Source organism: Silene latifolia, chromosome 7 (genome assembly GCF_048544455.1).
Source record: "Silene latifolia isolate original U9 population chromosome 7, ASM4854445v1, whole genome shotgun sequence".
NCBI lineage: Eukaryota > Viridiplantae > Streptophyta > Magnoliopsida > Caryophyllales > Caryophyllaceae > Silene > Silene latifolia.
The window spans coordinates 8,987,675-9,131,853 of NC_133532.1; the positions used below are offsets into that span (position 1 = coordinate 8,987,675).

General features: G+C 38.0%; 3 protein-coding genes across 10 annotated transcripts; 2 read left to right on the top strand and 1 right to left on the bottom strand.

Annotated features, from left to right (window-relative positions):
• Positions 1–5,581: 5,581 nt before the first annotated feature.
• LOC141591632 (borneol dehydrogenase, mitochondrial-like) lies at positions 5,582–102,175 on the bottom strand. Of its 2 annotated transcripts, XM_074412032.1 has the most exons (3): positions 16,633–16,724; positions 7,295–7,610; positions 5,582–6,243 (listed from the first exon to the last, which is right to left on the bottom strand). In XM_074412032.1, exons 1-3 carry the CDS (start codon positions 16,665–16,667, stop codon positions 5,785–5,787), a joined length of 810 nt encoding a protein of 269 aa, XP_074268133.1. In that variant the 5' UTR covers positions 16,668–16,724; the 3' UTR covers positions 5,582–5,784. The 2 variants fall into 2 exon arrangements, with proteins under 2 accessions (XP_074268133.1, XP_074268134.1); XM_074412033.1 differs by lacking the exons at positions 7,295–7,610; positions 16,633–16,724 and adding an exon at positions 101,951–102,175.
• On the top strand, positions 87,287–97,157 carry LOC141591631 (bifunctional nitrilase/nitrile hydratase NIT4A-like). 7 transcript variants are annotated; one of them, XM_074412031.1, is made up of 7 exons: positions 87,291–87,569; positions 89,506–89,685; positions 90,141–90,430; positions 91,072–91,326; positions 94,690–94,807; positions 95,511–95,573; positions 96,409–97,157. In XM_074412031.1, exons 3-7 carry the CDS (start codon positions 90,286–90,288, stop codon positions 96,506–96,508), a joined length of 681 nt encoding a protein of 226 aa, XP_074268132.1. In that variant the 5' UTR covers positions 87,291–87,569; positions 89,506–89,685; positions 90,141–90,285; the 3' UTR covers positions 96,509–97,157. The 7 variants fall into 7 exon arrangements, 6 of the variants coding, with proteins under 6 accessions (XP_074268129.1, XP_074268128.1, XP_074268130.1 ...); XM_074412028.1 differs by having other exon boundaries at positions 87,287–87,569; positions 91,072–94,580; positions 95,511–97,157; XM_074412027.1 differs by adding an exon at positions 94,421–94,580 and having other exon boundaries at positions 87,287–87,569; positions 94,690–97,157.
• A 32,344-nt stretch (positions 102,176–134,519) lies between the features above and the next one.
• On the top strand, positions 134,520–140,282 carry LOC141591633 (bifunctional nitrilase/nitrile hydratase NIT4B). Its single transcript, XM_074412034.1, has 5 exons — positions 134,520–134,820; positions 136,921–137,100; positions 137,785–138,078; positions 138,660–138,941; positions 139,843–140,282. Exons 1-5 carry the CDS (start codon positions 134,682–134,684, stop codon positions 140,001–140,003), a joined length of 1,056 nt encoding a protein of 351 aa, XP_074268135.1. The 5' UTR covers positions 134,520–134,681; the 3' UTR covers positions 140,004–140,282.
• Positions 140,283–144,179: the final 3,897 nt, after the last annotated feature.

The window sequence follows — 144,179 nt, forward strand, 5'->3', positions numbered from 1 at the left end:
GGCCGGCTGAGTCAGTCTTCTCCCCGGCAGCGATGGAAGCAGACGGAGGATCTTTTCTCTTCTTCGGAGAAAAGGCCTTAGCAACGGTCACCGACCCATCAACGATTTCGACGACCTCCACAGGCTCCTGAACCACGAGGGTCGGAGAGGGAGCTGGCACAGACGCCGCCGCCAACCTGGACGCTGCCTTCTTTGTTCTCTTTGGCACGCCCCCGAGAACCCTTGCCTGGGCCGCCGCCGGATCCAGCGACTTCAGCTGCTTATCCATGAGCTCGTTGGGAGACGGTCTACGATCACGCAAGTCAGCCGTAGGATGCTGTACAGCGACCTTCCCGTCCTTGTCAAGCCCTAACCTCTCCAAGTCCCTCTCAGACAGATCCTGACCAAACCGATCTGCAAGAAATCAAACAAAAGTTACATAGAAGAAGTAAAACAAGGCTCCAAAAACAGGAATATAACAAGCAAAGGTGGGCCTCACACCGACCCCACTCACCCTGGTTGAGGGCCGGTATGAGGCCGACGCGGCAAAGCATCTCGTCTTGAAGAATGATCTGAGTTGGGGGCAGCCATCCTTTCTCAGCGTCAAACAAATGCATCGCCCGCTTCTCATTCGCGGTAAGGGGGACCAACGAAGCGTCCATCTTAACCTTACCCCGGGAGATACATTTCTCGTATTCTTCCCGGGTCTCACACCGCAAGTAAACAGGGCTCTGGAAAGACCGGGGCAATGGGTAGTCCTCCGGCACTTGAACGTACACCCATCGCCGTTGCCAGTCTTTGCAAGAAGTAAGCTTGTTCACGGAGATATAGCCAGGCTCCGTCTGCACGCTATACCACCCCACTTTACCGGGCAATTGACGGCCGTAAATGATGAAGGCGGCGGAATAAGTCGACTGTCGGGATCTCCCACCTAAAAAGACAGAGCCACACAAAGCCAACTATCGTCCTCATGGCCAGCGGATGTAGTTGGGCCACAGCGACGTTCATAACTTTGATGATGGCCATGACATATTTATTCAGAGGAAACCGCAACCCATACTCCAGGTGCCTGATATACACGCCGGTGTGACCCGGTGGAGGGCAACAGACCACCTGACCCTTCTTAGGGATGACGATCTTGTACCCCTCACCGAGGAAGAAATGGCCTCCGAAAAATGTCTCGCCGGAACAACTGGCGAACTTTTGGGACCAAGCACGGTCAAGACCAGTCGTGCAGGGCTCGCCATGATCCGGGATAGACACCTCCCACCATCGAAGGAGTCCTCTCATCCTCATCAAATCGTCATCCTCATCCTCCCTTTCCTCCAAAATTGGTGGATCGACTACGGGAGAAGGAGACCTAGGGCCCCCAAACCTTATCGGGACGGCGTCTAGTATCCCCTCCCCATCAAGACGCGACGGGGAACCCTCCGGCGCAGAAGTGCTAGTTCCGGCGTCAGCAGAAGACATAATAGCAATAATTATTTAACAATAAAAAGTGAAGAAATTTGTCTGTTTACCTTGAAGGAAAATACTCGCCGGAGTAACAACTCTGAAAATTAGAAGACAAAGAGGACCTTGAGAGTTTAGAGAGAAGAAAAATTTTGGAGAATGAAATTGGTGGCCAATTTCACGGAATAACTGCCCTATTTATAGGAAAAAGCCCATAAAGAAGGACCAATCAGGGAACAGCCCATGAAGCGCCAGCCAATCAGCGAGCAGACACGTGTTAGACATGCAACCACGGAATGTCAATCAATGCAACAGTGATCAAGCGTCTTCAACACGCCCATTCATATCTCTCCGCCTATTCACCTTCCTCAATAAATTCCCAAGCATCCATTCTCCGCCGGCCACTCGATCAACCAAGCCAGGTAGCGCCGGCCGGGGGCAATCAAAGACAACCGGCACTCTCAACCCTGGTCTCGGCCAGCGTCACTTTCTTTTCCACATCGGATGCCCTCTACGCATCCATGTGGAGGGGGGATATGGTACGGCCTAAGATAGAACAGGCCGAGGCAAAAGAAGCCGCCGCAGAAGAAGCCGATGCAGAACATTTGTTACAAATCACTTGCGCAGAATATACGCTCAAACGTACATCGGAGCCCATACCACGGCATAGACTACGCTGGGGGCAAATTGATGGGGCATATTCTGCACCGCTGACCAAGTCAACATATTGAACAAGGTCAAAGATATCCGCAGCAAGTCAACGACTTAGACAGCCTAGCCGATGAAGCCCATCGGCCTGCTAGCCTGGGTCTCGGCGTGACAACTAGCCGCCGGGACACATATCCGCGTACTCATATCCAAGACCCCTCGGCGGTGAGTCAACATGGCCCGCCGGCCTGCCATAGGTCCATCGGCCGAGGGGTAGATCAGTCTTTCCACCTGCTAGCCACTTGGCCACTTGGCCACTACGTGACAAAAGGTGAAAGCCTATAAATACTCCTCAACCTTCATTGAGGAAAGGATCCCACAACTGAACCTAAATACACTATTCATCTGGTAATATCTTCCTTATCTCTCTACAATACATACCTAGCCAAGTAACACAACTTAATCCTTTAAGTTTACTGACTTGGGCGTCGGAGTGAGTACGCTCGGCCAAAGCCGAGCCCTCAGTTTGTTCATTGTTTCAGGAGAGGTCAAGGGAGGAAGTCAAGCAAAGACGTCATTCTACAAGCCACGGGTGGTAACAATACTTGCTCTGGAATTATACCCGGAACAGAAGTCACTTGGTTTCTGAATTTAATATATAGTACTAGTATTGGTGCTCGGTTTCGCCCAGGCTACCTCTACTTATCATTAATTTTTTTTTTCATTAAATAAAATTAAAGTTGCATAACCCATAATTTATCATTAAAATTACGATAAAATAAATTTTGCGACAAATTCACTACTCCCGCTATTAATATTTTACTCTTATTAATGAAACAATAGTAATAACATTTCACTACTTGCCCGTAATCATTGTTACTTTTACTACTTCCGTTGTAATTATTGTTACTGTCACTACTGCCGCATTAATATTGATAATTTCACTACTCCCGTCGTAACTATTGTTACTTTCACTATTGCCGCATTAATATTGATTATTTCACTACTCCCGTTGTTGTTTTTACCACTTTCACTAATCTCGCTGATAATATTGTTACTTTTACTATTCAAATGAGTGATTACTATCATATAACTATATCCAATGTTACTACAATTCTTTTCTTTACGGACGAAATTCCTTTTACTACTTAGGCATGCAATTTTAAGAGGATTATATATTTATATAAATATATATTACATATATGCATTAAATCAAATCGAAAGAATTATGCAATATTATATATTATGGAATCTAACATAAATTATTTATAACCTACTTATTATATTTTTGTATGTTAAATAATTAACATCTCTATACATCTAATAAACTATAAAGTTTAATAAAATTGCATAGATTTTAAATTTAATATATAATTTTATGATGATAGCAATTAATACAATAAGTGTGCATGTTTATACTAATTATTTATTTTATTTTAAGGAAATTGACCATCTTCTAGTCTTCTATAAATATTTAGGAAAATTACCAAACATCTTCTTTCTCTTAGTCTCCTTGAAATTGACCATCTTAATTAATTATTTTATTTTAAGGAAATTGACCATCTTTATTAATTATTTTATTTTAAGGAAATTGACCATGTTCTAGTCTCTTACAAATTTTTAGGAATATTACCAAGCTTCTATATAATTTAATTTTAACCTAAACTATATAATATTTGCATTGAGATCCTTTAATCGGGTCCATCACACGGTGCTATTGATTTAAAACTATATAATATAATTAATTTGTATAACTTTCTTTAATTACATTGAAGTCCCTTGATTTCTGAAATTAATATATAGTATTGATTGATTGATTGATGTACTTGCATCATTAACAAAGTAAAACTTTTAGTATCAACTAGTATTGGTGCCCGGCTTCGCCCGGGCTACATCTACTTACCATTAATTTTTTTTATTAAATAAAATTATTTAAAGTTGCATAACCAATAAATTTATCATTAATATATTTTTCTATGACATAATCCTAAAATTACGATGAAATAAATTTTGAGACAAATTTACTACTCTCGCTATTAATATTTTACTCTTATTAATAAAACAATAGTAATAACATTTCACTATTTGCCCGTAATCATTGTTACTTTCCCTACTCCCGCCGTAATTATCGTTACTGTAACTACTACCACATTAATATTGATAATTTCACTACTCCCGCCGTAATTATTGTTACTTTCACTATTGTCGCATTAATATTGATTATTTAACTACTCCCGTTGTTGTTTTTACCACTTTCACTAATCTCGCTGATAATATTGTTACTTTTACTATTCAAATGAGTGATTACTATCATATAATTATATCCAATGTTACTATAATTCTTTTTTTTACTTACGAAATTACTTTTACTACTTAGACATGCAATTTTAAAAGGATTATATATTTATATACATATATTACATTTATATCGAAAGAATTATGCAACATAGTATAATTTATTTTAAGGAAATTGACCATCTTAATTAATTATTTTAATTTAAGGAAATTTCCATGTTTAGGAAAATTACCAAGCTTCTATATAATTTAATTTTAACCCAAACTATATAATATTTGCATTGAGATCCCTCAATTGGGTCCATCACACGGTGCTATTGATTTAAAACTATATAGTATAATTAATTTGTATAACTTTCTTTAATTACATTAAAGTCCCTTGGTTTCTGGATTTAATATATAGTATTGATTTGTCCCAAGTCTCTCTAACACCACCACCACCAACAATAATATAAATATTGATCCATAATGACGCTAACGAGAATAAATACTCTATTTTAACGGAAAATCAGTTCATTAATTAACGGAATTACTTTTTCACATACGGACTTTATTCTTTCACATACAATTTTTCATTAATTTTCCATATCATACCCTTTTCCTAAACCTAAGTAAATTAACTCTTATACTGCGTATGACATCTTCCCTAAAATCGAATCTAATTGTTCTAAAATTTGATCAATGATCATAATATAATTGCTTTAAGAATAATGGAGAACAGTAAAAGCGCATTAGATAATCAAACAATAAAGAGCAGAGTGCATAGCAAAGTGGAATCGAACGAACTGAGAAATGCACTCTCACAATCTCTTTTGGACAAGTTCCAAATCCATAGTACTTCGTATTATAGTGCCAGGACTGCCAGCAATACTATGGGACGAAGATCTGGACAAATTTCATAGTAAGTAATAATAATGGTGGTGGTGGTAGGCTGGGGATGATAGATCTGGGGGAGGGTGGGTCGGGGAACGGTTATAATAGGGTGGTCGGACAGGTTGGTCGGTTTAAGGAAAGCAGATATTGGCCGGAGCATGTCGGCCGGACTATGGCTCCATCGGAGTAAGGGCGGACAATTGGTTGCTGGAGGGAGGTGAAGGTAAAGAGGTAGGTGAAAGAAAATTAATTGAGTGAGGATAAAAAAATTGACAAGGGCAAATTTGTAAAAGACGTATGTGAAAGAGTAAAATTCGTATGTGAAAAAGCACGTCCCTTAATTAAAGGTGATACGACATCTACAAATGATGTCAAAATTGACGAAATACATTTGATTAAAACGAAATTAAACAAAAGCAACCTTTCAAATACAAAGATCTCTAACTTGAATGTAAGACATTTCTACATGTCCTCTATTATTTCGATACTTCTTCACACAACCTGTTACGAGAAGATCTTTAGATCCGACAACAATAGCTACTTAGTATATTCATATATACAAAATCCAGGATTCATGATGGTAAATCCACCATCAACAACAAGATTATGACCACTAACATACTTTGCATCATCACTTGCAAGAAACAAAGCCGCATTTGCAATATCTTCAACTTTGCATCTTTCACCTTTTATGTTTGAATAAAAGTTTGAAAAATCTTCATCTTTTATATTAAGAAATGATCTAGCCATAGGAGTAGAAGTCAAATATGGTGCAACACAATTAACCCGAATACCGTAATTTCCAAGTTCTACTGCTGCATTTTTCATTAACCCTACTACTCCATGTTTTGAGCTAGTATAAGAATATATAGCTCCACCTCCTATAATTGAGGATGTACTTGATGTTGTTATTATGCTTCCTTGTTTAGTAGGGATCATAACCCGAGCTGCATGCTTCGTTCCCAAGAATGACCCGATAAGGTTCACCTTCATCACCTGCTCAATTAAACTTGTTATATACTCGTAGAACCATTCAGACATTTACATAGGACTGTTATTTTACAATAAGACTAATATAAAAAGTTGGCTTAGTATTATATTGGTATATTTATAAGTAGTAGCGTGATCAGGATTTTAAGTTGCGGGACCAAAAATGTCAGGGGAGGCAAACTGGTGTTATCATAAGGCAATTCGTCTCATTGTAGACAGGTATATCAGTCTAAAGATGTAGACGGGTCAAATAATCTCATTTTTGCATGAATAGTAACCTCACCATCCCACTTGTTGTTTGTCTTGTTATGTAAGTGGTCACATATTTGACCTGTCTACAACTTTAGACGGATAATGTCCGTCTAGAGTGAGATTTTGTGGTCATAAGGAGCCGACACTAGGGAAGAAGCGGTTTAGGCTAGCCAGACTCACCCAAATGCGGCCCGAGCCACAATACTGCTTTTTTTTCACACGCCCAACAGAGCTAAGTGTATGCGCGAGCTAGGCTGCTAGGCTGGACTAGACATGCGGACTAACTGGCTGCCTTTTTTCGGCCCACTAGGGCGGGCTAGGATGTGCCAGGTCATGCTAACCCGCACTTTTGTCCACCTCTCCTGGCAGGGCTTGCCCAGCCATCCATAATCCGTAAATATGCTATTAATCATTTTATTTATAATAAGGAGGGGCCTTTTTACATACATCAATTTAAATTATAAAATACCAAGTCATCAAATCAAAATAGGAAATTCAATTATTATTTATTACTCGTACTAGTTTTATTACATAAATATAATTAGTGTAGATCCCGCGCAAATACGCGGTAAATATAGGCCTTTTAAATTTTAATGTATTACTTATAGATTTTAGATTTATATCTCATGAATTTTTATAAAAAGTAATTAATCTTAAAATTAATTAAGAGAATTGAGTAATTCCATGAAGTGTGTTTTTTATGAAAAAATTTTGAATACCTCAAATTATTTTAATATATAAGTTTAAGCACTTTGAAGGAAAAACCTTAGAAAACTTTTATTCTCTTAGTATATAGGAGGATTACCTCCTCAAACTCAGACAGAGTAGTTTCGATTATGCTTGGCGTGGGAAAACCCCCTATGCCAGCATTATTATACATGATGTCCAACTTTCCATATTGGGCCATTGTGTAGTCCACTACATTTTTAACATCTTCTTCCTTTGTTACATCACATTGGACGAAGGTGGCTGAAGGCCCAAGTTCTTTACAAATTGATTGGCCTAAATCATCTTGGATATCCGCAATCACAACTTTAGCTCCATGTTGTGTGAAAAGTTTGGCTGTGCATTCACCAATTCCGCTTGCACCTCCGGTTATTATCGCCACTTTACCCACCAATCTGAATATTAGAGATATTAGTTAGTATATAATTGTTCCGGGTGTAAATCCAGAGCAGATGTTTGATACCACTCGTAGCTAGTAGAACGATGTCCTTGCTAGAATCCTTCCTGCGGTCTCCTGAAACGATGAACAAACTGAGGGCTCGGCTTTGGCCGAGCGTACTCACTCCGACGCTCAAGTCAGTAAACTTAGAGAGGTAAGTCGTTGTTACTTGGCTAAGAGTGTATCGTAGAGAGATAAGGAAGATATTACCAGATGAATAGTGGTTATTAGGTCAATTTGTGGATCCCTTCCTCAATGAAGGTTGAGGAGTATTTATAGGCATTCACCTTTTGTCACGTAGTGGCCAAGTGGCCAAGTGGCTCATTAGGTGGAAAGACCGTTTTACCCTCGGCCGATGGACCTGAGGAGGCTAGCCGAGGGTCTTGGATATGAGTACGCGGATATGCGTCCCGGTTTGCTAGCTGTTGCCGAGACCCGTGTGACAGTAGATGGATTGTGTCGGCTAGGCTGTCTAAGTCGTTGGCTTTGCTATGGATACCCTTGACCTTGCTCGATATGTTGACTTGGTCACGGTGCGGGAATATGCCCCATCAATTTGCCCCCAGCGTAGTCTATGCCGTGGCATGGGCTCCGATGTATGTTGAGCGTATATTCTGCGCAAGTATTTTGCAAAAATTTTTGCGTCGGCTTCTTCTGATGCATCGGCTTGATCATTCGTAGGCCTACTATATCCCCCCTCCATATGGATGCGTAAAGGGTATCCGATGTGGAAAGAATGATGATGCCGCCGAGACCAGGGTCGTGAGTGCCTTGGTTATTTACGATTGCCCCGCCGTGCTTCATGGCTTGGTCGATCGTGTGGCCGGCGGAGAGCGGGAACTTAGGAATTTTCTGAGGGAGATGAACAGGCGGAGAGATGTGAATGGGCGTGTTGAATACGCTTGGTAACTGTAGTATTGATTGACATTCAACTGTTGCAACGATTGACATTCCATGGTTGCATGTCCGACACGTGTTTGCTTGGTTGGTTGACGCTTCATGGGTCAAATTGTGCCCTGATTGGTCCTTCTTTATGGGCTGTTTCCTATAAATAGGGCAGTTATTCCGTGATTTTGGCCATTACTTTCATTTCCTCAAATTTTCGAAAATTTTCTCCCAAAATCTTCATCTTTCTAAACTTTCAAGGGCTTTCTATTCTTCAAATCTTCGGTCTTCGATCCGTGAGTGTATTTCTTCAAGGTAATCAAACAACTTTTCTTTTATTTCGTTGGTAATTCGTTGTGAACATGTCTTCATTGATGCTTTGGACCTAGCATACCAAGGCGTCGGGGCCCTAGGTCTCCTTCTCCCAAAGTTGATCCTCAAATTCTTGAGGAATGGGAGGACTCTGATTCCTATGGTGACCTTGGTGATGATTTTGGTGATGAAGTGGAAAGGCCTCGTCGTAATGAAGGGAGGCAGTACGTTATGGATCACGGCGACGCCTGTAAGGCTCGTCTTGACCGTGCTTGGACTCATAAGCTCGCCAGTTGTTCAGGCGACAAATTTTTCGAGGGCCATTTTTTCTTCGGTAGGGGATACGAAATAGTTATCCCCGAGGAGGGTCGGCCGTCTGTTGCCCTCCACCGGCCACACCGGCGTATATATGCACCATCCGGAGTATGGGCTCGGGTTTCCGCCGAATGGGTATGTTATGGCCATTATTAGAGCCATGAACGTTGCGTTGCACAACCGCACCCGTTGGCTATGAGGACCATAATCGGCTTTGTCTGGCTCTGTCTCTTCAAAGGGGAGGCTCCAACGGTCAATTTATTCCGCGGCTTCACCATCTCAAACCATTTTCTCGCCGCGCGTCGGATGGTACAGTGTGGAGATGGAGCCGGGTTATGTCTCCGTCAACAAACTTCCTTCTTGTAAGGTAAGGATCGGCGGGCGGTGGGTGTACGTTAAGGTCTTGGATGACTATCCGCCGCCTCGCTTCTTCCAAAGACCGAGTTAACTTGCGGTGTGAGACTCGGTGGAGCATGATAGATGGGTTTCCGGAAGAAGCTCAAAATGGATGCTAGCAAAGTGTCTACCTTCAATTGAATGAGAGGTCGGCAATGAGGCTCTTTGAGACGGATAAGAGTGGGGTACCGAAAAAATGGATTCCCCCGACGCAGATCATCCTTCGGATGAGCCGCTCACCACGTGGGCCTCATACCGGCCCTAGCACAGGGTGAGTGGGGTCGGTGTGAGGCCCATCGCCGCTCTTAATGCTCTTGCTCCTTGGATTTTGGTTTATTTCCTCCTAACTCTTGCTTTGTTCCTTTCGCAGACCACTTTGGAAAAGACTTGTCGAGGATCTTCTTCGGAGAATGGGACCGCACAAAGATGGGACCGTTGCTAACTTGCATCCGAAAGTCGTAGCCCACGACCGTAGGAAGTCGGTGAATGACCTTATGGAACAACGGCTGAAGAGCTTGAGCGTGGAGGAGGCTCAGGCGAGGATCGTTAGCGGTGTAGTGCGTCGGACGCGAAAAACTCCATCGACCCCGGCTCCATCTCCTATCCCTCCCCCCAAGAAAGTGGAGATTGTTGATATTCCTTCCGAGGGGACTCGATGGGGAGGGATCTCCTCTCATCCGTAAGAGGAAGCAAGACGGCCCCTCTCGCAGCGAGGAGTTGCCTCCTCCGGTCAAGAAGGCCAAGCATGGTAACTAACTATCTCGTGACTCAAATTCACCGGCTTTCGATATGTCGATACGGGTTGATACCGATGTCTTTATTAAATTCTTGCGAGACCAACCGCATCGGCTCTTGGTCTCGTTGGGCGGCAGGTAGGGGGTCCTCTGCGCAGGTCGGTGATCAAGGCGTCACCGTCAACCCTTCATCCCAAAAGGCTTCCTCCTCCCGGCCCGCGGGCCGGTGGTCAAACTGTCACCACCGTCCCTTCATCCCGCAGGGCTTCCGTCTCCCGACTTATGGAGGAAGGCACGAAGTTGATTAGGAGCGGCAAGGTGGAACGTCATCACCGGTGCTCGTCTCATGGAGCAAGAGAAGGCCGTGGCTCGAGCTGTTCATGAGCGCAATGCCACTAAGCGGGTGGCTGCGTCGGCGAAGCTTGATCTCCTCAATGAGCGGAAGCTTAGGGAAGATGCTGAGAAGGCGCTCTTGGCTGAGAGAAAACTCAGGGAGGACGCTGAAAAGGACGTCCTGGCTGAGAGAGCCAAGGCCGAGGCGGCCGCAGCCCGAAGCCGCGGTTGTTGGAGAAGTGTAACTTTGTACGGGGCGTGTGCCGACCTCTATCTCCAGCAGAGGAACGAATCCGAGGGCTGTTTAAGGCCCGGCGGGGTGATTCGGGGCAAAGAGGCCGTCATCAAGCGAAGGAGGAGGACATTGAGATGCTCCAGCACCGTCATGCTCCCCAACTGTGCGCCGAATTCCGAGATCTGGCTGAAGGAGCCGCCAGGGAAGTGATCGAGGAGCTTTTTCCTCTTGAGGATGCCTTTCCGTGGGTCAGATATAACGAGCTGCTCGATGATAAGCTGGCGGCTAAGGAGAAAGCCATGGCGGAGAAGGCCCAGGAGGCGGCGAGGGCGAAAATTGAGGAAGAGGCGGCCGCGGAGAGAGCTGCTCTTGCTGAGAAGGCTAAGGCGGCCAAGGAGGAAGCTGACAGAATGAGGGCGGCTGATGACGCCGAGGCCGTAGCCGAGGTCGCTAAGAAAGTCGCCGGGTTGCCCAATGAAGAAGATGTGGCTACCGCTGCGATGGTAAGCGAGCAACGATCATAGGGTCGCTTGATGAGAACAAGTTTACAAAGAGACCGCCTTAGCTCCTCACATGCTACCAAGTGCTGCTTGATGAGAACAAGTTTACAGCAGATCTGTTTTAGCTGCTTGGGAGTCAATTGCTAAACCCTTCTTCCCTGCCATCCTTTGGTGCTTCAAATGACGCTTGTAATTTTTGTTTTTTTTCTTTCCTTGTATTTTGTACAACCTTGGTAGGTCACGTTTTGGCTTACCCCAATGGGGACGGCCGTTGTCTACATTCTTTCCACCTGTAAGCTGTTTATTAATAATAAGAGTTTGTTTCCTTTGCGTTTGGCATGCCGAGGTCTTTTCTTGTTTTTGCCTGAGTTGCCTTCTGACGTCTTTAATTGAGCGTCTCCTTTTGTTTTCGATTTAGCTTGGCCGAGGCGGTTTAGGGTGTTTATCTCAATTTTAACGTTTTCAAGGTATTTTGATATGTTTATCAAATGCGCTTGCTTGCGATCGTCATGTGTCTGCTTTCTCGATGGAGATCGCTCTCTTGTCGGTCGACGAAGAAGAGTCGGCGTCGGCTTCATTCTTTATAACGATCGCCGCTCTTGTCCAATCGACGGTGTGAGCAAAGCGTCGTCGTTTTCACAACGAACGCCGCTCTTATCCAATCGACAGATGAGACGGCGTCGGCTTATTCTTTATAACGATCGCCGCTCTTGTCCAATCGGCAGTGTGAGCGGCGTCGTCGTTTTTCTACAACGAACGCCGCTCTTATCCAATCGACAGATGAGACGGCGTCGGCTTCATTCTTTATAACGATCGCTCTTGTCCAATCGACAATGTGAGCAGCGTCGCGTTTTCACAACGAACGCCGCTCTTATCCAATCGACAGTATGAGACGGCGTCGGCGTCATTCTTTATAACGATCGCCGCTCTTGTCCAATCGGCGGTGTGAGCAAAGCGTCGTCGTTTTCAAACGAACGCCGCTCTTATCCAATCGACAACATGAGACGCGTCGGCTTCATTCTTTATAACGATCGCCGCTCTTGTCCAATCGACAAAGCGGCGTCGTCGTTTTTCACAACGAACGCCGCTCTTATCCAATCGACAAAGATGAGACGGCGTCGGCTTCATTCTTTATAACGATCGCCGCTCTTGTCCAATCGACAATGTGAGCAAAGCGCGTCGTTTTTCAACGAACGCCGCTCTTATCCAATCGACAGATGAGACGGCGTCGGCTTCATTCTTTATAACGATCGCCGCTCTTGTCCAATCGACAATGTGAGTGAGCGGCGTCGTCGTTTTCTAACGAACGCCGCTCTTATCCAATCGACAGATGAGACGGCGTCGGCTTCATTCTTTATAACGATCGCCGCTCTTGTCCAATCGACAGTGTGAGCAGGCGTCGTCGTTTTCACAACGAACGCCGCTCTTATCCAATCGACAGTATGAGACGGTGTCGGCTTCTTGATGGCGCCTAGCCTGAAAATTGAACATTTTGACGAAACACTTGGTCCCTTTTACATTCGATATTAACATGCGTCGGGGTGCCCACAGTTGTTTTGGGCACCTCCGGCGCTAAACAAGGTCTATTAGTTTCCTAATGCCTTATTTAGAGGGATTGCATGCTCTTCCCACGTCAGCCGTCGGTTGCATCCATAAGGTCGCCTTTTGGTTGTGAGGATGAGCCTTTCCTTTCTCCGATCGCTTCGCCACTTTGAGGGATTGCATGTTGCATCCTCTGGCAGATATCTGGATGTTGACCACCTCGTCCTTCTCGTCTTTGGAGACGAGCTTATGTGCTTCCCCCCGGTCCGAGACATACATTAGTGTCAGGGCCCGGATGGACATCACTGCGTCGGCATCGCTCAGAGTAACACGGCCTATCAGGGCGTTGTAGGCGGATGAGCCGTCGATGACGACGAACTCGGCTAAGACATTCTTGGCCGCATTCCCCTCGCCGAACATCACCGGGAGTCTGATTGAACCCAGGGGTACCGAGCCACCGGAGAAGCCGCAGTGGATGGGTGCGGGGCTCAAATCCTTGAGTCTAAGGCCGAGGCCGTTAAAGCACTCCCTAAACATGATGTTCGTGTAGGCGCTGTGTCAATCGGACACCTCTTTACCAGGTGGTTGGAAATGTCCAAGTTGACTACGAGCGGGTCGCGCGTGAGGGGCGATGACTCCCTCGTAGTCCTTCCCTCCAATAGTCATATCGGGAATGCTTTGGAGGCGGGGTCGCCGTGTTGGGCACAAAGTTGATGGCCCGATACATGCTCTCGTTCGGTGCCTTTTGTGCCCATGAGCCGACCCGCCGTTCTCGTTACCTCCGATGACTACGTGGATAACTCCTATCCGTTGAAAAACGGATTTCTTATCCGAGCCGCTGGCGTCAGTCTTCTGGCCTTTGGCCACATACTTGTCGAGGCACCCCTTTCGGATTAGCTCTTCAATGGCATTCTTCAGGTGCCGGCAGTTGTCAGTGAGGTGGCCGGCACAACCGTGGTACTCGCAGTACTGGTTCGCGTCACCATCTCCTTTTGGCTTGGGAGGCCGTTCCCACTTCTGGCCCTCGCTTCTGCTCAGGGCGAAGACCTGGGCGGCCGATGCGACCAGAGGGGTTTTGTCATGGTAATGCCTTTGGTAAAACATCCCCGAACTCCCCGCGCCCGTCGAGTCCTCCGCTTCTTGGCGGATCTATCGGGCCGTGACTGTTCTTGTCACGGCGTTTCTCATCGATCGCGACCGTTAGTGTCGCGGCGTCTCATCCGGGATGTCATCCCGGCGCTTTTCCTCTCTGAGGGCTTGGCCTCGCTGGGGCCTACCCAGGTCTTGTGGTAATCTTCCACCTTGATGGCCTGATCGGCCATCTTCCTTGCGCGTCCGTGCCCGTGCCCCCGTGCTTGATGAGCTCGTCCTTTAAGCTTCCTTTGGGAGGCCCTTCATTAGTGCGAACGCCGCCGCCGGGGTTGATCTCCCGAATCTGCTGGACTTTGCCGTCGAACCTCTTCACATAGGCACGCAGAGACTCGCCCTCCTCCTGTTTGATAGTCGGGAGGTCCGATGTTTCCACGGCCCTCCTTTTTGTTACAAGAGTATCTTTGGGCAAGAAAGCGTCCTTTAGGTCGGCGAAGCAATATATCGAGCCGTTAGGAAGCCCCTTGTACCAACTCCGAGCCATCCCATGCAGTCGTCGTGGGAAGACCCGGCACTGGACTTCATCGGGCTGCTCCCATACCGACATGTGAGACTCAAAGGCCTCGGCGTGGTCGGTTGGGTCACTATCTCCTTTGTATGTGAGCGCCGGCAACTTCAGCTTGGGTGGCACGGCGATGTCTAGGACATAGTCGCTTAGGGGCTGCTTGACCACGTGTCGGATGACACGCGGCGACCGACTCCTCGCATTTCTCGTCCGGCTCCTCTCCTCGTAGCGAGAAGGACTCCTTCTTTGATTTGGACTTCCTCTCCGACTCTCATGAGTCGGACTTGCCGGTTCCCCGGGTGTGCCTCGTCGGTGTTGCGGCGACGCTGTCCCCTCCCGAGTGCGAGATGGACTTATGTTTACCACGACCACCTTGGGCTCCTCCGGCGTCTTGATATGGTCTGCTTCTCCCAGTGCTCCGTTCAAGTTTCTTGGAGTCACGTTCTGGGCCCTGTTCTCCTGGACGGCTTCTGCCGCTTGTGTTGGCGTACCTGTGTGAGCTGGTGTACTCCCAATCAGGTCTAGGAGTGTCTTTAGTTTCGTTATGTCAACCACCTGTCCCATGATGGTGACCTGGTTGATGGGCGGCGGTGTGTCCGGTAATGTCGGCATTCCGAATTCCGGTTGGATTATTCCGCCGGTGGAGGTTTGCACTACTCCAGAATGGTGAAATGTATCATCTTGGTGTAGCTCGGTTTCGTCGGTCACGACTACTTGTTGCTTTGACATCTTAGCTTTTGGGGTGGGTTTTTCTTGTGTTTTTGTTTTTGTTGTTTTGGGAATGAATGTGACTAGCTTTTAGTGTCTACTTTCCCACAGACGGCGCCAATTGTTCCGGGTGTAAATCCAGAGCAGATGTTTGATACCACTCGTAGCTAGTAGAACGATGTCCTTGCTAGAATCCTTCCTGCGGTCTCCTGAAACGATGAACAAACTGAGGGCTCGGCTTTGGCCGAGCGTACTCACTCCGACGCTCAAGTCAGTAAACTTAGAGAGGTAAGTCGTTGTTACTTGGCTAAGAGTGTATCGTAGAGAGATAAGGAAGATATTACCAGATGAATAGTGGTTATTAGGTCAATTTGTGGATCCCTTCCTCAATGAAGGTTGAGGAGTATTTATAGGCATTCACCTTTTGTCACGTAGTGGCCAAGTGGCCAAGTGGCTCATTAGGTGGAAAGACCGTTTTACCCTCGGCCGATGGACCTGAGGAGGCTAGCCGAGGGTCTTGGATATGAGTACGCGGATATGCGTCCCGGCTGGCTAGTTGTCTGGCCGAGACCCAGGTGACAGGCCGATGGATTGTGTCGGCTAGGCTGTCTAAGTCGTTGGCTTTGCTATGGATACCCTTGACCTTGCTCGATATGTTGACTTGGTCAGCGGTGCAGAATATGCCCCATCAATAATATTAGTAAAGATATTATTATGGGTATCATAATAATATCCTATAGAATATTAGGAATATTCTTGGACCATAATAATATCTTTACTAATATTTTATACTAACTAATCAATAGGTCTTGGTATAGACGGGTGTGGCGAACAGACGGGTAAAGATCTCTAATAAAATGGGTAGGGGGAACAAGGTGGGGCATCCCCATGTGCTTCCCACTTTATGACAAATGGGTCATTTGTGAGGGAAAATAGTATCCGTCTATACGTATAGACGGATAGTGCCGTCTATAATGAGAATTTGTGCTAACTAATTTCTCTAATACTGAACATTCGGAGCCGAATTAATAAGGGGTCATTTGGTTGCAAGTATGAGCGCAGTGGTGGAGCTAGGGGGGCTAGCAGGGCGCTCGAATTAAATTTTCAGAATTTTTAGTTGAAATTTCCGAAATTTTTTCGAGTGTACCTTATATCATTACCACTTATCTATGATAGAAAATTCTACCTTTACATATTTAATAGAACAAATTCTTAATAAATTCTACCTTTACATATTTAATAGAACAAATTCTTATCTAAGACAGAAAATTTATTAGACAATCAATACTCACGAGGTAAAATAATTTGCTAAAATTTCTCGGAGAAAAAGAAGGATAATGCGAAAGTTGGAAATGTACTCGTACCTTTTTGCGGCAGCTGAAAGTACTGGAAAAACCATATTGTTAAGCTTTCGAAGGTGAAGGTAAACAAGTTACGCAGTTTGTTATTATCGTTACTATATATACTGTCTCTAATAAGTGGTACGAGTAACTTTATGAAGTGACAGCTTATATGGAGTACTTTTATGTAAATGAAAAAATTCGTAAACTACGGCGACGAAGACACATATGGTCAATATATATATGCACCACATGCTCCACATCAATATACAGCTATACTTTGTTGATTAATGCTTTCAATTTGATTTAATTATATGATCTATAGATAATTGCATTGTTATGAGCCGTACATAATTGATTGAATTGTTTATATGATATCGGTGTATAATATTGTAAGAACATAAGGCAGTAATAATATATCAGAAATAGAAACTTATCGAAACTGAAAAACTGTACTATGGTGGTAGTCCACTGCCTTGAAAGCTAGTATGCCCGATCGCGGTGGTTATTGAGTAACGTTGATAGTTTCCCAAGTCAACACATTTAGCGGTCAACTCGAACAAAACAAATCCCAAAAGGTTGGCACAACTCGCACCGCAGGTGCTCTACCCAAATCATAACCCTAACCCTAACCGACAGGCTGGGCCGACTATGAAACTTCATCATCTTTATCATGATGATATGAAGTTGTACTAAAATATTGAAGATTTGAAGAAAGGAGAAGGAAAGAAAGAGACGAGCAAGAGAGAGTTTGAGAGAAAATGTAATTGTGTATTATTAACTTGTGATTGTACAACATGAAATTGCTAGTATTTCTCGAATATCGTTATTGGATAATAGTGTTTATTTTGTCTCTATTTGTTCAAATTGTGAACATCAAGGACAATCGTTGTGCTTTCTTTATAACGCGAGAACGTCGGAGTATTTAGTAGGGTTCTCTAAACCAATAAACTTAGTCTCCTCTCTACTATAAATACGAGTGTTCATTGCTCATTTAGATAACACTTTTCGAGCTATAACCTTCATTGCATACGTAAGCCTAGTTTTTATCTTTTACATTTGAAAATCATTTTCAAAAGTCGTGTTATTATATTGCTAGTATTTCTCGAATATTGTTATTGGATAATAGTGCTGATTTTGTCTCTATTCGTTCAAATTGTGAACATCAAGGACAATCGTTGTGCTTTCTTTATAACGCGAGAACGTCGGAGTATTTAGTAGGGTTCTCTAAACCAATAAACTTAGTCTCCTCTCAACTATAAATACGAGTGTTCATTGCTCATTTAGATAACACTTTTCGAGCTATAACCTTCATTGCATACGTAAGCCTAGTTTTTATCTTTTACATTTGAAAATCATTTTCAAAAGTCGTGTTATTATATTGCTAGTATTTCTCGAATATTGTTATTGGATAATAGTGCTGATTTTGTCTCTATTCGTTCAAATTGTGAACATCAAGGACAATCGTTGTGCTTTCTTTATAACGTGAGAATGTCGGAGTATTTTAGGATACTCATTAGATACAAGTATAGTTAGTTGTAGAGTGGGTTAGTTATTTTGTAATCCGTAAAAAGGTACTAAAATAATTAATCGAGAATAGTGGACGTAGGCTTCAACGTGTCAAGCTGAACCACTTCAAAACTCTCATGTCTCTTGCATCTTTACATTTCGTTTTTATTTTACGCTTTGCAAGTGTTAGTCGTGAGTTGAATTTAAACGATAAATTCAAACTAACAATTATTAACGGAATCGAAAAAGTGGACATACACAATTTACCCCCTCTTGAGTATATCAGATCAATAGACTCTACAATTACTATAAATATAAACTCCACAATCGTTTAATCTCTCTTAAGACGCTATTATCTTAAAACAATAAAAACATCGTCATTTAATAATAAAATAAAATAAAAAGATAACCATTTAATGATAAAAAAAAGTTGTAATTAAAATTATCACTTTCTAATAGTAAACTGATGGTGACTCTTTATCTGAAAATCTTCAAAATTTATCTTAAAATGGTCCGTCTTAATTTCAGATGGATACCACTAATCTGAAATGAGAATTTGGTATATACTTAACTTAGAGGAAGGAGATTAATACAAGTACTTGAGTTAGTCGTTTTAGTTTAGATTCAAATAAATTGATTATTTGGTCGGTTCAATCTAATTTAGTTATTCTAGGCGTGTTTTCTTAAGTTACGTCATCTCAGAATTGTCATTTTTTTTTATTAGGTAAGAAAACTAGATTGATCCTCTAAGGTAGGACCAACATATATCATCCTTTCGAATGATAGAGGTAAGTTGAAGCCACCGGCTTTCAAACCACCTCGAAAGAGTTGGACATGAATGTCCAATAGAAGTCATAAAGTCAGCAACTTTGTTGGCTTCACGAAAGCAATGTTTAATTATCACTTCATCAAAGAACTGAAGATCTAATTTTACATCCATGATAATACTAGAAATTTGCCAAGTACTACGGATTGAGTTGATAACCCATAAATTATCACCTTCTACAATTAACTTCGAGATTCCTAAGTATTTAGCTGATAAAATGTCTTCTTTAAAGCGAGAGTTTTAGCAACAAGAATACTATTAAATCCGCACTTTTTTGCTCCTAGGAAAACGACTTTGACCATTATGATCTCTTATAGAATATCCTAGAGCAGCTTTATTACCATCTATTTTTGATCCGTCAAAATTTAGCTTTAGAAACCCATTTTTAGGTTTCTCCCACCAAATTTCTTCCTTACTAGTAGTATTTCTAACTGACACGTCTTATCAGGATTGTTAATATCCTTATGTCTAGTCTCATTCCAAATCTTGATGCTATTATTACATAAAAGGATAATTTTGCTAATATTAAAATGAACATCGTTACAAATAATGTCATTTATATGGAACCATGCATTCCACCAAATAAATAAAATCTTAATGAAATCGGCTTTTGGAATTAAAATTTTAAGACGATTAAGTTTCTCTATAAAGCTCTGACTTGCAATATTATCGTATATTGCCAAAAAATAGTTAAAGCTAATTGTATTCATGTCTTGGATGACCGATGCAATCAAGGAACACTTGAAAAAGAAATGATCTCTATCTTCAATTAGATGATTACACAAAACACATTGAGGTGGGACAATTATATGATTTCGTAGAAGCCTACTTTTCGTAGGGAGACCATCTACACAAATTTTCCAAAGAAAAAATCTTAATTTTAGAGGAACATTTAGTTTCCAAATCCAGTAAAATTCACATTTGTCAATATTTTTATCGAACAAGCCTTGTGCTAACCATGTATCACTTTCATCATGAATCGTCTTATCCTCCGTGCTTTTAGTCATATGAGAGCTTCCATATGAACTGGTTAACCTGAAGAAAGGCAACACAACATATTCTTCGACATTTGACAAAAAATAAAAATAAAGGTATGCAATCTTCAAAACATTTCTTTTTACACTGAAACTCCGTGCAGAAAAGAACAAAACCTTGAACGACTAATATCAGAATAGTCACTTTGGGGAGACATTATCGTTGATTGTATAGGGGTCGCCAGCACAGGCTCAGTACGATCATTCAATCTGCAAGGCCACACATTCGCATTCACAAATAGTTTTTAGGGAAAGAAAATTGTCAGACTATTGAAACTAGCTGCAATGGTTAATTGACGAAGAATCCTTAAGGCAAGGAATGGGGGAGAAAAACAAAACGTGCTACAGTGACCAAAAAAACATAATGTACAGTTATAGTTACCTAGCTCTTTCTCCAGGTGATTTCATCTTAATTGGCAAAGCAGAACTGTCTCTAGTATTCAAATACTTTCGTGGCGTTGGAGAGATACTTTTTTATCTACTCCGTTCTCTGATATACAATTAAATTGATATCAGTCTACTGAGAAGATAAAAAAAAAGATATATACTATTAGTATCATTGATAAATTAATAATAGTGAAATGAATCTTTTTGTGTCAAAGAATTTTTGGTGTGTAAACTCAAACACCCATTGTCGGGAGCCTATAATTCACCACTGCATATGTGGCTCCTTCCTAGTTACTTCATATACGGAAATATAATTTATTTATTCACAAGTTATGGCTTTATATTTTAGTGCGAAAAACACAACCATAATGTTCATTGTTCACTGTTACGATAGCTTCTTCTAATCACTATGTTAAAGAACAACAGATGACAATAACCAACCATGTCCAAGGTTTGGGGCTATACGCCTATACCATTTATCTACAATCCATAGTAAAATAAACTAGTGAATATAAGATCACATAAATTGAACTAGAATTTGAAAATGACCTGCTAACTGACATAGAACGCCATTGCGTACGATGGCAAACAGTATCTGAGAAGGTGGAGTACTAATTGCTACGGCCTTAATAACACAAATGACAAATACTATGTGCAATCTAATAGACGATATCATTTGATATTGTGCAATATTACGCATATAATATCCGAGACATTCAGAGTATGAGATCATTGTGAATTATTTAGTCACCTTTTATTAGTCTTGTAATTAGGTAAGTAATTATATGGGAGCGTGTATGTATTCTATATAAGCTAGTTGTATTCTCTTTTTTTATCATCAATAAATTACACACATTCAATGCTTCATATGTGAAGAGTTTAGGATCCCGAAGTACCTAAGAGGGGGAGGGGGTGAATTAGGTACCTTTTAAAATTTTTAACTTAACTTAATTGATTTAAGTTAGTTAAATGAAATGATATCTCAAATACCTAACACAACCTCTTTTAAATGGAGATTAAAAGAAGTGTCGTTGGTTGTGATGAAGGCAACATGTAGTAACGGATCGTAACTTGTTGTCTTTGTATAAAAATCGAAACAACCAGACCAACGTGACAAGATAGTAGACTTCTTGAAGATAATAAAAACGACAAACTAAGAATTGCAAATAAATAAATAAACGAAATAAGTTCAACACAATCAGTTTTGAATTGGTTCGGCCTACACTCTATAGGCCTACGTCCAATCTACTTCTCATTAATAATTTGATAATGTAATTAACTCTAACTACAATTATTCTATTACAACGAGATCCCCACAATCTACTCCGATTGTGCTATTCAAGAAACTACTCCGTTTCTAAAGCTCATCTAATTCTCAAGTAGTTACAAGATCAAATGTCTCTAATTTGTTCACTTAAGAACGGGAGAGACTCAATGTCGATCTAACTAAGAGAAAGAAGATATTGAGCTATGTCATACTAGATGAATAAACCATTTTGAGACTTGTAAGAAATAAGAAAAATTTGCAACCAAAAGATTTTAGACACTTGAAAATATTAAGAGCTTTTGCAAATGTTTTCTATCTCTTTCTCAGATTTTAGCAATGTGTGGTGTGTGTTTCTCAAGGAGTGAAGCACTCCTTTTATAGAGAAAAAGGAGGAGTCTTTTAATATAAAAAATCAAGTTTGAAAGTCAATCCAAAGACAAGTAATATGTGACAAAAGATTTCAGTTTTTCTTACTTGCACCAAAGTGGTTAATCTGAAAAATAAGCTTTTGAAAAGAAAAATTTCCTTTCCTTGTCAAGAGTCACACATGTGACTTGCACAAGAAAGGAAGGCTTTGAAAGTGCTTTCAAAAAATCAATCCTAAAACATTTAACCAATTTGGGCAAAGTTTACAAGTTACCAACTAAACCAATTACTCAGAATAGTTGGTTGGAATTTTTTCACAAACTTGTTTAACAATTTAAAAGACATCTTTGGGAAAGCATGGTTTATTCGTCTAGAACAGCAACAGTGGGCGACACTGTTGCCTTGGCATAGCAAACTCAATATTTTCGATCTCAATTCTAATGACCCAAATTAAATACAAGGCGGTCTTCATCCAATGCTTAAATCGTCTTGAATCAACAAGTCGACAATTCCTATTAAGTAAACTTAAGAAAAAACATTAGTAACCTTTGGTTTGTCATCATCAACACAATAAGCTCAACAAATTCCCCCTTTGATGATGACAAGCCAAATATAATGTGTCTTTCCCCTTTTGGTTCCCCCTTAACAAGATAATCAAAATCAACTAGTCATTAGAATTAGTGAGCAATGAGATAAGATCATATTAGAAATAAAAGAGAGTAAACACAAGAATAAAATTACTAATATTAAACACTTATGAACACTAGCAAGAGTATGAACAATACCATCCGTACACATTATAGATCCACTTCCCCCTCTTGACATCATCAAAAGAGTGAAGGCAAAAGAAGACGGACACAACAAAACACCAAGGTTAGGATATAGAGCGTATTTAAACATATGAAGGCAAATTAATGTAAATAGACCAAATAATTTAAGATAAGATAATAAAGCAAGTGAGCAAAATAAGGGGTTAATTTGTGGGTTAGGCTTAGGAGAAACCGGGTTTCAAAGTTGAGGAAGAATCATTCCCGGAGAACGCAAAACAATGACCGGAGCAAAAATGATTTCCGGCGGTCTGTCGAACACACAAATTCCACTCTTGGCAAGCTTTGTAATCGGTTGAGTATTCAATTCAGATCTAATCTTGACATATGTCCACAAATTCCTTCTTAATTTCTTCAATTAATATACCTTTTCCTTCATCCCTTACATTCAAAACCTTTGATTTCTTTCCACTTTCTTTTCTTCAATCCAACATAAGATTATTGGAAACTTTCACACAAGCCTTTGTAATCATTGGGTCATCTTCAATCATATTCATATATTTCGTTTCAAATATATGAATGAAGAGCAAATTTTTTTTTTTTTTTTTTTTTTTTTTTTTTTTTTTTTTTTTTTTTTTTTTTTGGACGATTTCAGATCATGTCACCTTGGATCGCTTTTGGCGATGGCGTTCAGGAGCAAGTCGATGAGCATTTGGAGTGAATTTTCCTTTTCCTCTTCTTCATGGTCAAATTGTAGCTATCATGGATTACGAGGTGATGAAGATGTGGGTGGTTGTCATTGTTGACTTAACTTGGAGGTGATGGAGGGTTTAAAATGTATGTTGGGTTTATCAGGTTTAAAAGGGAAGAGTAATGAAGGATGTTAGAGGAAGTTTTAATTGGATTTAATATTGGACAGTGGGTGGGAGTTTTGTGGAGGTGTGTAGAGGAAGACTTGCATTATTATAAAATACAAAAATCTTTGGGAAATAAACACAAATTTGAATAAATACACTTAAACACAATCATCAACCAGGTTTCTTAAAATGCTTTGCCAGGGTGATCAAATTTTGCACTTATACACTCTAATTAGTCAATCATATGAGATAATGTGAATAAATAAAGTGATTACATGTTATTAATCAAGCCAACCTCTAACCTAAGTTTTTCAAATTGTGCTCTTGCAAGTGGTTTAGTGAAAATATCCGCAATTTGATCCTCGGTTTTACAAAATTTAAGACTAATATTACCTTTTTCTACATGATCACGAAGAAAATGATGTCGGATTTCAATATGCTTAGTTCGTGAATGTTGGATGGGATTTTTTGAAATGTTTATAGCACTTGTATTATCACACATAATGGGGACGGAATCGTAAAACATACCAAAGTCGGAAAGTTGTTGTCTCACCCATAAGAGTTGAGAGCAACAGTGCGCTGCACTGACATATTCGCTTTCGGCCGTAGAAAGAGCGACCGTATTTTGCTTCTTCGAAGCCCAAGAAACAAGACATGGGCCCAAGAAAGTAGCAACACCGGATGTACTTTTACGATCCACCGTACACCCCGCATAGTCCGCATCGGAATAACCTATAAGATCAAAGGGACAATATAAGGGATACCATAGATAAAGATTTTGTGTTCCAATCAAATACCGAAGAATTCGTTTGACCGCTTTGAAATGGGATTCTTTCGGATTTGCTTGGAATCTAGCACATAAGCAAACACTAAAGAGAATATCGGGACGACTAGCGGTTAGGTAAAGTAGCGATCCAATCATACCTCTATACACCTTTTCACTAACATTCTTACCATGTTCATCTTTGTCCAATTTGGATCCAGGTACCATAGGTGTATCGTGAGAGTTACCTTGAGTCATCCCAAATTTCTTTAGCATTTCTTTAATGTACTTTTGTTGATGGATCATGATTCCATCCTTAGATTGCTTGATTTGGAGCCCAAGAAAGAATCATAACTCACCCATCATGCTCATTTCAAATTCCGATTTCATTAGTTCCGAAAAATAGACACAAAGAAGTTCATTAGTTGCACCAAATATAATATCATCAACATATACTTGGACAATCAACGATTCAAAGCAGATGTGTCTTTAAAAACAATGTTTTATCAACGGAACCTCTTCTAAAACCGTTTTCAATGAGAAATTTAGACAACCTATCATACCAACACCTAGGTGCTTGTTTTAAACCATAAAGAGCTTTGTCTAATTTGAAAACATGTTTAGGAAAATCATTGTCTAAGAAACCCGGAGGTTGCTCCACAAAGACATCTTCTTCCAAATATCCATTTAAGAAAGCGGTTTTGACATCCATTTGGAAGAGTTTAATGCCTTTGTGAGCCGCAAAAGCAATGAGTAATCGTATGGCTTCAAGCCGGGCTACCGGTGCATAGGTTTCATCATAATCGATTCCTTCTTGTTGATTATAACCTTGCACCACTAGCCTAGCTTTATTCCTTACAATTTCACCCGAATCATCAAGCTTATTGCGAAAGACCCACCTAGTACCAATGACGGTATGGTTGGGTGGTCTAGGGACTAAGTGCCATACCTCGTTCCTTTTGAATTGATTTAGTTCCTCTTGCATGGCAACTAGCCAATCATCATCGGCTAAGGCGATAGTCACATTTGAAGGCTCGATTTGGGATAAGAAGGCATTATGAGCACAAAAGTTTTGTAAGGATGCCCTTGTTCTTATTCCGGAATTTAGATCACTTGTCAAGTTGGAAAGAGGGTGAGAGCTTTGATGCTTCCATTTTCTTAGGACGAAAGGGGTTTCTTCCCCCTCAGAGGCAACAGTCTCTGAGACTGTTGTCTGTTGATTGGAGGAAGGATCTGGAATGTGTCCGAGGATTCTCCCCGAGGCAACAAAGTCCGAGACTCGTTCGTTCGGAAGTGGAGGCAACAATCGTGGGAACTGTTGCGAGAATGAGATGTTGAAACAGGCAGGCAACAGTGTCTCCGATTGTTCCCCCGAATCGGTGCTTGCATCGAAGGAAAAGCGATGTCTGTGATCGTTGCCCAACGTCATTGTTTGGAGCTTCTTCATCCTCAAACACAAAGTCTTTTCTTACAAGACCTATCTCAAATTCATCATCTTCATCATCTTCATTATCTTCTCCATCATTTTGTACCTGTCCAAGAATGCTAGATTCATCAAATATGACATGGACACTTTCTTCAATTCGCATGGTTCGTTTGTTATAAACTTTATAAGCCTTGCTATGGTCGGAATAACCAATAAAAACCGCTTCATCACTACGTGGATCGAATTTTCCCAAGTTGTCTTTACCATTGTTGTGAACAAAACATTTGCTTCCAAAGCATCTAAAATATGAGATATTGGGTTTTCTACCACGTAAAATTTCATAGGGTGTTTTATTGATTATGCTTCTTATCATGACTCGATTATGAATATAGCAAGCGGTGTTTACCGCTTCGGCCCAAAAGTCTTTAGGCAATTTACTACACAACAACATGGTTCTAGCCATACTTTCAAGGGTCCTATTCATTCGTTCGACCACTCCATTTTGTTGTGGTGTTCTAGGAGCCGAAAAATTATGGTCTACACCATTGTCATTACAATAAGCGCTAAATGATGAATTTTCGAATTCGGTTCCATGATCGGTTCTTATGGAAACAAGTTTGAGATCAAGTTTGTTTTGAATCTTTTTCAACCAAATTAAAAATTCATCAAATGCCTCACTCTTGGAACTCAAGAAAAGTGCCCAAACAAACCTAGAATAATCATCAACAATAACACACACATAACGACTACCTCCTCTACTTCTAGTTCTCATTGGTCCACATAAGTCGATATGCAAAAGTTGTAATGGGCGAAGAGTACTCACAATTCTTTTAGACCTAAAGGAACTTCTAACATGTTTACATCTAGCACATTCATCACATACTTTATCAAAGTCAAATTTCATGTTAGGAAATCCTTCTACCAAGTCAAGTCTTTTAAGAGTATTAAGAGTTTTAGCACTAACATGTCCAAACCTTTTGTGCCACAACCAAGGATCATTTTTCATTACACTCATGCATGACATGGTATGACCGGATAACGTGTTTAAATCGGTTAGGTAAACATCTTTGACACGTCTCCCTTCGAGAATAATTTCATGAGTTGTGGCATCAATTATTCGACACAAATTAGCACTAAATTCCACAATATTACCTTTGTCACAAAGTTGAGAAATGCTAAGGAGATTATGTTTCAAACCTTTGACAAGCCGCACATTGTCGACACAAAGTAACGATGACTTACCGACCTTTCCCATGCCTATTATTTCACCTTTCTTGTCGTCGCCAAAAGTTACCTTGCCACCATCATAAGCTTCTAGTGAGAGGAATTGGCTTCTATCTCCCGTCATGTGACGAGAACATCCACTATCCAAGTACCAATTGCGGCCGCCTCTAGCTCACCAAGCCCTACACAAGATTAGACTTTGAGTTTAGGAACCCAAATAAATTTGGGTCCCTTTTTATCCTTCACATTTTGCAACAAATCTTTTCGAATCCAAACTTGTTTTACAACCTTAATATTTTTGTTAATGTCACTATGTCTTTTCTTGCAAGCATTAAAGACATGACCGGTTTTACCACAATAGTTGCAAATGATGTACTCGGGAAGACCTACATACTTCCTTCCTCTAAAATCGTTTTTAGGCTTCTGGATGCAACAGTCAGTCTGACTGTTCCATTTGAACCCCAAACCAGCAGATTTATCACATTTCTCGGTTTGATTCGTGAGGAAGTTTAACACGGTTTGACTTTCTTCCCATTTTTCAGTGATGTTCTTAGCATTAACAAGTTCATTGGTCAAGTCATGGACACGTGAGAGAAGATGCAAATTCTTTTCCTTTTCTCTTTTAAGTTCATCATCGTTGTCACTTTCTATGGACAATCTTTTCTCAACAATGAAGTCATGGGTGTGGTTGTTGAGCTTAGACACAAGATATATGATTCTTTCTTTGGACTCTTCATATTTACATGTCATCTTGTCAAGTCTTTTGTTTAGATCAACGACTTCATCGGATCTAAGGTGAGGAGAAGAGCTAGAAGTGCTACATTCGGGCATACCTTTTTGAAAGAAGGTAAGCCTATCATGGAGAACTTCTATTTCATTTTTGAGACAAACAACCTCACTTTTAAGACACTCATTTTCATTTTCCAACCATTCACCTTTTCTTTTAAACTTGTCTAAATCGTGGTCAGAAGCAACAGTCTTAGACACTGTTTCTCTTAAGTCTTCAACTTCAACAACAAGGTCATAGATCTCATTTTCAAGATCATCTTTGTCCTTCAAAAGATCATCACGTTCCTTGGTTAGTGAGGAAACTTGCATCACCAAGGTAGTGTTGACATTTTCAAGGTCAGAGACGTCCGTGGGGTTCGACCTAAGACACTCTAGTTCGTTAGACAACTCCTTGTTCAATTTGTTTACTCTTTTCACCTCATCGAGGCAATGGGGCCATGACTGTCTGTTGCCTTAAGTTCACTTTTAAGATGATAGTTTTCTTGAGCAATTTCCTCTATTTCATTTTGCATGAGATCCAACTTTTCAGTTTGTGAACGACACTTATCAAAGAGTTTGTCAAGAAGCTTACATACTTTTTCTTTGGAGTAAGTCCTAGCTTTGGCCTTTAGAAGTTTTACCTCATTGTCGGAATCGGAGTCGGAATCATCGGGGTGAGCCATAAGACATCTAAGATGTTCGGTTTTAGAGGGTTTTGAGACTTTGTCCTTGAGACGACTTGTAATACACATTTTAGCCTCTAATTCCTCCTCGATGATTTCATCGTCCTCGGAGTCGGACATTCCCCATATGGCGGACATGACTCGATTTTTGTAGTCCTTTTTAGCCTTTTCTCGCTTATCTTTAGACTTAATATCATCCCACTTAGGACATTCTTTAATTTGATGTGATTTGTCACCACATTTAAAGCATCCGATAGTGGTGGAGGGTCTTTTCTTTGGAAAGCGTTTTTTCGTGTAGTTATTGTTGAACTTTTTATGACCATGGCCATTCATCATTCCAACTAAGTTCCTAGAGAACAAAGCAAACTCATCTTCTTCTTCATCCTCATCATCAATTGAAGAGGATGCTAAAGCAAGACTCTTTCCCCTTGAGGATTCACTAGAATGCTTATCGAGATTGAACTCGTGAGCCATTAGTGATCCCATTAGTTCATGAAGAGATAGAGTGGATAGATCTTTGGCTTCCTCTATGGCGGTAACCTTAGGTTGCCATTTAGTGGTAAGACTACGAAGAATTTTTCGAATGATGTCCTCGGACTCGAAATTTCTTCCTAGGCTTTTTAGTTCATTTATAATACACGAAAAGCGAGATGAAAAACTATTTATGGACTCGTCCTTTGACATGTGAAACATCTCATATTGTTGCATGAGAAGGTCAATACGGTGTTTTCTAACTTGAGACGTCCCTTCATAGGCAAGCACAAGGGAATCCCAAATTAATTTAGCCGTAGGACATCCAGAAATCCGACTCACTTCGGCCTCACCAACACACCGTTGAAGAATCGACATCGCTTTTGAGTTTTTCTCGGCCAATTTAAAATCGTTTTCATTGTAATCTTTCTCATCTTTGACCTTAGTAAAACCCGTAAGGATGTCGGTTTCCTCAATAGTAAGAGGTCCGTTTTCGATGATTTTCCAACATTGATAATCAATACTTTTAATGTAATGCTCCATTTTGAGCTTCCACCATCCAAAATTCTCACCGGTAAAGACCGGGATCTTGGAGTGTTTTGAGGGATCCATTTCCCAAGGTTCAAACTCTAAGGTGATAAACCTCGATCAAGAGCACGAGGCTCTGATACCAATTGAAGAGTTTAGGATCCCGAAGTACCTAAGAGGGGGAGGGGGTGAATTAGGTACCTTTTAAAATTTTTAACTTAACTTAATTGATTTAAGTTAGTTAAATGAAATGATATCTCAAATACCTAACACAACCTCTTTTAAATGGAGATTAAAAGAAGTGTCGTTGGTTGTGATGAAGGCAACAAAGAACGGATCAGAACTTGTTGTCTTTGTATAAATCGTAAACAACATCAACGTGACAAGATATAGTAGATTGTTGTCAAGATAATAAAAACGACAAACTAAGAATTGCAGGAAATAAATAAACGAAATAAGTTCAACACAATCGCTTTGAATTGGTTCGGCCTACACTCTATAGGCCTACGTCCAATCTACTTCTCATTAATAATTTGATAATGTAATTAACTCTAACTACAATTATTCTATTACAACGAGATCCCCACAATCTACTCCGATTGTGCTATTCAAGAAACTACTCCGTTTCTAAAGCTCATCTAATTCTCAAGTAGTTACAAGATCAAATGTCTCTAATTTGTTCACTTAAGAACGGGAGAGACTCAATGTCGATCTAACTAAGAGAAAGAAGATATTGAGCTATGTCATACTAGATGAATAAACCATTTTGAGACTTGTAAGAAATAAGAAAAATTTGCAACCAAAAGATTTTAGACACTTGAAAATATTAAGAGCTTTTGCAAATGTTTTCTATCTCTTTCTCAGATTTTAGCAATGTGTGGTGTGTGTTTCTCAAGGAGTGAAGCACTCCTTTTATAGAGAAAAAGGAGGAGTCTTTTAATATAAAAAATCAAGTTTGAAAGTCAATCCAAAGACAAGTAATATGTGACAAAAGATTTCAGTTTTTCTTACTTGCACCAAAGTGGTTAATCTGAAAAATAAGCTTTTGAAAAGAAAAATTTCCTTTCCTTGTCAAGAGTCACACATGTGACTTGCACAAGAAAGGAAGGCTTTGAAAGTGCTTTCAAAAAATCAATCCTAAAACATTTAACCAATTTGGGCAAAGTTTACAAGTTACCAACTAAACCAATTACTCAGAATAGTTGGTTGGAATTTTTTCACAAACTTGTTTAACAATTTAAAAGACATCTTTGGGAAAGCATGGTTTATTCGTCTAGAACAGCAACAGTGGGCGACACTGTTGCCTTGGCATAGCAAACTCAATATTTTCGATCTCAATTCTAATGACCCAAATTAAATACAAGGCGGTCTTCATCCAATGCTTCAATCGTCTTGAATCAACAAGTCGACAATTCCTATTAAGTAAACTTAAGAAAAAACATTAGTAACATTTGGTTTGTCATCATCAACACAATAAGCTCAACAATATGTTCTGCTTGTGTTCACTGTTCTTCATGGCATCAGAGCGACATATTATCTTGATCCTGGTTCTTAAAAAAAAAAAAAAAAAAAAAAAAGAACACGCAAAACAAAGTGAGGAATTGTCTTTCAAACGATGACACAAGGAGATGGAAACAAGAAATCTGACACTGATTCGCAAAAGCAGGAATTCACCGCAGATGAAGTGGTTAAACTGCGAAGTTTGCTAAACACCAAAGTAGAAGGTAGTCAAAAGCAAACAGGTATGGATGATACGTGTTTTAGTAATTGGTTGCTTGATAGTGGAGCGTCACACCACATGACAGGTAGGCGTGATCTGTTGAACAACATATGGCGTGGCAAACCATCAACGGTCGGGCTGCCAGATGGTTCACACATTGTGGCACAGGAACACGGTGATGTGAGACTGAGTGAAAATTTTGTGCTCAAGGATGTACTCTACGTCCCGTCTTTAACCTGTGATTTGATTTCTATACAACAACTAATTGCGGAAAATAATTGTATTGTGACGTTTTATACTGACCATTGTGTTATACAGGACCAATCTACGAGGATGAAGATTGGACGAGGTGAGCACAAGGATGGGGTCTATTATTTCAAAGGAGGCCGAGACAAAATTGTTGCGAGAGCTGATACGAGTAGGGATGCACGACTTTGGCACAAAAGGCTCGGTCATCCGTCTAGTAGTATTTTGCCCCTTTTCTCTAATTTAGTTGGTGTTAATTTGTTTTGGAATTCTGGTGATGTTTGCGACCCGTGTTGTCGAGCGAAGCAAACTCGTTCAGTTTTTAAAACAAATAATAAAAGAAGTGCTGATCTATTTACTCTAATACACTGTGACATTTGGGGACCATACAGTACAAAAAGTTTATCGGGAGCCCACTATTTTCTTACTATTGTTGATGACCGAAGTAGAAATGTATGGGTTTACCTTATGCGAGATAAGGGAAAAGTAAGTCGGCTAATGGTGAGTTTTTGCAACATGACTAAGACTCAATTTGGAAAACAAGTTAAAATAGTACAGAGTGATAATGGAACGGAGTTCCTTTCTGGAATAATGAAAGATTACTATAATGAAAATAGGATGGTTTTTCAAACGAGTAACATTGACACCCCACAACAAAACGGAAGGGTGGAAAGGAAACATAGACATATCTTAGAAAAAGCTAGAGCCCTACGTTTTCAAGGAAATTTACCCATTGAGTTTTGGGGAGAATGTGTTTTGACCGCTGCGTATTTGATAAATCGAACACCCACACGTGTGCTTGACGGGCTAACTCCTTACGGGGTTTTGTATGGTGAACGACCTAATCTTGATAATGTTCGAGTCTTTGGAAGTCTTTATTATGCTCACAACAAAGATAAGCCGAAAGACAAATTCAATGAACGGGGTAAAAGATGTGTCTTTGTCGGATATCCACATAGTAAAAAGGGTTGGAAGGTATATGACATTAAAAGACGACATTTATTTGAGTCAAGAGATGTTATCTTTTATGAACATATTTTCCCTTTTGATGATATTAATACCACAGACAAAAGTGAAAACTTGAAAATAATTCCTTCTGATACACCAATTTTTGTGGAACCTACCCGTGAGAATGTGAGTGAAAAAAGGAGTGATCATGAGCCTGACAACGTGGGAGATGAGGAATTGGTTGAGCATAATGATATTAGAGATGGAGAATTGATCGAAGAGGCAGAAATACAGACAGACGGTCTCGTAACAAATGAAACAATGGGACGAGGTGCTCGTGAAAAATTTGAGCCCTATTGGAAGAAAGATTATGTGTGCAAATCAACTCGAATTATAGACCCCGTAGCAGACACTTGTGCTCGCCCAGACCAATTGAAATCCGCGAAGAAAGGTACTCGTTATCCTATGGTTAATTATGTCAATACGAATTATTTTTCTAACAATCACAAGAATTTCTTGGCAAAAGTGGATTCAATTAAAGAACCATGCAATTATGAAGAAGCTGCAAAATCAGAAGAATGGAAGCAGGCCATGTCAAAAGATATTGCTGCACTAGAAAAGAATGGTACGTGGAAAGTAGTAGAACTTCCGAAAGGCAAACGACCCATTGGTTGTCGATGGGTTTACAAGGTGAAGTATAAGGCAGACGGAACTATTGAACGATACAAAGCAAGGTTAGTGGCTCAAAGCTACACTCAAATTGAAGGGGTAGACTACCACGAAACTTTTGCGCCGGTAGCCAAAATGACTAGTGTCCGATGCTTGCTGGCCGTGGCAGTTGCAAAGGGATGGTTTATAGCTCAATTAGACGTAAACAATGCCTTTCTTCACGGTGACTTAGATGAAGAAGTATATATGCGCATGCCACCCGGATTCAACAAGGATGGATCGTCTAAAGTGTGTAAATTGATGAAGTCTTTGTATGGGCTCAAGCAAGCTTCAAGAAATTGGTTTGCTAAATTAACCACTTCATTGACAAGGTACGGTTTCATCCAATCCATGGCTGATTATTCATTGTTCACTTTCGAGAAAGATGGCATTTTTCTTGGCATATTGGTGTATGTAGATGACATGATTGTCGTAAGTAACAACGAAGAAGCTAGTGTGCGTCTCAAGCAATTTCTTGACCGTAGTTTTGGATAAAGGACCTCGGCAGACTCAAGTATTTCTTGGGAATCGAGGTAGCCACCGGGTCAAAGGGACTCTTCCTTAGCCAACGTAAATATGCCTTAGAAATTGTGATGGAAGCGGGAATAGGAGGAGCGAAGCCAGTAGACACCCCCATTCAGCCGAACCATAACTTAGCTTTGGCGGAAGGGTATGTATTGAACGACCCCATGAAGTATCGGAGATTGGTGGGACGACTAATTTATTTGACCATTACGAGGCCAGACCTAGTGTACGCTGTCCATATACTATTTCAGTTTGTGCACGCTCCTAGAAAGGAGCATTGGGATGCGGTACTTCGAGTGACACGTTACCTCAAAGGAAATCCAGGAAAAGGAATTGTGATAGACAAGAGTTGCGATTTCAAGTTGAAGGGTTATTCGAACTCGGATTTTGCAAAATGTCCTTTGTCAAGAAGGTCTTTAACCGGTTATTTCGTTGTTTTTGGGAATTCACCCATTTCGTGGAAGGCAAAGAAGCAAACAACAGTAGCAAAATCGACAGCCGAAGCCGAGTATCGAGCCTTAGCAGCTGTAACAAGTGAAGTCATTTGGCTCAAATCTTTTCTTACTTCACTGGGTGTTTCTCACGCACAATCTATAGAGCTTTTTTGTGATAATAAGGCCGCACTCCACATAGCTAAAAATCCAGTTTTTTATGATCGAACTAAACACAGAGAGATCGATTGTCATTTTATTCGTCATCATCTTGTTCTTGGAACGATTTCTACTTCGTACATACGGAGTAAAAAACAAATTGCCGACCTATTTACCAAGGCACTAGGTGGTGATGCTTTTCGTTATCTCCCGTCCAAGTTGGGCATTGGGTTACCAAGTGCTCCAACTTGAGGGGGGGGAATAGACGATATTATTTGATATTGTGCAATATTACGCATATAATATCCGAGACATTCAGATTATGAGATCATTGTGAATTATTTAGTTACCTTTTATTAGTCTTGTAATTAGGTAAGTAATTATATGGGAGCGTGTATGTATTCTATATAAGCTAGTTGTATTCTCTTTTTTTATCATCAATAAATTACACACATTCAATGCTTCATATGTTCTGCTTGTGTTCACTGTTCTTCACAATCTTTATTTATACACACACACACCGGAACGAGGCTATAGCCTCGTTTCAAGAGCAATCAACACATACAATAAGCTCTATGTGCATGGAAACAACAAATAATCTGAAAATTGCCTAACCTCAATCTTTTACGGTCTCCAGAGTGATAATATGAACCTTGTCCCCGCTTCCAATTTGGTACCTTGGGAGAACTTTTATCAAGCTTACCAACCTACAGTAGTTCGAAGCCCAAATAATTGCATAAGTTAGCTACAAATTTAAGTTAACTCAAAAACCCAACTTGTAAGAGGCTAGCAAAAAATTAAAAAAGTTACCACTATCCTCTTTTTAACTTCTTTAATGCCCTTATCTTTCATTTTCTTCGGTTCACTTTTTATCCGATTAGCTACAATCAAACTTGTTTTTTGGTTTCATTATCTGAAGAATAATGCAATACTGCTGGAAGGCCGCCAACATGTTTCTGGGCACTACTCAGAAACGGCCAAAGTTCTTCTACAAACTGATGAGAATTTGCATTCAAGAAAACTGAAACTTCACTTTGAAAGTCTTTTTTGTTAACTTTCTGCCACAAATCAAGGCAAAACGCAACAAAGTCAAAGTATACTTATAGGTTTTAAAATCGGAAGTCCGGATTTCTTTTATAAAAACTTAAAATTTAAATCGAGAATACAAATTAAAACGATTTTGGAAACCTTAGTAGAATAAATCATTGGACATTTGGAATATAACACGTAATATTACAGGCTACAGAAGAATACCTTTCCTTCCAGAAGATTAAAGATGTAGTTAGTAGCTATTTCATCTTCACGGCCGTCAAGAAATTCACGCACTTTTTTCACTATCCACGGCTTTAAAACAACCAACTTGACTTTTGAACAATCAACCTAAGCACCAATGTCATTACTCTTAAAGAGTAAATTGATAAACAATACCAATATAAAGACCATTTTCTATAAAAAGTACCAATGTCACGTTGGTGGTGTTATAAAATTCCGGATTTGCGGTCGCACTGAGCCCTATTGACAAAAAAGACTCCTAAGAATTTTTTTTATCAATCTATACTTATACTACCATAATATATTGTCAATATATTATCAATATATATTTTCTACAATTTACTAAACGTTTGTCGTGGATTATTAATATTTTGCCACGAATATTGTTACGTTTATTAGTGTTTTCTCACGATTATTGTTATTATTGTTATTGTCTTCAATTTTGTTTAGCTATGTAATTAATTCAACCTAAAAAAAATTCAAAATACTTTTTTTTTTATATTTTTATTTGTGAACAATAATTCAAGGTAGATTGAATGGTTAGCATTATTTTGAAAGATTATGGTGAGAATTATATTTGTGTTTAATATGAGATATATTGGCTTTAATTTTAAGTTTAATTTTTCTTAACAAATAAAAAACAAATACTAATATTTATTGTGATTTAATTAGTGTTTAATGTTATGATTTTTTCAATTTTTTTAAATAATAATGATGATGTGTCATGCTCTAATAGTCTTAAAGGTGAATGTTGAAAGCTAATATTTAGGCTTGACTTTTTATATTATACTAGTTTTTTACCCGCGAAAATCGCAGACTTGTTCTATTTGTTCCATTTATTTGCTTTTGTTGACGTCCATTTTTAACTAAATCATAAAATATTTTTTTAATCGCGAATAAGCTATAAACCGAACATTTGTAAATATTTACTTCTTTTACATTATTTTTCATGATCATAGTAATATAGATAGAAGTTTTAATTTAAATTTTATATCCATATATTTTAATACATGTTAATATTATTCATGAATATTTTGTAGTCAACAATTTAATGTAACTAATTTTATAACTATAAATGTTTGTTTAAATTTTTTACAAATTTGTTATTTTTATATAATTATGATGTACGTCATAAATAATTAAGCTAAAAACGGCTGCGTTGTTAGATCGATAAACAAAGAACTCCAAGATCGCGGTTACATATCTAATAGGTTTTTTTAAGAAAGTTAAATGGATACTATTAATTTACTTTTCCTCAAAATTTATACTTTTTTTTATCAAAAATATACATGTAAAATAGAGAATCTCGCCGATGATGAATGGTGATACTTTGTAATCCAACTAAAAGAGTAAAAAATATGTTTTCGTTTTTCACATTTAGATCCAAACATGTAATCTCCACTTTTTAATAGCCTCCTCACAACCAATAATCTGTTAATTGAGATAGTTAAAATTAAAATTAAAATTAAAATTAAAATTAAATAAGCATCATCTTAATTACAAAACTAACTATACAACTTATTTAACGTTAAAATTTTAAAATCTTAAAAGATAGAAATATGGAATACTTTAAGAAGACTATGAACATTTGAATCACATGCACATATACACCTTATTTTTCACTTTTTCGTAAGTGTGCTAATTACAATATTTAAGATGGTTTTGAAATAAATCAAAAGTAACAATATGAGAAATTGTGAACCTTTATAATCCAAGATATATTGGATTTTTCATTTACCACATATAAGACCTTTTAGCTACTATTTTTATTACTAATGAGGAATTATATGGATAAATTTTACGATTTAAATTTTAATAATGAGAGTAAATTCTTAATTTATTTTTGTAATTTAGTACATGATCTTATGGTTTCCACTAAAAAATATTATTAGTAACTTTATAATCCAAATTATTAGACTTTTTATTTACTACATATAAGACCTTTTAACTACTATCTCTATGTTTAATGAAGAGTTAGATGGATAAATTGTACGATTTAAATGATAAGAGTAAATTATTAATTCATTTTTATAATTTAAATCATGATCGGTATTATGATTTCCATCAAAAAATATTAGTAAATCTTATGAAGAATTTTAATAAATAAGTCTGATGTAGCCTTAATATTAACCAATACTATAAAAATGACATGTGAATTAAAATTAGATGTTTTAAGTACCCTTTTAACTATATTATATTTTTTTTTTTTTTTTTTACAAAAACAGAGTTATAAAAAAAACAATTTACTAAGATTCTCTAAATTCGAATTAAAAACTAAAAATATTTGGTTTTTATATCAAGTGAGACAATTACGTACCAAATAAGTTTTAATATCATTAGAACATGGCTCAAGGACGGATATCAAGTTTTTGTTCAACTAAATCCTTCTGTTGTCTACACATTTCCATGTAGTTTTTTTAACACACTATGTTAATATTATGAGAAGACAAAGGAAACATCACCTACAAAAATGGAATAAGAAACAAACATACATTTAACGATAATTCAATTAATCTTTTAAGAGGGTTTACATAAAGATAGTATAAAATAAATCTACCACAAAGCGATATTAGTGGATAAATTACAAAGAACTCTGCATTTTACAATAAGCTTATATAAATTACACAAACAAAACTCGTAGAACATACCTTATGTATAACGTAATTAACTGCACAATCCAACTTTGCAATAATAAAAAAATTGTACCATTCCATCTGCAAAAATAAATCAAGGTGAGAAATACAAATTGACATCAATAAAAGTTATTTAAAGAATACCAAATAAAACACAAATCTTATGTATGATATAACTTTATTTTTTTCACAAATGCAAATGATTAATAAAAATTATATGTAATGGAAAGTTTCAATAACATATGAATATGCCAAAAGCTTAGAAAAATAGGGTAAAAAATAAAAGTGCTTATTTTAAAGACTTTACTTATATTAACTTAGCGTCAAATAAGGAGTTAAATTTTAGGGGGAGAAAAGAATCATCAAAAAGGAAAAAGAAGAGCTAAAGAGAAAATGAAGAGTTAGAGATGAATAAGGGGTCATAAACGTGATAATAAGTATTCTATCTTAATTCTATGAATGAATATTATTAATTAGTCACACATTATCAAATGAAATTTTCTTAGTGATTCTACGCTGTAGCATGTCTTATACATATGCTCAAGGTAGCCTATTTATATTATTGTATAGATATGACATGTAGATTATGATAGATAATTTAGCATGCCTTTAAGTTAGATATATAGATTTTGTATTTAGATTATAGAGTTATTGATTTTACATACATAAATATGGAGCAAGGAGAAATGTAATGTAAAAGGTTTGCATGAGAGTGGTTTAAAAATTATCTTATGAAATTAAAATAAGACATATAGTTGATGGTTGATAGTTTAGCTTACTTTTTAATTATATTTATAGATTATTATTATTATTAAATCCACTTTGCATGAGAGTGATTTAAAAATTATACTATGAAATTAAAATTATTTAAATTTAGTTTTTTACTATTAATTATGAGAGTAACTTTTAAATGTGGAATTGATAATTTTTTTTCATGTGTACTACTATGCTAGTATTTCCACGTGGACTATATTTTGCCACGTCACAATTAATTATTGCCATGTCACATTTGTCTACGTGGCGTTTAATGTCTAGCCTTTTAATAATATTTATAGATTAGTAAACAGTACCAAAATAATAACTTTTATCTACAAATAGTACCAAGTAGCCTTTTTACTCCATTTTTTTTTCCTAGTTTGCTTATGCTTTTATCTAACAGAGGGAGTTTGGAAGTGCATGAGTCAAGTTCTGTACTTAAATGATGGTTTCTTGGACTTTATATATTAGGTTAAGATGAGAATTTTAGGCGACTTGGTACTATTCATATATAAAAGTTAATATTTTGGTACTGATTACGAATTATTGATTATATTGGTACTGTTTATAAAAACGGGTCCTTATGTTGGTACTGTTTATCAATTTTTATAAACAACAAATAAGCTCAAAAATCTAAAATAAATCAACATATTTTACTTAAACTCCAAAACACGCCTCCAATTTAGGAGCATGTTTCAGAGATTTAGGCGGCATCATAGTTTAATGGGTCCTTATGTATGGTGTCGGAAAACATAAAATAAACGATATGTCTATCCATCTATAAAATATTATTAAAAGTCTAGCCTAAAAATGCCACGTAAAAAATGCCACATGGAATGAAAAAAAGCCACGTATACAATAACAATTTGACTTGACAAACTAATATAACATGGATTACCAATTTATTATTATATTGCATTAATTTAATTCACTTATTTTCTTTAAAAATCTATCCATATTCCATTAACTTCTATAAAATATTATTAAAAGGCTAGCCTAAAAATGCCACGTAGACAATGCCACATGGGTCGAAAAAAAGCCACGTACACAATAACAATATGACTTGACAAACTAATATGACATGGTATCAATTTATTATTATATTCCATTAATTTAATTCACTTATTTCTTTAAAAATCCATCCATATTCCATTAACTTTAAAATTAATTAACTAAAAAAAACTACAATAAAAAAATACACATTAACTATAATTTAATAATTTCAAGATATTTCATATGGAGTAGTATTATATGTATTCAAAATAAAAAAACTGAATACATAAGAAATTAAGAAAGAAGAAGAATAAATGAAGTTGAAAACAAACAAAAAAATTGTATTGTCACTAATTCACTATTTTTTTTTTTGAAAAGCACAAATTCACTATTGTTGTTACTATAATTTTGTTGTATATAGAAGATGTTTTCTAGAACTAATTAATCGACAAATGAGTATTAAAGATCATATAAAATATTTTCTTAGAAAAATATGAAATATATGGAAAAGAAAATATTTATTTAATTTAAGTAATTTACAAATAAATTCTGTAAATACTTAAGTGAAATTAAACACTAATAATAGAATTTTAAAAGGGTAGTAATACCGTGTATTTAGTTCATGAAATTATTTCACGTAAAGAATAAGGTTTTGGAAATATAAAATATATGGAAAAAAAATATTTATTTAATTTAAGTAATTTACAAACAAATTCTGTAAATACTTAAGTAAACTAAAACTAATAATAGAATTTTAAAAGGGTAGTAATACCATGTATTTAGTTCATGATATTATTTCACGTAAAGGATAAGGTTTTCTAAAGAAAAAAAATGCATTGTTTAGCAATATATTTAGTAAGTAAAACTAAAATAATTATATTTATAATTTTGTGTTTATGGTGAATTTAAATGTGACCTTATCCATTCCACTTTTATTGTTTATTTATCCTTTAAAATTTATTCCAAATTAATTGCTTTTTCGAAATTTAGTATGATAAATGACTTAACTATTAGTATCTATACAATATAATAAAAAGGCAAGATGAGTAGTTTATTATTTGACGTGTGTCATGTTAAGCAGTTTTAAGTGGCACATTTTATGTTATTTTTCTTTACATTTTATTAGGAATAGTAAGAAACTATGAGTTGGTATGTATAAATTATGACACAATGAATTATCATAATTAAGTTTATTAGTGAAATTGTGATACAATGAATTTGCATAATTAAGTGTATTAGTGGTGACTTTTCAGTTGCTCACGGAGTTTGTATAAATACCTCCTTATAGAGAAATAAGAGAACAATGTAAATACAAAATCAATATTGTAACTCTCTAAAGTCAAACACATATTATATCACTCATCCTTAATTCTCCATGGGTTATGTGAAATGTACATTGAAGACAAACATTCCATTCGCCTCCATTTTGTTCTGCTTTGAAAATCAATGGTTCAATCTCATATAAATTTTGGATCTCAAAGGCGCTACATTGCTACCAAATTTTAAACTTTTTAGTTTGTTTACATGCTGATTTCTCCTGATTGTTCGTAGTTTTCATATATAAAGCTACAAATTTTAAAAATTAATATTTAAATTTTGCTTAAAATAAAAAAGTTCAACTTCATAGTTATGAAGTCAAATAACCAACTCTGGTTCCTTCCTTGCTAATCTCTAAATCACGTGATTAGTATTTGTAATCTGCTTATAAGGTGATTAATTTGCTTACATGTATTTTTTTTTGTTGACATGCAGGTAGTACATATAGATTATATAATTGAACAAGCCAATATTGAAGATGTTGTGCATTCATTAAGTAGTTTGATTTACATTGCTAAGACAAATTCGTCCTATTTTAAGATTCCGACAGATTTGCAGTATGTGATTAGTCACAACAATTGTTTGGTTTGAAACGTGATGTAGAATATTCGGTTGTTATTCTACAAACTAATTAAATACAATTAAAAATGATTATGCATATTGAGGCAACAAGTTAAGTTACATCATGTTTAGAATGTTATGTAGATTATAATTGTAATACAATTCGAATTCACAACATAGTCCACGAAAATGAATTTAAGTTTGCATACTTTGTCATTAACATAAGAATGTTCACGTAAATAAAACCATGTGTTCCTTCTTTGTTTATAATGTCATCACTTTAAGTACACATCGACTTACTAACAAAAATGTATATTTTGACTTCGCAACCCACTTTGAACAAAAACATATGCATGAATAAGTTTTAAGAAGGATTATACTCTGTATTAACTACCCATTTCTCAAACTAAAATTTTCTCTATCTTAAATCTTAACACAACATGGATTATTCATGTGTCAACCATTTTACATTTTATTTTAAAATCTTTTATTCATTGTTGAAAAAAAATTGGTCTCCATTTTCCTTCCCCTTCATTAAATTTTCGTAACAGAACAAAGTTTTAAGGAAGCGTCTTGATAAAACCCGTGTATTGCACGGGCACATAACTAGTTAAACCTAATAAACTAAAAAAACTACAATTAAAATACGGATTAACTATAAGTTAATAATTTCAAGATATTTCATATGGAGTAGTATTATATGTATTCGGAATAAAAAAAATGAATACATAAGAAATTAAGAACGAAGAAGAATAAATGAAGTTAAAAAACAAAAAACCAAGTGGTGTTAGTCCAGTGGTAGCCGGGTTAAACCTTGAAGCTTGCAAAAATGCAGGAGTTGAGAGGTCCCGGGTTCGACTACCAGCTTGGGCGATGATCTCTTGGCCACTGCAGCCCCCGAAAGGGGTGGCTTACATAGTCCATGTGGTGGTGCGGGAATGCATGGGCCCGGGGGGATTCAAGCCCCTCGTCATCAAAAAAAAAAAAAGTTAAAAACAAAAAAAAATTGTATTGTCACTAATTCACTATTGTTGTTACTATAAAAAAAAATATATTATAACTTTGTTGTATATAGAAGGTGTTTTACAAAACTAATTAATCGACAAATAAGTATTAAAGATCATATAAAATATTTTCTTAGGAAAATATAAAATATATGGAAAATAAAATATTTATTAATTTAAGTAATTTACAAACAAATTTTGTAAATAGTTAAATGAAATTAAACAATAATAGAATTTTAAAAGGGTAGTATTATCATGTATTTAGTTCATAAAATTATTTCACATAAAGGATAACGTTTTGTAAAAAAAAAATTGCATTGTTTAGCAATTTATTTAGTATGTAAAACTAAAATAATTATATTTATAATTTTGTGTTCTTGGTGAATTTAAATGAGACCTTCTCCATTCCACTTTAATTATTTAATTTATACAATATTATTAAAAGGCTACTTAAAGCATTTAACTTATACTAATTACTTGATTATTTAACTAAAAATAATCTCTAAATAACATGTGTTACTTATAAATACTAACAAAAAAAAAATATTAATTACAAATACAAAAAAAAAAAACAAATTAATACAAGCTCTTTATTTTCCTCTCATAAATTTGTATCAATCTACCTATTCATTTAAGTTTTATTTATTTTTATTTAATAGATTGTCTTTTTGTTTTTCCTCACAATTATTATACTTTGTATTTATTTTACCATAATTTTTTTTATCTCCCCCTTAGTTCAAAAAACATTCTTCTTCTCTCAAATAAATTCTTGAAATTAATTAGATAATTAATTACAAACATTTTCTTATATAAATATTACAACAATCCTATTTTCATATTTATCTAAAAAGTTGGTAGGTAAAATATGCATATATATAACCAAATGAATTATTTAACTTTGGCATTAATTTATTATTACATGGCATAAATTTAATTCGTTTATCTATAAATTAATTTAACGAACTTATCTATAATATTAAAAGATATTATCTATATTCTTAAATGATTTTTGTATATTAAATATATTGTTTTCCAAAAAATTATGTAACCCTTAGAAATTTACATCAAAATTTCATAACTTATAATTAATATTGACATTTTAATTGATTTTCTGATAAAACATGTTAATAGAATTTATAGTTTATAATTACATTTGAAATTTTAATAGAAATTTTTGTAATAAAACATGCTAATAAATTAATTAAAACTTATTAATTAAAATTCTTCATATTACTTAACACTCACCATTTTTATTAACATTTTTCCTATTTAATTCATTTTTTTAATTAAAAATGGTAATAAATTGATTAAAAATCTTCATAATACTTAACACCCACCAAATTAATTAAAATTTTTTCCTATTTAATTAATTTTATAATATAATATGTTAATAAATTGATTAAAACTCTTTATATTGCTTAACAGTTAACACCCATAATTTTCATTAACATTTTTTCCTATTTAATTCACCTCTTGAGTTTCTCGGTGATCAATTATCTAATTAAATAATACCACAAAATAAATTAAAAATAAAATTAAAATATTGGAATTTATGGTTGTATGATGGCTATAAAACCTATAATAATTTCTATCTATAAAATCTTATTAAAAAGCTAACCTACAAAATGTGACATGACAAGTTTAATTGTGACGTGAAAATTTTAATGTGACATGGTAACAAAAAGTGATATGGATTACCAATTTAAGAAAATTAAAAAATATAAGGTAGAAAAATTGAAAAATTTAAGGTATAAACACAAAAAAGAAAGAAAAAAAAAAATTGTAAACCATTGATCTCCTATCATAATTTTTGTTATTTATTTAACCATTATTTCCTTTATTTAATAAAATAACCTTTTAACTTTCCTTTCATCATTACTATATATACTCCGTTTTTTTTTTGCAAGAAGATTCTTCTTTTATATTCATCCTCAAGGGGGAATAAAAAAGAGGTGAGTTATATACTCCGTATTTATGTACCAAGTTTTTTATTTTTCTTTTATTCATAAAATTTTAAGAGAATTTGTAATAGAATTTTTCATATATATAACTATTATATTCACCCTAATTTTCAATTTTATTCAAAAAAATAGCACCTAAAGTATACATAGAAAAGTAAACCAATTGTTTCTTTTTTTTTATTATTTTTCTTATGTTTTGTATTAATTTGTTATTATTTCTTGTGTTTATATTAATATTGCAGGAGAATGAATTTTCAACTTTATACAAAAAAATTGGTAGGTAAACTATACATAGAGAACTAAATTAGTTGTTTCACTTTTTATTTTTATATATTTTGAATTAATTAGAATTTTATTAATTAGTTTTTTGTGTGTGTTTGTATTAATATTATAGGAGGATGACATACTCACATATAAATAACAATGCACGAGGTTCGAAATAATGGCTATGGATATTCTTTACAAATTTTTTTCTTGGTTTGGATGACTCTTTCATTTTTGTCGGTTTTTCTTTTTTTCTACAATGGTGTATTTGAAATATCGAATGGTAGCAAAAATCTTTAATAAGTTGTTGACATGTTGTTACATTATTGTCCTTCACTCTTTCCTACACTTTAGTCTCCTTTGTAACACTTATATTCTACTTTTATTTTGTCAAACAGGTTACAAATCAAATTGCTTAGCCAAATTGTTTTAGTACGATGCACATATGTCAATTTGATCTTATCATAGTGTTATAATATGCATAAATAGTAATTAGTTATAAACCCATTTTTATTCTCCAATTCATTGTTCCAATTCCAATGCTTTCAAGCCTTTAAATCATTTTTTTGTTTTCCATCAAATATACTATTCTGTAAGTCACAATATTTTTTGGATAAATATTTTTTTTGAATGATTTGTTTATATTTTATTTTCTCATCAATTAGGAAAGGCTAATATTTCGTATGAAGTATAATAGTATTGTTTTGATTATAATTTTTGATGAATGGTTGAATATGAAGAAGCTATGTTTAGAATCATATATGCATAAATCTCTATTTATTGCGTGATACCGAGAAATGTGTAATTAGTTTTGCTCGTCTTATACTACTACTAATAATTATTAGAGTTCACCTATAAAGTTTTGATCCCTACTTTACTCTCTTACTTTTTGTCTCAAATCTAATCTTATATATACTACGGAGTATATTATTATAACACAAAATGTGATATTTTAAATATATGTAACCTTTTCTTAGAATTGTTCGGAATAGTTGTTAAAGTTGCTCACATAAAAGTTCACGATTCATTTCTTTGCAAGATAAACATAGTGCCAAGTACTTTAAAATGCACCAAAACGACAATAAAAACAATATATCCATTCAAGCAATAAAGGGGCAAGTTGCAATAATGTTTGTTGGTGAAGAAAACCATTCATATTCTATAATCTTTAAGCCGGTCAAAGCAATGGTCAAATAATAAAGAGACAATTGAAGAATCACTAATTAAAGAGGCAATTGAAGAACCATTAATTAAACAGGCAATTTAAGAATTATTAGCAACTCAAACGAGAAAATTGAGTCATTGATTTTCTTTCTATAAAATCTCATCAAAATACCAATTCATATTGTCTTATTTGATACCAGGTTGTCCAAAGCAACATTACCCGTCTTTACAAAAGTCAGTTTTTTTTGTTCTCTATTTAATTTAGAGTATTTTAATGGAATTTTGTGTCTCCTTTTTCCTTTTCTTTTTGTTCTTGTATTTATATTTAATAGTCTTAATTGGAGGTGTCAATTCAATTAGTTAACTTGATAATTTAATTAATGATGTTATTGTAGGAGGTATGTATATGTTAATGCGATCCTAACATGGATGTGCTTTGAACTTCGCGTAATTATTTGCATACCCAATAAGAAATATTTTTACGAGACTAGCATAATTATCCATATTGTACGAGTTTTAGGATTTTGACCGGAGTATTTATTTAAATTCTATATCTATATGTGTACTTACTATAAGTGAAGTAATAATAAGGTTATATTTTTGTAGAGAAAGAAAGAATAATGAATGAAAAGTAATCACGTTATATATTTCGAAGTTAGGAGTTTTTAACTGCTTATGGAGTAGAAAATAAATTTCAATGTAATTTGTTCATATATGTAAGGGTGACTTCTTTTAATGTTTTGTTTTATTGGTAGCAACTTGTACTCATATTTTTAAATCATTTGAAAACAGGGGACGACAATGGAGCACAAATACATGTTCCAATACTTCTAAGGCATCAAGATTGTCCATAAGGCCAGAAGTACCCAAAAATTCAATTTGACGGATTGTGTCCTCGCTTCAAAACAACCAAGCTATTCACATTTTGGTTTGAGTATCATCCCGAATCAAAAATTTGGAGTGTATTAAACTTTTATTTTAAAATACCGCTCCCTCGGTCGTGTTCATTTATTTACTTTTTTTTTTAATTACTTGTGAGTGGTTTTTTAATTAAAATTAAACAAATGATTGAGAGAGGGGACTAGTGGACTACTCCATATAAGTTATTCACAAATTGAACACTTAAACACTGTCAATTATTAACGATCCCGTAATTTTCACGGGCTCCAAAACTAGTTATATATCTCATTAAGATAAAGTTTTTGAGTTTATTTAAAAAAAAATGAGTTTTATTATAAAGTTTTTGAGTTCATTTGTTTAAATAGTAAAAAGTTACATCATATAACTAAAAAAAAATATAACGGTTTTTTCCCATGGTACCATCAAACTTTGAAAGATTACGCATGGTACCCCTCATTATAAATTTCTACAAATGGTACCCTTGTGTTTACCTTTTTCTTTCCTAAAATACCCTTGCCAGACTTTTCGTCATAACGTCGTTTGTTTACATCGCCTAAACACTACTTTGCCTCTTGCTTTTACCAATAACACATCCTTATTCTAACCACTAATCTTCATCTTCTTACATTACATTTTTAAGCCTAATTCACTCATCCATTTTACTACTACCACAGTCCACAACCTACGACACCATCCAATCCCACCACCACCACCACTGATGACGCCACCCTGTCGCCCTCTCTATCTGTTATTACTCGCCAGCGACGCATTTTAGACCCACGCCCCCACCCTTAAAGGACCAGATATGGTGTCTTGAGGGGAGGGTAAAGAGTTTTCGTGTTTCAAGGAGAATTTTTTGGTATTTTATGTGGTGATTTTGGAGGTGTGATGAGTCCGTTTTATATAGACTTTTTCTCCTTATTTTAGCTCTAAAATATTTGATTATTGCACTAACCTTAGTGATTTTATGAGCTAATATTGTATTCTAGTTGTCTTTGCATGGTTTGTCACATTTTATAGGAACTTGAGCTTTTAGGAGCTTATTTCTAACAAATTTGCAAGTAATTAGAATCAAGGCTAATTGTGGAAGCAAGGTGGACCATGGTAGGATATTATGGAAATGACAAGTCCAAGTATGAAGAATTGTGAATTGGGTTGATGCACAAATGAAATCACAAATGAAGCCCAAATTAAGAAGTTCACACAAACTTAACATGAGATCCTCAACTTTGAATACTCATGAGATGCTAAATTGTGTGATTAACCACAAGCTTAAAGATGAGATTAATTAATGGCCCACATGGGATTCTCTAGGCAATTACTCAAGCAATTAAGAGAAAATATTTGGAGTTGACCCCTTGTATTTGCTCTAAGTTTCACCCTCATTTCCTATATAAAGGTGTAGACTTCAACACACTTCTTACCATCTTTCTACACACTTTTACATAGAAATTCTCTCTAAATTTAGTAGTTAGTTTAGGTTAGCTCTTAGTTTAGTTTAGTTTAGATTTACTTTATATTATTTATATTTTATATTTACATTTCAAGTTATAAAACTATTTACATTTACAAGTTATTTATATTACAAGTACTGTTCTTCCATTTCCATTTCCATTTCCAACTGAAAGGTAATTTCTTATCCATATTTTCATTATGTTTTCATTTATCATTAGTTTAATTTACATTTCCACCATGTTAGAGTAGTTTCTTTTGTCTAGAGAATGAAGTGAGCCATGCATAAAAAGTATTTGTAAAATGTTAAATTAGGTTGATATAATATATATTGTCTAATTGTTTCTATCACATGTTTGCATCGTCACGTTTAATCTTTGTTTAAAGGCCTTATTCATTGATTAAGTTTGTTCATTCGTTCTAAAAGTCGAGAGGCACGAAATTGAATTAGACTAAGCATGCGTAGTAGGACGACCTAGTCATGGACGAGAGTTTCTCTAGGACCCGGTCTATGGTTGACACTAATATCGTAAGGTGGGTGTCTCTAAGCCTAAACAATTAATGATTTATCAACTTCTATGTTTAATTTGAGCACTTACATAATTTGCATGTGTCACCCGACCTCCCTAAATTATTTCTTTATCATTATTGTTTTCTTCCATAATCCAACCAACCAATCAACAAACGATAACCGACCTCAAGGCAAAATTCACTCCATATCGACTAATTAACAACTCTCGTCTCTCTGTGGTTCGACCCCTACGTACTACATTCATTTTTTTTTGCAAGGGTATAAATATTATCTTTGTATAGGTGTGCGATAGTCTGCTATCAAGGTGAATAGTAATTTTAAAGGGTAGAAGAAAAGGAATAAAAAGTTTTGTGTGGGGGTGGACCGGCCCGCCGGTGTCTGGTATGATTTGTCGGTTACCGGCGACTTGTTGCTTGCCGGTGTGAGTCACGATTGTGATGGTTGGTGTTGAGTGTTGGTTATTAGTGGTGGTTGTTGGGTGTTGATGATTCTTGTTTGGGGGAAAGAATAATGAGAGGTGGTTTGCAAATGGTGATGTGTGGTTTAGCTTGAATTAAAATGAAAATCTAGGCTTTTGGGCATTTATGTGTTAAAATGATAGAAATGGACAATTAGTTTGAAAATGAAACCGATTGAAAATACAGGCAGGTCGAAAACGATGCATGTCCTTGTCCTGGACCTTCCTTTCTTGGTCGGTTCAAGGGCTGAGTTTATTATTGATAAGTCCATTTTATATAGACTTTGTCTCCTTATTTTAGCTCTAATATATTTGATTATTGCACTAACCTTAGTGATTTTATGAGTTAATATTGTATTCTAGTTGTCTTTGCATGGTTTGTCACATTTTGTAGGAACTTGAGCTTTTAGGAGCTTATTTCTAACAAATTTGCAAGAGCTAGTATACAAGGCTAAGTGTGAAGCAAACATTGGACCAAACTTGAAGTGTTACATGGATTTGCATGCATAAAGATATGGATTAAAATGAGAAATGCAAAATAAGGTCTTATGCAAAGTCAAGCCCAAGATTTGAAGTCCAATTAAGGTGGAAGCTTTGGATGCTTCGTGAAGTTTTGGATGCTAATATCACATTTAACCAAGTGAATTAAGATGGAATTAGTAGCTCACTTAGGATTCCTTTGGTAATTAATCAAGCAATTAAGAGAAAATATTTGGGGTTGACTCCTTGTATTTGCTCTAAGTTTCACCACTCATTTCCTATATAAAGGGTATAGACTTCAACACCTTGACACACCATCTTTCTACACACTTTTACATAGAAATTCTCTCTAAATTTAGTAGTTACTTTAGGTTAGCTCTTAGTTTAGTTTAGTTTAAATTATTTACATTTCAAGTTATAAAACAATTTACATTCACAAGTTATTTATATTACAAGTATTGTTCTTTCATTTCCATTTCTAATTGCAAGGTAATTTCTTATTCATATTTAATTATGTTTGCCATTTCATTTATCATTAGTTTAATTTACATTTCCACCATGTTAGAGTAGTTGCATTTGTCTAAGGAGTAAGGGGAGCCATGCATGTTTAAGTAATATGTAAATGTCAAAATGAGGATAAGTTAATATTGTTTCTATCACATGTTTGCATCATCACGTTTAATCTATGTTTAAAAGCCGTATTCATCGATTAAGTTTGTTCATTCGTTCTAAAAGTCGAGAGGCATGGAATTAAATTAGGCTAAGCATGTGTAGTAGTACGACCTAGTCATAAACGCAAATTAGGCTAAGCTTGTTCATTCGTTCTAAAAACCAAAATCCTAACCCTAACCGAGCCCGGGTTGGGCTGGTCGACATAGGGGTTTTCTTAGGCCCAACCCACAAGCACACACGCCGAAAAAAAATCCCATTAGTCTAACTCAAATAAGGAAGGAGAATAGAAGGTTATAAACCCACAACGGGGGCATCACTCCACCGATGTGGGACGCAGAGAGAGAGGGGGGGGGGGGGCTAGCAGGGGCTGACGTTTGAAAATTTCAAAATTTTTAGTTAAAATTTTCGAGATCTCCATATAATATTACCCTTTCGCCTCCGTTGAAAATTTTCGCCCTCGCTGACTTAAAATCCTGGCTCCGCCACTGGTATGACTGGGACGTAAAAAAAAAATAAGAACTTGATTTTGAGCCATTATACTAACAATCCCCCACTATTGGTTAAAAGACTCCGAAAAAAAAATGTTATGGGTAAAGAAACATTTTCGATTTGAATTGATAGTTAGTGAAGTGAGGCAACAAACTGCTCTTTAATTAGTGAATTTCACTTGAACCTAGTAAATTTGAGTTGAGAGAACCCATAAACACATACCATGCCTGGAGAAATGTGCAAGCTCTGTGATACGTCACAACATTATAAGGCCATGCGTGGTCTAATGGATGCTTTAGAGAGCCTGCCCATGTCTCTCTTAGATGGTGGCCAATTATCACACCCACGTAGGTGACTGTAGATACCTCATTTCTGCACCTCTCGCAAACCACCCGGTGATGATTGGGCCGCATGTTTGGTACGCGGAATGATTTGTGACATTTCGTAAGTTTGTCGTCAAGTGATTGCTCAAATATTAATATCTACCTCTTAGATCATCTACGTGCCGATACGGTCGTTTTGACAGTAATTAGAGTACATTTGGAGTCCGGGCCTAAAACCGTCTTCATTTTCTGATAACCGTTAAATCCCGAGTCAGAATGTTCTGGAATGTTCCGGATATTTCTATTCCATATTTTATAAATATTTCACAATCTTTAATCTTTGGTAAACAATTTCCCGTAATATTCACACAAGATATTAAGGAAAACCAAATTATTCCGTCCTTCTATAACTCAAACACGGAAATCTTTCTTCCGTAGGAGGAAACCACTTGGGAACAGACGCAGCAGGTGCTGCGCCTCTTCCAAGAGACGCAGTGGCTGCTGCGCCTCTTCCCAGGTCCTTTTCTGCGTAATTTTCGTATCTTTTTCATATCTTTTCGAGATTCACTTCCAAAGACTCTCCGAAACCCTAATTCCTTCACGTGATTGGTATAAATAGGAGCATTCGCTCCTCATATTTCTCACGCGAGTGTCCGCCCTTCTATTCTCCCTTTGCATTCTAGACCTTTGTTCTTACTTTTTGGCGTCTACGTGCTTGAACATTCGACCACGTAAGCTCGGATCCTTCTGAGTACCAGCCTCGTTTGCATGACTGACCAATTTGACCAACTCCACATCAATCAACTTAATTAATCTAATCGTTTTCCTCTTACGAGGGCACTTTCATATTTGCATTATAGTTCGAGTCGAGCATCGCTAATCGATAACTTAGTCCTTCTCGTTTCGTCAAACATGTAAGTCTGAGGGTGTAAATCTCTCTTTTATTTATTGTTCTTTACTTTTTGTACCACCACTATTGTAAGGTTTATGTCGAAAATACCAATTAAAACCGATTTCTAAAACCCTTTGTTTAAACCTCTTTTTACGGATTTCCAGAAGACAAACCGTCGAGAAAGGACGCAACAACTGCTGCGCCTCTTCGAAGGAGCGCAGTTCCTGCTGCGCCTCTTCGTGAGGCTGCCGCAGTTCCTGCTTCCTTTCTTCTTCCTTCGTCCTCTGTAATTCGTTCGTCTTTTACTTGTTTTCGTTTGTTTCTTGTTAATTCTTTGACATAATAGCATATTAATCTCTCATGTATATTATTCATCATCAACACGTTTAATTCATCATTAAATCCGACTTAAATCCCTTATAATCTCATATTTGCGGGTTTTCGTCATTAAAATCAATCCGGGTTGTAGAAATTCGATTCCTTCATATTGAGTTTCTGGAATTCGACCTCTGATATATTTTCATCTATTTATTGTCATATTCATCGCATATTCGTCATTAATTTGTCATTAATTCATCATGTTTAGTCTGTTTTATTCACCCATGTCACTAATCAATCATTCTTCCATGTAAATAATTCGTTTAATTCCGTCTCATCCATGTTTTATTGCTTTCATGACCATTAATCACATGTAAATAACCTATTAATCACTTCCATCCGAGTAAATATATTAATTGATCATTAAAATCACCAATTAACATTAACGATTTGTAGTTCCGGCTTCACAGCCAGAACTCACCCCTTGAACCGACGCAAAGAATCGCCGCGCCTCTTCCGAGGGCGCAGCCTCGCATTGCTCCAGGATGAATTCTGTCTCTGAACTTCCGTTGTTGCTTGACCTAGTTTAAATAGCATACGTATAATTAACTATTATCCGTATTATCACCTTTTGACTTGTTCGTTAATTCTTCTTTTATTCGTTTTCTCAAATCATCCGTTTTGAAGGTATTTTCGACATAAATCAGTGAACCCGATGTAATTATTGTAATTATTGTAATTTTCTATCATTATATTATTTATCGCATTTGTATGATTTATTTGTATGTTTTCACATGTAATTGAGCATTAAATCCTACTTCGACCTAATTGTTTGCTAAATTACGTGTTAACCGACTTAGTCTAATCTTCACATGCTAGGATTAAAACTTGGATGTTGCATTGCATGCATATAATCGACGATATATCGAGTACGAATAACTTCCCTAATCATTAGTAGAGGCCGCTATCGAGGCGGACGGGATTAGGTGTTCGATCAAAAGAGCTTTCTAATACATACCCTCACCCCTTACTCCAGATCTCTGTGAACATCCGTGTTCATTGGCATCCACGAGAGTCATTCTAGACATAGAATGCTAAGGGTAACGAGTTCTTGGTGTTCATGTCTCTACTTTGTGTCTTGACATGGCACGAGGTATTCGAACGGTTCCAATTTTCCATAAAAATTGGTGGCGACTCCAACAAAATGCAAACGCTTGTTCTCTTCCTCCCAAGCGCCCCCGTGGGCCCCCCGCTGTCCACAGTTTGGCGACTCCGCTGGGGATAATACACTTACGTGTAGCCAAGGGTGAAACTTGAACAAGGTTAGGGAATAGTTTGTACAAGACAATTGTCGGTTTTCATAACTCGGTCTTCCTAGATCATTTTATTCGGCCTTCCTAGGCCCAACCCAACCCATTCGACCAATCGTCCCGTCTAAACGGTCCTAATTCTTATTTGGGCCTAAGGATGGATAGAGATTGACGTCATCCATACCATGATGCTTACTCTTGTTTGTATCAAGGGCCTTCACTACTTGAGGAAATGGACTAGGAATCGGTCTTACTCTTGTTTGGTACGAGCCTCTCCACAGACTTCGGGTTTGATGGTTCGGTATGGCAACCCACCCTTTAAACCAAAACCCTTTTAATGCACTCAGCATCCCGTTATAATGCTTGTATAAATGCTTGTACCTTACGTGATCACCACTTCTAAACAAAACCATGACGATTTTTGTAAAAATCAAAACCCTTTTTTAAACAAGAATTTTCGAAAAAAAAGGCCATTGATTAGCGCAAAAACCCAGTCAAAACTCTGTCCGTTTGTCGAGTCAAAATTCGGGTCCAAGCCCATTTAAAAACCTCACTTCGAGTCCACTCCTACAACTACACTATAGTTGACTAGAATACACATTTTCAAAATTTTGTCCTTTCTTCAAAGCTCACTCAACACAAGTGGCACACACCCACTTCACGAGTCAAAACATTTCTTCTTTTAGCAAGTGTGTTAGAATGGTCGATCGTGTTTTGATTCGTCATCGATCTCTTATCCAATTTTCAAGATGCCTGGAACCAGCGAAACAAACCTCCACCAACTTCAAGATAGTAATGATCGAATCCTAGCCGCGCTAGCCCAAATCCAAGTTACCCAAGACCAAGTGCATGATCGCCTTGAGACCATCGAAGGTCGGATCTACGCCGTAGAGGGGAGATTACCTCCTCATGAAAGTGAAGTAGTAGGTGACTACGCGGATGAATCCACGGACGAAAATCCTCCCATGGGACTGACTGTAGCTGAGAAAAGACTCCAATACTTAGAGGAGCAATTGATGTACCTTAAAGGGGATGACATTTATAGGGAGAATAATCGTAAGTATGAGACCGTCAATTCCAAATTGCCAACCAACTTCAATATGACGGATATCCCTAAATTCAAGGGGCACGAAAACCCTTTGAACCACATCCGTGCCTTCAAGGATTACATGTCTATCAAAGGCATCAAACCCGAGATGTTCTTAAGGATCTTTCCTTCATCTCTTGACACCATCCCAAAGCAATGGTTCTACTCTTTAGAACACAAGAAGATCGCTACTTAGGAAGATGCCGCAATCGAATTTGCTAAACAATATGCGGATAATGCCGAGATCCAAGTTAACATACGCACTCTAGAGGTTCTTACCCAAAAGGACAAAGAAGGATTCACCGACTTCCTAAGTAGGTGGAGGAAGACTAGTACCCAACTAGTTGAACGCCCGGATGAGGCTACCCTTGTGGAGAAGTTCGTGGACAATCTCAAACCCATTTATGCCAACCATTTGAGATACCAAAACATCAAAACTTCCAAGGACTTAACCGTACTAGGGACAAGGATTGAGGATGACATCCGTAAAGGGCTCTTGTCCAAAACGGTAGGTCGAGGATATCAAGGCTCAACAAGTCGTTCATACGGCTCTACTAGCAAGACTGATGAAGTTAACCTTCTCGAGCCATCCAAGAAGAGTACCCCACCAAGAAAATTCACAAATCTTGGGGACACTTACTCCAACGCTCTTAAGAGATTAATGAAACAAGGCAAACTCCAACCCATAGGACCTACTCCCGAACCTGAAAAGAAATCCAAGTTCTGGGACGAAAACTCGTACTGTGAATACCATAGGGGTAAGGGGCATGACACAGAAAAATGCTACAAATTGAAAAATGTGCTTCAAGACATGATTGAAGATGGTCGACTACCAATACCGCCGGGAGGTAAACCCAACAACACTCAGAATCCTCTTGGAGTTCTAGTGATTACAAGTGACGAATCTACCTTAGATTGTTCACACCTCATTTCTCCAATTGAAGATGAGATCCATGCAATCGAGAGTGAGGGGTTCTACTCTACTATCTCCCCTACCATTTCCGACTTCATCACATGGGCAAGGAGTGTGGATAGACAAGTTTGGGAATTAGAAAATATGGTGACGACTTTACATGATCCCAACGCAACACCCAAGGAGCATGTGCCACTAATCTTCTCTAAAAACGCTACTATGCAAGGAATAGTCGCCGTGGTTGATAAACTAGTCGACCAAATCATACGACTAGAAGATGAAATCATGAGAATGAAGGAACTAGCTACAATCAATGGAGTTTGGGCCGATGATGATGAGGACGAGTACCTCATTAAAAACTCCCTAGTCAAGGAAATAGTCCAAAATGGTGAAGATCAAGATGTGGACCACCTAACTCGTTCGGGACGTCCATATCAAAGTACTACTCAAAATGGTCCAACCAACGTTGTCACACCAAATGATAACGAAGATGACTCCACTGACCATTTGCTCAAGCAATTACAGAAGACAAAGGCTGATCTTTCAGTCTGGCAATTAGTAGCAAGCTCATTCCCACATCGCCAAGCTTTGCTGCAAGCTTTGGCCAAACTAAATGTAGCACATAACTCGACACCCGAAGATGTAGTCAACTTGGTCTTCCAAGAATCACCGAAGCTAAGTAGTCCTATTACTTTCTCAGACGAAGAATTGCCACCTTTTGGCGCTAGTCACAACTTAGCTCTTTATCACTGTCATTTGTCTAAAGAAGAACGTGCCAATGACCTTGGTAGATGATGGATCTGCGGTCAACGTCATACCCCTCAAAACGGCATACAAATTAGGCATGAAAGAGTCGGATTGGACCCCTACCAATCAAGGTGTTCGCGCATATGATGGTACACGACGAAAGGTGGTTGGACTTGCTAACCTAACCATAGCCACAGGGCCAATTGAGCGAAAGGTTAACTTCCAAATAGTGGACATCGAAGCTTCCTTCAACATACTCCTAGGAAGACCTTGGATTCACGCTTTCAAAGAGGTAACATCCACCCTTCATCAAAAGATCAAGATCCCACTAAATGGCAAAGTGGTGACGATCACTTCGTCACCCATCAAGGCAATAATCGAAAAGAAGTCGAACAATCAAGTCCTTGCAGATCCAGTATATGAACTTGGGGGCTTCCAAAGCATAAATGTCATAGAAAGTGAATTGGCACCCTTGTACTATGATCCCTACTCCAACTTGGTGGTCAACCACATACTCAAATCCCAGGGATACTTCCCTGGAATGCCTTTGAACCCTATTCGAAGAAACACCTTCGCACCATACAAGGAAGGCAACTAAAAAAGAATACCACTTGGACTAGGATACAAACCCACTAAAGAGGAGGTTCTCGAGATGCTCGCTCAAGTTCAAAACCGTAAGTATGTAGGAGTCCAAATGCGACCCTATCTCCCTACCCTAAATGGGTACTTTGTTAAAGAAGGAAGTCTAGAACTCTTTCACGGATTTCCCGAGCCTTGGCATTATCTCGAGAGGAAGCTAGCCGGAATCGAGATCTTTCACGATTGCTACTTCATCTCTCCAGAAACGGTTCCTACCGTTAAAACCCGTCAAGCACCTTGCTTAGACGAACAAGCTGTTAGTCTATTGTTCGGAGAAGAACGATTTGTTAGAGCCGCGCAGGATGAGATCATTACCATGATACTTCAAGACGATCGCTTCAACCCCACCGCGTTAATCACAGAAACTAACGCAAGTCAGCAGAAAGGATGGAGAAAATCAATCAAGTGGACCAACAATCAAGGAAGACTCTTCAAGCTCACCACTGGAGAAGGAGAGATGTTCAAAGGAGAACCAGAAGACGATGAGTTCGAATCGGAGTCGGAGTCAGAGTCTAGAGAAGTCACCAGGGAGTCTCCTCCTGTCGTCATCCCCATTCCCTTTGTTTCTCCTAGCTTAGCCTCGAGTAGTCACAGTAGTTCGGGAAATGTCCCAACCACTGTCCCTTTGCCGCCACTGACCACAGATCAGATGGCTTCTTTGTTTCAACTTTTCTCAAAATTTAATATGAATAAATCAGGTTCTGCTTACTCTGTGTGTTATCTTGAGTGCAATTCTGTTTACGATGATACTGAGGATGACCAAGACCCAGACTCAATCGAAATACCTCCCTATGTAGCCAAAGAAATACTATAGGAAAGGGAAGGGGGACCAGTAATAGAGGACACCGAACCCATCAATGTAGGAACCAAACTAGAACCCCAAGAACTTAGGATAGGGACTACCTTGAGCTCTACCGAAAGGGCCGATTTCATAGACCTCCTAAACGAGTTCAAAGACGTTTTCGCTTGGTCCTACAAAGACATGCCAGGGATCGACAGGGATATCGCCGAACATAGAATCCCGATTAAGCCAGGTTTCAAACCTCAGAAATGAAGCTTCGACGAATGAGAACGGAATGGGCTCTCAAGATTAAGGAAGAAGTTGATAAGCAATTCAAAGCCGGGTTCATCAAAGTTTCTGAGTATTCTGACTGGGTAGCCAACATAGTACCTGTACCCAAAAAGGATGGCAGAATCCGTGTTTGTGTTGATTTTAGGGACTTAAACAAAGCAAGTCCTAAAGATGACTTCCCTCTACCACACATCGACATATTGGTGGACAATACTGCAAATCACGCATTACTATCCTTCATGGATGGGTATGCGGGTTATAACCAAATCAAGATGGCCATAGAAGACATGCATAAGACCGCCTTTGTCACTCAATGGGGAACCTATTGCTATACGGTCATGCCGTTCGGATTGATCAACGCCGGAGCTACATATCAACGCACCGCAACTACACTCTTACATGACATAATGCACAAAGAAGTTGAGGTATACGTAGACGACATGATTGTCAAGTCCAAGGATAGAGAGGGGCATATTGCGAACCTTCGCAAATTTTTCGCAAGGCTACGAAAGTACAACATGAGGCTCAATCCTCAGAAGTGCGCATTCGGAGTAACGTCTGGCAAACTCCTGGGATACGTCGTTAGCCAACGAGGTATAGAAATAGACCCTTCCAAGATCAAGGCTCTGATCGAAATGCCACAACCTCAAACAGAAAAAGAAGTCAGAGGATTCCTGGGAAAAGTGCAATATATAAGTCGATTCATATCGAAACTCACCATGATTTGTGAGCCTATCTTCAAGAAGCTCAAGAAAACAGACCACACCATGTGGGATGATGATTGTCAAAAGGCATTTGACCGAATCAAAGAGATATTGGCTAAACCACCAGTGCTCATGCCACCTCAACGAGATCAACCTCTTGGTTTATATCTCACAGTAACCGAAACAGCCATGGGTGCCATGCTAGCTCAAACTGTAGGAAGTGAAGAAAGAGCTATCTACTATCTTAGTAAGAAGTTCTTGGAGTACGAGTGCAAATACTCACAACTCGAAAAGACATGCCTCGCTCTTGTGTGGGCAACAAAGAAGCTACGCCATTACATGCTTAGCTATTCCGTCAAAATATACTCCAAAATGGACCCAGTCAAATACCTCTTCGAGAAACCCGTCCTCAACGGACGCCTAGCAAGATGGACTTTGATGCTCTCAGAATTAGATCTCAAATACGTGCCTCTAAAAGTTATAAAAGGTCACGCCGTTGCCGAATTCTTCGCAGAAAATCCCATCAATGACGCACAAACAATAGATACTTGGTCATTTCCAGACGAGGATATACTTCAAACTGATGTAGACTCCTGGGACCTTTACTTTGATGGAGCATCAAACTTAAGAGGATTTGGAATAGGAGTGTTGCTCATTTCTCCTGAAGGCGAGCATACACCAATCTCTGTCAAACTCGACTTCGAGGTGACAAATAACGCTGCAGAATACGAAGCTTGTCTAATTGGACTACAAGCGGCAGTGAGCTTAGGCATTAAGAACCTCCGAGTACATGGGGATTCATCCCTGATCATCAATCAAGTTACGGGATCTTGGAAAATCCGAAGCGAGAGCTTAGCACCTTATCAAGCTAGAATAGACCAAGTGGCCCAATTATTTGATCACGTGACCTATCTACACCTACCTCGAGAAGAAAATCAATTTGCAGATGCTCTTGCAAAACTTGCATCTTTGATTAATATACCAGATGACATGGCGGAAATGCCTTTGTGCATCGAACGACGGTCAGAGCCAGCTTATGTACACCAAATCACCGATGAAGAGGAAATCGCACAGGAACCCTGGTTCCAAGCAATCCTGAATTTCAAGCTCAATGGTACCTATCCACCCGATATGGACAAGAGGGGACAACGTGCTATACGCCTATTAGCTTCCCAATACGTTCTCATGCAAGGAGAGTTATACAAAAGAACACCTCTTGGTGTAATCCTACGTTGCCTTGATCATTCACAGGCGCGGAAAGTGATGGAATAAGTCCACGATGGAGAATGCGGTCCTCACATGAGTGGGCCCATGATGGCAAAGAAAATCACACGTTTGGGGTATTACTGGACCACAATGGAATCCGATTGCATCAAATACGTAAGACATTGCCACAATTGCCAAATATTCGGGAACGTACAACACGTCCCTCCTTCATTGCTCTATACGATGACATCTCCTTGGCCATTTTCTGCTTGGGGAATTGACATAATCGGGAAGATAACCCCAGCCGGAACAGGAGGTCACTGTTTCATCCTAGTGGCAATCGACTATTTCACCAAATGGGTAGAAGCGGCTTCCTACACTAGTCTCACGGCTAAAAATGTGGCAAAGTTCATACAAAACAACATCATCTGTCGATACGGTTGCCCATATGAGATCATTAGTGATAATGGATCACACTTCCAAGCTGAGACTGAGCAATTGCTAGCCAAGTACAAAATTAGGCATCACCACTCTTCGCCCTATAGACCACAGACTAACGGCGCGGTAGAGGCAGCAAACAAAAACGTTGTCACAATTCTCAAGAAAATGATTGACAACTATCGAGATTGACCAAGCAAGATACCCTTTGCTTTGTGGGGATATCGTACATCTGTTAGGACGCCCACTGGGGCTACTCCTTTCTATTTGACCTACGGCATTGAAGCTGTACAACCAGTCGAGCTAGAGATACCATCCTTGCGTATTTTACTCGAAAGTCAAATCCCAGAAGCCGATTGGAAGAGGGATAGATATGAAGAACTCATCCTCCTGGATGAACGTAGGCTACGCGCCTTGCATAATGTCCAAACATATCAAGCACGTATCAAACGAGCTTTCAACAAAAGGGTTAGGCTAAGAAACATCAAGGAAGGAGACTTAGTACTCAAATCGGTTAGAGCTCATTTACCTGTTGACCCACGGGGAAAATTCAAACCCAATTGGGCCGGACCATTTCTAGTCAAGTCCATACTTCCAGGGGGTGCGGTTAGAATCACAGACCTAGACGGGAATGAGTTTTCCAACCCAACAAACCTTGACCAACTAAAACGGTACTATGCCTAGAATAGGAACAAAAACGCGCCTCGCGTAACCTCACGTGTCGCTCTTGTGGCACTAAATAAACGGCCCCTGGCCAAGCTGAAATAAGCTAATGTCACTTTGCTCTTGCATTTTGACAAATTTGTCATTCTCATATCATCAAATAAACTAAACTGCACCTTCAGAGTAAGCAAAAGCTCATGCTTATTTTCTAAGTTCATTACAAGCTCTTGCTTAGAACAATTATTCTTTTACATTTACTCGAACTACGCGCAAGGGTTTGATTTCATTTTTTTAAGTGAATACGTAGGCAATCCTTCACAGGGTGCAAACCATTATTTTAAAATGTAAATGGGAAGACATTTGCATTGCATTTGGAACTCGACAAGAATAATAAATAGAAAAATCACAACGGTTTCATAACCATTTAACCTTTTTTATTTCATTCATTTTCTAATAATAGTACGCTACATAATAAAAATAAAAGTAGGCTAGGATTCTAAAAACCCCACCTTTTTATTACAACAATAATAATAATAATAATAAATAATAGCAAAGACTCGGGCTATTCTTCCATCTTCCCTTTGCCCTTGTCATTCTTGTCATATTTCTTGTCACGACCTCGAGCCGGACGCTCTTGCGCCACTTCGGACCTAATCACCAACGGTCTTTCTCGAGGCCTAGACTTCCCATTCTTGTCAATCACTTTGTCCACGACAGGAGAGGTCTTCGGTTTCTTCGAAGGATGAACAACTCGAAACCCGACTTCATCCTCTCCCTCAGTCAAATGCTTCTCTTTCTCCTTTTCCACCTCGCGCACCTTATAGTCAACGGGCTCGCGCTTCCTCAATCTCTCGCGCTCTTCCGGAGTAGTAGCTTTCCTCCATCGCAGATAGGAATCCGACACCCATAAGGCATTAGCAGAAGAGTTCAAGAACCACACATTTCTTTGAGTCCATTTAATGGCCCACTCCCTTTGGCTCTCTGTAGTAAGCGCCACGGCAATCTGCGGGACGGTATCGAGCTTCGGGATCGTCTGCTTTAGTCCAACCTGTCTCATCAGCCATTCCGGGAAGATGCACACCGTAAATTCCAAGCCAGGAATGCGCACAGATCGAGTAGGATCCAAAGAAGACACTCCAGTGACAGATTTGAGGTGCCACCACGGTACAATCCACCTAATCAAAGGGCCATCATCACTCTTCAATTTGTTCTCCCAATAATTGCAGACTCGGGTGAAGTCCACCATGTAAAGCCTGGTCCTCATTGCAATTGAACGAGCATGATAAGAAGGAACATGAACTGGGGGCTCGATCAATCGAAGACGTTCCATAAGCCAAACCTACCCAAAGCAGGTATTAGACATCAAAAAAAAAAACAAAAAAAAAAACGAAAAAGAAAAAAAAAAGAGAAAGAAAAAAAAAAAGATGTTCTTTTACCTGCAGAATGACGGGACTTCCCAAATACGGTAGGTCGCGGTTGGCTTTCCTATTATCTAAGCCCAACAGGATCTCTCCTAGACACAAACAAGCTGGGCTCCTGCGCAGCTCCATTTGCTCAACAAGGCCCAGAAGACGGGGATCACCTCTCAAGTCTTCATCAACATGCCTTTGGAAGACATACACATGCAACAAGCAAAACCCAAATGCCCTTCGCCTAGCAACATAAGAAACGGTGGGGTCGGCCCTATTAATAAATCGATCAATGAAGTCCAACATTCACACTCCCTTCGAGGTCACTAGACGGTCCACCTCGAGTCTAGTCAACCCAAGCAAGTCTCTGAATTTGCTCTTGTACCCTTGCGAAGTAGAAGGAATGGCAGGCAAGTGTTCAGGGTCCCACCCACCAATCGCAGCAATTTCTTCAGGAAATGGGCAAATATCGCCTCCAGGGAACGCAAAAACGTGGTAATTCGGGTCCCAATAATCAAGACAAGCATCCAAGAATGGTTTGACAACCTTGATAAGCTTCAAACTCAACAATGATCCAAGATTATAGGCGCCCATATCATATTTCTCCATGTTTGAAAATTCGTTGGTCCATTCTTTTAAGCGAATCTCCAAAGTATTCATGATGAAGAGATTATTTTGAGAATTTTATGTAATAAGACGAAGAAGAGACGGAAGAATTGTGTGAATAAAAGCTCTATCGACGTCTCTATTTATACTAATTTCTGTTTCCAAAAATCTGGCAGAACGGAACCACCTGGGAACAGGTGCAGCACCTGCTGCGCCTCTTCAAAGGGACGCTGTAACGCCCCGTAATTTTGGACCGTTATTATTTTGCGGAAGTAATTTATTAATTAAGTAAAATTTAATATTAATGTATTTGAAGTAAAAATAATTCAAACAAATATAATTTTATTATATTTTGAAGAAAAGTATTTATTTTGATAGTTTCGAAATGTTTAAAAATAGTTTAAACCGTGTAAAAACCTTTTATTTCGAAATAAGGGCATATCGGGGAAAAGTGACAACTCTTTTGAAAATTGGGCAAACGATTTTGGAAATGGGTCGTATGAGTATTCAATTTTCTTGTAATCTCGTGTTTAAGAACTTTGGTCTTGTCGGAATTTGCAATTGACAAGCGGTTTTAATTATTATCGAAACGAGCCGAAACCGACTCGTAAAATCCCGACTAAAACCCGCTCCTTTCCTTTCCTTTCTCCCTTACCCGCGGCACCCTTCCCCCTTTTTTTTTTTTTTTTTTTTTTCTGATTTTTCTTTTTCCATCTACTCTAAAGCATTCTATCAAAAGAAAAACACCATTTTTATACCAACTTAAGCTTTTCTAAGCAAATTTTCACCATAACTTCCTCATTTCTTGTCGGATTTTCACATAATTTATATTTTCGGAATCCTCTCTTCGAGATCTACCTCCTGGTATATTTTAATTTCAGTTTTCTTGAAGTTGTTTTAAGACGAATTTGGCACAATTTCGGTTTTTATACTTATTATTGTGTTTTTATTGTTTATTTAGGTGAAGAATTGGAGGACGAGTTTGGGGACTCGTATATTGTCGAAGATAGTGGCTAGTTGCTTGTTAGGGTTTGGTTTTCAAGGTGCTAATTGCTCATTTTCTAGCTTAAGGTAACATATTTCGAGTTACTCGATGAATAATCGTCACATTCTTTACTTTTGTATGTTTATGTGATTTTTGTTTGAGTAGTTAATTTTTACATGATAAAATGGGTTGCATGCATGTCTTTTGTTAGTTTTAGTACTCATATTAGTATAGAAATGGAATGGGAACGATTAAGTAATGCTTAAAACGGAATTAAAATGAACAAAAACGGAAAAATGGAGGATTGGGGGTGGCGGCCAGGCGAGCCGGCAGTTCGTGCGAGCCCACGGGGCCCGGTCAGCCCGTTGCTTGTTTCGCGGTTTTCCATGCAATATTTGTCATTTCGGGTTCATTAATGTTATAGTTAGTATAAGTTACATATGAGTACACTTTTGAATTGAATCATATTAGTAGTAAAAATTATGTTAATGGTAAAAATTATGTTTATATTGGTAGTTGCACATGTTAGGGTAGATTATAAAATGAAATTGTAATGATTAGGCTCAAAATGAATTTTATAGCGATAATTGTAATGTTTTGATGATTGTGCCGAAAACTGAGCCTTAGTCCCTTTGACTGATTCGATGTCAGTTAATTGAGTGATTGGTCGACCACAATTTAACCCGCACTGTCGCAGGTCAAGGGTTGCGGGTAAAAATTCGGTTGGATGAAATTTTGAATGAATTAGATAATCGGCCTTTTTCTTGTTTTAGGCCATTTATTATATTTTTATTTCACATGTGTAGTTAGTTGATTTAAGTAGCTTCTTATATTGTAGAAACGGCCCTAGATTCCCCGAAACCTTTAATATTGTTAATATTGTTAGAATTGGAAATTGGTATTGAATACTTATTGCAGGTTGTTGTGTTTGTCATAGATAGGTCTTTATAGTCTTTGACGAGTATATGTTCACTGCTTAATAGCCTTTGTGTTCCTGACTTGGTGGGATTATATTCAAGTTGGGGCATGACCTCGTTACTTATTTTGATAGTAAGTGGTCAGCTTAAGTACTAGCCAACCCTTTGGTGGACTCCTTAGGGTACTCACTTTGTTTTAGAAAAATTGTGGGTCTTGGGTGCGGTGGTGTGTATCCGCATGTCTAGGTCTGCGCAGATTTTAGGCTAGGGTTGTGTTGTGTCTTGGCCATGTTTTATTCATATTAACCGCTGAGCCAAGATACCGGTTCGATTACCTTCCCTACCTCGTGGTATAGACTCGAGTTACAGAGTGACTATTGACGGTACTAAGAACTTATGCCTGTCTTTGATATATTGCCCTTTCTTGTATGGTAATTTTATGAATTGTAATAGGTGAGATGTAAGCCGGTTACAATTGATAAAGTTTGGATTACTGTTTGTTATATGATTCACATGATAGTTTAATTTGGTCAGTCTAGGGGTCATAGGTTAGAATACTTGATAATTAAATTGTTTATCATATTGTTTACATGTTACATTACATGTTACATTAAATATGACGTTTTGTGGCTGGGAGGACTCGAAGTTACTCCCCACTGAATTGTGGCTTTCGTGTTTGTATAAAATGCGATTGACAGGTTGATGATGCTTAGTTGGGGTACACAGACGAGCTAGTGAGCAAGAGAACCTTGGACCTAGTTAGGCTATTTTTATAGTAAACCTTTAGACTTTTGGTTTTGTATATATTTTGAAGGGACATATGTCTCCCTCTTTGATTTTGGTTTGTATCATTATATTTTCTTATCGTTAGCTATGGCATGTAAATTAGTTGTTAGCTTTTGCAGGTTTTGGGCACTCTTAAGTTGGAAATGTTTGTGAATGGTTTAGGAAAGTTTTAAAAATTACAGGTTTTGCCTAATTGAACCAATTACAAACATATCCTGTCAGTTTTTCTGTAGAATTTACGTGTTTATTTATCGCTAAATTTAAGGGTGTCACAGACGCAGCTCATGCTGCGCCTCTTCCTCAGCTTGGTTTCTGTGATTTTCCGCGTTGGATCTTTCCTAATTCCGTGACGAATAATTTCCTATTCCTACGGGTTATTGTTTTGGTAAAACCGTGGAAGTTACCATATTTCGTGTTTCCTAATTCCGCGGGCACGCATTTCGAGGCGACATCGACATCTTCGCCATTTTACCACACTTGCACATCTTCATCTTAATAAATAATTTTCATTTTTAATATAATTCATTTTAAGAAATAATTTTCATTTTTAATATAATTCATTTTAGGAAGTAACTTTAATTTAAATTTATATATTTATTTCATTTATATTTCTTTCATTTCTTTTTTTTTTTTTTAACCATTTCATTTCTAACTTATAAGTTTTTATTTTTTTTCTTTTTTTAGGGGTAACCCTCCCTACCGTCCGGTCATTTCCGGCAAATTTTTTGCATTTTTGCGTGCTTTTGAGTCATTCGTTTTGCGCTAATTCAGGCCATGTGTATATACAAATGTATGTTTTGCGTGATTTCTATGTAAATTTCGGCAGCATGACGGCGTAAACCGTCATCTACCAAACCTGTTCAAAGCTAACCTGCAGATACAAGCAACACAACCCAGCAGCAAAGGCACTTGGGCCATCTTATATACAGCCAAAAAGGGAAATGTACAACAAACTAGGGGCTCGAGCCCCAAACAAAGTCCGGAATGTTCAAAATGAAGATCCAAAATGTACAAATGTGCAAGAAACAAACAAAAACTACACAAAACTACTGTTGGTCGCCCTCCAGCTCCGCAACTCTTGCCGCAAGAGCAGCAATCTCGGCGTCTCGAACCTCGAGCTCCCTCAACAAGCGAGCTGTCTCCTCCCGAGACTGAGCCAACTCTCGCTCCAGCTCGCGGTTATCCTGTAAACAACAAAATTGGCTCATGTCAATCATTTCAAGCAATTACAAGAAAAGTTGGAAAATCAAAATTCAAAAATGAAACAGGCACAAGGTTCATACCTGACGGCCTCGACCGCCGATAAGTGCCTCGACGTCAGTAGCTCGCAGCTGGTTGGCCACCCTTCATAACGTCACGAACCGAGACGACGCAACTTGCATTTTCAAAAAGAAGTTCTCAATAATTGAACGAACTCAACCAAATGTGTTCCTACACAAAAATTATGCAAAATTAGAGGCTCACCCTCTGAATCAGATGCTGCCAGTCGTCCAGGCCAGCATCCGTCATAGCCACGTCAAAGTCACGCAGCTCGGAGATCGTCGTCCTCCCAGTCGTGTCAGTGTACTCGAGGGTCTTGGGGTACTCTGGGGGCTCGATGCCCGCCGCCTCAACCTCCTGCAAAACCAAGTATTTCTCATTAATCGACAATCTTTCATCATAATTCTCAAAAGTCAAGTAAATAAGAAGAGTAAAGATGCTCACCACTACCGGCCAGTACGCCAACCTCCCGTAGAGGAACGCTGAGTAGTCCTCGCCATGAAGAAGGAGGGCGTCACCACTAACGCCAGCCAAGTCGGCCTCCCTCTCTGCCTCATAAGGCTCCCCGAACATCGTCCTAGGAGGATCGATGGGAACCGTCAACACGTCCCGAGAGCACTGACGAGCCAAGCGCTCGCCCAAGTACCACACAGGACCCATCGACGTCCTCAACAGCAGCCGGCTCGAGCTCCTAGGTCGAAGGACCTCAGCCACAAAAGGAGGCGCTCCAGCGTACTCCGCCCAAGGCCTGGGCACCCACTGGGACAAGATAAACAAGGAATCATTCTTATGATCAATTTAAAAGCAATGAAGAAGCAAATGAATATAAGTGAGATGCTTACGCTGTCTAGCTGAAGAGCGTTCACGTCCCGCCGGTAGACACCGTGAGAAGAACGCTTGCTCTTCGTCCTGCACATCACCCAATCCCTCACCACGGGATAGGCCTTCTCCAGCGGCTCCGTCCTCTTGGGTGCGAGGCCCGGAAAGTAGGAGTACACCCACGCCTGCAAAGCGAGATAGTTAATGATGATCTTTCGCGATTTGATAAAGAAAGGAATTGATTTTGGTCTAAATGAAGGTTCATACCTCCAGTAGTAGTCCAGGTCCGACAGCGCCAGGAGAAGTCCCCTTCTCCATCAACTCCGGACGAACCATGGCCCTCATGAAGCGGATGAGGACCGCAAAACCAGCAAAGACCCGGTCCCCAACGCCCTAGGGAGCTCAGGTCAGAAAGGAAGGGAAGAAGCTTCGTCGACAGCCTCTCCCCTTGTCTCCGAGGTAAATCGAAGACGAAAACCACCAGAGCCACAAACGAGCCCCCGTGCTCACCAGTGTACAGGAGGAGGAGTCGTCTCTCTCCCGTCAATCGTCACCGGTAGGGATCTTTCCCGCAAAGTAGTCTCGAACGTAGGAGCTGGGCACCAAACCCGATCGATGTGACCTTCGGCGACAAGTTCCACCCGATCAACCTCCTAGCCTCGGCCGAGTCCACCCTCATGGCGCCTCTCCGCCACTCCACGCCCTCGATCCCACACGGCACCGTAAATCATGCCGTAATCCTCCAGAGTGACTCCCACCTCACCAAAAGGCATGTGAAACGTGGAAGTCGTATCCCAGAATCGGTCCAAGAAAGCGCGGACCAGGCTAAGGTTAGCCCGCAGCTTCCTCTTCGCGATATCCCTCCAGGCCTGCACCAAGGCACCAAACGCTCCACGCTCGATCATGGCGCGCTCCTCCGCCGACAGCCGCTCGTAGCACTCCATCGCTGTCGTGTAACCCGAGAACGACCTGATATTCCCGGCCTCCTATTGTGATTTGAAACAAAAGCTATCTTTAGTTTTGAATGAAAATTGGAAGAAATATGAACAAATAAACGAAAGGACATGAATAATGAGTAGTGAATTCCTATTTACCAAGCTCTTCACCGTCCTGTAGGACAGGTGACCCTCTGCGGCCCAAAGCAAGTGCCTTCTCTCCCAGGTCTCAGCCCACGCGGGAGCTCCCCTCAGCTGACGACCTCCTCGTCCAACGTTGGCCCGTCTTGGGGCCTCCTCCTCATGGACCTCGTCCTCAACAGTCATCACCGCAGCGGTGAAGGCCTGCTCTAAAGCCTCCTCGACAACAGCAGCGTCTATCTCCATGGGAGCTCTCCCAGAAGTAGAAGCCTCATCACCTGCAACATTAAAGCAAATTTAGGCCGCGTCACGTGACGACAAGCCTGGGTTAAGGGATTTTCGAGCCTTCGGAAGCCCTGAAATTGCTCTTTTCTCGCCATCTTTGGCCATATTCTCACAAACCTGATCACTCATGTGGTAATTAGGGTCAAGTCAAGCCTAAGTTGAAGCCTATTTCCGGTTTCGAGTCGAAATTTCGGCAGTATTTCGTTATAACAGCGATTATGCCCTAGAAAAGTGTCCTGAAAAAGCTATCACAAACCAAAATTCCGAGATGGTAGGAAGTTTACCCATCATCCAAGGATCCCAAATATCAAGTTTCATCGCAAATGGGCAATCCTAAGGCTATTTTCGAAGCAATTTACGGTTTAGCTGTGAAACCGTCTCAAATTCACTCAAATGCTCAACTCAACGAAAATTCGAAACAAATACATGGTTATGTTCCTTATATTACCAATTATCCGTTTCTAATACCAATTTGACAAGGCAAATGCATTTGGGGGAAAGCCCCAAATTTTCGATTAATTGGGTCATAAACCCTAATTTTTTCGATCCAAAATTGAACAAATACAGAAGATTAATGCAAGAATGAGACACATACCTCGATTAGTCATGATTAATGCAAGCTTTTGGATCAAACCTTGGCAGAAATGGTTAAGATTTGAGAGAGGATTGTGTGATTTGTGTTTCGAAACAAATGAGGTGATCCCTCTGTTTATCGCGTTTTTACGCAGAAAATACACCCTTAGGAACAGACGCAGCAGGCGCTGCGCCTCTTCCAAGAGACGCAGCTCTTGCTGCGCCTCTTCCTAGTGTTCCCTCCATACGAGTTTTCAAAAATTCGTTATGAGTTCGTTATTTGTGGGCCCATCTTTGGTGCGCCTCTTCCTCGTTGCTATTTTATCCTTTTGGTCCGTTTGACGATTATCTTTCGTTCCGGCCCGTATTTCTAAGCCAGCAGCAAACTATTACACGTTATTCATCGCTTCCAAGACCCTTACTTGTCACAACAAGCAGATATTCCTTCACAGGTGTTTCGACACGCCTTCATTATATTTCCCCAACGAGAGTAAGCGGATAGACTTTCCCTCTCGAGACATGGAGATTAATTCCCGATTATGTTCCCCAACGAGAGTAAGCGGATAGACTTTCCCTCTCGAGACATGGAGATCAACACCAGCCCCCATTTCTTCCGAAGTTTGTTCGAAGCTGAACACGAACAGATTTCTCCCAGCAGTTCCCGACTGTGTCCTGCCGTCTTTCCTCAGAATCATCGTTTCTTTTTAATCCTTCAGATACCCCTTTTATCTTCAGACACCAAGTTATCTTCAGGCCCAAGAGTTTCGCCGAAGCACCTTCAGTCCCGTTTCGTCCTGAAGTCTCAGGTATGATCTCTTCTTATGGTCAAGAGCCTCCTCACGTAGTCTAATGGACTTTAAACGACCCTCCCCGATAGTCGACAGACTCTAAAATGTTCCCGACGACAGGTCCTTGGCTCAGACCCCTTGAGCCGCCTCGCGTCGCCATAGTCGTCAGGTTGTAATCTTCGATTGACCTGATGGCTATACTTTGACTTTGCCTTGTCCAAGCCTCAGTCAAAGTGGGGGCTCTGTAGATACCTCATTTCTGCACCTCTCGCAAACCACCCGGTGATGATTGGGCCGCATGTTTGGTACGCGGAACGATTTGTGACATTTCGTAAGTTTGTCGTCAAGTTATTGCTCAAATATTAATATCTACCTCTTAGTTGTCATCTACGTGCCGATACGGTCGTTTTGACAGTAATTAGAGTACATTTGGAGTCCGGGCCTAAAACCGTCTTCATTTTCTGATAACCGTTAAATCCCGAGTCAGAATGTTCTGGAATGTTCCGGATATTTCTATTCCATATTTTATAAATATTTCACAATCTTTAATCTTTGGTAAACAATTTCCCGTAATATTCACACAAGATATTAAGGAAAACCAAATTATTCCGTCCTTCTATAACTCAAACACGGAAATCTTTCTTCCGTAGGAGGAAACCACTTGGGAACAGACGCAGTAGGTGCTGCGCCTCTTCCAAGAGACGCAGTGGCTGCTGCGCCTCTTCCCAGGTCCTTTTCTGCGTAATTTTCGTATCTTTTTCATATCTTTCCGAGATTCACTTCCAAAGACTCTCCGAAACCCTAATTCCTTCACGTGATTGGTATAAATAGGAGCATTCGCTCCTCATATTTCTCACGCGAGTGTCCGCCCTTCTCTTCTCCCTTTGCATTCTAGACCTTTGTTCTTACTTTTTGGCATCTACGTGCTTGAACATTCGACCACGTAAGCTCGGATCCTTCTGAGTACCAGCCTCGTTTGCATGACTGACCAATTTGACCAAGTCCACATCAATCAACTTAATTAATCTAATCGTTTTCCTCTTACGAGGGCACTTTCATATTTGCATTATAGTTCGAGTCGAGCATCGCTAATCGATAACTTAGTCCTTCTCGTTTCGTCAAACATGTAAGTCTGAGGGTGTAAATCTCTCTTTTATTTATTGTTCTTTACTTTTTGTACCACCACTATTGTAAGGTTTATGTCGAAAATACCAATTAAAACCGATTTCTAAAACCCTTTGTTTAAACCTCTTTTTACGGATTTCCAGAAGACAAACCGTCGAGGAAAGGACGCAACAATCGCTGCGCTCTTCGAAGGAGCGCAGCTCTGCGCGCCGCCTCTTCGTGAGGCCGCCAGCCTGCTTCCTTTCTTCTTCCTTCGTCCTCTGTAATTCGTTCGTCTTTTACTTGTTTTCGTTTGTTTCTTGTTAATTCTTTGACATAATAGCATATTAATCTCTCATGTATATTATTCATCATCAACACGTTTAATTCATCATTAAATCCGACTTAAATCCCTTATAATCTCATATTTGTGGGTTTTCGTCATTAAAATCAATCCGGGTTGTAGAAATTCGATTCCTTCATATTGAGTTTCTGGAATTCGACCTCTGATATATTTTCGACTATTTATTGTCATATTCATCGCATATTCGTCATTAATTTGTCATTAATTCATCATGTTTAGTCTGTTTTATTCACCCATGTCACTAATCAATCATTCTTCCATGTAAATAATTCGTTTAATTCCGTCTCATCCATGTTTTATTGCTTTCATGACCATTAATCACATGTAAATAACCTATTAATCACTTCCATCCGAGTAAATATATTAATTGATCATTAAAATCACCAATTAACATTAACGATTTGCAGTTCCGGCTTCACAGCCAGAACTCACCCTTGGAACTGACGCAGCAACTGCTGCGCCTCTTCCAGAGGGCGCAGTCCTGCTGCGCCTGTTCCAGGATGAATTCTGTCTCTGAACTTCCGTTGTTGCTTGACCTAGTTTAAATAGCATACGTATAATTAACTATTATCCGTATTATCACCTTTTGACTTGTTCGTTAATTCTTCTTTTATTCGTTTTCTCAAATCATCCGTTTTGAAGGTATTTTCGACATAAATCAATGAACCCGATGTAATTATTGTAATTATTGTAGTTTTCTATCATTATATTATTTATCGCATTTGTATGATTTATTTGTATGTTTTCACATGTAATTGAGCATTAAATCCTACTTCGACCTAATTGTTTGCTAAATTACGTGTTAACCGACTTAGTCTAATCTTCACATGCTAGGATTAAAACTTGGATGTTGCATTGCATGCATATAATCGACGATATATCGAGTACGAATAACTTCCCTAATCATTAGTAGAGGCCGCTATCGAGGCGGGCGGGATTAGGTGTTCGATCAAAAGAGCTTCCTAATACGTACCCTCACCCCTTACTCCAGATATCTGTGAACATCCGTGTTCATTGGCATCCACGAGAGTCATTCTAGACATAGAATGCTAAGGGTAACGAGTTCTTGGTGTTCATGTCTCTACTTTGTGTCTTGACATGGCACGAGGTATTCGAACGGTTCCAATTTTACATAAAAATTGGTGGCGACTCCAACAAAATGCAAACGCTTGTTCTCTTCCTCCCAAGCGCCCCCGTGGGCCCCCCGCTGTCCACAGTGACTCGCCGATGTGTCACTAGATATAACATTTTGTCATTAAGAACTCATTCTCCATCCACCACAATAGTTAAATCCATCAAGCGCGTCTCAACAGCACCTCAAAAAATGGATATGGATTTCTTCATATAATCCATCAAGTAGTTCTCAACAGCACCACCTATACTAATCATTAGACAGTACTGAGCGTCGTAGAAATGGGATGTATATTGCACACCAAAATAATTGGTATATGTCATACTCTCTTGGTTATTCTCTTAAGGATGAATTGATGAAAACCCCCTTAAATGTTACACTTTTTAAAACTTAACCCCTTATGAAATTTTTTTAAAAAATTAATACCTTAATGTGAACTCCGTTCACATTTTGGTACTTTAAGTGAAATCCGGTCAAAAAAACATGAAATACCCATTTTACCCTTGGCTTTATATACACTCTCACTCAGCCCAACTCACCTAGCACTCTCATTAACCTCTCGGTAAAAACACCACAAAATCCAATTTTCCCCCAAATTACCTTCGACGATTTCAAAACCAAAACACAGATTAATTGAAGATCATCATCAATCAAAGATCAAGTTTTCATTCATTTGTAAGTAAGATTCTTCACTCTTTCCTTTTTTTATTTAATTTGTTTGATTTTTATCAAACCCTAATTTTCTGAGGTCTTTTTTTCATCAAACCCAGATTAATTGACCATAATTTTTCTGAGTTAATTTTTTTTCAATCCCTGAAGATTGTTGTTTTATTTGTCTGAGTTCATTGCTAAGAAAGTGTTTACGTATAATATTTAACACCCCCTCATACCAAGGTACCTTACCAAGGACTACCCTAGCATGAAGGACGGTTACCATCTCGGGTTCCCGAGGTTAGTATATCAAAGTTACCAATTCCAAGCAACCTTTATTAAAGTATAAAGAGTTAGCGAATACATGTTTTCAAAACCAAACCAAATCATAACTGCAAAATAACTATTAATTACAAAGAAAGCAAGCTAAGTCTCTCGACGGCGGAAGCTAGACTCGAGTGATGACTCCCATAATCGTCCCATAGCTAAGCATCAGACATTACATCTGTCACGGTCACTCACCATCCCCCGAATGGATCACCGCAGGTTTTATAAAACAACAACAACGGGGTCAGTACCATTCAATCAATGTAAGATAAACAAACATTGTAACCGGCTGATCATCCACACTCTCCGGTATCCCGATCTCACATAGTAACCGACTACACACCGAAGTGTGTAGCCCTGCCAGATTACCCATCGCAACAGGTAATCCACGCCGCCAGTGAGTGACCGCAATGATCTTACCAAGTCCTCATCAACGAGCGATCGAAAATCCCTGTCCCTTAATGTGCACATCCCCTCCCGTGACGGGTTCCACGGAGGGCGAACTAGGGTGTGAAGCCACTCCCGCAAGTGACTCCACCACAATCACACATACCACAAAGATCACAAATGTCACAACACCACAACCGTCACAACACAACAAACATACTCCGATGATCAGCAGTAACAACAATTACAACACAAGCACAGTCTTAAATCAATTAACAGTAACCGAGTAGGGAAACCCTACCTTTCTGCAATCCAAGCACACATAAGCAATCAATAGCAATTCCTTATGACACCGTCACCTACATAAAATAATCACATAATTCCAATTACCATATCGCACAATCCCATTTCCCCCAATTCATAAGTAAAGGCAAAACCCTAAAAGAACATAAATGACATGAGGAATAAAACTTACCAACAGTAGAATGAGAGATTACACGCAAGGACCACGATGATTGCACACACAACGAGATTAGAGGATAATTAGAGAGTGATTAGAGAGTGGTTAGAGTAATCGTAAAATGATTAGGGTTGAAAATGGTGTTTTAGAAACTGACTTTGAATATAAAATAACCCTAAATACTCCCGCATCAAACCGCTAAAACAATACTCGCCAGACCGGATACTCGGTCGAGTAAAGTGCATACTCGGCCGAGTATCCTCTACTCGGCCGAGTATTCCTCGGCAGAACCAAAACAGACTACACAACTAGCACTACTCGGCCGAGTAGGCTCTACTCGGTCGAGTATACAACTTAAGAAAAACCGTAGTATTAGCGCTCTTCCCCCTTAAAAAAAAAACTTCGTCCCCGAAGTTCCAACCCAACCTATAAAACATGGACACCTAACACTAACTCCACCAAGCTCACTTACTAGTTAACATATCCTCTCGATATAAACTCCATAACACCGTCGAATAATCCACAATATAATGTTGCCAACCTTGTCTCACTTCCATAACACTCACTAGCAACTCAATACCAATACAATCCACAAAATAAGATCAACCATCAAAATGGAATGTTACATTCTACCATCCTTAAAACGAACTTCGTCCTCGAAGTTATTCACGCACATAAACATTCTCACACAATCCATTACTCACACTCCTAAACATCATACTACTATGAGCACTGCCATTACCTGTAATAAAATCGACCATCGCACAAATCCATCCTTATTCTATACCAACACTCAAACTTCCAATTGTACTATAACATGTACAACCATCAAACTCTCTTTGTCGATCATACTCCTCTTAAGATGAAAGTTACGTCCTCGTAACTCACTAATACTAGGTCCATTGACATACCTCCCATAATCCTCATTACTACCGCATGACAACGATAATCCACTATAACCTCAACACCTACAACCATTCCTATAACCAGGATTCTCTTTCTTTAACAGTTCTCGTGTCTCCAATTATTCTGTACTCACATAACATATATCATAAAATCCTCAGTACAACCACCACTCCATCTCTTCCACATTACCGCAAAACAACATACTTCTATATACTTATACACTCATCTCCACGATCTTAGCTCACAATCCACAATTGTTACACATACCTACTTTAGCTTCTCAAGTTCACCTCTTTTATTATCACTAAACTCACCCTTAACTTAACATGATACAAAGTCCCGAAACTCCGTACTCGCTGTCCCAAGAAAGGTGCTAACCACATGTAGTTCCAGTTCAATACCACACATGCTCCACAATCTCTTACCACGACTATGTCCACCAATGCCTCATCTAAAACAAGATCAAAAGTACTCCAACAACCTCTCACAACTGTGTCCCATTAACAGAATACTACTATACCATGACAACAACAAAACCACACCCAACTCTCTTTCATATCATACTCTATTCTCACTCCCATGTCGACACTGGTAAGAAACATCGGGAATCAAAACAACGGTCTATACGCCCCAACCGACACTGACAGGAAACTGCAGAAAACAAACAACAAACTATATAATTGTTATATATATATACTTTCCAAAGTTAGTCTATCAAGTAAATAAACAACAGTCATTATAACCGTGCGCAGATCGCCACTCGGGGCACAACAACCATATCAATAGCCATCACCACTTTTACAATCTCATAACACTGACCCAGTACAACTTCATTGACCAGAAGACTTTCTTAAAACCGCTTTGCGAAATCACATCGCAACATATTACACAAAATAACACCTTACGACTTATAACTATCACACCAACCATTACTCGTGAGGTCAAGACCTCACACAAACATTTACACATACATCTGACCCATAAACAAATCTAACTAGCCAATCCTGATCACGTAAGTTACCACTTGACAATGAATACCTCTCATCCGGACTTAACTCAGGTGCCCTTCATAACATATCCTCTCATACACACAATTATCACCCCTCCGGCGAATGTAGCCATAACATCAGTACCCAACCTCCAGCGAACACCTCATATGTCCACATCTTATACTCCCTCACAACCAAACATACTAATCACCTCCACAAAATCAACCTCATTAGAACAACTAACTTCCCTAAAGTAACATCATCCTCAACCACTAGTGACAACACTACAGCACCACCACCTTTCATGTGACCACTCTCTTACTATCATTTCTTAATATAACAATATGTTTCCTCTCTTTGGTTATCATCCCAAATAACGAACATCCAATCTATCAAGACAATCTATCTCAACATGATTCCCAATTCTATCCTTTACCATATCGTTACCTAATTATCCACCAAAATCTCAAATCGTGCAAACACTCTACAAGCTTCTTATTCCCTTAATACCTCAAAACTCACGGCTAACCCGTCGTCCTGCTCTCCTATATAACCGTTAGCTCACACCCTCTAGTGGAGATATCGTACATTTCCATAATTTCCTACCTTCATGCTCATTAGCTTCGGTCCACGTTCTCTCAACTTACTTCCATCCCTCTTTCTCCCGTATTTCCTTTTTCCTTCTACCTATTTCTTTAGTAATTTGTTTATTTTTCCATAGTTCCACAACTCTAATTCCACTAATTCATATCAATATCTTATCATTCTTATTATCACGTATCCTCTCTTCATGCTTCTCACTCATACTTGTCACCATCAAGTCCACGCACTAACAGTTACTCTTCAATTAGTTGTATCTCCCTTTCGCATCTCTAGAATCCAAAATTCACTTCATACCGTTAACTGTCCAAAGAATTACACACTAAGCTCACCCCTTGATATTCCAACTTCCCAACTTAGCCACTATCTACAAATCCACATCGCGACATAACTTCCTCTAAGTTCACTATATACCTCTCTTCCCTATCTTCTTACAACAACCTTCCATTACATATATCCTTAAGCAACTCTATCCTAGCCGTCTCCCTCAATAAATCCTTATACATCCCAATATGCCATTATTCGTATCCCTTAGCTCGATCTTTCATTCTCACGTTTCTTTACACTTACATCACCCTTGCCCATATACACTTACCTTTATACTACTCAACACACGACTATATCACTCATCATATCTCAAAAAATATGCTCCTTACCCTGATTAGCTCATCATTCTTCCCTTTTCTTTACCCACTATCCTTCAGAACCACATTAACACATGTCTTCCTTACCCAACACATGTCCCTCATAAGCCGGCATTCTCCATGTCATAACTTCCGGTAACTTACGTATCAAGACCGTCACACATATAAAAGAATGCGTTAAGACTCAAAACATACATGTGTATATACCCTACGACTCCAAAACAATGTAAAAACATAGCCACCGGCTCAAAACAAAAGTAATAACATAGCCACCGACTCAAAGTGGCCGCCCAAAGAGGTACTCGGTCGAGTACATAACATACTAGGTCGAGTACAAGGTACTCGGTCGAGTAACTATATTACTCGGTCGAGTTTTTGACTCCAGAAGCAAACTCAATTATCGTAGAAGGACTAATCGGTCGAGTATTGGGAATACTCGGCCGAGTAGACCTTACTCGGTCAAGTATTACTTTACTCGGTCGAGTACCAACACAGTTCTCAGCATCGTCCAGTTTTTCTAAAACAGTCATATCTCACTCGTTACTTGGTCATTTTGGGCGTGTGACCTATCGTTAGAATCATAAGAAGACAAGCTATCACCTCAACTTGGAATCACAGCCATACCATTTCTAGAACTCGACTTATGACAGTTTTAATACAACCCTTCCGTAATCGATCTTCATACCAATCAAATTTCCTAAACCAAAACAATTTGAACATGCATAAAGCAACAACAACAACTCAAAACTCCAAGAAACCAGTACACAAGTGAACTCTTATCATACCCACATGAAAATTAGACACGACATTCATGTATATAGACACCCGTAACCATATGCTACTACCAACAATCAAGCATTAACATCATCATAATCATATACACATGTACCACTACCCTTTTGAAGGCCACATATTAAACAGGTAACATGCTCAAAGTTTAACATCAACAATCCCCAATACCTCTTTCAACCACTATCACATTCCACTTCTTTCATCATTCCATCCAATCATGCACAAGATTCAAACTATAGGTATCAAACACACATAACTCAAACATACAACAGTTTTCCCCCATGTGACCGGCTTGAGATCGTAAGGGCCTTAGTGCGACTCCGGGACGTCTCCCAAGTCTTTGCGGTAGCTCCAAACAACTCTTCCCGGGTTCATTTTATTTAGACTCCCTAAGTTCATTGGATTCATTAGTTTTAGGTGCCAGAATCTTCGGCTTTGATACCACTTTTTTAACACCCCCTCATACCAAGGTACCTTACCAAGGACTACCCTAGCATGAAGGACGGTTACCATCTCGGGTTCCCGAGGTTAGTATATCAAAGTTACCAATTCCAAGCAACCTTTATTAAAGTATAAAGAGTTAGCGAATACATGTTTTCAAAACCAAACCAAATCATAACTGCAAAATAACTATTAATTACAAAGAAAGCAAGCTAAGTCTCTCGACGGCGGAAGCTAGACTCGAGTGATGACTCCCCATAATCGTCCCATAGCTAAGCATCCAGATTACATCATAGTCCGCTCACCATCCCCGAATGGATCACCGCAGTTTTATAAAACAACAACAACGGGGTCGATACCATTCAATCAATGTAAGATAAACAAACATTGAACCGTACCGATCATCCACACTCTCCGGTCTCCCGATCTCACATAGTAACCGACTACACACCGAAGTGTGTAGCCCGCGCCATTACCCATCGCAACAGGTAATCCACGCCGCCAGTGGGTGACCGCAGCCGATCCCACCAAGTCCAGCTCATCAACGAGCGACTGAAAATCCCTGTCCCTTAATGCGCACATCCCCTCCCGTGACGAGTTCTACGGAGGGCGAACTAGGGTGTGAAGCCACTCCCGCAAGTGACTCCACCACAATCACACATACCACAACATCACAGCTGTCACAACACCACAACCGTCACAACACAACAGCCATACTCCGATGATCAGCAGGTAACAACAATTACAACACAAGCACAGTCTTAAATCAATTAACAGTAACCGAGTAGGGAAACCCTACCTTTCTGCAATCCAAGCACACATAAGCAATCAATAGCAATTCCTTATGACACCGTCACCTACATACAATAATCAAATAATTCCAATTACCATATCGCACAATCCCATTTCCCCCAATTCATAAGTAAAGGCAAAACCCTAAAAGAACATAAATGACATGAGGAATAAAACTTACCAACAGTAGAATGAAAGATTACACGCAAGGACCACGACGATTGCACACACAACGAGATTAGGGGATAATTAGAGAGTGATTAGAGAGTGGTTAGAGTAATCGTAAAATGATTAGGGTTGAAAATGGTGTTTTAGAAACTGACTTTGAATATAAAATAACCCTAAACACTCCCGCATCAAACCGCTAAAACAATACTCGCTGCATCGGATACTCGGTCGAGTAAAGTGCATACTCGGCCGAGTATCCTCTACTCGGTCGAGTATTCTTCATACTCGGCCGAGTATTCCTCGGCAGAACCAAAACAGACTACACAACTAGCACTGCTCGGCCGAGTAGGCTCTACTCGGTCGAGTATACAACTTAAGAAAAACCGTAGTATTGCATAATATCTTGTTGTAGGCATGGATAATTTTACTGTTAATTTGCGTGTAAGCCATAGAGGTACTTTTGCATATAAGAATAGTGGTGTGGAATATGTTGGTGGTATTGTACACTTGCACGGTTGTGTGTGGAGTAATGTCATAAACTTCAAGTATTTGATAGGTATGGCTGATAGATTAATGGGGAAGGAATGTGAAATTTGGTATAAGAAGGGTGGAATAAATCTGGGTTGTGGTAGAAGGCAAGGTGTAGGTGATTATGATGTAATACCATTACTGAAATCCAGGGATGCAAATAAGGAGATTTTTCTGTATCTTGTTAAGCCACTAAAACCTCATCCACTCTTATGATCAGTCCCCATTTGACCAGAAACAAAAAACTTTTATTGGGCTTATCCCCAGTTAAGCCCTTACCAAAATATGGCCCATCTTTGCAGCCCAACATCACTGCATCATCATCTTCACAAAATGTCACAACAGAATCTTTGACTTTGACAAACACAACAAATGCATTGCCCAATTCTGCTTTTGCTTTTAAGGCACCCTCTCAAAAGATTCCTTCAAATCTGACAGCAACCACAACAATAACTTCCCAACACCCTCTCATTGAAGACAATGATGACATAAAATGGTCCAGGAGAGATCCTAGAAGATTTAATACACCCACTGAACTTAAAAAAAAAAAAACAGGCTGTGAGAAAGCTTCAAAAACCTCCCACTCCACCTTCAAAAAAGCTTGAAAATACTCCCACTGTCACTTCAAAAGAGCTTGAAAAAACTCTCACTCCACCTTCAAAAAATCTTCAAACAACTCCCACTGTCAGTTCAAAAAAGCTTGTAAAAACTCCCACTCCACCTTCAAAAAACCTTCAAAAAACTCCCACTCCACCTAAACTACCAGCTTCTGATGATGTCACTAAGGTGTCAGAGGGGAAAGATCAAGGTAAAGCTGAGCTGAAGTGCATAGGGCAACATAAAGAGAAGCTAAAGAAAGGGCAAGGTAAAGCTGTGTTGTCTGGACTAGAGAAAGGGAAAGCTAAGGTAGGTGAAGGTAAGAGGGTAGCTGCTGGTACAGATCTAGGAGTTCATCAAAAGAAGAGTGGAAGAGGAGGGGCTAAGGGTAGAAAAGAGGGATCTAGTAGTGGTATTGAAGTTGTTGCTTCTAGTACAAGGAATAGGAAGAGAATACTGAAAGATCCTACTCCTGAAGATGAGTTTGTTGATTGAGAAGGCAGTGATAATGAAAATGATATAAGTGACTGTGAGTGGCAGTTTGGGGAGGAAGATTTGATTGATGAAGATGATTTGTTTCATGACAAAGAGGATGGGGAGATACTAAAGGGTGTTGAAAGTATTTTCAGTTACTCTAAACCTGAAACTTGTCAAGCTAATGGGAAGCAGATCTGGGGTATTGATGACATTGAAGTTGCAATCAATGAAGAGAAGGATGATGATTCTGATGAACTCAGAAGCCTTCAGGGCTCAGATAATGATGAGGTAGATCTTTACAACACTTTTAATGAATCTGTTGATTTGAAGGGGCCAATTGTTTTAAAAGTAGGGCTTAAATTTGCAAATGCAATAGTACTGAGGAAGGCATTAGTTCAACATAGCATAGAAAATGGTTATGACTATTATTATATGCATAATGCTAGTGATATGATAACTACTTAATGCATGAACAAATGCAAGTGTGGGTGGGATAGTGTGAGGTCAAGGCACAGGTCTTTAGAAAATTGTACATGTGATCCAGAGAGTAGGTGTTACTTTAAAGTGCATGCTAGACCACTAGGTAAGGGACAAAAATTTCAGATTAAGTCTTTGATTCTTGAACATACTTGTGGAATGTCAAACTACAATAGGAAAGTGTCTTCTGAATACTTAGCTGATAAATTTCTTGAGTTTTGGAGAACAAACATGGATCGGAAACTAAAGCAATTCAGAGATCATGTTTTTCAAGTTTTAAATGTGGAAGTTTCATATGCTAAGTGTTGGTTAGCAAGGTCTAGGGTGAAACAGATGATTTATGGTAATGACAAAGACCAATATGCTAAGGTTTGGGAATATGCATCAGCTGTTCAGAAGTATAACCTAGGTTCCTCCTCATTTGTGGTATGTGGTGGTATTGATAGGCCACCTGTTTATTTCAAAAGAATGTATATTTGTCTCTATGCTTGTGAGAAGGGATTCAAAGAGGGTTGCAGACCTATAATAGGGATTGATGGGTGTCACTTGAAAGGTGTTTTCCCAGGTATGTGTCTTGTGGCAGTTGGCAAAGATGGGAATAACAATATATACCCTATAACTTGGGCTGTTGTTGAAGTTGAAAATACTGAGGCATGGAGATGGTTTTTAGAATTGCTTAACCATGACATAGGCAAAGAGGAAGGAGAGGGTATGACATTCATGTCAGATAGGCAGAAGGGGCCGCTTGATGCCTTGAGAACTGTGGTGCCCAAATCAGAAGTGAGGTACTGTGTCAGACACATTTGGGCTAAGTTTAAGCTCAATTACAGTGGCCAAGTGTACAAGGATGCCTTATGGAATGCTGCAAGAGCAACAACAGAGGTAATTCCATATCCTCTGAGTTGAATTACTGAATTTTTTTTAAATACTAATCTAATTTGGCAGGTGTCACTAATCATTTAACATATATGCATGCTGACTTTAACTATCACATGGATGGTATAAAGTCATTATCCAATGAAGCTTATGAATATTTGAAGGCCATACCCCCACAACACTGGTCAAGACATGCCTTTGGGACTCAAGCTAAGTCAAATATGCTACTTAATAATTTGTGTGAGTCTTTTAATAGTGTACTGAAAGAAGTGAGAGATAAGCCCATCCTAACTCATATGGAATGGACGAGGAGATATGTAATGAAAAGAAACTTTGACAAGAGGGAAGGTGTGGTCAATTATAAGGGAAAGGTTATGCCTTATGTAGATAAGTACTTGAAATGGGCTAGAGAGGAGGTTAGGTACAATAAGGTATTACCTTTAGAGGTGGGTGTATCTGAGATGGTTTACAAAAGAGAGCCCATTACTGTCAATATCACCGAAAAAACATGTGCATGTAGGCATTGGGATATCACTGGAGTGTCATGTCCTCATGCAGTGGCAGCTCTTATGAAAGCAAGGCTGAACCTTGAGGATTATGTTGATGAGGCATACACTAAGGCTAAGTACATCAAAGCTTATGAGCCAGTTGTTGCCCTAATGCCAGGAGTGAAGCACTGGGCCAAGACTAATCTGCCTGAACCTCTACCCCCACCCATGAGAAAGATGCCTGGGAGGCCATCTCTGAAAAAAAGAAGAAAAGAACCTGGTGAAGGTAAGGGTAGATTTGTGAAGAGGCCAAAAAAGTCACATAATTGTAGCCACTGTAGCCAACCAGGTCATACCAAGAAGACCTGCAAGAACCCACCAGCCCCTCCAAAGCAACCAGGGAGACCAAAGTCCTCAAATCCATGGACCACTGAGCAAAGGAACAATGCTGCTAAAAGAAGGGCAGCACCAACAACAACTTCAACAACGAGTACAAGTGCAGCACCAACAGTAGCTCCAAACACAAGTGCTAGTCAGCCTCTTGTCATTGCAACCCAATCAAGCCAATGCTAAAACCTGTTATGTCTTGTAGTCTTGTAGTTTGATGAAACAATTATGTGTATTTGGTTGTGTTGTAACCTCAGTATTATGTTCAAATAACTTTTAATGTTTTGTAAGACATTTAAGAAGTAATGTTATGCTAAGGATCAGTATCAACATTTGAGAAGAGCAACAACTGTTTGTAGAAATCTTAGAATTTCTCCTTCAACTACTTGTTCAAATACTTAGTACATAGCATCTAACAACTCATGGCATTACAAGTGAAGGGAAAATGGCCATGAGGCATAAAATCAACACATACAACTCACCTATTACATCTCATCTACCTAACTAAATAAACTTGCTAAATAGCACAATCAAGACAACAATAACTACAATCTTCACTGACATGAACATCAGTTTTGATGTATATATAGCTATTTGTAGGACGCCAAACTCGAACTATTTCATCTTTGCCATTCTTCAAATTTTCTATCTCCAACTTTCCTTTTTTCCTCTCTTCTTTAACATATTGCAAATCTTCTTTCAAAATGGATACTTCACTTTTTAGGATGTTCTTCTCCTTCATTAGCTCACAAATAACATTCCTTTGCCACTCAGTTTGAGACTCATCAACCCATCTAAAAAAGTTGCAACCACGAAAATTTGTTTCCGGGTTGTAAAATTTGCAAGCTTCAAATAATCATCCCGGATTTGACTGCGTCCAAGACTTGCATCGACGAACTGGGATACCGCAAAAACATTTCCGTGGGACATGAAAAGAAGACCTTGACGAAGAATCTGACCTACTCATCGACATTTTCTGGAAAAAAAATCAATTCACAATTTACCCCCAAATTTATGAACCCTAATTATATATTAACAAAAATAAGATTACAATCTGAAAATAAATAGATAGAAATTAAAGAGTGGAATAAAATAAAAATATTTACCTTAGGGAGAAGAAGATATGAAGGAAGGGCTTGTAGTTGAAATGGTGAGTGGGAGATTGAGAATAAAATGAGTAAGGGTTATAAATGAAGGAGGTAAGATGATGAAGTATAAGAAGGAAGGGAAGAAGCAGTGAAAGCAATGAATAAGGATATAATGGGCATGAAATCTTGAATTTGGAGGGAAATTTAAAAAGTGGCCGGAATATTCCCCTTTTTTTTTTTTACCGGATTTCACTTAAGGTACCAAAATGTGAACGAAGTTCCATAAAGGTATTAATTTTTAAAAAAAAATTCATAAGGGGTTAAGTTTTAAAAAGTGTAACATTTAAGGAGGTTTTCATCAATTCATCCCTTATTTAACGACTTTAAGTCTCATCCCCTCGACGAATCAATGACAACATTCCTTGGTAACCCATTAGCGAAAGGGTTTGCCTTATTTCTTTATGACCTCACATAGAAATCACCCCATTTTGTATGAGTTATTTCACCATACCACGTCTGTTGCGAATGTGTTTACACAAAAACTCCGGAGAGACGGTATCTCAATAACGTTATTGAGAGATCTCTCACATAATGAGTTGGGGGATCCATTGAATTTTTTTTCCCTATTATGTCTCCCACTAAATTAGTAGGAGACAGTCTCTCATAAAACCTACTGGGATTAATTGACTCAATCCTCCTATATATACTAGAGAATAAAACCTCTTTAAAGTTTTCCCTCCAAAATGCCTCGAGCTTATATATGAAAACAACTTAATTTTCATTTATTAAACTTATTTTCCATTTAAAATAATTTTTTCATCATGAAACTTAAAAAATATATTATTTTAACAAAAATAAAACAAAATTAGTATAAAACTATAATCTATACACATAAACTGTATCTCCTATTATTAAATTCGTGGCGAAAATAATTTATTAAAATGATTTGAGGTAGTTAAAATATTGTCATAAAAAATACACTTCATGGTATTACTCAATTCTCTTAATTAATTTTAAGATTAATTATTTTTTATAAAAATACATGAGATATAAATCTAAAATCTATACATAATACAGTAAAAAATAAAAGGCCTATATTTAGCGCGCATTTGCGCGGGATATGAGTAACCAAAATAGTACCCGAAACCTGATTCAATCCGAATCGAGAACAGAAATGGAATCGAATTCAATAATAACCGAACCTGAATAAATCTGGATTGATAAGAACTAAACTGATTGGCCTGAATTAAAAATATTTATTTTCTCATTAATACACTCATATTATACTGTAGATATTTTTCATTAATTCTTTATTTATTAGTGGTATTGTGAGTTGTGACTTATTGCATTCTAATTGAAAGTATAAGGTACATTTAAGCTAATTTTTGCACATTGAATTTTAAGAAAATTATGACGTGAATCTCAAATGAACTGAAATTGACCCGACCCAAACCGTCCCCGACTTGAAATAACACAAACCAGTTAAAATTGCTAACCGAAATGAATCCGATCGAGACCGAACCGAAACTAAGTCTAAGGTAAACCTGATTTAAATCGAACCGATTTAACTCGATCGGAAACCAAACTAAATGATCCATTTACCAGATCTAAAATATCTTATATATACAAATAAAAGTATTTTTAACCCGTTTCTCACTTAAATCGAATACATTCGTCGAAGGAGAGACTTGCCGAACGAAAATAAACCATGGCTCTAGAAAAGTCGTAAAGCTATTAAGTATTAACGGCCTAGAATACAACCGTGAAGGCGATAAACCAGGTACACAAAAGAGTAAAGTGAAAAGACGAAAATGTCCTTAGTTCCGGTCACCGTGAACGACGGTCCAATAATCGCAGAAGTGGAAATGGGAGCGGACACATCAGCAACCACCGTACGCGCCACCGTCGTTCAAGCTTCTACCGTCTTCTACGACACTCCCGCCACTCTCGGTACTCTCTCCCTTTCCTAATTCCTTCCCGTCTCCGTCATTTGTTTACCTTTGATTAAATTACCGTTCGCAATTAATATAAAAGGTAAACAAATGACTGAGACCATAGAATTCTTTTCATGATCATTTTATTCAGTTTATCTGCTCATTTGTGCGGTTAGCGTTATTAATTGTTGTTGATATTAGTTTAATTTGCGTTATTGTGATTGTTGTTTATAATTATTGATAGGAAAAATGCGACTTTTTGTGTAAGACGGTTTTATACTAACACCGAATCAACTCGAAAATGACTTCGAAAAATGCAAATTCTTGTGTAAGGCCGTTTTACGCTAATTTAGTGCACAGTCGATTTACTACGCTAATTCGGTTATAAATTGATACCTAAAATCAAAATCCACAATTTTGTTTTGGTGATTTCCAACGTGTGGCACATTATATTCTTCACATTCGTCATTAAATAGCACAAAACAATGCAATTAAGAATTAGAACGACTAAAATTGATCGAAAATACTTAGAAAAGCTGGCTAGGCGGTTAGCGGTCTAGGAGGAGTGGGAAGTGGAAGCCAGTCTAGTGGAATCTGTATTGGTGTGAAGGTAGCAATCTAAGCAGGAAGAAGGAATGCTATAATTGAAAGTGATTGTCAAGTAGTTATTAATGCGCTTAATTGACGTGAAACCAGTCGTGGTAGCTATTTGAACTTTTGAAGACATTCTAGAATGGTGTAGTTGTTTTGATGTTGTCTCTTGGTGATCTGTTATTCGATTATGTTATAGGGTAGCTCAGGAACTTGCTCACCTTAATCCGTAGGTAGTAGGTAGTAGGTAGTAGGTAGATGAGGTTGGTTTTGCAATGTTCCGGATCAGGCTGTTCGGCTGTTTATATTGATCCAGTAATGAATTTATGATGTATAAGAGCCGACTACATTTGATTTTAGGTACCAATCTGTACAACCGTTATATAATACGTAGTAATTTTATTTTTAAAGAATTATATTCAGTACTTGGTAATAATTAGTAAAAAATTGCATATAACAAGTGGTTTTTACAAATTTTTCCTTACTTTGATCCAATTTCTTTCTTTATTTTATTTTCACTTTCCGGATTGGAATATGATCTCATCAATTATGCGGACATCGATGATACATATTTGATGTCTAATTTAACAGTCTGCGAGTGTGAATTGCTACATATAAAAAGTAGAAATCAAGCTAGGTTAACGGTTAACCTCTAGTAATGGAGTCACAAACGCCATTGTTGAATGTGAGAGAATCTGCTAAGATATTTTGAGAGCAAATAACCATAGAGTATATAATAGAGTTGTTTAAGTTAAAAATGAGAATGCAAGTGTTCATGAAACGTGATGGTATATATACAAGGTTATCAGCTACTTGTTGTCAGCTGTAACAAAGTTTTGTTAGTTACAACTAACTTCGTGAATTTTGGTCGATAGTTGCAGTTGCTGTCAAGACTAGCACCTACCTCATAACGTAGATAATCTTTGCCTGTGCTCCTTAACACTGATGAACTATCTCACTGTCTTGTAGCACAACTGATGTAGTCAATATCCGAAGTTAGGGGGGGGGGGGGGGGGGGGGGTCTAAACATAGATTAACGAACCTGCAATGTACGAAGTAATAAAGAAACTTAGAAAGAATCTTGAAAATTTTAACTAAAAAATTCATATTTATCTTTTATCTCATAGGAGGGCAGTTCCCTCGTTGTGGAATGCCGCCCCTTCGCCCCTTCGCCTCCTCAACTTTTCTTCATCTCAATTTATGTTGTGCATTTGACTTCACCATCATTCCCACACAATATCGTCATTCTTCATATTGGTTGTGTGTAAATAATTCTCTGTTTTTTTTGTAACATTTGTTTAGAGATTTAATTACCCAGAGACTTTCACATGTCCTGATTTTATCTTCAATTTTAACCTTAGACAAGGCTGAGAGATTGTTAGCTGAAGCAGCTTCATATGGAGCTCAACTGGTTGTCTTTCCGGAAGCATTTGTTGGTGGTTATCCACGTGGTTCTGATTTCGGGGTATCGATTGGTAACAGGACAGCTAAGGGAAAAGAAGAGTTTCGTAAATATCATGCATCTGCCATTGATGTGCCTGGTAAGATTCGTAGCTTTTTGTCACGCTCTCTCCTGGTATATGCTCAATAACAGTTTTTTAGTGGCACTTAAACTTGTTGAACACTAATGTTTACAGTTTAAACACTCCGTGATAACTGTACTAATTTGCTTGGAATGATTTCATTAGATGCTTACACAGTTACACTGATGAATGAAAAGGGCTTGTAGGCTATAGTAGACTTAACGATCACCAATCCGATTGTTTGACTCATCGTATCATGTACATATCATTCGGGCCTGGTCAGCGTCTCCAGGTCTAAGCTACAGAGGTAGTATGTGCCGCTGCATGCTACTGAAGCAGGAGTGATTCAGCTTTGTTGTCATTTTATATGTACATCAGAGATTTGATTGTGGACTTGCTTCTCTTTTAGTTGCTTGATGCTTGTTCCAGTTGCTACAAATCTGCCATCCTTTATGTTTTTCTTGTGAGTGCAGGTCCTGAAGTTGATCGTTTGGCTGCAATGGCTGGAAAGTACAAAGTCTATTTGGTGATGGGTGTAATAGAACGAGATGGATATGCATCTTCTTTGAACAATTCTCTTATTTGATTCTCACGGTCGATACCTGGGTAAGCATCGTGATGCCGACAGCTCTCGAGCGTATAATCTGGGGGTTTGGTGATGGTTCAACAATTCCAGTCTTTGAAACCCCACTTGGGAAAATTGGCGCTGCCATTTATTGGGAAAACAAAATGCCGCTTCTGCGGATGGCAATGTATGCCAAAGGTTAGCTGCTCTAGAGTTGGTTTCATTTTATTATTTTCAACCTCCACAGACGTTATCATTTGAATCACTAGATTGGATGAACCTTAATAGAAGGCATCTTTTGGCTTGCTCATGTTGTATTCTGCCTTTTCTATTTATAAAGGCAAAGGGCAGCCCGGTGCACGATGGCGTCCCCGCTAGACGTTATCATGTTGTATTCTGCTTTTTCTATTTATATGCAAGAGAAATTTCAGGGCATTATTTCTTCACCCATCCCTGCGTTAAGTCCCAAAATGGGCTTCTTTTAGTGTATGGTTTGATTTGATTTGATGATCAAAGATGTCCGAATAAATATCATTTAATGCAAATCAGCGTAGGATACTGAGATTCTGCTTAGTCCTCTATATTATTGTTTAACAAAATTTGAAATGTCCCTGAGGATATTTGGAAGAACCTCTAATTGCCTTGTGATAGCAATTGCCTGTCTCCCAGACCCCTGTGACCCCGCTCTGAATTTTAACCTTCAGATTCATGAAAGGGGCTAGGTGAAGTATATTTCGAAATCCCTAAACCTCAATTACTGTTCGTTCTCCATATGTAGGTCAGTCTTTATGATGTATCTCTCACAATGATGATCATATCTAACTGGTTTATGCCTTCAGGTGTTGAAATATATTGTGCTCCAACCGCCGACTCAAGGGAGGTCTGGCAGGCATCAATGACCCATATTGCTCTAGAGGGCGGATGCTTCGTTCTATCAGCCAATCAGTTCTGTCGAAGAAAACACTATCCTCCACCTCCTGAGTATGTGTTTTCTTCTGTTGTATGTGCTGATGGCAATGCCATTATATCGCCATCAGGGGTTATCCTGGCTGGTCCGAATTATGAAGGGGAAGCGCTCATATCAGCCGATCTCGGTATGCTTAATTCTTTGTTGCTGTTGCATCTTCTAGTTTTTCCTGCATAAGTGTGCACTTTCACAAGTCACCTTATTGTTGCCAACGATGGGATACACGCTTCTTTCAGACATGTGCTAATAGTGGGAAATATAAAGATATCAGATTACATTCTCTAATAGATGACAGAGTAAGCGGGAGTCAGATGGATGCAACTTTATCCCTCCGTTAACACAGAACTTCTGTTTTCGGAAGACCCATAATTAAAAAAAAAATGCACTGTCATGACCGCTCCTTCACGCAAAAATGCACCACCATATGTAGAATTTAAGAAATAGTTACCAGCAATCTAACTCTTTCCATTTCAACGTTTGAGACGCACCCTCAACATGAATTTCCTTACCCTTTTACTCTTCCTAATCCTATAGGGAAACTTAGTTTCCTAATTCTAGTGACACGTCGGTAGAATTCTATAGGAAAAATATTTCCAAATTCTAGTGACAGGTCTGTCTATCAAAGGGGTATATATAGGCGGTTAAGCCCGCCCTCAAAATCAATCAAACGCTCTCAAATCTAAATAAAGAAAAAAAAAATAAGAAAGATGCGGAACGTTTTAGAGTATGAAAGGAGTGTTTTAGCCTTTTACTTTGATACCGATGAGAAAGACAGAGACAAAGAGGGTAAGAAAAAATCGTTATATAGGACGTTTCTCATGAAGGATATCGACCATCCAAGGTGGTCAGATATTTATAAGCTTCCTTATATTATTAAGGGAACCATTAATGGGATCGGTATGCACTCTTCCGCTATCATTTCTCACATGAACAAGATTTTTATTATTGGAGGTACCGATACTAATTTCAAACCTAAAAGGAGTGTTATTATTTATGATTTGGATGAGTCTATCGAGTACCAAGGACCCTCCTTGAATTATGATATACCGAATCCGTTTGTCGTTCCGATATCGACTAAGCTCTATTGTTTTCCCAGTGGCTTCGATAATAAATCTCGACGTGTTGAGGTTTCGGATACTAATGTTCCCTTTTTAGCTTTTACCCTGCGTCTTGAGGTTTTGGATACTAATGTTCCTGTTTTAGATCTAGCTTGGGATGTTGTCGTTGTTAAGCTTGACCTCCCTCTCAACTTTCGACCTCCTAAGCAAAGCGACCCTATATATCAATATTATATCGATGCTTATGCCCCGTCTTCCAAAGGCCTTTACTTATCAGTTAAGGATGTTTGTTCTTATTTTATTTACTCGGTAGATAGCTCTCATTCTAGCCAACGTTCCCCTAACGAACTTCCTTTCCTCCAAGAAGCTAAGCAAATGGGGTCTGACGGTCTTTATGTTGGTTTGCCAAGATATAGGGATTTTTCTTGCTTTTTAGGGATCTATAAGTTAGTAGAAGATACTAACGACGTTGACGTCTTCTATTTCGATACTATGTGTATTTTTTACTTGCCGTCAATTCCCAACGAACCATTCTATGGCGGGGCTACGTTGTTACAACCTGTTTCGGATAAAATAGTTTGTGTTCTACGCCCTTGCACTCGTGAGCGTTGTTCATGGGACACAATTGTCACCAAAGCACATGTCGTTGTTCACGCATGTCAACTTACTGAAACTAATGCAACGAGCACCTCCGCTCACAACAAGAAAAGGAAGAAGATGACCGGAGATGATCCACGTTATAACTTACAACTCCTATGGCACAAACAATACCCCTCCATGCCACCCCCTGAAACATTGTGTTACATACCATAGTCGGACACAACTCGAGCTCTTGTCTCTTGACGCTCCTATGCAGTCTACAGTTGAAGAAATCATCAATGTACTTATGAAAATAATTGAATGACATTGTAATTTATGTATGAAGCATGTAATTCATCGACTTCTCTACAATAATTAATTAAAATGAAAATCTAGGCTTTTGGGCATTTATGTGTTAAAGTGATAGAAACGAAAAAAATTGGTGGGATGATCACTTGACCCACGAAAACAAAAAAAAATCATTTATATAATTAAAAATACGATATTAGAAACGGATATTCGACCCGAATAAACTAACAACAATGTACCCAATCATTAATCGTTTTGACATTAAACAAACAAATCATCCCATCTCTCAACATTTCAAGAACTAGAGAATGCCAGCTTTTTGTCGACTTGTGTGTATACTCTCTCCTACTATGTTTGATCGTCCATAGTTCCTTATTGGGGTTAATCATAATTTGTTCCTTATTACCGTGTTTTGACATAAAGTTTTGAATGAAAAACCACCCTCACTCATTTACACTCTCCTCTTTTAACAGCCACCCCACCCGACCCTGTCACTACAATCATTCTCTGCCTGGCTGCTCTCCACCACTGACCTTAACCACTACCACTGCGTACCACACCTCCTCGTACCACCACACGTGTCTTGCACCAACCCAGCGCACCACGCACACACACTTGACCTCCTATCATTACACCGCCTTGCACAACAGTCGACCTCCGACCACCACCCTAAACACCTACCCTTACCCCCGAAAACCCGCCTCCATCCCGGAATCCCCCTCTCCCACCCCCGTAAACCCTATATCTAGGGGTTTTGGTTTAGGACATAGGGATTTTGGAGTGGGAGATGGGTTTTTATGGTTTGAAGAGGGTGTTTTGTAGGCCAAAGACGATTTTCAAGCCTGTTTTCGGGGTGGGCTGTGCATTTGTTGGGGCGTTCGTGGAGATGTCGGTGGACGAGGAGTAGATTGGGTGGTTGGGTTGGATTGGCGGAGAGTTTCATTTGTCTAGGGCCAGTTTGGCGGAGGTCCGGGATGAGTTGGTTCACTTGGTTGTGGTTGGGGTTGGTCTGCTAGTGGTTGGGGCTGGGTTCTGGTTGTATTTGGGGCTGGGTTGGTGGTTCGAGATGGCGTGGGTGTCGACTGTCGGGTGAGAGAAGTAAATGATGGTATGTAAGGGTAGAAAGGTAAATGGGTAGTTTTTCTTAATTTTTGGGTCGAAACCTTGGGGAAGATTTTGTTATATCTTATCAAAAACCTTGATGAATTTGTCTTTTGGTTTGCTCGAAGTATTCTTTATTGCTTTCTCTTATCCATAATTTTACTATTTTGGCAGGACGGATTCCTTTCTCTTACTTGAAAGATATTCATATGCGGTTTATGAAAAATTATGGCAGGATAGCTCACTCAGCATGCACCTGCATATGCTATGAATGATGAGTTCTCTTTATAGACGAGTTGTGGATCACAGTCCAGCCTCTTTATTTTTGCCTGACGTATTGTACCAGAGCTAATTTTGCTTTTGCTCGTCATTTCCTATTTTCATGTTGTATTCAAGTGTCAACTTGCTAATAAGCTGATATCTATTCACTGAATGATCCGCAGATTTGGGAGACATAGCACGAGCAAAGTTCGACTTTGATGTTGTTGGCCACTATTCAAGGCCTGAGATTCTGAGCCTTTCTGTTAAGGACCATCCGAAAAAGCAGAAAAATCTGTATAGGTAGATCCCAATGCTATAACTCTATGACACCGTCCTTCAGTTGATTAAACAATATTTGCATGTTATCGCACTTGAACTTTCGCTTCCTGTATATCACACAATCCCATGGACACTGCTTAGTAATGTTAAATTCCTTTGATCCAATACTTTTAAGTCTTCAAACATTCTCTATGACATCGTCTTTCACTATCACTAGAATCTAGAAAGATGAATACTGATTATGATTGACCGCCTATGTCTAATGGGCATGGTTGCCAACTTATTTTTCTTGATAAAACCTGGTGGTATTAGTGAAGGAGTTAGCCTGGTATTTTCAGTGAAGAATGATGCCCAGTTTTTAATACAGAGGAATACCACAATATGTAGTTTAAACTCTTCAAGTGGTTGGGTAGTTGAATTTAACGTATATATATGGAGACATGGTAATTTTCTGAATTTCCTTTGATGCTCTTTGTTGGATCTCTTCTCTCAGTTTTTGGCCTATGTTATGCATATTCGGTTTTTCTGACATAGATATGTGTTCATATATGGAAATGGTAATTTTCTGAAAAATCCGTCATTTTGGCGTATTTTGAATTATCCCAGTCTCATGACCATGTTCAAGTGCCTGACATAAACTTGCGAGTTGAAATGAAAAGATGGAGTACCTAGTTTATGGCAATGTCGATATCTATGTTACTTTGACACTTCAATTTGATTGCAGAGTGCGTGTCGGCATGACACTCCTAACTTGGCAGTTGGCACTGACGCCAAAGGAGGTAGCCTGGTATTTTCATTGTTCTCTATTTTGGAGTTAATCTACAATTGAAGAACTTGTTAATGTTTTCGCAACGAAAAACACTTCAATTTGGGATTATGGATTTTAATAAGTGTAGAATTACGGAATATTAAAGAACATCTTTCTAATTCTATAAGAAAAATACTTCCTAATTTCAATGGCTTCCTAATGTGGGAAACTTACGGCTTCTCTCAATTTGACAAACTTGCAAATTTTCCTTTTTTTCTCCTTTCCTTTGTTTTTGGCAATGTGATTTGCTTATTTCTTTTTAGTTTCTTTTTCTTTTTCTTTTTTTTTTCTTTATTCAAGACCTACACCTTCCTAATCCTAAACCTACCCATAAACGTAGTCAGGAAAGTATTATATAAGGATTTTTCCGCTTTGTGTTCTCCAAAAGAAAAACTCAAAACCATAGTTTCAATGGCTTCCCACTTCTCGTCCCCGGACTGCCCTACTAACTTAGTCACTATAAATCAGGAGTTTGGGGAAGAAAAATTATACTTATTGTCCCTTGATGATCCTTCCAACATCTCGAAGGTAAGGTATTGTTCTTTAGCAAAATCTAGTCGGGGATCCTCTTTTATATCTTTAGGAAATAAAGTGTTTCAAATTGGCGGGTTCGAGGATTCCAGAGGTGTTATTGGATATTCTCATACTCATGATCTTTCACCTTTTACGGTTCCATCTCTCAACATTGATAGAATACGTCCTATTTTGTTGTACAAAGGTTCCGACTTGTTTGTTATTTCAATTGTTAAATATTTTGTTGAAATCGAGTCGATTAATATTAATCAGCTTTCTAGTAATTGGTTTCATTTTCCACCGTTCCCGCTTTCCATCTCTGCTTATCAAATCGAGGCCTATGTTTCCACTCCATCTTTCATTTCATTTTCAATCAATCGTGTTGGCTGTTACACTTTTGATGGCTCTTCTTGGAAGTTCTCTGATGTCAAACTCCCGTTCCATGGCGAAGGAACCTGCTTCAATGAGTTGGTGTACGCAGTAAACACAAAAGGCAATATTCAGTGTTTTTCCTATTCCTCGAGCGGGTTTGAATTACTTTCGATTTTCACTAATCCAACCCCTTCCGGCGTCAACCTAATATTATCGTCATTCACCCTCGTCACAGATGACGACACCCTTTGTTTTGTCAAGGGATATTGTGATATTACCTATGATATTTGTCATGTTTCCATTGATGCATACTCCTTAGACGAAATCGAAGCTCAAGTTACACCAAGAAGAAGTCATCGAAACAAAGCATTGAACAGTACTCTGTCGCCTATGTGGCGAAAGACCTTTCGTCAAGGCAAACCACGACTTACTGGCTGGTTCTTCCTCTCCTTATGAGCTATTTAACAATTTTTTTTTTTTTTTTTTTTTTGTTTCTTATTCGAGAGTCTTGTTTTACAACTCGTATTTAGCATTTCGTCAACAATGCACTTAGGATTTGATTTATAAAAGCATGTATTGTATTGTAAGTATTTATTTATTTTAGCAAACTAATCTTGAAATGTAAGCGATTTCTGAACATGAATATGAACGTAACATGTACTTGGCTATGGCCTAGAACCAATGTTGTCAGGATCGGGATTCTACTTTGGATCGATGGGGAGGGTAGGATCGAATCGGTAGAATTGGGTCGTAGAATCGCAAGATTATACAAACTCACTAAATATAATTTTTTATTTGGTAAAAACATATAATTGAAAATCAAAACTCTTATTTATTAATATTTATTCATAAAATATTGGTAATTAATGATTTTAGTATCATTGTATGAACAACGTACACGAAATTTGGGTTTTACGGTGTCATTATATAAAAATATATATTAATTTTTTTTATTATGGAATCGGATCGTAGGATCGTAAAATCGTAGGATCGTATTATCATCCCAACTCTAGAAATTTTCAAATTAATAGAATCGTAAGATTCTACATCTATGATAGAATCGTAGGATCCAGAATCGGTCAAGCATTTTTGGATCGTAAAATCGTAGAATCGTTGGATCGAATCGCGATTCTGACAACAATGCCTAGAACTACTATATGTTTAGTATTTTGATTATATGGAGTATATGAATTTTGGATTGTTGAGTTTTGCAACGGTTTTGCCCTTTGCATATGGAGTCGAGTGCCATTACTTCAGTAATATGTACACTCACTTGTGATTATGTGGGACTTGTATCATGTAATAATCAAACAATTAGGAAAGCTACTGTGAGTCAAGAATTGACTTTAAGGAGGCGAGAAATCCCAACGGGACTGAACTGTAATTGGATAAACTATAAACAAAATTTGGAAACTTCGACTTTTTCATTGTTCAGCGTGGACTATTGTCCCTGCTACTGACCTAGGTAGCATCAAAACGGACACGGACACGCGACACGGTATCCCATGAAATTTAGGAAACGGGACACGTCATTTAAATTTAATAAAATATATATTTTATAGTTATTTATATGTGATTTTATTTTTTAAAAAGTATTGAATATTAAATTTAAACAAGTGAAGATAAAACTTGACGTTAATTATAACTCATTCTCATTTCCAAAACCAAAAATCAACTTATAATCAATCTATTTCGACATCTCATTACTAGTTTAAAGAACATCGCTTGCCCCCCAATTCAACTTATTTCCCCACCAAATTCAACCATATAACAATTCACGCCATTTACCTTAAATTCAACTTGATTTCGTCTAAAGGTGTGTCCAAATACCATGGACATTGCTCAAAATATCTCGGACACGTGCCCAAATAAAAGATGAAAGTTAGACACGGCTTTACAAGTGTCCGACACGTTTTGACGAGTGTCGTGTCCAACACGAAAAGACCGATTAGGAGAAGTTTCCGTGCTACCTAGCTACTGACTCTAAGTCTCTAACATGATGAGTGGCAAAACACGTTTCCTCTTTTGCTTATTATTCGCCTAAGTGAAAGGTTAGTTACCTGAAGAGATGATTGTCCATGACGAGGAAGAGCCAACAACGCCTGAGGTGGCTGCGAAATTACTAGCTGCCATTTTTTATACTCCCAATATAATACTCTTATCTATTTTTAATTTTTATATTTTCCTGGTTGATTAGAACATAAACAAATGATTACGGAGTATTAGATTAAATTAGATTCATAATTTATTTTCGCATTCGAGCTGTAGTACGGTCGTACGAGGGATAGATAGTATGGAAAGTAGCAAACTATACACCAGCGATTCAGCGTAGTAGTACATGGTTTGATTTTCAATGTACTATATGTCTATATGTATAACTAGTATAGAAACTCGTGCTACAGCACGGCAATTTTATAGGGGTAATTCTAGAGATTTGGAGTATTTATATTAATTTTATAAATTGAATATAGGTTTAATTTAATGTACATGTATTTTTATATATAAATTATAATCATATGAAGGCAATTACAGCCATTATAAAGCAGCTTAATTATCAGTGCCAACATCCATCGAGGCAAAAGCCCAAAACACGAAGGCCATTTAGCATTATCTGCACTTTTACTGAATAGAACCGGTATAGCAGCACGATTACTGAATATTGAAATGCATATATAATCATGTGTTATATTCTAAACTTAGATATAAGGCAAGGCAAAAGTTCCAGATAAAAGAGTATGAATTATTGTTACAGAAAACTGATAAGAGGTAGAATATTTTTAAATATTGTATAGTGTTTATAAACTGCCATTTTATTTTATTGTTCTTCATTTTTGTGATTTTCTTTCTATATATTTATTATTGTTCAAAATAGATTGAAGATTGATAGCAATTATTTGACATCAATATTATTGTATAGGATTTCGTAGAAGGAAAATTCCATGTATGGGGTATAGTGATTGATGACTATATTATTGTTTAGAATATTCTAGAAGAAATATCCCATATATGGAGATATTGATTGCCGTAAATAATATTATTGATCATTGATTGTGTAGAGTAATTTGGGTTGACTAAAATATTTTGATTATAATATATTATAAGGGGATATTCTAGAATAGATTATATTCTAGAATAGAATATTCTGTATGAGGGAAAAGGTGAGCGGGAAAGTTGAGCGGGAATAACACAGTTGTGTTATTCTTTTAGTCTATAGGGGATTCTTTTGATGTGTTTTTTTTTTTTTTTTATTCTCACAACCAAGTATACGCATCCCTTTTTTCGAGTCAAGATCCTCTCCATTTCTTAAAAAGAAATGGAGAGGCCATTTCCTATCGACGGATCGGATTGCATCCTGCTAATATCGAACGGTTCAAGATTTATGCAAGGAAATAAAGGGTTAATAGGGTGTAGATGAGAAAATATTATTAAATGAGTTTGTGAGAGGAAATGGAGAGAAAGAAATGGAGAGGATGTTAATTGCCTTTTTTCAATGTACTAGACTAGTGAAACCATTGAAGTCAACAGTAGACGAGAGCCAAAATCTAAAGGGAAATGGATCCTCTCCATTTCTTTCTCTCCATTTTCTCTCTTAAACTCATTTAATAATATTTTTCTCACCAAATCTCATTATACCTTTATTTTTACCCATAAATTTTGAGCCGTTCGATGATGCCAGAATACGATCTGGACCACCGAAAAGAAATGGTCTCTCCATTTCTTTTTAGGAAATGGAGAGAAACTCTCCTCAATGTAATGCATCTAAGATATAATAAAGTCGAAATATGGTAGACATGAGTCATGACTTGTCTTCGAAACGAGTATTAATTTTTTTGGATGTAGTATGTACGTTTATGAGTACAGTACACGTGTGTAAAGATAATTTATTTACAGAGAATATATTAGAGAGAGATTTGAGAGGGAAAATGGGAGGAGAATTGAGAGGAATAATTGTCAATAACGTACTACGATGAGAAAAATATGTACGGCGAAAATCAGCACTAATTAGATTTTACTCCCTTTTGAAATCAACTTTTTTAAAATTACTCCCTTTTAATTTTTTTTTTAAATTACTTCCTTAATTGTATTTTTGTTAAAATTACTCTCCTTAGTTGCATTTTTTGCCTAAAATTGCTTCAGAACTCACAATTTAAGTGACTTATTTCCTCTCTTTTTGAACTCCCCCAACATGGCTACATAGTTATATCTTTCAAAGTATAGATTGGCTAAGGCACAAACGGAATTAGTTTAAAAACAGACGAAATAAGTCACTTAAATTGGTATGTGGAGCAATTTAAGCAAGTATAACTTAAGGATGTAATTTTAGCAAAAAAGTTTAAAAAGGAGTAATTTTAAAAAAAGATGATTTTAAAAGGAGTAAAATCTAATTTACTCTAATTATTATAATTAGAGTATTCACAAATACTCTAATTAAGTCAATTTGCAAGTCAATGGATTGTCACCTTACAGCCCTATGTAAAAATAACACTAATTGTTGTCTCTGTTACATTAGATTTTATCCAAATAAACAAGTACTATTTTCGATGTATATTTCTATTTCTCGATGGATTGTCACATTTACATACATGTCCAAAAAAAAAAGACAAAAAAAGACATTTATATAGAACTGTTATTTTACGATAAGACGAATATATTGATATATTTATAAACAGTAACTCTCCTATAGGACCGTCCTATAGAATAGGACTGATCCAATAAGATAAAAGCCCAAACAAAAACATTGATATATTAAGTTTTTTATTTTATTTTGATAACTTTATACTTTATAATGAAAACTAACATATTTAAATATGTAAGTTATTAATTTAAAATATTAGGTTATTAAAATAAAAGTATTATTTCATATTTTTATTAAGTAATTTTGTTGGGCCTTATGCTATTGGGTTAGTCTTACCTAAATATTGGTCTTATAGAACAATTTGTGATTTATAAATTATGAGTAGTAGTCTGATCAGGATTTTAATTTGTGGGACAAGAAATGTTATGGGAGGCAAACTAGTGTTATCATAAGGGGCTTATACTAGGAAAGAAGCGGTTTAGGTTGGGCCAGGCTCACTCAAATGCGGCCCGAACCACAATATTGTTTTTTTTTTTTCGCAAGCCCAACGGAGCTAGGCCAGAGGAATCTGGTTGGGCTCAACCTATGGTGAATGCGCGAGCTAGGCTGGACTGGACATGCGGACTAACGGGCTGCCATTTTTTGGCCCACTAGGGCGGGCTAGGATGTGCCAGGTCGTGCTAACCCGCACTTTTGTCCACCTCTCGCGGCAGGGCTTGCCCAACCATCCATAGTCCATGAATCCGCTATTAATCTACTCCGTATTATTTATAATAATGACGAGCCTTTTTACATATATCAATTCAAATTATAAAATACCAAGTCATTAAACCAAAATAGGAAACTCGATTATTATTTATTACTCGTACTACTTTTATTGCATAAATATAATTACCTCCTCAAACTCGGACAGAGTAGTTTCGATTATGCTGGGTGTGAGAAGACCCCCAGCATTATTATGCATGATGTCCAGTTTTCCATATTGAGATATTGGGTAGTCCACAACATTTTTAACATCTTCTTCCTTTGTTACATCACATTGGATGAATGTAGCTGATGGGCCAAGTTCTTTACAAATTTTGCCCAAATCATCTTGGACCTCCATTTCTTATCGCCACTTTACCCGCCAATCTGAATATTCGGATCCCGATTTAATAAGGGGTCGTTTGGTACTTTGGTTGCAAGTATGAGCGCACTGGTGGAGCTGGGGGTTACCAGGGGCACTGGGATTAAATTTTCAGAATTTTTAGTTGAAATTTCCGATTTTTTTTTGAATGTACCTTATATCATTACCACTTATCTAAGACATAAAATTCTACCTTTACATATTTAATAGAACAAATTCTTAATAAATTCTACCTTTACATATTTAATAGAACAAATTCTTATCTAAGACAGAAAATTTATTAGATAATAAAATACTCACGAGCTAAATAATTTCCTAAAACTTCTCGGAAAAAAACAAGGATAATACGAAAGTTGGAAATGTACTCGTACCTTTTTGCGGCAGCTGAAAGTACTGGAAAAACCATATTGTTAAGCTTTCGAAGGTGAAGGACTGAAGGTAAACAAGTTACGTAGTTTGTTATTATCGTTACTATATACTCTGTCTCTAATAAGTGGTACGAGTGACTTTATGAAGTGACAGCTTATATGGAGTACTTTATGTAAATGGAAAAATGTCGTAAACTACGGCGACGAAGACGCATATGGTCAATATATATATGCACCACATGCTCCACATCAATATACAGCTATACTTTGTTGATTAATGCTTTCAATTTGATTTAATTATATGATCTATAGATAATTGCATTGTTATGAGCCGTACATAATTGATTAAATTGTTTATATGATATTGGTGTATAATATTGTAAGAACATAAGGCAGTAACAATATATCAGAAATAGAAACTTATCGAAACTGAAAAACCGTATGGTGGTAGTACACTGCCCTGAAAGCTATTACGCCCGATTGCGGTGGTTATTGAGTAACGTTGATAGTTTCCCAAGTTAACACATTTAGCCGGTCAACTCGAACAAAACAAATCCCAAAAGTTTGGCACAACTCGCACCGCAGGTGCTCTACCCAAATCATAACCCTAACCCTAACCGACAGGTGGGCCGACTATGAAACTTCATCATCTTTATCATGATGATATGAAGTTGTACTAAAATATTGAAGATTTGAAGAAAGGAGAAGGAAAGAAAGAGACGAGCAAGAGAGAGTTTGAGAGAAAATGTAATTGTGTATTATTAACTTGTGATTGTACAACATGAGATTGCTAGTATTTCTCGAATATCGTTATTGGATAATAGTGTTGATTTTGTCTCTATTCGTTCAATTTGTGAACCTCAAGGACAATCATTGTGCTTTCTTTATAACGCGAGAACGTCGGAGTATTTACTAGGGTTCTCTAAACCAATAAACCTAGTTTCCTCTCTACTATAAATACGAGTCTTCATTGCTCATTTAGATAACACTTTTCGAGCTATAACCTTCATTGCACAAGTAAGCCTAGTTTTTATCATTTACATTTGAAAATCATTTTGAAAAGTTGTGTTATTATATTGCTAGTATTTCTCGAATATTGTTATTGGATAATAGTGCTTATTTTGTCTCTATTCGTTCAAATTGTGAACATCAAGGACAATCGTTGGGCTTTCTTTATAACGTGAGAATGTCGGAGTATTTTAATACTCATTAGATACAAGTATAGTTAGTTGTAGGGTGGGTTAGTTATTTTGTAATCCGTAAAAAGGTACTAAAATAATTAATCGAGAATAGTGGACGTAGGCTTCAACGTGTCAAGCTGAACCACTTCAAAACTCTCGTGTCTCTTGCATCTTTACATTTCGTTTTTATTTTACGCTTTGCAAGTGTTAGTTGTGAGTTGAATTTAATCGATAGATTCAAACTAACAATTATTAATATCACGTTATATACGGAATCGAAAAAGTGGACATACACAATTTACCCCCTCTTGAGTATATCAGATCAATAGACTCTACAATTACTATAAATATAAACTCCACAATCGTTTAATCTCTCTTAAGACGGTATTATCCTAAAACAATAAAAACATCGTCATTTAATAATAAAATAAAATATAAAGATAACCATTTAATGATAAAAAAAAGTTATAATTAAAATTATCACTTTCTAATAGTAAACTGATGGTGACTCTTTATCTGAAAATCTTCACAATTTATCTTAAAATGGTCCATTTTAATTTCAGATGGATACCACTAATCTGAAATGAGAATTTGTTATACTTAACTTAGAGGAAGGAGATTAATTAATACAAGTTTAGTCGTTTTAGTTTAGACTTCAAATAAATTGATTATTTGGTCGGTTCAATCTAATTTAGTTATTCTAGGCGTGTTTTCTTAAGTTACGTCATCTCAGAATTGTCATTTTTTTTTTATTAGGTAAGAAAACTAGATTGATCCTCTAAAGTAGGACCAACATATATCATCCTTTCGAATGATAGAGGTAAGTTGAAGCCACCGGCTTTCAAACCACCTCGAAAGAGTTGGACATGAATGTCCAATAGAAGTCATAAAGTCGGCAACTTTGTTGACTTCACGAAAGCAATGTTTAATTATCACTTCATCAAAGAACTGAAGATCTAATTTTACATCCTTGATAATACTAGAAATTTCCCAAGGAATTTGCCAAGTACTACGGATTGAGTTGATAACCCGTAAATTATCACTTTCTACAATTAACTTCGAGATTCCTAAGTATTTAGCTGCTAAAATGTCTTCTTTTAAACGAGAGTTTCAGCAACACGAATACTATTAAATCCGCACTTTTTTGCTCCTAGCAAAACGACTTGACCATTATGATCTCTTATAGAATATCCTAGAGCAGCTTTATTACCATCTATTTTTGATCCGTCAAAATTTAGCTTTAGAACTCATTTTTAGGTTTCTCCCACCAAATTTCTTTCTTACTAATAGTATTTCTAACCGACACGTCTTTATCAGGATTGTTAAGATCCTTATGTCTAGTCTCATTCAAAATCTTGATGCTATTATTACATAAAAGGATAATTTTGCTAATATTAAAATGAACATCGTTAAAAATAATGTCATTTATATGGAACCATGCATTCCACCAAATAAATACAATCTTAATGAAATCGGCTTTTGAAATTAAAATTTTAAGATGATTAAGTTTCTCTATAAAGCTCTGACTTGCAATATTATCGTATATTGCCAAAAAATAGTTAAGGCTAATTATATTCATGTCTTGGATGACCGATGTAATCAAGGAACACTTGAAAAAGAAATGATCTCTATCTTCAATTGGATGATTACACAAAACACATTGAGGTAGGACAATTATATGATTTCGTAGAAGCCTACTTTTCGTAGGGAGACCATCTACACAAATATTTCAAAGAAAAAATCTCAATTTTGGAGGAACATTTAGTTTCCAAATCCAGTAAAATTCACATTTGTCAAATATTTTTATCGAACAAGCCTTATGCTAACCATGTCGCTGTTTTGGTCGAAAAATTTCCATCCAGAGACAACCCCCAAAGAAGGGTATCTGGAATATCATTGTGCGGCAATGGAATATTAACTATGTGGTTAACAGTATCATTATTTACTATACTGATAATTTACTGATATCCCATTGTTTATCAAGGGTTATGAAACCTCTAACCAAAAAATTTAAATCAAGGTTACTATGACCATCTATATTTCTAGTAAGAGGATAAGAAAAAACCCAATTGTCAGTCCAAAATTTGATATTGCTACCATTACCTACTTGCAATCTCAACCCGTTTCTAAACATGTCCCGAATACTCATGAGTTTACGCCATTGCCAGAAGCAAACTGAATTAGGCTTATGTTCAAAAAGTGAACAATTTCTCAAATATTTCTTGGTTACTACTTTGACCCATATATTATCCTTTTCCATAAAAATTTTCCATAAAAGTTTCATTTGGAGGGCTTTATTAGCTACTTCAGAGGATTTATTCCTAATCCACAAAGAGACTCTGGTAAACAAACTTTATGCCAAACAATTAAATTAGGAGAACGCTGTGAAGGATTCTTATTCCATAAAAAATCTCTATTAATTTTGTCTAATTTATTATGGATACTTGAGGGAAGGAGGAAACTTTGCATTTGAAAGGTTCCCCTTCGCGGTAAGGTTAGCATTAACACGAACTAGTCTACCTGCTTGTGATAAATAATTCACTTTCCATTTCGATAATTGAGCGCAAGAGGAATTAATAATACTTTCAAACATATTTTTAGTCACTCTGCCGTCAATTAAAGGACAACCTAAATACTTACCCAAATGAGCTTCTTCGTTCATACCAAGAATACCTCGAAAAGACCCACGAAGTGAGCGATCAATATTTCTAGTGCACTGAAAAGTCGATTTGTCGAAATTAACAAATTGTCCAGAAATCGTGCAAAATTTATCCAAAATAAATTTAATAGTTCTACAACTCTGATTAGAGACTTTGCCAAAAATAATAGTGTCATCCGCAAAAGTCAGGAATGAAATTTTTTCCAATCCAGATCCAATTCTAATACCAACATCACTAGAACTAAGATCTCTATTCTTTTGTAGAGATCTTGCTAAAACCTCAGCACACATAATAAAAATATATGGCGAAAGTGGGTCTCCCTGTCTAATACCTCGAGTAGGCGTGAACACGTTTCCCGGTCTTCCATTTACAAGAACCGAGAAAGAAACAGTTTTAATACATTCCATAATTTAAGAAATCCAAGTAGGATTAAAACCCATTTACGTAAAAGTCTCTTCAATAAAGTTCCATTCAGGTCGATCATATGCTTTCTCCATATCAAGTTTAATAGTAATCCATCACTTACCTTTTTTACGCTTAAAAGAGTTAAAGATCTCATGCGCTAGAAGGATATTATCTTGAATAAAGCGATTAGGCGTAAAAGCACCTTGATACGGATGTATAACCTTATGTAATACACTTCGGAGACGAGTTGCTAAAATTTTCGAAATAATTTTATAAATTGTTGAACAAAGACTTATTGGCCTAAAATGGTTTGCTGATTGAGGATTATCAATTTTAGGGATTAATGCTATAAAAGTATGATTGACTTCTTTAAGAAGTTTACGAGAATGAAAAAATGCTAAAACTGCTTTGGTAACAGAATTTCCTACTATATCCCTCAGGTCAAGGACTTTTATCTGCTGCTAAATTGAAAACAGTTTCTTTAACCTCTTCCTTACTAACCTTACTTGTAAGAAACTTGTTATCTTCATCCGTTATTATTCCACTAATAGACCTAAAGTCCTCATTTTTGTCAAAATGACAAAGCTGATTCTTAAACCTCAATTTGAACTCATTAAATATTTCTTGTTGAATGAGATCTTGATCAATAAAAAGAACATCATCTTTATTAATAAATTGCTTAATACCATTTCTACTACGTCTAATTGTAGCATGATTTTGAAAATACTTAGTATTATTATCTCCAAAGTTAGCTTTGTCTATACGAGTTTTTTGTTGCCAATAGATATGTTTATAGTCAAGGAGGGCATCCCGCTTTTTTAGTCATTTCAACTGTGCGACTTCTAAAATCGATGAATGAGATGAGCCTAGTTGGTTTTGTATATTCTCTAACTTGTTTTCAGCAATTGAAAGTTGTCTAAAAATATTTCCAAAGGTAGATTGATTCCATTTTTTAGCCTTTTGCTTTAAAAATTTACATTTTTGAGAAAGACAAAACATATAAGACCCTTGAAATTGGTACTGCCAACAATTTTTTACGAGCTTACTAAAATCATCGCGTAAAGTCCACATATGTTCAAATCGAAAAGGTGGGGCTTTCTTATGAATTTGGTCATGAAACTTCACGGAAATAGGACAATGGTCGGAGCTAGTGAACGCATGATGCACAAATTGCATGTTAGGATAAATACTAAGCCAATTTGGAGAGGCTAATGCCCTATCAAGAATTTCAAAAACATTATCAGAACCACTTTTCCTTTTTCTCCAAGTAAAAAATTTACCGGAAAAAGGAATATCTACTAAATTAGTACTATTTAGAAACTTATTTAATCTTAAACAACGCGCATTGGTAACCTTTGCACCCCCTTCTTTTTCACTAGGGCTCTTGATCTCGTTAGGATCTCCTAGTAAAATGAAAGGAAAATGAAGATTGAGCACAAAAATTTCAAATTCAATCCAAAATTCCGACTTCTCTGAAGGTTGCGCTGGAGCATAGACAAAAATAAGACAAAACTTTACATCCTTCGTTAAGTCATACACTTCACAAGCAATGAAGTTTTTTGACTTAGAAATAACGTTAATCGAAAAGTTCGAAGAGACTGACTGTGTCCAAAATAACTAAATACCACCGGATAAACCTACACTAGGAATAAAATCACATTGATTAAATCCTAAATTGGCTATCAAGAATGGTTCGGGCTTATTAATTGATTTAGTGTCACATATTGATAATACTTTAATTCCATTTGACGAGCAAAAGAAATCTAATTCTTCAAAGAAATTCTTTCTTTTGGAACCCTAACATTCCAAAAAGCAAAATTCAAAATTGAGGACATATCAACTACTAGCATTTTCAAAATTGAGTACACATCACCAAAAACAGACGCAAGAAATATTCGGCAAAGCAAAAGCAACAAAAAAATTAAGATGTCCGGAAAGAGCAAAAGAGTCGGTGGGGATGCCCTTCTTTGCTCTAAGACCATCCGCATCCGTGAATATTCACCAATTTTCACTCTACACTTTTTCACCTATTATCTCTCCAATTTACCATCCACCTCACATTTCCACTCACCACCAAAATTCACCAAAACACATCAAAAAAACAACCACATCAACAAATACTCAACTTTCCTTCTCTTTCATACTTTACTATACCCCACACTATCCACCACACATTCCACTATCTTACACTATATTTATTTTTACTTCATTTTAATTATTTGTAATCATATAAATTTTTCGATTTTATAATTTATTGTTATTATTGCAAATTCGATTTTCTGTTTTTTTTAAACGACTTTTTTGCATATAAATTAAGGTAAATTCGAAACTCTCATACTTTTATTCGTTTTAGGAGGATTCATATTATTGTGTGAGAAAGTATATTGATATTAGACTCATTTTATAGAGGGTAAAAAATCATAAATTCTGAATATTATTTTTTTTTGTAAAAAAAAAATTATTTAATATTACATAAAAGAGCCATTACATATAGTCATTGTGTGAAAAAAAAAGAGTTGTTGGATTGTTTGCCATGTGGCAATCCCTTATTGGGCAGAAACAAAAACAAATTCCACAAAATTTGGCAGGCCCTACCTCCATAATTTTTTATTGATTCTCACCACCCTCTCTCCATTTCTCGCACAGGTGAAAATTTTCACACCATTTCACACCCTCTCTCTTCCTTTCTATTATTTTTTATTAAAAAGTAACTTTTCATAAAAATTGTGAAGAGGGGTGAAGAGGCCGTTGTGGCTGCTCTAAGTGATTCAAGGGACTTTTCGCGAAGCTCAATCTTAAGTTTCTTCTTTTACGATTTTGTCTCTTCCTCACTTGAATACTTAGATGTCACGTGTTCACCATTTGAATCTTTGTCATCCTTCTCATTTTCTTCAAGTCAGGAGACAGCATCAGCATCCTTTGACTTTCGCTTTCGTTGCTAGCACGCTTCTCTTCCCTCCTCCGACGCCGACGGCGCTCCTCTTTGCGTGACTACTTTTTTCCTTCTTTCTCGTCTTAGCTTCCTTCCTATCCTCAACTTCAGAAGAGACACTGGGGCTTCTCCATTTTTTGCGTGGATTCACCAAGGCATCAGGCATGTTGGTATCCCCAGTATCTTTTGAAAGGGAAGTTATCTTTTCGTCTGATTTCATAGCATCAGTAGGGTATGATGTAACATCCCTTGTCCTTGATACATAATCTTTACGTGGTGACCTTTTTGCAGCATTGACTTCTTCAAGCGTAACTTCCAAACTGTCAATCATGCCCTTCCCGATGAGGGATTGAAACATCTTCCAAAAAGCATGATAATTTAAAATTGAAACAAAACTAACATCACATTACAGAAACAATACCTGGTCATTTTAGTATCTTTTTGTCCTAACTCAGTAATATCATGGACACGGCCAGCAGGCTTATCATGAGGCTCCTGTTTCTTGCCTCTGTAGGGCCAATCAGATCCTCTTTCTGTTGACTTGTGCTCACTCTGTTCTCCCTTCCTATTTCATTGAAGTCCAAGGTTATGATAATGATACAGTAAATAAGTTACAAGTCCAACCAACGGGCTTTTTGAATATGAGGTTTCGTATATTTGATTTGGAAAGGAGATTTCATATTATTTGAAAAATGAGAGGGGAAAAAAGGCTAAATGTAGAATTGTATATGCAGAGCAAACCTGGAATTTTGAAACTCCTCATTGTTATTCTGTAGACTGCTGCGAAGAACTCTTTGACCCTTCATTTCACGGAGAGGACTTTGACTGCCATCATGAATCGTCTTATCCTCCGTGCTTTTAGTCATATGAGAGCTTCCATATGAACTGGCAACACAACATTTTCTTTGACATTTGACACAAAAAATAAAGGTACGCAATCTTCAAAACATTTCTTTTTACACTGAAACTCCATGCAGAAAAGAACAAAACCTTCTATTATCACCAGAAGATGATACTGATGGTACTTGCTGGCGTGAACGACTAATATCAGAATGGTCTCTTTGGGAAGACATTATCATTGATTGTACAGGGGTCGCCAGTACAGGCTCAGTACGATCATTCAATCTGCAAGGCCACACATTCGCATTCACAAATATTTTTTAGGGAAAGAAAATTGTCAGACTATTGAAATTAGCCGCAATGCTTAATTAATACTCATGTTTGGAACCAACAGTCTCTAAGGCCAGGAATGGGGGGGTAAAACGTGCTACAACAACAACAACAACAACAGAGCCTTAATCCCAAAATGATTTGGGGTCGGCTGACATGAATCATCCTTTAGAGCTGTCCCTGGGTGTAACACTACGGATTTCCTTTGGAGCCTACTCGACCGAGTAGAGCCTACTCGGCCGAGTAGTGCTCTTTGTGTGAGTTATTTCGGTTCTGCCGAGGAACACTCGGCCGAGTATAGTGAATACTCGACCGAGTGTAGGCCACTCGGCCGAGTGTCGTCACACTCGACCGAGTGTCCGGTTTGGCGAAGTTATATTTCGACGGTTTGATTAGGGTATTTTATATTCTCCGCGTCAGTTTCTAATATCACTTTACACACATTATCATTTCTACGTTACCCTAATCCTACCCAAATCATTCCCTAATTCCTTCCTTGAGCATCTCGTAGCATAGTTGTGTGGATATTTGCGGTGATTATTCCGTATAAACCCTTGTTGCACTGATTGGTAAGTTCTATCTTTGTATTGTTGTATCTTTTGGGTTACTGTACTTTTATATGGGAAGGGAATGTTGGGAATTGTTCAAAGTGTAATTGTGTTGTACGATCTTTGTATAGGAGAAGACTTCGTAGAGGAGCCTTTTTGATTGTCCGTGTTGCTTACTGCTGTGATTGCTAAGGTAGGGTTTCCCTACTCAGTTGCTGTGCTTTACATGACATATTATTGTATTTATCGTTGTTTATTGATCATCGTAATATGGAGATTGTTGTGACAATGTTGGTGTGAGAGGGATTGAGATGACAGTAGTGTCATGTGATTGTGATTGTGGTGGAGTCACTTGCGGGAGTGGCTTCACACCCTAGTTCGCCCTCCGTGGAACCCGCCACGGGAGGGGATGTGCACATTAAGGGACAGGGATTATTGTCGCTCGTTGAGGAGCTGGACTAGGTGGGATCGGCTGCGGTCACCCACTGGCGGCGAGGATTACCTGTTGCGATGGGTAATCTGGCAGGGCTACACACTTTAGTGTGTAGTCGGTTACTATGTGAGATAGGGTGATTGGGAGATGACGATGATCGGACGAGTATTGCATTTGTTTGTCTTGTTGTTGCATAAAACTGACCCCGTTGTTGTTTGTGTAATCTGCGGTGATCCATTCGGGGATGGTGAGCAGGCTTGACAGGTTTTGCTAGTGAGAGCTTGGGGATTTCATTGGGAGAATTGCCACCACGAGTCATAGCATCACTGTCTGAGTCTTAGCAAGTTTCCTTTTTATTTTTAAGACTTTGAAGTTGTATTTCTTTAGACAATATTTGGGTTTGGATATTGTAAACTTTGTATTTTTCATTACTTTAATAAATGTGCTCGGTTCGACGCTTTTGATATGTACTAACCTCGGGCAACCGAGATGGTAATGATCTTTCATACTTGGGTAGTCCTGGTAAGGAACCTTGGTATGAGGGGGTGTTACAAAGTGGTATCGTAGAGTCAAGATTCCGGCACCTAAACAAATGAATTTAATGAATCTAGGAGTCTAACTAAAATGAACCCGGGAGAGTAGTTTGGAGCTACCGCAAAGACTCCTGGAGACGTCCCTGAGTCGCATAATGGCCCTTACTAACTCGAGCCGGTAACTTGGGGAGAGTGTGATGAGGACTAGGCCTTGTATGTGTCCGTATGTGAAGATGCATGTTAGTAAAAGTCGATAATTGTATATATGTGTGATGAGATTCTTAACTGTTGTGATGGGAGAAGTAATTGATGAGACGGTTGTGATTTCAACGTTGGATTTAGCGTATGTGCAAATTGGATGATGATATGTTTACAATATGGCGTTAAAGTTTTAATATATGTATCGCATGCTGAGGTGTTATAACATGGCTTTTGAGTTCTTACGTAATTGCTATGAGAATGTTGAGTATGATAGAGGGATCGTAAAGTGTTAACCTGTAAATAGTGTTACTCGGCCGAGCATGTTAGGCACTCGACCGAGTATTGAGTACTCGGCCGAGCATAAGGGAACTCGACCGAGTGTTGTTTTGAAGGAAAGTAGCAATCGCTACTGTTTATGGTAACTCGACCGAGCATGGGGGTACACTCGACCGAGTATGGTCCACTCGGCCGAGTGTTGCTATACTCGACCGAGTGCTTCTTTTTGTGTTTTCATGTTTGTCTCTGGAGTCGATACTCGACCGAGTATCTGAGAGGATACTCGACCGAGTGTTCTTTACTCGACCGAGTGTTATTCATACTCGGCCGAGTGTTCTTATGGCGGAGGGGTGTTAAATTTTGAGCATGCGTTTACGTTTCTTTCTTTCTTATCAGCTCAAAATGCCGCCCAAAAGAACTCCTGCGCAGATCCAAGCTTCGGAGATGACTCTTGATGAGATTGCTCGCATGATTGAGCAACAAGAGGCTCTCCTTGAAGCTCTCAAAAATGTGGGAAAAGGAACGAGAAGCCGATTGATGCAACTCGGCCTTAGCATCAACATTGCTCGTTCCACCCTCCCACATATGACGGGGTAGGTGAACCAAAGCTGCTCGAGAAGTGGCACCGTGAGATTGAGGCCCTCATGGAAATGGTTAAGTGCCCCGAGGACATGATTGTTGAGCAGGTAGTGTACTACCTACGAGGAGAAGCTGCAGTTTGGTGGCAGAATGTCAAGGAAGATGCTAGAGCTTATTACCAGGAGGAAGGGGCTATTCCGTGGTCTGGGTTGAAGAGCGCTATGAGAGAGCAGTTTGTGCCAGAGCATATCCGACACAAGATGAGATCCGACTTTGAATCTTTCACTATGTCCGAGGAGATGACAACCATCGATTACTATCATCGATTTGTGGAGCTATCTCGTTATGTGGAAGATTTGCGCTCGGACGAAAGGTTTGGCTCTCCGATTTGAGAGGGGCTTGTCTGCTAAGATCGTGAGTCGTATGCAGTGGGTTGCTACTGACCTCAAAGAGGTGTATCTGAGAGCGGGTCAAGCTGAGAGAATGGTGGATCTCTCAAGGGAGATTGAGGAGAGGATCACTACGAAAAGAGGAAGGGTGATAGTGGGAACAATCAATCGCCCAACCAACAAGAAAGGAAATTTCAACCATGCTAAGGCTTTCTCTAGTGGAGCCGGTTTCTCTGGAGGTTCTCGTGGCTGGGGAAAGAATGGAGGTCGGGTCAGTAAGTGACAACACCAACCTTACGTGTTTCAACTGTGGTGGTGTGGGCCACAAAGGCGGTAATGCACGAGCTATAAGCCGTGATGTTTCAGGAGCTCGATCAGGAAATTTCTCTCAGGGGCCGACTCAGAGTTTTGCTAGTAGCCGACCGGGAGGTTCATGGGGCAACAGAGGTGGACAGGGTAGCCAGGGCGGTTACAACCGCGGTGGTGGTGGATCTTATCGGCGTCGAATAATAACGTGTCACCCAGACTCGGCCTAAGCCTAGTACCTCCAATGCTTCGATTCGGGGTGGAGGACAAAGAATAGTGGAAAGCTCTTCATGATGGATAAGCAGGAAGCACAGGATGATGCTCATGTAGTTACCGGTACCTTTCTTGTTAATAATGTACCGTCTTTTGTTTTGTTTGATTCCTGGGGCTACACATTCGTTTGTGTCTAAGAGTCATGCAGTGTCTATGGGTTTGGGCCAGTTTGAGGTTGTAAAAGATGATGTGTTCATACCTTCAGGGGAGTCTGTGTCGTGTCTCAAGTTATATAAGGGTATACCTATGGTGATTGGAGGGGTGGATTTACCAGTAAACCTGTTAGAGTTTCCTAAGGATGGGTTTGAGGTAATTGTCGGGATGGACTGGGCCGGGTAGGTATGATGCCGGGATAGATTGTAGACGTAAGAGAGTGTCTTTAAAGAGTCCCAAGGGTGTTAAAGTGTCCTATAGAGGGTTTGTGGTAAAGCCTAAGTGTAGGTTTATAGCAGTTATGACTTTAAAGTCATGTTTAAGGAAGAAGTGTCCCTTAATCCTTTGTCATGTGAGAGATCATCGAGTAGAGCCGCCGACATCTTCTGAGATTTCCGTGGTGAAGGAATTTGAAGATGTATTTCCTGAGGAGATACCGAGTTTGCCTCCCAAGAGGGATGTTGATTTCAGCGTGGAGCTTAAGCCGGGAACGGGACCTATATCTAAAGCACCTTATCGTATGGCACCTAAAGAGTTGGCTGAGTTGAAGAAGCAGTTACATGAGTTGTTAGACAAGGGCTATATCAGGCCTAGTGTGTCACCGTGGGGAGCTCCAGTTCTTTTTGTAAAGAAGAAAGATGGGAGTATGAGATTGTGCATTGACTACAGAGAGCTCAATCGGGTTACAGTGAAGAACAAGTATCCGTTGTTTAGAGGATTGATGATTTGTTCGATCGCCTAAGTGGAGCTGGTGTATTCTCTAAGATTGATCTGAGGTCGGGGTATCATCAGCTGAGGATAGCAGACGAGGATATTCCTAAAACAGCATTCCGATCTCGCTATGGTCACTACGAGTATGTAGTGATGCCTTTTGGGTTGACCAATGCGCCAAAGCCTTTTTATGGATTTGATGAACAGGATCTTCACACCGTTTTTGGATAAGTTTGTGGTCGTTTTCATCGACGATATCCTAGTATATTCCAAGTCTAAAGAAGAGCACGAAGAGCACTTGAGGATAGTTTTGCGGACTTTGAGGGAAAATCACTCTATGCCAAGTTATCCAAGTGCGAGTTCTCAAGTTAGAGGAAGTGGCTTTTCTAGGCCATGTAATATCCAAGAAGGGGGTATCTTTGGATCCTAGTAAGATTGAGGCCGTTACCAAGTGGGAATCGCCAAGAATGTGGCGAGATTCGGAGTTTCTTAGGTCTTGCCGGCTACTACCGGAGATTTGTGAAGGTTTTCTCTACCATAGCACGGCCTATGACATCCTTGATTAGGAAAGAAGTCGATTTGTTTGGGATGAGAGTTGTGAAACGGCGCGTTTCAGACCTTAAAGAACGCTTGACCACACTCCTATCCTAGCCTTGCCTCGAGGGTTGTGAGAACTTTGAGGTCTATACCGACGCTCAAGAACGGTTTGGGTGTGTCTTGATGCAGGGAGGGAGAGTGATAGCTTATGCTTCGAGGCACCAAGCAATATGAGGAGAACTACCCTACTCATGATTTGGAGCTGGGTGCAGTTGTGTTCGCTCTTAAGATTTGGAGGCACTACCTTTACGGCGCAACTTTTAAGGTGTTCTCTGATCATAAGAGTCTAAAGTATATATACACTCAGAAGGAGCTTAACATGCGACAGAGACGGTGGATGGAGCTGATTGGAGATTATGATATGGAGATCATCTATCACGAGGGTAAAGCTAATGTTGTCGCGGATGCTTTGAGTAGGAAGAGCGTTCATTCGCTATGCACAGCTATGTCCTTGCTGAAGTTGAGAGATGAGATGTCTAGTCTGGGGATCTTTATGATTCGAGAGGGGAATACCATCGGAGATTTGACGATCGAGCCAGAGTTGTATGAAAACATCAAAGGTAAGCAAGAGCTTGATCCTAAAATCCAGGAGTGGAAGTCAACGGTAGAGAGCGGAGCAGCATCTAGGTTCTCTATACATCCAGATGGGAGTGTTCGTTTTGATGGGAGATGGTGTGTTCCTGACGATGCAGAGTTAAGGAGAATGATCTTGTCTGAGGCTCATTGCACTCCTTATTCGGTTCACCCGGGTGGTGACAAGCTTTACAGAGACCTTAAGAAGACTTTTTGGTGGCCGAACATGAAGAGGGAGGTAGCTGAGTTTGTGGCTAGATGTTTGACTTGCCAGAGGGTCAAAGGTGAGCAAAGGAGACCTCAAGGTAAGATTCAGTCCCTGACAGTGCCCGAGTGGAAATGGGAGTCGATCTCTATGGACTTTATTGTGGGGTTACCTAGGTCACAACAAGGTAACAACATGATTTGGGTGATTGTTGATCGGCTAACCAAGTCAGCCCATTTTGTTCCAATGAAAGATACTTGGTCTAAGATGCAGCTGGCTTTGGGTTACAGAAAGCATGTGGTTCGGTTACATGGTATTCCGAAAGATATTGTTTCCGATCGGGATGCGAGGTTCATATCAAAGTTTTGGCAAGAACTGCAAGAGTTGATGGGCACAACGCAAGATGAGTACACTTTTCATCCGCAAACCGATGGTCGACAGAACGGACCATCAAGACCTTGGAAGACATGCTAAGGGCATGTGTTATGGACTTTGGAGGCAGTTGGGAAGACAGACTTGATTTGATCGAGTTTTCATACAATAATAGTTATCATACAAGTATTGGGATGGCACCATTTGAAGCTTTGTATGGCCGGAAATGCCGAAGTCCAGTTTGTTGGGATGATAGTTCCGAGACAAAGGGTTCTAGGACCACAGTTGGTTCAAGATATGGTTGAGCAAATCCAGTTGATTCGCCAAAAGATGAGAGCAGCTCAAGATCGTCAAAAGAGCTACGCCGACTTACACCGCAGGGACATTGAGTTCGCGGTAGGTGACAAGGTGCTTTTGAAAGTGTCACCTATGCGAGGTGTTATGAGGTTTGGGAAAAAGGGGAAGCTAAGCCAAAAGTTTATAGGTCCTTATGAAATTCTGGACCGTGTTGGCGAGGTAGCCTACAAAGTTTAGCTTTACCACCAACTTTGGATAGAGTTCACAATGTTTTTCATGTGTCTCAACTCCGGAAATATGTGAGTGATCCGTCGCACATCCTCGAGATGGAGAACATCGAACTTGATGAATCCTTGTCTTATGCCGAGATTCCTAAGGAGATTCTTGATCGCAAGGTTCGTAAGACCCGGAATGGCGAGACGGTCTTACTCAAGGTCCTTTGGTCTAATCATAATGTGGAGGAAGCAACATGGGAATCCGAGGAAGCTATGCGAGACCGCTTTCCTAACCTTTTTGATCAGGTATGTCCGTTACGGGACGTAACCGTTGTCTTTTTAGGGGGGTAGGAGATGGTCGCGATAGTGTTTTGTGTTCTCTTTACTTTGTTTGATTCGTGTCGGGAGATGTGTTTGGGGTAACTTGTTGTGATGCTTGCGTAGTTCCTTGGAGTTGTTTCATGTGTTTGTTAGAGTCTTGTGTCGTGGTGTTGTGTTTGTGTGTAGTTGAGTGTGAACTTCGGGACGAAGTTCTTTTTAGGGGGAAAGATTGTAACACTACGGATTTCCTTTGGAGCCTACTCGACCGAGTAGAGCCTACTCGGCCGAGTAGTGCTCTTTGTGTGAGTTATTTCGGTTCTGCCGAGGAACACTCGGCCGAGTATAGTGAATACTCGACCGAGTGTAGGCCACTCGGCCGAGTGTCGTCACACTCGACCGAGTGTCCTGGTTTAAGGCGAAGTTATATTTCGACGGTTTGATTAGGGTATTTTATATTCTCCGCGTCGCTTTCTAATATCACTTTACACACATTATCATTTCTACGTTACCCTAATCCTACCCAAATCATTCCCTAATTCCTTCCTTGAGCATCTCGTAGCATAGTTGTGTGGATATTTGCGGTGATTATTCCGTATAAACCCTTGTTGCACTGATTGGTAAGTTCTATCTTTGTATTGTTGTATCTTTTGGGTTACTGTACTTTTATATGGGAAGGGAATGTTGGGAATTGTTCAAAGTGTAATTGTGTTGTACGATCTTTGTATAGAGAAGACTTCGTAGAGAGCCTTTTTTATTGTCCGTGTTGCTTATCTGCTGTGATTGCTAAGGTAGGGTTTCCCTACTCGATTCTTGCACGTGCTTTACATGACATATTATTGTATTTATCGTTGTTTATTGATCATCGTAATATGGAGATTGTTGTGACAATGTTGGTGTGAGAGGGATTGAGATGACAGTAGTGTCATGTGATTGTGATTGTGGTGGAGTCACTTGCGGGAGTGGCTTCACACCCTAGTTCGCCCTCCGTGGAACCCGCCACGGGAGGGGATGTGCACATTAAGGGACAGGGATTATTGTCGCTCGTTGAGGAGCTGGACTAGGTGGGATCGGCCGCGGTCACCCATCGCGGCGAGGATTACCTGTTGCGATGGGTAATCTGGCAGGGCTACACACTTTAGTGTGTAGTCGGTTACTATGTGAGATAGGGTGATTGGGAGATGACGATGATCGGACGAGTATTGCATTTGTTTGTCTTGTTGTTGCATAAAACGACCCGTTGTTGTTTGTGTAATCTGCGGATCCATTCGGGGATGGTGAGCAGGCTTGACAGGTTTTGCTAGTGAGAGCTTGGGGATTTCATTGGGAGAATTGCCACCACGAGTCATAGCATCACTGTCTGAGTCTTAGCAAGTTTCCTTTTTATTTTTAAGACTTTGAAGTTGTATTTCTTTAGACAATATTTGGGTTTGGATATTGTAAACTTTGTATTTTTCATTACTTTAATAAATGTGCTCAGTTCAGACGCTTTTGATATGTACTAACCTCGGGCAACCGAGATGGTAACAGTCTTTCATACTTGGGTAGTCCTGGTAAGGAACCTTGGTATGAGGGGGTGTTACACTGGGTGAACGCACACCTCAAAATGCGAATAGAAAAGGGGAAAATGAAAAACAAAAGGGCGAGCGAAAATTTAATACAAAGTCAAGGTAAAATTACAGGTTTTAAAATCGAATTCCGGATTTCTTTTATAAAAACTTAAAATTTAAATCGAGAGAAAAGATTAAAACGATTTTGAAAACCGAAATATAATTAAGGATCCGGAATGCCTTAAAACTAAACCAAGTAAAATATATAAGAAAGTGGTTGGTAAAAAAGGTGTAATAAAGGAGAGAAGAAAAACTAATTTTTTTTTAAAATTAAATAAAAACACTAAGTATGTCAAAAAAACATCAAAACGTGCTACAATGACAAAAGAACATAATCTACAGTTATAGTTACCTAGCTCTTTCTCCAGGTGATTTCATCTTAACTAGCGAAGCAGAACTGTCTCTAGCAGGTGACGCAAAGCTGCGGTTAGCAGGTGAGACTGATCTACTTGGCGATCAAGTATGCGACCTACGAACTCGATCAAATGACCGCCTTTGTACTGCATACGGCGATCTACGATGCGCATGAGACGGAGACCTGTGCCTCGTAGGAAATGGAGACCTATGCCTCTTTGGCAATGGAGATCTACGTCTATCTGGACAAAGGGGCCACATAGCAACCTGAATATGGAGACCTTCTCCTAACAGGTGACTGGTACCGATGTCCACCACCATATGGAGCTTTGCGCTTAACTGGAGACCGAGATCTAGGTCGACTCCGTCGTGGAGAGGGAGAACGACCACGTCGAGGAAGAGAATAACGGCGTAAAGGTGACCGTGACCGACGTCTACAGGGAGAACGAGACCTCGTGGGAGATTGAGATCTTCCATAATGAGGTCTCCGCCTTGGAGAAGTAGACCCCCGAGCTACTGAAGAAATACCATCAGTATCACTTTCGTCGTGAATCATCTTATCCTCCGTGCTTTTAGTCATATGAGAGCTTCCATATGAACTGGCTAACCTGAAGAAACGCAACACAACATTTTCTTTGACATTTGACACAAAAAAATAAAGGTACGCAATCTTCAAAACATTTCTTTTTACACTGAAACTCTGTGCAGAAAAGAACAAAACATTGAACGACTAATATCAGAATGGTCGCTTTGGGGAGACATTATCGTTGATTGTACAGGGGTCGCGAGCACGGGCTCAGTACGATCATTCGATCTTTCAATCTGCAAGGCCCCACATTCGCATTCACAAATAGTTTTTAGGGAAAGAAAATTGTTAGACTATTGAAACTAGCTGCAATGCTTAATTGGCGAAGAATCCTTAAGGCAAGGAATGGGGGAGAAAAACAAAACGTGCTACAGTGACCCAAAAAAACATAATGTACGGTTATAGTTACCTAGCTCTTTCTCCAGGTGATTTCATCTTAATTGGCAAAGCAGAACTGTCTCTAGTATTCAAATACTTTCGTGGCCTTGGAGAGATACTTTTTGATCTATTCCGTTCTCTGATATACAATTAAATTGATATCAGTCTACTGAGAACATAAAAAAGATATATACTATTAGTATCATTGATAAATTAATAATAGTGAAATGAATCTTTTTGTGTCAAAGAATTTTTGGTGTGTAAACTCAAACACCCATTGTCGGGAGCCTATAATTCACCACTGCATATGTGACTCCTTCCCAAAAAAAAAAAAAACAGTAACAAAAAACATTTCATCTCAGTTCCTAGTTACTTCATAACGAAAATATAGTTTATTTATTTCACAAGTTATGGCTTTATATGTTAGTGCGAAAAACACAACCATAATGTTCATTGTTCACTGTTACGACAGCTTCCTCTAATCACTATGTTAAAGAACAACATATGACAATAACCAACCATGTCCAAGGTTTGGGGCTATACGCCTATACCATTTATCTACAATAAATAGTAAAATAAACTAGTGAATATAAGATCACATAAATTGAACAACATCTAGAATTTGAAAATGACTTGCTAAGTGACATAGAACGCCATTGCGTACGATGGAAAACAGTATCTGAGAAGGTGGAGTACTAATTGTTACGACCTGAATAACACAAATACTATTTTTTTGGTGTAAACCGGGGTGTCCACCGTCGACAACAGTGTATAATCCCCTCGCCGCGGGTGCTCTCACAAATAGGTAAACGGCTGGCCTTAGAGTTTGCCCCATTTTCATAGGCAGGGATCGAACCCCTGACCTCATGGTTAAGGGATGAGGTGAGCAACCACCACACCAAACCCATTTAGTTAATAACACAAATACTATGTGCAATCTTTATTTACACACACATCGGAACGAGGCTATAGCCTCGTTTCAAGAGCAATCAACACATACAATAAGCTCTATGTGCATGGAAACAACGATTAATCTAGAAATTGCCTAACCTCAATCTTTTACGGTTTCCAAAGTGAGAATATGAACCTTGTCCCCGCTTCCAATTTGGTACCTTGGTAGAACGTTTCTCAAGCTTACCAGCCTACAGTAGTTCGAAACCCAAATAATTGCATAAGTTAGCTACAAATTTAAGTTAACTCAAAAACCCAACTCGTAAGAGGCTAGCATGAAATTAAAAAAAGTTACTACTATCCTCTTTTTAACTTCTTCAATGCCCTTATCTTTCATTTTTTTCAGTTCACTTTTTATCCGATTAGCCGCCTACTGCAAAAACGTACTCCCTCCTAAGAACCACAAATTATAGACTAATAAGAAAAGTGGAAAATCTTAGTGAATTTGTCGCTTTAGGAATATTTCCATATTTCCAATGGAGCCAAAGATTTATTACTCTTTGGTTCTGGATTATGATGGAATAAAGCAAAATGGCTCACTAAAGTGGTTGCACTTCTTTCTCTTGTGAAGTAGTGGTCCTTCGACGTAGTTCTCGACGCAATTTTTATCTTCGGTCATTCGGAAACAACCTCTTTGTGTTGCTAACACATGGGTAAGGTTGCGTACATCCGACCCCTCCCTACCCCGCAATTTGCGGGTGATGCGTGCGTTTTATATAGGTATTTTGTACTTCATTTGCACGTATTTTAATGCATATTTAGTAGTGTTTAGCTACAAATGTCCCCCGAATAGTCTACTTTGGTTTGTCTTGTATTATTTGCAGGTATGAACCGTAAAGGAGCATAATCAAGCCTAAAACATGTCCCTATGCATGCATTTAGGAGATGATTTGAGTCGGAGCTTGGAAACTACTAATTCTGATGCGCAAAGAAGTAAGATAGCTAGGCGAGCAAATGAAGAACTTCAAATCACTAGTGCCTAATTTGAAGAGACATATCTCGAGTTATACAACTGATTTTCAGGTGTTCGATCGAGTAGTTTAAGTCATCGATCGAATTGCTTATTTGAGATAGTGTTCGATCGAGTAGGTTTTCTACTCGATCGGGAGTTTTTAGCTTGGATTTGTTCGATCGAGTGATATAAAGTTGCTCGATCGAGTGACTAGCTTATTTACTCGGGATTTTTAATCCATGTTAGGTTATCTTTTGTTTATTTTCACTTCCCTATATAAGGAAGTCCTCATTAGGTTAATAAACATCTCTTATCACATCTTATCATACTGTTTTACTTTTAATCTCTGCTGCTACCTTATTCTTTTGCCGGATTCTAAACTTTTGTAATCTTTTTTCTCTCTCTCTCTTTTATATTAATTCTCTTTTGCTTATTTCTTCATTATGTTTGTTCTTGCTTCATCTTTCTCCTTTGCTTTATTCATTATTATGCTTAGCTAATTCTCCTGCTAGGATTTAGGGATTCAATGAGTTGATGTTAGTTGCTAATTAGGTTTGCAGACCTGTTGCTAAAATCATGTATTTGTTGTTAATCATTGCAATTAACTGTAATTACTTGCTTGAGTCGACGCATTTAGCTAATTGAATTGGTAAGCCTTGACCTAGACCGAAAGGTTGGAATGGGTAAGTCCTGCAGTGAACATTAGGATGCTTTAGTGAGGGCGGAAGGTAAGCTAATAGTGTTTTAGGGTGAATTGAGACCGGAAGGAGATATTCGTTGCCCCTTATACCGATACAAGCGACCGATTTGTGAACTTAGCTGCAACTATCTGACATTCATTGATGACCCGACAATCCTAGTTCTCTCTCTCTCTCTTTATTGTTAATCCCTTTATTTTTATCGCTCAATTTCTCTTGCCACCTCTCTTAGTTTAGAAATCATACTCAAAGCTCCGTTACTCTTTTAGACTAATTTAAAACAGATAAATCTCATTTTTGCCTTCCTGTGGAGATCGACCCTACTTACCGCTAGCTTTTGTTAGTAGTACTTAGGTATTTATTTTTGATACTAAAACGACGATATCAGCGGGAGCCATTGAGGCACTGGGTAATGTTGTTGTTGTGGTATTTTCGTTTTAGGAAATGTGAAAGATGTTAGAGAATAGGAGGAAGTATAGTTTTTTGAATCAAACTGATGTTGTTTGAATCGAACAGATGATCAAACCTGTTTTTTGGTTTCATCATCTGAAGAATAATGCAATACTGCTGGAAGGCCGCCAACATGTTTCTGGGCACTACTCAGAAACGGCCAAAGTTTTTCTACAAACTGATGAGAATTTGCATTCAAGAAAACTGAAACTTCACTTTGAAAGTCTTCTTTGTTAACTTTATGCCACAAATCAAGGCAAAACGCAACAAAGTCAAAGTATACTTATAGGTTTTAAAATCGGAAGTCAGGATTTCTTTTATAAAAACTTAAAATTTAAATCGAGAATAAAGATTAAAACGATTTTGAAAACCTTAGTAGAATAAATCATTGGACATGTGGAATATAACACGTAATATTACAGGCTATAGAAGAATACCTTTCCTTCCAGAAGATTAAAGATGTAGTTAGTAGCTATTTCATCTTCACGGCCGTCAAGAAATTCACGCACTTTTTTCACTATCCACGGCTTTAAAACAACCAACTTGACTTTTGAACAATCAACCTAAGCACCAATGTCATTACTCTTAAATAAACAACAATTAAGCTCAAAAAGCTCAAATAAATCAACATATTTTACTTAAACTCCAAAACGCACCTCCAATTTAGGAGCACGTTTCAGAGATTTGGGTGGCATCGTAGTTTAATCTCTCCTCCTACCCTAAAAATTCGCCTTTTCATCATGAAAATCGAATCAAAGCACACATTCAAAACAATGATTAATCTCACTACAACAAATTATCACTTGCGCCATGAATTATGTCACGGGAATTTATAATTCATGCCTAAAATCTGCTTAGCCAAGGGAAAAAATTATTCATTATTTTGGAAAAAAATTTATGACACGGGATAACTTTTCCCGTGGCAAAAAGTCACTTGCGCCACGAAATAGGCTACACCCATGGCAAATAACTATTTTAGTTTCGAACTATGTCACACCCGTGACAAAATTTTAATTAGCCACGAATTGTTCCGTGGCAAAAAAAAATTTAGCCACGAACTAACAAACTCCTGTGGCGAGTATTTTTTTTCCGACTTAAATAAAGATATTTTCATGTTAAGGCAAACCTAAAATCTAAAACAAATTTAATTAAATATAAATAATATGAAAATTCATTTAAATATAAAATTTTGCAAACACTTTGATTAATTAAATTAATATTATTTTATTATTTTATTTAGTTTAATAATATTTTAAAATTTTATAAACTTATATGCATGCAAAGAAAAGTTTATCATCTAAATTTTTTTATTCTTTTAGATATCACAATTACGTTTTGCAAGTTTTTCAAAAGACTTATAATTTACGAAATTTATTTTAATATATAATTATGTTTATTAGAGTCGTGAACTTCTTTTAATTTTTTAATTAAAACATTATATTCTTAAATAACAATCTTAATTGATCGTATCACATTTAAAGACATAGCATATAAAAATAAATAAATAAGTTATTTATCATCTAACTTTGATAAATCTAAAATTAACATATTGTCCAATTGGTTCATTCAAAATTTGATTTACAACTTTATTTATAAGATATTTATAGAAAAAATTGAATTTGATATAAAATTTAACTTGGTGAGAAAAAAAGTTTGGGAAAACTTTTTTAGGAGTGAAAAAAAAACGACAATTAGTTTAAAAAATTGATTAAATAAAATAAGTGCGCTGAGAAATGAAAGAAAAAAATGATCTCCGACAAATAAATTAAGAAAAAAACATATCGGAAAAATTATCAATATAAAAAAATTCAAGGGTTAATTGATAAACAGTAACAATATAAGGACCCTTTTTCATAATGAGTACCAACATAATCAATAATAAGTAATCAATACCAAAATATTAACTTTTTTCTACTATCGGTACTAAGTCGCCTGAAAATCTAATCTCAACCTACTTGAAAAAGTCCAAAAAGCCATCATTCAAGTACAAATGTCCACTCACCCACTTCCAAAATCACTTTAAGAAGGCGACTTGGTACCTATCGTAGAAAAAAATTAACATTTTGGTAGTGATTACTAATTACTTCCTCCATTCAACTCCACTTTGCAACATTGCTTTTTGCGCGGGTATTAAGAAACGGATTAAAAAAACTATTAAAAGTACATAGGGAAAGGGAATGGTGGGGTTAAAGATATTAAAAAAATATAAAGGTGAGTTTTATGGTGGATTTGTGTGGGGTATGAATGGCATTTTTTGTAAATATAGATTTTCAATAAGGATAGAAAGGTCTTTTACATGTCCAAATAAGGAAACCTGTAAAGTGGAGTTGAATGGACGGAAATAGAATACTTGTAAAGTGGAGTTGAATGGAGGGAGTATTGATTATGTTGGTATTTGATAAGGTTATTTTCAGTTGTTTGCCTTAGTCAAAATAAATCATACTCCGTATACTACTACTAACAATATAGCTAGTGGTAAGTCAGGGTCGAATCCACAGGGAGGCGGTGATTATCTAGTTTGTTTATATTTAATTCTGTTTTAAAGTAACCAATTTTGGGGGTTTTGATTGGTTGTATGCTAACAACTAATTGCAAGTAATTAAAAGACAAATAACAATAATATTAAAGAGTCTAGGGATTCGGGTTCACTAGGTCGTCATCAAAGGGTAAGATTTAATTCATTGATTGAGCAATTTATATTGTTGAAAGTCATATGATCAGTCGATTCTAATATGTCTTTTTATATCTAACTTAACATGCAATCACTATCATTAAGTCGGTCTAATTCAATTATCGTGGCCTATACTAGTCTTAACCACGTCGGTGATAATCCTAGTTTATGCAATACTAATTAATCAATTATGATAAGTAATCAACTAATTAGAGGTAAAACAATAATTGAATAACAATAGAAAGCAATTTAACAATCAATTCATGATAATACCTTTTATAACAATAACCTAGATCCCTTTTCACCCTAGATGATAAGTTTAGCTACTCATACTAATTATAATAACAACAATAATAATAATAGAAGACATAATTAAGAACATGAAATATGAACAAGCAATTGAAATTATAATTATTGAAAGATTAGAACAATACCGTAAAGTAGCAATCTTTAGATCCGAAAGAAAGAACAATAATTAAAGTAAAACTAAGTATTTGAGAGAGTTTTCAGAGTAACTATGCTAAACCTACGGAAAATAAAGCGTAAAAATAACCTAGAGTACGAGTTTTGGTATTTATAGTAGTCATAACCGACTTAATTAAGGAAATTTGCGGAATATTATGGAAATTAGTGGTTCCTCGATCGAGCCTAGGTGCACTCGATCGAGGCACCAATTCTTAGATAACCCAACTCTAAACATTGAAGTAAGCTGGTTCCTCGATCGAGCCCTCATACCACTCGATCGAGCAAGGTGGTTCCTCGATCGAGCCCTCACTGTACTCGATTGAGGCATCAACTTTTCCTACTTCGCGCACTGAACTTCAAACGGCCGCCATTTCTTCGTTACTTGTCAGAAACAAGCGATTTTTACGTCGTTGGAAAGCTAAGAAGATAAGCTTTCACCTCCAATTGGAATAACTTGAAAATCAATTGTATAACTCGAGATATGGCTCTTCAAAGTAGGAACTAGTAATAAGAAGCTCTTTTCTTCGTGTTTTCTTCTTAACTTCTCTTCCTTTATTCTTTTAGATTCCCGTGTCATGCTTCATGTATCCCTTCATGCCCACTACGCGATGCCTATTTTATTACTTTGCTCCTCAAATGCATCATTCCTGCATTAAACATCAAAAAGCGGAAGTATCGACATTCTAACATAAAAGGCATGTAAATGATATAAACTAGCACGAAAACCGTATCAAAAGTAATTAAGGGGAGGCATAAATATGTATATAATTATGACTCATCAAACTCTCCCAAACCATCTCTTTGCTTGTCCTCAAGCAAAGCAACACACAATTACAAAATACAAACATACAAATGGCTAATAAACAACTCAGAGCTAATGTTGATGCACATACAAATCCCAAGCTATCCATATCTGTAACAAATAAAGTAATGACTAAAGTGTACCAATAAAACAAATTCAAAGGTACGGAAAATAGAAAACTTAGCTCAAGTCTCAAGTCACCATACTATAGACAAATGTCAAATACCTTTTGATCTTGCAAGACAAATTAGTTGGATTTCCGCGGATTTTACTCATGCACTCATAAGTATATAGGGTGAGTTATATGTGAAGATAGAAAGAATTAGAAACACTCACTCAACTTATGAAACATGCATGCAATCTAATGTAATAGAGATTTCCCCAACTAATATGCAATCACATATGAAGACAAAAGTACATGTATCAAGGACAATAAAGGTGGCAAATGGGTTAAAGGGATAGAAATGGTTTGTGCCAAAGCACGTTATGGATATGTGGAGCTAATACGGTAGTCGCAGCGCTAACCAAAACCAAATCTTAAAATAACAGATGAACCCAACTTAGAGAAATGATCTCAACTTTACAACGTATGAGAGCTAATAAATTACTCTCCAATTATGCATTAGACTCTAACAACCATCCTTTTGATCCTTGATAAAACCAAATGAAGCAATCTCTTTTCTTTCCTTTTGATCCTCTTGAGGAAGGAGATAAGGCACTTCGTCCGTCATAGAAGCTGCATCAAAAACTCTAACTGGCTCCTCTTTGAATATTTCAGCTTCCAAAGCATCCAATTTAGCTTCAATGTCAACATTCTCATCACAGCTGTAAACCATCTCAGGAGGAGGATCATCTCCATAAATCAGCTTCTCTATCTCACCCACTTCCTTGCCCCATGGATATGACACAACAATAGTTGCGTCAAGTGAATTTTTATCAGAACATAAAGTAAGATAATCATCAAAAGAAGGATCAAGAGCATTAATCATATGACAAGAAGATTTTAAATCAGGAGGACATTTTAAAGCATTATCAAGAACAAATCTAATAGTGTCATCCCCAACTCTTAGTGTCAGGCTACCATCCCTAATATGTATGAGTGCTCCTGCAGTATGAAGGAATGGTCTACCAAGAATGATGGGTACTTGAGACTCCTCAGCCATATCCATAACAATAAAGTCAACTGGAATGAAATACTTCTCTACTCTAACGGGAACATCCTCTAAGACACCCATAGGTTTCTTTAAAGATCTGTCGGCCATTTGCAAGGTCATATTAGTGATACGGAGTTGACCCATATTTAACTTTTTACATATTGAATACGACATGACATTAACACTAGCCCCTAAATCACAAAGGGCTCTATCAATAGCTATACTACCAATATGACAAGGAATAGAAAAACTCCCTGGATCCTTAAGTTTTGGCGGTGAGTTAGCTTGCAATACGGCTGCGCACTCCTGAGTAAATGCTATTGTCTCCACTTCATCAAAAGACCGCTTCTTTGATAAGATTTCTCTTAAAAATTTAGCATACGCCGGCACTTGAGTTACCAATTCAGTAAATGGCACTGTCACTTGCAGATTTTTCACTACCTCCATAAACCTTCCAAACTGTTGCTCAGGTTTGGATTTCTGCAATCTTTGAGGGAAAGGTAGTTGAATTTTAATTGGCTCAGCTTCTTTTGCTTTAGAATCAACTTTTGAAACACTGTCATCGACCAGGGAGGTTCCTCGATCGAGCCCTGATGACACTCGATCGAGTACTGAAGTTCCTCGATCGAGCCTGATGCTACTCGATCGAGGAACCTTGACATATTCGTTGTTTTGATTTTTCTCGCTTTTATTCTCAGCTCGTGTTTCAACTTCGTCAACTTCTTTTTCATCATCACTTAGCTCCAAATTTCCTAATCCCTTAGGATGCATGTAGAGAACCTCATCTTCATTAATGGGTATGTCCGGACCTTGATAGGTAGTACCGCTTCTTAAAGAAATAGCATTTACATGCTCATGCGCTTGTTTACTTTGAGGGCGAAGACCAGACTGTTTTGATGGATTTTGAGCCGTCGTTTGAGCAACTTGAGTATCCGACATCTTATTATGAGCCATAAGTTTGGAGATTTGAGCCGTTTGCTTTTGTTGCATCATCAAAGTTTGATGTAAGAGAGCTTTTAACTCCGACACTTCATTACTTGGAGCTTGAGGAGGAGGTTGAATTTATTGAAAACCTCCTTGATTTTTCCGAAAAAAGCTTCCTTTTGGTGGGTTACCATGATTAGGAGGAATAACATAAGTATTTTGTTGAGGAGCTTGAGCATAGGCATTCTGACTCCTTTCTGGGAAGAAGTTAGAATATGGAGTACCTTGTTTGAAAGATTGGAAGGCATGAACTTACTCAATAGTACTCATACACTTAGCCGCAATGTGGCCATCTATCCCGCATCTTTCGCGGAACACTTCTTGTTGAACCTTGTGAACCATCTCTTGCTTACTCAAGGACTGGGTAGTCTTCAATTCGGCTATTTGAGTAAGAATAGTCTCCAACTGTTCTGCGACCGCACTATCTGAGCCACTTCCTCTCTTACTTCCTCTGGGGTTACCATACTCAGCTGTGTGAGTAGCTATCTAATTAATTATCTTCCAAGCATTACCGTCAGTAGTATTATCTTGGAATCTCCCATTAGAAGCTGAATAAAGTAAGGCTCTATGATCATCATACAACCCGTTGTAAAACTCGTTGCAAAGGAGCCAAATCTCAAATCCATGGTGAGGGACGGACCACACTAGTCTTTTGAACCATATCCAAGCTTCATTAAAATTCTCAGTAGGACCCTGTTTAAAACTTGTAATTTGACTTCTAAGAGAATTGGTTTTCTGTGGTGGAAAATATCTCTTGTAGAATGCAAGAGCCAATGAAGTCCAGTTGGTAATTGCGTCGGTCTCCATATCCAAGTCCCTTAACCACTCAGCTACATCATCTTTCAAAGAAAAAGGAAAGAGAGTTTGTTTCACCTGATCTTGAGTTACTCCAGCTGTTAAAGGGATAGAGCAACAATAAGTGACAAACTTCTCCATATGCCTTGCAGGGTCCTCTCCAGCTTTTCCTCCAAATAAATTCCTCTCAACTAGGCTTATGTAGGAAGGCTTGATCTCAAAAGTCCCTTTATCAGTAGTAGGGAGCTTGAAGCCTTTTGGAATGGAAGCAACCGTAGGTTCGGAGTGACCTGCTAATGTAGGCATCTTTCGTGTTGTAGAAGTCACAGCTGCAGAAATAAGAGTGTCATCTTCAAAGGACGAATCTTCTGCAAAAGTATACCGCTCGTAGTCAAGTGTATTCAAGTCTTCCACTTGACTTACTTCTCTTTGAAATTTTCATCGGTAGCGAAAAGTCTTTTCTGGCTCGGGATCAAAAGGTATAATCTGTAACCTGTTAGACCTTGGAATACACGAAAACAACAAGAAAAGATAAAACTGCCTCAAGGAACTAAAGTTCCTAGAAACAAAAGACAAAAATAAACAGAAACAAACAGAACAATTGTTGCTTCCCCGGCAACGGCGCCAAATTTGATAAGGCTATTTCAGTCGTTTGCCTTTGTCAAAATAAATCCTATACTACTACTAACAGTATAGCTAGTGGTAAGTCAGGGTCGAATCCACAGGGAGGCGGTGTGTGTGTGTGTGTGTGGGGGGGGGGTGGCGCCCGCACGACGTTTGAAAATTTCAAAATTTTTAGTTAAAATTTTCGAGATCTCCATATAATATTACCCTTTCACCTTGCTGACTTAAAATCCTGGCTCCGCCACTGGTACTACTGGGACGTAGAAAAAAAAATAAGAACTTGCTTTTGAGCCATTATACCAACAATCCCCCACTATTGATTAAAAGACTCCGAAAAAAAAGAAAATGTTATGGGTAAAGAAACATTTTCGATTTGAATTGAGACTTAGTGAAGTGAGGCAACAAACTGCTCTTTAATGAGTGAATTTCACTTGAACTTGGTAAATTTGAGTTGAGAGAAGGAAAAATTACAAATAACCACCACGTATTTACGCTTTTTTACAAATTACCACCTTGTATTTGCGTTTTTACAAATAACCCCCAGACTTTCACGTATACTCCCCAATCACCACCGTATTTTAATCCCGAGCATCGTTTTTCTTATTTTTCGCCTCGTTAAATTACGACTTGCTTATATTGCCCAAATTACCCTCCAGTACTACAACACTAATTACACACAAATACATTTTGTTTTGTTTCCTCCAAATTCAAGAACCCTAATTAAATCCCCAAATTCCTTATCTCTTCCCCAATTCTTTCGACTATTGACAATTCATTCTCTCTCCCTAATCATTTAATCCCTCAATTCTTAACCCTAATTCATTATCTCTCCTTAAATTATATTCATAAATAGATTAAATGCAAGTGCCTCCAAATATACAAGCTACAGAAATCTAAGAGGAACATCATACCGTGAACGATGTCAAACAATAGATTCCCAATATATACTCCAGAATTCACTATGCCACTGATTTAATTGATTTTCCCTCTCAAAAAAAAAGTTGATGATAAAATGGGAAAATGTAAGGTGTGTTCATTCATTTCAACAAATACAGTCAAAACAAATTATACTCTAAATAACTCAAACGTGTTTCGCAGGCTTGTATACTTTAGGGAAAAAGAGAATGAATTACGGTTAGGGGTTGAGAGAGTGAATGATTTAAGGAGAGATAATGAGTTTTCAATAATTGATTGAATTGAGGAAGATTTAAGGAATTTGGGATTTTAGGGTTCTTGAATTTCGAGGAACAAAACAAAATGTATATGTGTGTAATTAGTGTTGTAGTACTGGAGGGTAATTTGGGCAATATGAGCAAGTCGTCATTTAACGAGACGGAAAATAAGAAAAAAATGCTCGAGTTTAAAATACGGTGGTAATTGGGGAGTATACGTGAAAGTCTGGGGGTTATTTGTAAAAACGCAAATACAAGGTGGTAATTTTGTAAAAAGGCGCAAACACGTGATGGTTATTTGTAATTTTTCCTTGAGAGAACCCATAAACACATACCATGCCTGGAAAAATGTGCAACCTCTGTGATACGTCACAACATTATAAGGCCATGCGTGGTCTAATGGATGCTTTAGAGAGCCTGCCCATGTCTCTCTTAGATGGTGGCCAATTATCACACCCATGTAGGTGACTCGCCGATGTGTCACTAGATATAACATCTTGTCATTAAGGACTCATTGTCCATCCACCATAATAGTTAAATCCATCAAGCGCGTCTCAACAGCACCTCTAAAAATGGATATGGATTTCTTCATATAATCCATCAAGTAATTTTCAACAGCACCACCTATACTAATCATTAAACAGTACTGAGCCTCGTAGAAATGGGATGTATATTGCACACCAAAATAATTGGTATATGTCATACTCTCTTGATTATTCTCTTATTTAACGACTTTAAGTCTCATCCCCTCGACGAATCAATGACAACATTCCTTGGTAACTCATTAGCGAAAGGGTTTGCCGAGTTTCTTTATGACCTCACATAGAAATCACCCCATTTTGTAGGAGTTATTTCACCATACCACGTCTGTTGCGAATGTGTTTACACAAAAACTCCGGAGAGACGGTCTCTCAATAGCATTACTAAGAGATCTCTCACATAATGGGGTGGGTGACCCATTGATTTTTTTTCCCTATTATGTCTCCCACTAAATTAGTGGGAGACGGTCTCTCATAAGACCTACTGGGATTAATTGACTCAATCCTCCTATATACTAGAGAATAAAACCTCTTTAAAGTTTTCCCTCCAAAATGCTTTGAGCTTATATATGGAAACAACTTAATTTTCATTTATTAAACTTATTTTCCATTTAAAATAATTTTTTCATCATTAAACTTAAAAAATATATTATTTTAACAAAAATAAAACAAAATTAGTATAAAACTATAATCTATACACATAAACTGTATCTCCTATAACTAACTTCGTGACGAAAAAACAATTTATTAAAATAATTTGAGGTAGTTAAAATATTGTCATAAAAAATACACTTCATGGTATTACTCAATTCTCTTAATTAATTTTAAGATTAATTATTTTTTTATAAAAATACATGACATATAAATCTAAAATCTATAGATAATACAGTAAAAAATAAAAGGCCTATATTTAGCGTGAATTTGCGCGGGATATGAGTAACCAAAATAGTACCCGAAACCTGATTCAATCCGAATCGAGAACAGAAATGGAATCAAATTCAATAATAACCGAATAATACCCGAACCTGAATAAATCTGGACTGATAAGAACTAAACTGATTGGCCTGAATTAAAAATATTTGTTTTCTCATTAATACACTCATATTATAGATATTTTTCATTAATTCTTTATTTATTAGTGGTATTGTGACTTATTGCATTCTAATTGAAAGTATAAGGTACATTTAAGCTAATTTTTGCACAGTGAATTTTAAGAAAATTATGACGTGAATCTCAATGAACTGAAATTGACCCGATTCAAACCGTACCGACTCAAAATAACACAAACCGATTAAAGTTGCTAACCGAAATATACCCGATCGAGACCGAACCGAAACTAAGTCTAAGGTAAACCTGATTTAAATCGAACCGATTTAACTCCGTCGGAAACCAAACTAAATGATCCATTTACCAGATCTAAAATATATTATATATACAAATAAAAGTATTTTTAACCCGTTTCTCACTTAAATCGAATACATTCGTCGAAAGAGAGACTTACCGAACGAAAATAAACCATGGCTCTAGAAAAGTCGTAAAGCTATTAAGTATTAACCGCCTAGAATACAACCGTGAACGCGATAAAGCAGGTACACAAAAGAGTAAAGTGAAAAGACGAAAATGTCCTTAGTTCCGGTCACCGTGAACGACGGTCCAATAATCGCAGAAGTGGAAATGGGAGCGGACACATCAGCAACCACCGTACGCGCCACCGTCGTTCAAGCTTCTACCGTCTTCTATGACACTCCCGCCACTCTCGGTACTCTCTCCCTTTATTAATTACTCTCCATCTCCGTCATTTGTTTACCTTTGATTAAAATAGCATTTGCAATTAATATAAAAGGTAAACAAATGACTGAGACGAAAGTATTCATTTCATGATCATTTTATTCAGTTTATCTGCTCATTTGTGCGGTTAGCGTTATTAATTGTTGTTGATATTAGTTTAATTTGCGTTATTGTGATTGTTGTTTATAATTATTGATAGGAAAAATGCGACTTTTTGTGTAAGACGGTTTTATACTAACACGGACCAACTCGAATATGACTTAGAAAAAGGCAAAATCTTGTGTAAGGCCGTTTTACGCTAATTTAGTGGAAAGTCGTTTTACCACGCCGGAGCAACATGGAATTAAGTGTGTGTTTGGCCTAGTTTGTAAAAGTATTTTTGGACTCAAAAACACTTTTTGGCCAAACATACCGTTTTCTAAAAGTTAAACAAAAATTCTCAAAAGCTAAAAATCCTTATTTTTGCTCATACAAATAGAAGTAGCTATTTGTTGTTTCTGTTTTGAAAAACACTTTTGAAAAATTAAGCTTGAAAAAAAAAAAACTCATTTTTTAGAATGGAGGCCAAACATGCTATAAGAATTAGAACAGCTGAAACTTTCACATTTTTTGCTGGTAATTTTCATTATACTCGTCCCATTCGTCATTAAATAGCACAAAACAATGCAATTAAGAATTAGAACAGCTGAAACTTGTAGGAAGTAATTTGAAAAGCTGACTAGCGGTCTAGGAGGAGTGGGAAGCTGACTAGCGGAATCTGGATTGGTGTGAACGTAGCAATCTAAGCAGGATGAAGGAATGTTATAATTGAAAGTGATTGTCAAGTAGTTATTTATGCGCTTAATTGACGTGAAACCAGTCGTGGCAGCTATTTTGAACTTTTGAAGACATTCTAGAACGGTGTAGTTGTTTTGATGTTGTGTCTCTTGGTGATCTGTTATTCGATTATGTTATAGGGTAGCTCAGGAACTTGCTCTCACCTTAATCCGTAGGTAGTAGGTAGTAGGTAGATGAGGTTGGTTTTGCAATGTTCTGGATCAGGCTGTTCGGCTGTTTATGTTGATCCAGTTAATGAACTTATGATGTCAAAAAGCTGACTGCATTTGATTTTAGGTACCAATCTGTACAACAGTGATATAATACGGAGTACGTAGTATTTTTTGTTTTAAAGAATTATATTCGGTACTTCGTAATAATTAGTAAAAAATTGCATATAACAAGTGGTTTTTACAAATTTTTCCTTACTTTGATCCAATTTCTTTCTTTATTTTATTTTCAATTTCCGAATTGGAATATGATCTCATCAATTATGCAGACATCGATGATACATATTTGATGTCTAATTTTACTGGTTATCTCTCATAATTAACAGTCTGCGAGTGTGAATTGCTACATATAAAATGTAGAAATCAAGCTAGGTTAACCTCTAGTAATGGAGTCACAAATGCCATTGTCGAATGTGAGAGGATCTGCTAAGATATTTTAAGAGCAAATAACCATAGAGTATATAATAGAATTGTTTAACCTGTTGTCAGCTGTTACAAAGTGTTGTTAGTTACAACTAACTTCATGAATTTCGGTCTATAGTTACAGTTGCTGTTAAGACTAGCACCTACCTCATAACGTAGATAAACTCCGCCTATGCTCCTTAACACGGATGAGCTGTATCTCACTGTCTCGTAGCACAACTTGATCTCACCGATGTACTCAATATCCGAAGTTGTGCGTGTGGGTGGGTGGGTGGGGGGGCTTAGAAGCTCGAAGATTTTAGGGGGGAGGGGGGTGGTGGGGCATAGAAGCTCAAGGATTTTAGCTAAAAAAATCGTATTTATTTTTTTTGTCTCGTAGGAGGGCCGTTCCCTCATTGTGGGATGCTGTCCCATCACTTCCTCAACTTCTCTTCATCTCAATTTATGTTGTGCATTTGGCTTGACCAGCATTCCCGCACAATATCGCATTCTTCATATTAGTTGCGTGTAAATAATTCTCTGTTTTTTGTAATACTTGTTTAGAGATTTAATTACTCAGAGACTTTCACATGTCCTGATTTTATCTTCAATTTTAACCTTAGACAAGGCTGAGAGATTGTTAGCTGAAGCAGCTTCATATGGAGCTCAACTGGTTGTCTTTCCGGAAGCCTTTGTTGGTGGTTATCCACGTGGTTCAGATTTCGGGGTATCGATTGGTAACAGGACAGCTAAAGGAAAGGAAGAGTTTCGTAAATATCATGCATCTGCCATTGATGTGCCTGGTACGATTTGTAGCTTTTTGTCACGCTCTCTCCTGGTATATGCTCAATGACAGTTTGTTCGTAAATAACTTGTTGAACACTAATGTTTACAGTTTAAACACTCAGTGCTAACTGAAGTAATTTGCTTGGAATGATTTCATTAGATGCTTACACTGATGAATGAAACGAGCTTGTAGGCTATAGTAGACTTAGCGATCAACCAATCTGATTGTTTATTTCGGGTATGGATTGGGTATTTTCATGTACCAATCATTTAGGGTAGTGTGACATTTGAACTTGTTGAACACTAATGTTTACAGTTTAAACACTCCGTGATAACTGTACTAATATGCTTGGAATGATTTCATTAGATGCTTACACTGATGAATGAAAAGGGCTTGTAGGCTATAGTAGACTTAACGATCACCAATCCGATTGTTTGACTCATCGTATCATGTACATACAGTCGGGCCTGGTCAGCATCTCCAGGTCTAAGCTACAGAGGTAGTATGTGCCACTCATGCTAGCTACTGAAGCAGGCGTGATTCAGCTTTGTTGTCATTTTATATGTACATCAAAGATTTGATTGTGGAATTGATTCTCTTTTAGTTGCTCGATGCTTGTTCCAGTGGCTACAAATCTGCCATCCTTTTACGTTTTTCTTGAGGTTGAATTGCTCTTTCTTTGTGATTAATGTGAGTGCAGGTCCTGAAGTTGATCGTTTGGCTGCAATGGCTGGAAAGTACAAAGTCTATTTGGTGATGGGTGTAATAGAACGAGCTGGATATACATTGTACTGCACAGTTCTCTTCTTTGATTCTCAAGGTCGATACCTGGGTAAGCATCGTAAAGTGATGCCGACAGCTCTCGAGCGTATAATCTGGGGGTTTGGTGATGGTTCAACAATTCCAGTCTTTGAAACCCCACTTGGAAAAATTGGCGCTGCCATTTGTTGGGAAAACAAAATGCCGCTTCTGCGGATGGCGATGTATGCCAAAGGTTAGCTGCTCTAGAGTTTGTTTGATTTTATTATTTTCAACCTCCACAGACGTTATCATTTGAATCACTAAATTGGATGAACCTTAATAGAAGGCATCTTTTGGCTTGCTCATGTTGTATTCTGCCTTTTCTATTTATATGCAAGAGAAATTGCAGGGCATTATTTCTTCACCCATCCCTGCGTTAAGTCCCAAAATGGGCTTCTTTTAGTGTATGGTTTGATTTGATGATCAAAGATGTCCGAATAAATATCATGTAATGCAAATCAGCGTAGGATACTGAGATTCTCCTTAGTCCTCTATATTACTGTTTAACAAAATTTGAAATGTCCTCGAGATATTTGGAAGAACCTCTAATTGCCTTGTGATAGCAGTTGCCTGTCTCCCAGACCCCTCCCAGACCCCTGTGGCCCCACTCTGAATTTTAACCTTCAGATTCATGAAAGGGGCTAGGTGAAGTATATTTCGAAATCCCTAAACCTCAATTATTGTTCGTTCTCCATACGTAGGTCAGTCTTTGGGTCAGTCTTTATGATGTATCTCTCACAATGATGATCATATCTAACTGGTTTATGCCTTCAGGTGTTGAAATATATTGTGCTCCAACCGCCGACTCAAGGGAGGTCTGGCAGGCATCAATGACCCATATTGCTCTAGAGGGCGGATGCTTCGTTCTATCAGCCAATCAGTTCTGTCGAAGAAAAGACTATCCTCCACCTCCTGAGTATGTGTTTTCAGGAACAGAAGATGACCTTAATCCTGATTCTGTTGTATGTGCTGGTGGTAGTGCCATTATATCACCATCAGGTGTTATCCTAGCCGGTCCAAATTATGAAGGGGAAGCTCTTATCTCAGCCGATTTGGGTATGCTTAATTCTCTGTTGCTGTTGCATTTTCTAGGTTTTCCTGCATAAGTGTACGCTTGCACAAGTCACCTTACTGATGTCAATGATGTGATACATCATACATGCATGTTTCAGACATGTGCTAATCATGGTTACCGAATTCGCTATGAATACGTCCTTACTAATTCGCGATCCGCTCCTATAGAATGTGTGTTATATGTATTTTTAGTAAGCAACATGATAGAATTCGCTTTTAGCAATTCGCGATTCGCAGGGCACCCAGCGAATTCGGTAACCATGGTGCTAATAGTGGGAAATATAAAGATATCAGATTACATTCTCTAATAGATAATAGAATAAGGGGAGTCAGACGCATGCAACTTTATCCCTCCGTTATCACAGGGCGTCTGTTTTCAGAAGACCCATAATAAAAAATAAATTAAAAATTGCACTGGCATGAGTGCTCCTTCACGCAAAAATGCACAGCTGGTTTAATGAGCCACTTTGGTTTATTTGGCTCATTGGCTGTAATATTGAGTCTTTGACTTTGATGGATGAAAATATTTTTGTGAATTTTTGATAATAGATATGTCAGGTGAAGAAGGTTTAAAGAAGGTTTTGGCTGGTTCCTTACATACTTTTTTTTTTTTTGGCAGCTGGTTCCTTACATACTTGTATATGTCTGTTTGCCTTTTTTCTTTCCCTTTGTTTTCTTTGGAACAGGGAGGTGGGGGAGGGATAAGGCGGTTATAGACGAGTTGTGGGTCACAGTCCAGCCTCTTAATTTTTGCCTGACGTATTGTATTGGAGCTAATTTTTGCTTTGTGCTCGTCATTTCCTATTTAATGCTGTATTCATGTGTCTTGTTTGACTTAGGAACTAGCTAATAAGCTGATATCTATTCACTGAACGATCTGCAGATTTGGGAGACATAGCACGAGCAAAGTTCGACTTTGATGTTGTTGGCCACTATTCAAGGCCTGAGATTCTGAGCCTAACTGTTAAGGACCATCCGATCAGCCCTGTTACTTTCACTTCGGAGTCTGAAAAAGCAGAAAAATCTGAAGGTTCTCACCGATAGAGATGACTTCTCCTGCTGCATTCTGTATATGTAGAATACAATGCTATAACTCTATGACATCGTCCTTCAGTATGTAAATCAGCCTGCCTTTGGTAAATTTTCTTTGGTCCTATTGTAACTGTTGATTAAACAATGTTTGCATGTTATCTCACTTGAACTTTCGCTTCCTGTATCTCACACAATCCCATGGACACTGCTTAGTGTCTTAGTGATGTTAATTCCTTTTATCCAATACTTTCATCTTTCACTATGTAAATCTATCTGCGTGGATTAAATCTCCTTGTTCTCTCGTAACTGTTTGATTAATTCTCTTTGTTCTTGTTGCAACTGTTTGAAAAACCGTTTTTGGTACTTTATTATAGTACTATAATCCAATAGACACTGCTAGTTGTGTTATTTTGTTGATCAATTAGCTGAAATTTCCCCAAAATGAAATTTAAAGGTCCTCTTTCTGCTTGGCATCTGTTTGGATCAGCTAGTCTTATGTGTTGATCGCACACTTGACTAATCTGAGAATTCATGTATTGTTCATAACTTCAACTAGACCGTCTTGCTTGTGACCGTCACAAGCTTGTGACCTCTCACAGCCCCCCCCCCACCCCCCACCCCACCCACTTGTCCTCCAACTTGCTCTTCCACTTGCTCCTTGTGAGAGGTCACAAACTTGTGACGGAATAGTGTCATCACAAATAGGAGGATGTATCAACTTGATGTTTGATTTTGATATTTGCTATGTCATGTTCTCTGATTATAGACGGAGTAATGTTGACCGAAAAATGTAAAACTAAAGGGCGGATTTCTGGCTCGTGTGTATGTTTTGTCTGATTTCTGAGCCTTATAAAGTTGTGGTGTATTAACAACATAGAGGTGCTGTTTAGATGGCCTAGTCGGAAAATCATATTGAGAATTGTGTTATATTAACTTCTGGTTGATACACTTGAGAATTGCGATCAATTTAGCAAGTTATTTTGCTTTTCCGTTCTAATTCTGAATTACAGAATCGGAATATGAAGAAATCGGAGTTTCTTTTTTTTTGTGAATGAAAGGGCAAAGCGGGTAACCTAAGCCCTAGTGACGGAGGCTCGTGATGTGTGAAGGTTCACGTTGAAATTTTGAGATCCACGTTGAAATCCGTTCCATTGCCAGCTATCGCTGATCAGGATTCATTTCGGATCCGAAATTTTAAGATTCAGATTCAATCCGTCAGTATGACACTGTTTGGGAACAGTATTGGGATTGGTATCGGATTTAGATGCTCTGCATTCTCTCATCTTGTCTGTGGAAAAGACTTGACCTCCGACCGTGCTTCTTGAACAGTTTTAATCTCATGTGATGTTAAATCACTTCTTGTGAGCTGTTTAGATTATACGTTTCAGACTTTCAGCTTTGGCTTTTGCTTTTGTTTCTTTTGAGTCTCTGTCTGGTTGGTGAAGTGGGGACATTCATTTGGACAAGGCATTTGCGGATGCATATCGCGGCATTTTATGCATGATGTGTATTACTCAAACTCGTCTCAAAGTGTCAAATACAGACTATCTTCCAAAACCCTTTTTTCCAAGTTGTCGACTTGAAATCACGTTCGTGGACCCCAAAATCATGTTGGGACTAAGGCTCATTTGTTGTTGTCGACTTGAAATGATTTGCATAAGTGTTAGAGGAAAAAGGTGCCGCTAAAACGTAATGACAGGCCTGGAGTCATGGTTACTGAAAAATTTACGGTTTCAGAGAACTGTTGCATTCCAGAAATTCTTCTAAACCTTGCATTTTAGTTGCAAATCCGTAGCTTCTGATATGCAGAAACATGGTCTGTTATCATGTACGGAGTACTAACTACCTGAATTGACCCAACCCGGTTTGAGCCTCACTGAAGCAGAATATTCGAATAAGACTCAAAATACGAAACCCAACTCTGACCTGAATTTTGATGTCTTTTTACTAATTCTTACCCAGAAATAAGTCGATAATACACATGAAAACTGAATTCGGAGATACCTGAAGTACCTGATGTGAACTGACTGCCCTATACCTGAGTTACCTGACTTCAATATCTGTTTACGAGCTCTATGGTAGAGCCACAACCGGGTGCCACGGTTGTCATTATGGTCATTTTTTAAGTAGCCTCTGTGTTTCGAGTATATGGGTAAGTTGCATAAATCCAGCCCTGTTTACCCTCCAGATAGAAGGCTCTAAGTCAGTAAGGTTGTTATGCATCAGGATTCATGTCCCCTAAACGGGCCATCGTCTCTTCTGCTTTCTAGTCATTTCACCATTTTGTGCAGAACAGTCCTGAACAGTTAACCATAGTGCATCGTACTCCCATTTTCATAAAGGATATCCATTTTCAGAAAATCCGTCTTGAATGCTGTTTATGAAACATCATTAGTCATAACTTACTTTCGACTTGCTTCTATTTATGATATAAAGCACATGAAAAATCCGTCGTACAGTAACTTCCGATTTTTCATCAGCTCATTGTCATTTTTCTAGTTCAGACTGTACTGTGTTACATTGTTTCCTACATTCAGTACCCTTATTATTCCATTGTCGCAATTATTTCCGATAATCATTGTCGATTTCTGGTAACTACAGTCACAGCACATGACAGGTTTTTGTGATGGCAATTATGAATGACTTGCAACAACAAAAATGGTCCCTATATCAGATCGCCAAGAGACGAATTCAAGGACAACCTGGGATTCCATTTATAAGGTAACTGTCACTTCATTTTTCGGCATATATATACTTGACTTTTATGCATATAATGTTGTTTCATCATCCTTAATAGTTAATGTATTGTTTAAGCAACCCCACTTGCTTGTTTTTTCTATGCTCTAGGAAGTCGGATGCCTGTCGTCGTAGGTATATTTAGCCCTTAGCAGTTGATTAGAGACCATTGTTGTGCTGTCAGAATCAAGGGAACTATTGTTTTTTCTGTATAATAATTCTGACTCCTGATGATTGATCGTCATGAAAACTGTACATTTTTTATGGAATTAAAATGTCGGATATTTGTTGGTGATAAGAAATATGATTGAGTCATTAAACTAGGGGCTTTTGGGTTATCTCGGGACAACCTTTTTCTGTTGCTAGCACGAGAGTAATACTCTGCATATCCAAACTATGCAGAAACGAACATTAGGGTAATGCTGTTGTTGCTACTGTCCTTTGAAACACTAAACTCCGGTACCATAACGATCCATGATATCCACAATAACTCGATTTTTACGAAAACATGTCTTACTGGCATACTCATTAGTCATTTTTCTGACCTGAAATTGAAGAATACAGTATAATCCTAATTGGTCATAGATTTCTTATAAATGCCATGATCTCTCCATTTCTGTTGATTCTGCTTTGACCGAAGCCCTCGCGCCAATGATATGGTTCCATGTGCTTCCTCTTGATGATAATCTAAGGCAGTAAGGGCGTATCAGTCGTAACTGTTCACGTCTTTGCTCATCATAATCTTCTTCTCATGGCATGATCATTATTCATTAGCTAATACTATTATTCTACTCTGATCTTGGTTATCATTTGTGATTTACTATAATATTGTTTAATTACAGTAAATAATTTGTCAGTTGAGCAGTTGAAATGCTAATATAGTTATGTCTTTGTTGATCTGTCGGAATCTAGACCACCATATGTTCTGCATTTTTTCCCCATTTGTCAGCAAAAGTTTTGACCTGATATAATGGCATTATATGGAGTTCCTCCTTATTAGGGCCATATGTAAAGTGTAAAGCGGGGGAGCTGAGGGGGCTAGCAGGGGCGCTCGCCTCCGCTGAAAAATGAAAATTGCGTAATTTTTAGTTAAATTTTTGAACTTTTTCAAGATTACTTGTTCGTTCCCGCTGAAATTTCTCTACCTCTTAATTGCAAATCCTGTCTCCGCCATTATGTTCCATTTCTTAAAAAAATAATTAATTTTTTATTAAGGGCCGACATTCGGATAATTTAGTTGTAGTTGAACCCAAGGAGGTCGGTCACCAGGTGATGATGAGCACTTCCTTTTTTTTTTTTTTTTTACCACGAGTATTATATGCCAACGGTCTTATATATGACACGTCATTTTTTTTACCATGAGTATTATATGAAACGGTCTTACATATTATATGACACGTCCCTCGTTTTTTTCGTGCACATTAATAGTTCGACATCGAGGATATTTTTATT

Bases quoted from the DNA above. Each gene is read 5' to 3' on its own strand.
- LOC141591632 (XM_074412032.1), bottom strand. From the start codon at position 16,667: ATGGTTTTTCCAGTACTTTCAGCTGCCGCAAAAAG. The intron at 7,611-16,632 runs GTACGAGTACAT...TCTAATATTCAG, and splicing joins CTTTCAGCTGCCGCAAAAAG to ATTGGTGGGTAAAGTGGCGA. The intron at 6,244-7,294 runs GTAATCCTCCTA...TTAATTGAGCAG, and splicing joins CTCTGTCTGAGTTTGAGGAG to GTGATGAAGGTGAACCTTAT.
- LOC141591633 (XM_074412034.1), top strand. From the start codon at position 134,682: ATGTCCTTAGTTCCGGTCACCGTGAACGACGGTCCAATAATCGCAGAA. The intron at 134,821-136,920 runs GTACTCTCTCCC...TTTTAACCTTAG, and splicing joins TGACACTCCCGCCACTCTCG to ACAAGGCTGAGAGATTGTTA. The intron at 138,942-139,842 runs GTATGCTTAATT...AACGATCTGCAG, and splicing joins TCTTATCTCAGCCGATTTGG to ATTTGGGAGACATAGCACGA.
- LOC141591631 (XM_074412029.1), top strand. From the start codon at position 95,754: ATGTGGGAAACTTACGGCTTCTCTCAATTTGACAAACTTGCAAATTTT.